Source organism: Rhinoderma darwinii, chromosome 6 (assembly GCF_050947455.1).
Source record: "Rhinoderma darwinii isolate aRhiDar2 chromosome 6, aRhiDar2.hap1, whole genome shotgun sequence".
Classification (NCBI taxonomy): Eukaryota; Metazoa; Chordata; class Amphibia; order Anura; family Rhinodermatidae; genus Rhinoderma; species Rhinoderma darwinii.
Window position 1 is genome coordinate 130,578,250 of NC_134692.1, and position 101,196 is coordinate 130,679,445.

General features: G+C 45.2%; 1 protein-coding gene across 4 annotated transcripts; it reads right to left on the bottom strand.

Moving 5' to 3' along the window:
- Positions 1–1,709: 1,709 nt before the first annotated feature.
- Positions 1,710–86,117, bottom strand: TTYH3 (tweety family member 3). 4 transcript variants are annotated; one of them, XM_075830354.1, is made up of 15 exons: positions 85,682–86,117; positions 64,581–64,750; positions 52,173–52,284; positions 48,372–48,592; positions 43,663–43,758; positions 31,617–31,689; positions 31,343–31,418; positions 26,511–26,566; positions 24,907–24,999; positions 23,851–23,943; positions 23,631–23,767; positions 22,587–22,763; positions 19,685–19,760; positions 14,653–14,754; positions 1,710–8,656 (listed from the first exon to the last, which is right to left on the bottom strand). In XM_075830354.1, the coding sequence occupies exons 1-14, from the start codon at positions 85,805–85,807 to the stop codon at positions 14,674–14,676; spliced, it is 1,587 nt and encodes a 528-aa protein (XP_075686469.1). In that variant the 5' UTR covers positions 85,808–86,117; the 3' UTR covers positions 1,710–8,656; positions 14,653–14,673. The 4 variants fall into 4 exon arrangements, with proteins under 4 accessions (XP_075686469.1, XP_075686470.1, XP_075686471.1 ...); XM_075830355.1 differs by lacking the exon at positions 14,653–14,754 and having other exon boundaries at positions 85,682–86,116; XM_075830356.1 differs by lacking the exons at positions 14,653–14,754; positions 19,685–19,760.
- Between the last annotated feature and the right edge of the window lie 15,079 nt (positions 86,118–101,196).

Below are 101,196 nucleotides of genomic sequence, written 5' to 3' on the forward strand. Positions count from 1 at the left end.
CCGAGTTTTGCGACGCGGTTTCCGCGTCAAAAAACTCGGCAAAAGACCCCGTGTGAACATAGCCATACAGAGCTAAAATAATCACATGTTTACATATATTCATATAGATCCGGTGCATAAAGCTAGCGCAGGTTCCTTGTAGCGTCATTCCGCAGCCCCGTTCAGACTTACCTCCCAACTTTCAAATATCGCAAAGAGCGACAACCGATACGGCACGGCATGGTTTTTTCCTTTTAAGCCACACCTCCAACCCCATCCAATCCCCGCCCATACAAACCCAGTATAGCCCACACAGTATCATGCTCCCATAGCACTTTCCCACAGTATAATACCCCCAGAGAACCCTACACAGTATATTGTCACTGTAGCTGCCCACCACAGAATACCCCATAGTGCCTCCAACACCGTGTAATGCCAAATAGCTGCCCCTATACAGTATAATGCCACCATAGATGCACTAATACATAATGCCCCATAGTTGCACCCATGCACTATAAAGCCAACGCAGATGCCCCCATACATTATAATACCCACACAATTTGCCCCATACAGCATAATGCCCCCATAGCTGCTCCAATACAGTGTAATGCACACTTAGCTGCCACCATACAGTATAATGCCCAGTGCCACAATGCCCCTGTAGATACTGCCCACATCGATGGTGCCAGTGCCCATGTAGATAGTGCGTGTCCCCTGTAGATAATGTCCGTATAGTGCCACCACCCTGTAGAGCACGCTAACCCCCCCCCCCCTAGTTAACGCAATTGGGGCTCCCCCTAAAAGCACAATCCCCAGGCAGAGGGGATACCGCTCCAGCAGGAGCCCCTGACATCATGTCCATATATGGACAGCGACGTCAAGGGCTATCCTGAAACAGGAGAGCTTGCATTGCTCTGGCAGGGGACTCCATAGTTGAATGCTGAAGCAGGGAGCGGACCGTTCCCTGCTTCAGCATTGGATTAATCTGTATCTGCGTCCCGGGGATGCAGTTACAGTTGACACCGGGACACTGCCCGGAGTCCGGGACTGTCCAGCTGAATCCGGGATGACTGGGAGGTATGGTACAGATTGTCACCAATTACAAGTGTAGGTGGGGAATGAACAAAAGCTGCAGAGGAAGTGGACGGAGTAAGTTTGGACGACTGTTGTGAACCGGTACTGAGGAGCCTAGGAGAGACTGCTGTGGACCATTCTAGTCAGTATCTATCGGGGAGTGTCACATGACGAAGAGTCGTATCGTCATCAAACAAGGATGTGCCCCTAGACTTCCGGACCCCCGGCAGAGCTATAAAAAATAATCTCAGAATCAGCGTGACGGGGGACCGGAATGTATATTAGCAGTGTATCACATTGGTCCCTACATAGCCCCTTTAAAGCATAATCTTAAGCATTTCTGACACCTCCACAGGACATGCCATAAATGCCCGATAGGTGCGGGTCCCACTTCTCCATAGAGTTCAATAGAGGTGGCCACACATGCCCTTTCCAAAAGACTTCAAAAGGAGAGGTCCACGTGAAAGTGCAACCACCTCTCCATTGAACTCAATGGAGACTGCATGGCCCTAAATTGGTGAAAGGGGACCAGAGGTGGGACTGGCCACTCTCCGGCATTTCCAGATACCCCATAAATGCTTAAAATGGGAATAACCCTTTAAGTTTCCATTCACGGCTGGAGATGTTTTACATCTAAATAAAGGAACAAATAAATCTTTAGGTTTTTGGAATTTTATTTTAAAACAGGATACCCAGGTTGACTTGTAACCACAGAAATTACATTTATGATTCATTGTAAAGTTTCCGGTCTGTAAAAAAAAAAAAAGCACAGTAAAAATAAAAAATAAAATTAAAATGGCTATGACCCCTTCTTCTTGGCACAGAATGGGTAATGTTATAAACGAGAGGATCCAGCAAAATACAGAGAGGAGAGAAAAGGGGCAGAAAAGGGGCCATAGATCAGCCGAATGTGCAAAAACAAGTGCAGGAGAAGATCAACCAAATTAACAATGGTTTAGAAATATAGCCATGTCTATCTATATATATATTATGAATTGTATGCGATAGGACACATGGACTTTCTGCATAAATCAATTTAGCAACACAATATAAATTGATGGCAGATCCAGAATCGGCAGGACTTTCTTATTCCTCCCAGAGTAGAACTCTCAGCAGATATTACAATACTGTGACCAATTACATAGGAGACGTCTGGAGTCTCAGGGTTGAGGTAAAGCCACAGAGTGGCACCGACCCGGCCAACAACCTCGCCAGCGCAATGTGCCGTCAAATAAATGGCCTTGCGTTGTTGCGGGTAAAACGGACCTTTACCTACAGAATCGTATGGCCATAAGTGGGGAATTAATTAATGGCCGCACGATTTTGCAGGTCAATGGACATTTTACCCACAACACCGCGCGGCAATTAACAGGCTACTTGACAACCACGCCGGTGGTTGGCCGCATCGCGGCTGGGTCAGTGCCGCTCCGTTTGGCCTTACCCTTACTCAATGACACCTTCTCATCCTTCCTCTAGACCAACCTGTGGCTCTCCAGCGGTTGTGAAACTACAACTCCCAGAACGCTCTGAGCTGCCGGCGCGCAAATAAGTGACAAATTCTTCTCGTTCCTGCAATTGCATGAGATTTCTTCTCCTGTTAATGAGCGTGGGGACCTAATACAAGGCCGTTTATCACATAGCTGCAGAGTATTGGTAGAACTTCCTGTGACCATTAACATTGCTACGTGTAGGGACGAGGTAGTCACCAAGTCACGTGGTTGCTAGGCAATCAAAACTGGCCCAAACCTGAAAAATACACTAAACAGCAGATTCTGCACACATATGCGATACTATGTTGGGTATATACTATGCTACTGTAGTTTATAAATATATTAAAGGAACACTCCAGACAAAACGGATACTGTATCATGTCTAGTGCAGGGTTTGTGGGGGCGGAGCATGACACAGGGATTCAAAGAACAAGAGAGAAAAGTCATGTGACACCTCACAGGCCCTGCAATAAACATAGCACAGTATCCGTTTTTTTCCAGGACCGTTCCTTTAACTGCACATGTCCTGTATATAACGCTCACGACGGAGGATTCAGTCCAGCACCAGTTATTTACAGTCACTGACAAGAATTCAATGTATGTGCCATTACCTCTGCCCGACAAGGGTATGATGGAATAATTCTCGTGGAAGACCCAGCCTGCTTCTGATTGGAGGTATTTTTTTTAGGCATCGGGATGTTAGAGAGTATACAAAATAAGATTCAATAAAAAGTGATTATATGACATAAAATCAACAAGTCAAAATGGAATCATATCAAATATATTTACTTTACTTAAAACTGGACTATGAAAATGTGATAATTGTATGTGGTTGTCAGAAATTTGAAGAAAAAAACAAACCTGCCTCCCCCCATCCCACCTAGAAACAGCGCCACCCTTGTTTTCAGGCTGTGTATGGTATTGCAGCTTATCTCTATTTAAATACCAGATGCAACCAATGGACTGGGGGTGGTGCAGTTTCTAGAAAAACAAGGTGGTCTCTTCTTTCTTATCTTGATTGAACAGTTGATGCTAAACTTCTATCTAAAAAAGAAACCCCACATTTAATCCAGCCATACACAAGATACCAAGCAGAAGAAATGTATTGGTCTGACTTATCGCCCTGGACCGGTCAATTAACATCCACATTCTTACGTGGGCCGCTTGTACGTGTCAATTTCTTTGGGAGGAGGAGGCCAGATACCTCTGGTACCCTTAATCTCAAGGGGAGGCAACAAGATGCACCGTGAAAAACCAAACATGGATATCGTCCCCCAGAGCGTAAATGCCTGAACCGGACCAGCATTGGTCAACGTATTGCTTTCTTTCCCTAGTAAGAAGACATTTCATCCAAAAATGGAAATTACAAAAATGTCTAAAAAATGCTCAAAAAGACATCCGCCTTCTTACTTTAATGAGCGACCGAATGGATCTACAAAATAATTTATTGAATTTTTTTGAATTGTAATGTCTCGGTATAAGAGTAACTACAAAAGGCAAAAAATAGACCTATTGCGTAAGTCAAAATCTACACTGGGGCGGGTCACTTCACAGTCAAGGCCCCTATAAAAGGTCACCAAGTAAAGCAGGAGACTATTGTGGCTTTAGATTCAAACACATAATTAAGATACATATAATGTAAATCAAGAAAAAAAAAAAATGTATATAAAAAAAAATTAAGGCTAAAAAAATAATAATCTGGAAATCGGGTTTGTGGCCTTTTACTTTTTAACCCTTAAACATGCGTCGAAAGGCTCGAAGCAGACATATCAAATGGTTTCTTATATACACTTGGCTCACGAGAAGATGAAACGGCCAATAGACTGAACCCCAGGACAGTAACAAGACCACACACGCGTTTTAACATTCTGCAAAGTGTAAAAACACACCAGTCTGTATAGCCAACCCAAAAATTCTAGAAAATCAAGTAATTGCATAGAGAGCGCCACAAAAAGATCATAAAGCACCAAAAGCAATGTAGGGCAGATCACCCAGGAGTTTATTCTGTCCCTTATATGGAACCTCATGACAGTCCCGAGGCTGTAAAGCTCTTCCATAGTATGGGTCCTTCTACACCGGCCAATATTGGCCGTAACGAGCGCCGATCAACGAGACAACTCGTTGATCGGCGCTGGTTTGCTCCTTTCACAAGGACCTATGTATGTGGACGAGCGCTCGTTATTCGGAACGATCTTCCCCATGCATTACGATCACGTCGGCAGCACGTCTCCGTTTACACAGGGAGATGCGCTGCCGATAACGATATTTCTTGCTGCATAAATGATACGATCAGCGGATGATTGTGCGCTCATTGATCGTTGCCCTGTTTACACATGGCAATGATTGAGAGCGATCGCTCGCTCCTATAAACGCTCGTTTGCCTGATCATTGCCCTATTAAAGGGCCTTAACTTATGGGGCCAAACCAATGACCAGTGTAGGTGGGCCGGAGCTGATCAAAATATTAGATTATTCAACATTTCAAGATTTCGCTGCCCAGATAAATGAAGTGTTATTTTCTTCCAATTAGACATATTTTAATCATTGCCTCAAACTGTGAAATGATCACAAAAAAAATTCCATTTAATTTTAACACCCAAAAAAATGGAGTATGTCAGCCTTCTTCCATGTGATATTTTGCAGAAACTGGATGTGTCACTTTGGACAGTCTCTTTTTGTATTCTGCTGCAGGGACCCCCAGCAATCCGCTGTAAACTGTGGGGGAGTAGGTGTTTCATTTTCCTGGAGCGCCACCACAGGAGAAATGAAGCATTACAGAATGTATATTGAAATCAATGAGTTGTCCATGTGGGTCCTCTAGTGTGAGAATCCAAGTCAGACAATTCCATTAAGTCTCATATTACCACGTTCATGTGATTCATGGCACACACATTATTTCACTTGAATCACAATCCAACAAAAATCAACTGAAGATTTCAAAGCAAGCGTGTTTTCTGAAGTGTAAATGGGTAAAATCAGCTGGTAAAAAAAGCTCAAGAAGTGACGTTGCTATTTTACAAAGAATATTTTTTACAAGGTATTTTTTAAATCAGCATCGTAAAAAAATGCTTCACATCAACTAGAGTCTTTCCCATTGAAGTCAATGGGGAGGCGTTTGCAGGCGGAATTCAAGTGTATTTTGGGGCGTAATACAATTGGTTTATGCTCCAAAATATGCCGGAAACTATGCTGTGTGAACACGGCCTTACTTTGATCACCGTGCCACGTCTTGCAGGCAACTACACCTTTTGCGTCACACCTTGACTTTGAATCATCACACTTCCAAAGTGGCCATGTAACCCAGACCTAATTCTTATTAGATGGAAGGTAAAATAGACATATGTACATCAGACGACTGATCCTTACAATACAAGTTTTTACCTTCCTGCAAGAGAACAGGCTGAAATAAATCTATATCCCAATACTCAAATGTTGAGCTCGACCAAATTCCTAATATTTTTCTTCTCAAGCATTTTACAAGAACCAAAACCGATTTGAAAAGACTAGACTTTAGCCCAGATTTCTTAATACTGGCAAGCAAGTTGAACCTATTAATATCACAAAGAGGACACAAACACTACAGTAATAATTCAAGATTTGTTGTGTCTTGAGTTGGTTTCCTTTTACAATAACAAGGCAATCTTTTACAGGGGACACAGAGTCAAACATGCTATTTACATTTCACATTTTCAAGATGTCTGTTAAGGTACAACCATATTTTTTTCCCCATTTTGGCTGCTCCAGTCAAGGATATGAATATATATATATAAAAAAACAAAACAACTAAACGGTAAAGCAAAAACTTAAGTGCCAACAACATCATTGTGCTTTCTAAATTAAGTGGCAGATTAGTCCATAATGGTCTCATTTGGATCAACGTGGCTCAGTTTTTGATCCTGTGGTCCAAGCCATTAGGACTTGATGCAAAACATCATTGATGTTGTATTTATATAATAAAAAGGAGTCCGAAGGGTTTTCTCCAAGATGGCAAAAGTCCATGATATTAGTGGGGTGCGGTACATTGACGATGTACATATCACATCCCATTAAAATGGTTAGGGGATATCTGCACAACAACAACAAAAAATCCCATTACTATATCCCTAAGATTTGAGACAATGGACGATCAAGCTCGACAGCTTTAGCACCAGTGATAGAAGTTGGAATCCTCCAGTTGTAGACATCTTGAATGTAGGCTGTGAGGTTTTAAGTAACATCCAGTTGTAGCAACTTGTTCTCCTGATTAAAATCTCATGTTTCTTATGGCCATAAGGAAACAAATAAATAATATACAAATGTATTTGTAAAAGGTAGGACCAAAAAATCCAGGCTCCGTCCTCAGGTAAAATGAAGACTGATGTTTGGCATTAATAAGGGCAATCAGACACCAGTTGTGTGAGTTAGTGGGACAAGAGAGGAAATACCAACAATTTATACAATGAAGTTATAGAAGAAAAAAAAAAAAAGGGAAATTAATTGGACTTGATTGTAAGGTGGATAGTCAACCCCCTCCCCACCTCAGATCCCAAGCAAACCCAAATATGATCATGTTCTATAGTTCATAACAAGGTCATAGATGTTCATGCATTGTATCTCCTGTCTCTATCCATTAGTAGCAGTGCCAATTAGATTAACCACCATTTGAGTAAAAAAAAGCACGAGGGGCTGTTAATGGAGGTCTCTCTTCTGAGACATAGTGGTTTTCGTTGTCCAACAAAAGGCAAAAAACTGGCCCGATGACGAGCTACAGCGGTTACTTCAATGATCAAAAATGTAAATTCTCCACACCAGAACTGGTGGAGTAAACGGCAGTAATCACTTCAAAAAAGGGGAAAAAAGTCTTGAAGTTTACCGCTTCTTGCTATACAATGCCAATATCACGCCACCCAAGAAGCCCCCCCCCCCTCAATATATAACAAAAAAAAAACCTTCATCAAGCACCTTCCCAATTGTTTTTGTGTGATTTTATCTTAAAGCTCTAGAAATCCTTGTACAAAATTTCTCATTCTTCTAGTTGCCCGAGTAGGAGGGTTCTAAAACAAGTCTGTGTAGAACAGAGAGGGAGTCTCCTGTATAGCATATGGAAAGTCACATGACAACAAACGTAATTTTGGAAAGGAAATGATGGTCACTCAGGGAAAAAGTTAAGTGGTTTCTCTAAGCAACCTAACACCCTACAGGGGCCCTGTAAGAGAAATAGATTGTGTACAGGTATGTGATACTAAGTATACACAGGCGGGTACAGGTGTACTGCAGTGGAGTTAACTGTACAGTAATCGAAACCAAAGAAGCCTATTATATTACAGAGTATTGAACCACAGGCGTTACACAGGAGGACAAAATGCAGTAAAGCACCAAAGCATGATGAGCAACACAACATGCAATTTACAATATGGAATGTGCACAGAAAGTCTGGTCATTGGTGACAAAACTGCTGCCAGCCCTGCGAATGTTTTTTTTTTTTTTCAAAAATGCACTAAAAAGTATTTCAATATCATTAAGTGGTTTTTAAAGGGTTACAATAATAATACTGAAATCAACACATTGGATTTGTATGCATGGGAGGAGGGGCAAAATTATAATATTAAAAACATAGGCAAAAAGAGTACAAAATTAAAATATTCCATACGTTTTGTTTTTTTTAAATAAAATTGCACGTCTTCGCTTAAGAAATTTTTTTTGAATTCCTTTAGAAAAGGCAGAATTAAGAGAAACGTGAAAGAAAAAGTGTAACCCCAGGAGAGACCGAGGTCTCTATATAAAGATACAGATGATTGAGAGAGATTCCTGGACTGAAGACAAGAGATGAGCTCCTCATTGAGGTCAGCGATTTCCGGGGGACGTCTCAAGAAACTTGTAATTCCACGTTTCCATGCAACGGTTTTCTTTGTTCTTCCCGTGGACAGGGTGCAGGGTTCGAAGGCTAGAAGTACAGGTAGGGGTGTCTAGGAACGCCAACATTTTTTGTAGACACATTGAACCACACAGCAGGAGGAGTTCGGGGCTATGGCAGGTGGATCTCTGTCTGAAGACGTCTGTATTACCCGCTTATTGGCGAGCTTCCGATTCCGGGCGGTTAGTAGCCAGATACTTCGCTCTCATGCTTGACGTGTACTGGGAGGAGGGGGGGGGGGGGGGAAATAGACAGAAACAAAAAATTAGCACAGTCAATGTCCCAGAATTGGAATCTAAATTGTAAGCACCCGCTTTATCCTCCTCCGGATAACCGGCAATGTTGAACAATTATACACAACAGTATGACGACAATCTGACCCGATAATCTAAAACACGACCTCTGTGATGAATGGCAAAAAAAACCATGAAGTAGCGTAATGTATGAAACAGAACAAAGGACGCTAATGGAGGTTGTATTTTACGGATATGAGATATAAGCTGCGCCACCTACACCCAATGTACATGGATAAGATCATTTTATTATCAGCGGCATTCCCTAAACGCTAGAACGGTCCACCAGCGAGTGATACAGAAACAACAATATATAAGTGTATATTTCCCTAGTTTCGACAAAGACATTTCTAAAAGTGGAGGGACACATTTAAAGGGGTTGTCCTGGAATAAAACAATCATGACTTATCCTTAGGATCATGGTGCTCCCCCCTCAATGTGTATCCAGGCACAGTGACCTGTCCGTACGTGTGTCTATGCCTGGTACTGCAGCTCAGACTCATTCACTAGTCAGCTGGGGTCCCGGGCGTCATATCCGAAGGATAGTCTATTAATGTTTTAGTCTCAGAAAGTCCTTAAAGTGAAGCTCCAACTTTAGGAGTGGGTCCCCCACCCCCCCCCCCCAACGTATGCCCCGTCTACTAGCCAAAGAGTGATTCTAGGAAAAGAAGCACCGAATACCTGAACCATCAAAGCATTACGGAAACCGCTTATTGATTTCAATGGCAGCAGTTTTTAACACAACGGGGAAGATTTATTAATACTGGCACACCATACGAGCGGAGCGCCAGTCTCTCCCCTAGTGCAGCGTGCGCCAAGAAACGCAACGCCAGGCTGTAAAATGTTAATAAAGGAGTCAAACTCCACACGAATCTGAAGCCATGACCACCTATCCCGACACATTATTTGTGAAGACTAAACACATTGATAACTCTACCCCGATATTTGGATACTCATGCGATGAGATAATTAAAGCAAAAAAAATAAAGCCAAATAAGATCCACCAACAGCATCTAACTGACAGTTTCCAGATAACACTGTAAAATATTTTTTGCCATGTTCACTTTTCAATGATGCTAGAATTGACTGACTGTTAAGCCAATGGTAACCATAGGGGGCGCTCCATTCATACAAGGATATATTTTTCCATGTAATGAAACAGTTTATTATTGGTATAATGCTCTACCCGAAAAAAGGATCAGTAAACCACCCTATCCAGGCTTCTGTCCCTTCTCCAGACCGTGAACACAACGTGCTCCTGGCATATCACAATAATAGTTTTCTTCAGCGGGGAATCACCAGAATTATTTTTGCGGTAAAAATTGTCGATCAATTAAGGTAAGATCAGTGACCCCCCCCAATATATGTCCTGCCCCCCAAATAGAACAGTCTCGGCTGATTGTCAATACACCCAATAAGTCAGGCATGAAGTGATAACCATCACACACATCTGTGCACAGACGTCTACACGTCCATAGGAACCCTGTGTAAGAGCGGGTATATGACTACGGTGCAGCACTCTCCCTGTCCTGATGGGATTAATTGGCATTTTGGATGCCCTAGCAAATATTATCCTTTACATTTTCCATCTGGCCTCTTATTATTCTTAGAATTGAAGAGTGTAGAACAACTTTCTTAGCATACAAACTTGTTATATTGAACAATTCCTCTATGTAGTTGATAGACCATGAACTTAACATCTTCTCTTGCTCGGACAGACTCGAGCCACCCATGTCTGACATGGCCGCCCGTCACTTGAATATCCGCCATGTAGCAAACGGAACATCAGATATATGAGATGTCGGTCATGCATTGATCGCCTAGGCGGCTTTGAAATAGGGTCGTCTTTATGAGACAATCCCTTTAACTTCAGCCTGTAAATGGGACCGACTATGGAGTGTAGTCTGCTGACTGGCCCGCATGGATGAGACAGGAAATCCGAGTTCTCTACAGTCCTGCCTCTGTATAACTGTATAATACCCGGTTAACTACATGGGGATAAAACAAAACTTCTCCTAGCACTGGGTAGAGACTAGAAGCATCCTCCATTAAATGACCGGATCTTAATAGACCAGTGTCACGAAAAAAAAAATTTTTATATCAATTTGCTTTTAGTGTTTTATTAAATTTTTTTTTTCTTTATTTGTGTGTTTGTGTTTTACTTTTTTTTTTTCACTTTTTCTTGTCCATGGGGGCTGCCATTTTTTTTTCCATCTCTGTATGTGTCGATTAACGACACATACAGACATGGAATACGGCACATACAGTCCCATAGAGAATGCGAACGGGACCCGTTCCATCCACTATGTTGTACGCCGTCTGTGTGGGAAACGGCGCATGCGCGGCTCCCACACAGTCCAAATTGAAGGTCTTCGGCCGAGCGACGTCCGGCGCCATTTTCTTGTGGACCGGAAGCCGCGGCCGGACAGTAAGATTACTACTTCCGGTCGCGGCTTCCGGTCTTGTGCACTTGGAGCGGAGGGTTCAGACTGAGCGGACAGACCAGGGGGAGCGGCGGCGGCAGGAGCAGGTAAGTTATTTCTGTGTATGTTCGTGCTTTACTGTGTGATTACTACTGTATCTAATCCTCCTACACTGTGTGTTAGCTAAAAAAATGGCGACACACAGTGTAGGAGATTTGACCGTCCAATCCCCTCGTTTCTCCCGGCACTAGCCAGGATAAGGGAGGGGGGATTCTGTGAGCTCACTAGAGCGAGTGTGTATTAAATTTTGCAGCATAAAGCAATGTGGTTGCTTTACCACATGCCAATGCTGCAATTTTGGGAATTGCTCCATCTAGTGACCAGCACTGGGAAATGTTATAAATTAGAATCTAATTTATAATATTTCCTGACTCGTGAAAAAATTAAAAAAATTAGAACAATGTTTAATCACCTACACACTAACTGTTTAACTAAAAAAAAAAAAAAAAAAAAAAAAAAAATTTTTTTTTCTAGCAACACATTCCCTTTAACATGCTCAAAGTTTACTTAGTCAAACAATGATTTTCTAATGGCAAATTCTATTCCCTGAGCTCCCTCCGTCTACATTTCTGTGTCACCTGACCGTAAGTGTAACACAATAACAGCCATGAAAACAATGGAGGGAGATGACAGGAAATCCACGGAATGGTCATTGCTTTCTGCAGGAATGAAGGTCAATGTGTTAACACCTGTGGAGGGGAAGGAAACAAGAGAGAACAAAAACACCAACAATTTAAAGCCCCAGAGTTCTAGAAATGACAAACCCAAGAGAGCGGTGAGAGGGGGTTGGGGGTAGAGGTTTGCAAGCTGAGCGATTCGTCATGCATGCAGCGAGCCAGTACGTTGTGCCACAGCTCTACCCTCTGCCAAGTGTGGGCGGCTGCAGCCAAAGCCGAATAGAAAGAAGCACAGCAGGCGCTCAGACATAGTAGAAGCACAGACAGCGTGAATCCACTGGAAGGGATCAAGCAAGGATGAAGAGGACGTGTGCGGAGGAGTGTGGTTGAAAAGTGTCAGGGCGGCTGAAATGTGATCATGGAGTGATCGCTACGATTAAAGCAACATCCACATCCAGGGTTTCAGGCTGGGGTACTCCAGTACAATAATAAAGACCAAATTTGTATAAAAGTCATAAATGGAGCCCGAACAGACGCTTCTGCAAGGGCATCATGGCACTGAATACAACGGATCTCATGAGCATTGCAGAACTGCACTTAGATGGTCCGTCAGCTGAAACATCTCCGACCAGAACAAAACTAGGCGAGAGATTGTATGCTGCGTGCTGAAAAACAAATTTATCGAGACGGACACCCATAATTGAGTGGGGTTGTAGAAGATTAAAAAAAAAAAAAGGGTCTCTGAGAAACAGCGCCACTCTTGTCCATAGGATGTTTCTGGTATTGCAGTTCCCTTGCATACACTTGAATGGTGCTGGCTTGCAAAACCAGACACATCTAATGTATAAGAGATGGAAAAACCCACACCCTTTTTTTTCTAATCTCCTGCAACTCCTTTAAGGATCCTTTCATTCAGATGTCCTTGGGTAAGGCTGCCTGACTCCTTTGACGCCTAACTTTCTCGATTTCTCCTGCAAATCCGTCAGCGCAGAGAACAAGCTTTCAAAAAAAGTGTTTATATCCTAAAATGTCCAGTTTTGTATTTCCATTGATATATTTTATTGCGAACAGGCACTTTTGGGGATCCTATTAAGAATGGCCATTGAGCAGGTACATGACCTGTTCACATCACCTTACGATGAAGGGCCAGGTGATACATTTGGTAAGGGAAGATGACGATACTTTAATACGGCCATATACAAATCACTGTCATCTATAAGAAGTTTTGACAGGTAAGGAATATGCATGTTTGGCACAGCCATTGCTATGGAGAAGGGGTGAGCGACTGGCAGAAAACTCTGGCACGGTTAATCATGGGGTTGGTACGACGGGGATGGGGGGGGGGGTGAAGCCCACCTTCGACAGTGTCTTGAAGCTCTTAACTAACATGCATCCTTTCCATTATACTTTTATATATTTTTTATTTATGTATTTTTGTATATTTTATGTTTTTTTTATGGCTTTTTACTTTTAACTGTTTTTATTAATAAAAATTGTGACAAAAATCTAATTGCACAAAATTATTTGCAGACTGTATGATGCAATATACATATATTTTTTTCTACCACTGGGGAAGAAGTATATAGAAGAGGACTAGTGCCACATGTACTGTATGCGAGACGCGTCCGGAAAACATTTTGAGATGTACTATATGACATTTTTCTCAATCCTGATGATTTACAGTCTAGGACGGTGATAAAACAATTTATTTCTGGGATGATGCTCCCAAGAGTCATATACTGTCGGCACAACTTACTGTAAACACATCTTATTATGTTACAGGATGGACTATTAACATGCCTCAAAGGCTATTAAAGAGGATCTCGGAGCTCTCCGGACAAGTCTTTTACTAAATACTTTCCTACCCATGAGATAACGCATCTACAGCTCTGTGTTGTGCCATTCCTCTGTTACTCCTCCAGGAATTGTATGAATAAATTAACTGGGCTTAGCATTTCCCTTGTAAATAGGGTGTGTCCCTACACAGCATGACACTGTCCAATCCGTGCTGAGAGTTTGTGTGTAGGGACACACCCCTTTGATATGGGGAATGGTAACTAGTTGTTACATTTATTCATACATTTTCCAGGAGGAGTAACAGAGGAACGGCACAATGTAGAGTTCTAAGAGAAAATGCTCCCGGATTGTTACTTCTTGGGGAATACAAGTATTTACTAAAACAGACAGGTGCTCCTTCAGGTAATACATTTTTTTTTTGAGTAAACAGAGTCAAGGGTAGGGGATGATCTATGCTCATATAATGGCGGTCAGAAATCATAGTATGACATATAAATTTCGGCAACCAGTTAACATGGAGCGAGATGCGTTTTGAAGTGTAGATAGTTTGCAAAATTATATTTTTTCCAGGCGAACAGTAGAAATATCTTTATATCCAAGCGGATACTATAATCTAAACCTTTAGGCAAATAAGTATGGAGAGGGGGAGGAATGATTGCTGATCCGGCCCATCTCCTTGTCCTGCACATGCTCACATGGCAGAGAGCATGCTGGGACACTTCATTAAAACGGACCGCCTCTTGGTGAAAGAGGGACAAGAACGTCTTATCCGAAGTTCTACACGATATACGAGATCCATGGTTTCCTACAAGAACATAAGTCAGGCGCCCTATAAAGAAAGTGCCTATAGCCATCAATAAAACACAGATCTGTCCCATTTCAGGCTTTGGTTGTAGTGTTTTGGGAGTTGGTGGAGAAGTTTAGGCGTTGGCCAGGAAGGAGGAAGAAGAGGAGGAGAAGAGTGCAGGGTTAAAGGAGAAGGAGCGGGTTGAGTGAGGAGGGGGAGGAGGGACCTTTGTTTCAGTACCTGTTCCATTAGCGAGCGCTGTTACCAGTACGTCCGTGCACTGTCCGAGGGTTTAAACTGCCAGCTCAAATGGCTGCTACTGTCCATGGCAGCCAAATACAACTGTGATGTTGCAGGAAAGAAAGAGAAAAAGAAAGTGGAGCCTGAACGTGCATGAAACATGAAATAGTGCAGCCGACACATCACGGTGGATCGAACATCCATGTGTGCGCAAGAGGGAAGGCTCTATCACTCTACAGGAATAGCCCTGGATCAAAAAAAAGGGAGCACACGGGGGGAGGGGAAGACTGGGAGAAGAGATACCAACAAACACTTGACCACGTGAGACGTCTCTACATCAATATCATCTCAATGAGAGAACATTTGTGTAGCTCTGCTCTTTAGATACCAATACCTGGTAGTGAATGACCCCCAAATTTTGCAGGAGACTCAAAAAACACTCATGGCTGGAATTTCCTGCGCAGGTGAGTGTCTGCCCACCGACATGTTGCAACTCATCCCCCATTACCTTCAAACTGTCCAACCCTTTAGCCGTTACCTTTCTTATACTAAACCTTCCTAAATAAGACGTACTTATCCCACCAAGTTCCCGGAGGGGATCGGCAAACCTCATCATTTTGGTCTTATTCGGTTACGTTTCCTAAATTAAAGTTACCAGCAATAAATAAGTAAATATATCCAACTAGATTGGCCGATACTGTAGTAAAAAGATCTCACATTGGATGGACCAACTATGGAGCTCGGATAAGGAGAACGTAAGCCATTAATAAAATCTCTGTTGAGAACCGTTCCAGTGTCGCCTTCCCCGCTGATGCAACGGTCGGACGCAATGAGAGATGACAAAGTGATGTTTTAATTAACTAGTCAAGCCTTGCACGGCCATTCAATTTCCCTGTTGATTTTCCCTTTAATGAGCAGCCGCGGGGAGGAGGTCAACGCTGGGGGTCATCTGTCAATTCCGAAAGCTGAAAGCAGCCAGTTCTTTTTATATGTGATCCAAGTATTACTACTATAATCTCACTTATATTCTCCAACTAAAGGAACCTCCTGGTCATTCGAATGATGCGGTTATATGATGCCTATTTGCAGGGAATGTCCACTTTTTTTTTTCTAAAATCGGTAAAAAAAATAAAAATGTGTGCTCATTAACTTCTTAATATATATTTTTATAGCAGGCTGAGCTCCATTTTTCTGATACAGAGCTCCAAACACCCTACATAGACAAACGATAATATTCAGGTTGCCTGCTGCCACCACTAGGGGGAGCTTACAACTTTCTATTTACACATTGAACTCATAGAATATGTATTAAGCTCCCCCTAGTGGTGACTGCAGGCAGACAGAATTTCATCACTTACCTATCTACGAATGGGATTTGGAGCTCTGTATCAAAAGTTCCAACCGCTGAAAAGATACGTAAAGAAACGAATCAGCACAGAATATTAAACTTAAAAACATATTAAAAAGTGGACATTTACATAAACAGCATGTAAACATTTCTTCTGGTTCTTGAGACCGGTTTATGCATCGGCCATTGGCTCCGATTTTGCACGCTTCTAATATAAGGCTGACGATATCATGTTTTATATTATTTAAAGGAAAAAACAAAAGACATCGCTGCTCCTTGCAACCTCCATCATTGTATACAAAACAAGTAAACCATACTACTTCAGTATAACCCACCAACGACCTCACAGGGACATCCAAAAAGGTTAAGATTGCCCATGAATGTCAATGTAATGTATGTGTGTAATTTAACGTATGGCCACCATTGGGCAGACACTAGTTCGGCCCATAACTTCCCCCCTAAACCTACACGCTCGGCCGAGTGCGCATGATTATTGCCAGGGGGAGAAAAGAATAAGCCGATGCCAGACCCCTTTAAGAGCGGCTTATCTCCCATGAGAACAGAGGATCAGGCATGCTGAAATGCAACGTGCCAGATTCTGGTGACCCCATAGATTGGCGGCTGATTAAAACGTGTGTGGGCCCCTTAAAAACTTAACCAAACGTTCAACAAACTTCTGACATGTCAGAAGTTGTGATCGGTGGGGGTCCAAGCACGAAGACCCCCACCGATCGCTAGAACGAAGCAGCGGAAGCGCTTGTGTGGGCACTAAGCCGCTTAGTCTCTGTTCGGCTTTTTACGGAAATCAATGTATCGGAGTACGGGCTCAATAGAAAGTCTATGAGCCCGTACACCGCTACATCGGCCTTCCGGAAAAAGCAGAACAGAAACGAAGCAACTCAACGCTCACATGAGAACTCCTGCTGCTTCGTGTTAGCGATGGGGGGAGGGGCCTAAGTGCTTGGACCCCCACCAATCAGAAGTTTAGTTACCCTTTAAGTCTGATAATACCTGCACTACACTGTTCAGAATACTTGAATGTAAAATGACTAAATATGGGGCAATGGGGGGGGGGGGGGGGGGGAATCAGGAATGTTCCCCAGATGTCAGACAGGCTGCCCCTATACACATTAGATTATGGCCTGCCTTAAAGTATGTGGACACTTTTTTTTATATTTGTGGGTTTGATCATTTCAGCCAAACCCATAAAGACCAACATACGCATCAGAACGAGTCGCCCTGAAGACGGATTGATGCGGTTATTTCGGAGTGGAGATGCCGAGGAGCTTAGCAGAGAAAAGCTTCATGGATTTAGTTTCCATGGGGAAGATGATGCACTTAACAGAGATCACCATGTGCAATGCCAAGAATCAGCTGGACGGGTGTACAGCACTTTGGAGTAGTTGCGAGACATTCACTGAAATGACCGTCTGGCAGCCTAACGGATTGGTCTGGGTTTGGCGCTACCACATGACCCGCTGACTGCGTAAATATGTAGAGCAGACTGTAAAGCTTGGTGGAGGACGACGAATTGTCTTAGCTGTTTTCCGTAGGTTGAGCCAAGTGCCTTACAGCCAGTGCAGGGGAGGGGGCGAGTCTCCCTCCCACATTTACAGCAGCTGTAAGTCAGATTGCTTTGCCTGATTCACCTTGCTGTAATTCATGGAAGTGCTCCCTCTGGTGGCCAACATAGGAAAACACGTCAAATTATTATTTCACTTTTAATACTTCATACCTTGTGGAAGGAAAAAAAAAAAAAAAAAAAGTAACTTAACATTTTTTTTTCAATTCACGACACATTCCCTTTAAAGGGGTTCTCCCACTTAAGACATTGATGGCATATCACTAGGGTGACCAGCCCATTATAACCAACGGCTGTAAAGACAAAACTCGAGCACTCAGATTAAATATGCAATTAAAGGTTTATTCGGAAGTGGGCAACAAATTGAGATTTGTAACGTTTCGGCTAATACACCGGGCCTTTGTCAAACTCGATTGCCACTGGTCTATGGGATAGATACTAGTAGAAAGTAGCGCTGCAGTAGGGGGTATATAATACCAACGGCCGACCATGTAGCATCCAAAAAACTGAGTGGAACAGGCAAGAGTCGATGGCGAGTGGAACTTTCCACAAAATTCAGGTAAACCGTGGGGGCCACAGCAGTGGTCGGACCCCCTCTGATCGATCATTGACGGCATGCCCTAGCTATATTCTATGCATTTTTCTAAATTTGGCGTGGAAGAACTGGACGATCACACACGAAGCACGGAGTCCAAGCCGAGTCCAATAAATCATCAGTGCCGAACCTCACAAATGGTCTGCGAGTTGAATATAACAGATTCTCTACAGTCATGTTCCAAAACGAAATAAAAAGCTTTCCACCGGAAGAGTAGGGGATGAATATAAACAAAAGGGGGAATCAACCCCATGTAAATGTTCATGGTTTTGGAATGAGATGTTCGTGCATGCACATATGGATGTGATGTATAGGTGTCCACATACTTTTGGCCATGTGTTTAAATATCTCTTTAGTAGACACCAAGACCTCCTATCCTTATTTTTTGTCTTCACTACAACTTCTACCAGAGTACAAATTTCTTTAGAATAATATGGCCGGGGCACAATGCTGGAGCCTTGTAATGATTGCGAAGGATTTCAACATGTTTGGAAGAAAAAAAAAGGTTTAAATGTGGAATAGGTGTGGCTAAGCCTTATAAGGGCCAGTACAGGGATGTCGCACGCGCGGCCCCTTTAAGGCCAGCCTCCGGCTAGGACATCACTTTTTGGGTGTGATGAGGTCATTGTGGAATCAGTCCATATAGCCATACATAGCTTAATGCCAATGAATAATTCAATTAGTTCCAACTAATTGCCCATGTCTGGATATATAGTCAAATCCTCGGAACTTAAAGGGCTCGTCCAGGATTAGAAACAGCGCCACTATTGTCCATAGGTTGTGTTTGGTACTGCAGCACGCTTGAATGGGAATAAGCTGTAGTACCAGACACAGCCCATGGATGGTTCTATATAAATAAAAAAAAAAAAAAAACAGCCTCCTCTTCTTCTTGGTCTCAGACGGCCCTTTTTTTTTTTACCCTTAAAATCTGTCTCACAGGTTATAAAAGGAAGAACAGTACCGATCTCTGGGACCTCCACAGTTGCCAAGAATGAGGGGCCCCTTAGTCCCTGTTCTCACTGCATTGTCCCTCTCCATAGACTTGAATGGGGCTGTCGGAAACAGTCGAATGAGGACGTAAAAGTAAAAAAAAGGTCGTCATGGACAACCCCTTTAAGCAACCCGTGAGGTCACCGTGCGAATATGAAGTCTTATAAGGCAGACTTCCCCTTAAGGTGTCCGTGGTCTTAAGCACACGTAGCATGCAACACTTGCTTATGTTTTGCCAACATTTTTCAGGTACAATGTAGATTGTTCTTTCCTCTGAGCTTTTATGCGGCGCCAAACCCTACAGCAGTATGAAGAACTACAGCCTGAACACGTCTGGTTTATTACCTACTACTAGACGCTACTGTGCTCGATTCTTATAGGATTACTATACAAGACGTGTAGGTAGCGAGCCCTAGAATGTAGGTAGCGAGCCCTAGAATGTAGGTAGCGAGCCCTAGAATGTAGTCAGCGCTGCCTGGACGATGTTGAATGGGGGTGAAGTGGCGACAAAACTTACTGAAGGAGGAGGTGACTCACGGCCAATCAGAGGAGTGTTTTCACAGCGGGGATTTTGGAAGTTTGCATTTTGACTCCTGCAAAAATGGAAATAACGTGATCAAAAATTGTGGCTTCAGAATCCAGGTGTCAAGATAGAGACAAAACAGATTCTGCTCAAAAGAATGTATAAATCTAAAGCAGCCTTCTGCCAATGGTACAATGGGTTAATAAGAGATGCCAACCAGAGGAAAATATTAATAACCACGCTGTCACCTATACTACATAATCCAAGAAGGACGAGACTGGCGTGTCTCACTGAATACGTGTACTCCTTTTTCCCTGGAGATAGTGGGTGTAGTTGTGCGAAGTGCCCCTTAATCTGAAGGTGGTCTTCCCAGCACTGTAGGCAGGTGAGGGCACGAGAGCCCGGTCGGCGCTTCTAACTGGCCAAAAGGGTTCACGTGATGGCTCCTTCCACCTGCTCGGACGCTTCCAATAACGAACGAGCAGGTGGAAGGAGAAATCACGCAAGCCCTCCCGGCCAGTAAGAAGCGCCAACAGAATTCACGTGCCCTAATTTACATATGGCGCAGGGGATCGGATCAGATAACTGGGGAAGAGTTTAGTTGGGGCAGCTGCACCCACCGTCTCCTCTTGATCATAAAGAGCTCTGTATGCCGCGGTTTTCTACGGCTGCTAGAAAGGCGGAAATCCGCACTGCCCAGGGCGGCAACTATACATGGCAAACCCCCAACCGATCTCCAAAAAGGGGGACCCTGAACAATTAAGCCTTACTACAGTGAAAATGGATTTTCCAGTACAGACGTGGGACTTTAAAAAAGGGCGATACCCTGTGATGCAATAAGTTCTGATCAGAGCGCATTGCGGAGGACGTTTTATATGGGAATCGGTTTGCTGCACCTACAGTGTGTGGATTGATCTTGTGTGTGGACAAAGTGGACCCGGACCTTTATCTCCAAGTGACAGAAGCACGGACTATAAACACCCCATTATGTACCGGTCTGCTATACATATGGGGAGGGGGGGGGGGTTTCAACCTATCCAAATAACTAGATTTGAAGGGACAACTGGAGGTTTACATTTACAGATGACCGCTTAAAAGCGTAACGATCATTTATTTCTTGAACGTATAGGGCAGGCGATCTCAAGAAATGTTGCAATATACAAAGGGTGCGTGAAAAGCACGGACCGCGCACGGACGCACATCCGTGCGTTTTATGCACCAATTACATCGAAAAACAAAAAAAAAGTGCCTGCGAGTGCGTAAAAAACACATGGCACACAGACAGATTTATGCACGTTTTTTACGCTTTTGTGAATGTCGCCCGACTGTTTCAGTCCATTCTTAATAACCAGCGACACTGATCTTATCGCCCTACCAAACGCCCTAAAGGGTAGGGGTTGCACACCGCTGGCTGGATTTCCTCGCTCGTCTCTTACTCAAAGCGTCTGGCAGGGAGAGGAGATCAACACTACTGAATTACTGCTGCACTTTACTTCCTCCCTGCTGAGTCTGTAGAAGAACCTTCATAGTTAATGAGGTCTTGTGCTTACAGCAGCCTCTGCACAGATTCATGCCGTGTATAGGTGCATACTAACATAGGAAGGGGGGGGGGAGTGAAAAGTCTAATGTGATCTAGCAGGCTTGTAGATATAGTGACCATGACCGGGCTGCAAGTTTGCAAGTGAATTAGGAAGAGAAGATCTGCAGAACAAGCAGCTTAGATATGAAGAGAAAAGCTCCACATAAGTACGGTACCTAAGGATCTAAGGGCTTGGTGATTATTTTTAGTTTTCACTGGAGGTAGGCTTTAATATTTTCAGTTTCTTTGAAGAAGCAGACAGGAAAATGTGATCAAGTATGAATGATACTGAAGATAAACGTATGTATATCCATATGACGTGTGGGTAACTATATGTGATCTGCAACGGTGTCAATGACATCACAGCCCTGAAATTTTGTTGAGACATCCTTTCGGTTGTGCATTTGCTTAACTAGCATTTTATAACTATGTATGACGGAGTGACGAGGAGGTCTCAGTGCCTAAAAAAGACATAAGAGAACAAAGTATAAAAGGGCCTTTAGTGTAGATTTAAAATCTGAAAACATTTTTTAAATAAATTACTTCAAAGCCGGGATATGATCACTTGAATTTAGAGGCCTGAAGCCTGAGCCTGCACTACTGAGAAATTCTAACACCACACCCACTTCTGATTTATCAGTTGCAGTGTTGTAATGGAAACATGAAGTTGATTCAGTTCACCGAATACATTGATGTCCCCACATGTATAACCGACACTACTCAAGCCAGGTATTGCTGTATTTGGTAGTTATCATGAGAACGTCTCAGTAGTGCAGCTTCAGGCCTACAACTTCAAACCCTCATATCTTGGCATAAAAGTAAGATATTAAAAAATGGTTTTCACATTTTTAATGTACACGAAAAGGACATTTTTCTTAGTTAAATCTCTGGTAGGTTTTCACAAGCTACAAACTTCGGGCAGGCCAAAACTCCTTGTTTCATGTACTGTCATCTCTTGCCCTACATTATGTATAATCATTTATCACTATGAAATATATAATATCTATTGATGGATATATTTTTGCTTATTTATTGGACTCAACTATTTATGCAAGATTCCCTACAGATGTAATTGACAAAATGAGGGAATGGAAGACAAAAAACGGACTCATTATTGTGACGCTTCCAACAATGATATGAAATCCTGATGACTTTCCTGGATTTTTTTTGGGTGATACATGAGGAAGGGGCCCGTGCAACACCACACACAAGGGATATGAAACGCTTTCACCATCTTATTGTGCAAAGAGTGAATTGGAAAGGGATTGGCTGCTCTGCCGAATATCACCCCTGTCTATACTTCTAATACTGACTTACATGTATTCTGTCACAGGTGCGTTGCTCACGGTATGTGCGGCCGCTGGGATACTGGTCTCGCTGCCATAGCTGCTCCCACAGCTGTACAAACTTGGCATGTGCACCCTGTAGAGGTTGTCATGAGTCTGTCGTGTTCCTGGGGTAGTGGTCTCCTCGTCTCCCTCTTCATAACTGCCCCTGGCAGGCAAATAGAAAGTTTACCCAAATTACCCCTTCGTCTTCCAACAAAAAAAACAAAAAAAAACCCAACCTCCAATGCTAAAGCAGCACTAAAAGAATAGAAAATTGTATGAATACATTGTATAAGCGGTACCAATCCTCAAAAAGTGTTTTGCAATATCTAAAAACAAAAAACATTACACGACAAACTCAAAAATGGAAATGCGAAATGGAAAAGAATAGATGCACGCAACTGACGAATTCACGGCTAGAACGTTTTCTACCGTGCAAGTCCGCATAGGAATGTTAAGAAAGAAGTATAAAACTTTATTATATTGTATGCAGGAAAAAAAACAACAATGTTATCCATTACACAACCACTAGGTGGCAGAAGATACACAAGAATCGGAGAGACCAAGTTGAGCTGAAACGCGTAGTCTATCAATAAAGTTTTCACTATGTCCACTGTTTAATTCCTGAAAACCCGATACGAATTAGAGGTCGCGCTGCAGCCCTCATCGGTGCACGCTAAACACGGTCAGAAACGCCTCCATCTTTATTCCTCTTCTTCCCACTCTAATTCTGAGAACCTTTAAAATCCTTTACATAGAGATACGTGAGAAGTAGGGTGGCAGGGATTTTCCCTCCCATTGAAGAACACTACCAGAAATGGCTGATAACTGAAAATTGATCGCATACGACTGCACAGAGAATATTTATATATATATATATATATATATATATATATATATATATATACATATATATATATATATATATATATATATAAAAAAGACAGACTTTAGGTTCATCCAATATCCTCAAGACCTCGTAAGAAAGGAATTGTATATACATTGACAGGTAGGCACAACGTTACCGACTCACCTCCTCTGCTGCCAGGTATGGGGCACGCTGCAAACTATAGAGCTGAACATCAGGGCAGTGACGAAAGAGAAAAGTACCAGGTAGATGAGCCCCTCTACTCCATCATAGCAGAAACCAGTGAGAGACTGGACATAATCCTTAAAGGGGACATCACACGAGTTATTACACAGATCACACACATGAATCATAAGACGCTGGGCAGAGTTGACATGATCCTTACCAAATGTAAACCGCGGCAATCCACCAGAGCTGTGAGGTGCTGCAGGTTGATCTCCGTTGAGTTGAGGACTCCTTGTATGTTGACAAGTTTATCCTGTGTGCGATGAAATGTCAACTTATGTTCATAAATCCCAGAGTAAAACTTAAGGCCCTGTTCACACTGAGTTTTTTTGCAGGCAGAAAAATCTGCCTCAAAATTCCTTGAGGAATTTTGAGGCTGATTTTGACCTGCCGGCAGAACATTTGCCGCGTCTTTTGCGGGGGTTTTTCGCCCGCGGCCAAAAATTCAGTCTCTCTTTTGTCATTGGGAGGTCAGAGACGGAAACGCCCGAAGAAAGGGCATGTCTTCTTTTTCCTGCAAGCTTTTTTTAGCACTCGCATGGAAAAATGCCTCTGCCTCCCATTGAAATAAATGGCGATTTCGGGCGTTTTTTGGTGGTGTTTCCGACACGGTTTCCGCGTCATAAACAGCGCCAATATACTCTCTATGAATATACCCTAAAAGTGTTTTTGCATAATTATTTATCACCTAGTCACAGGACAGGTGATAAATATCTTAAAAAAAAAAAAAAGGAAAAAAAACAAAAAAAATCGGTGGCGGTCCAACCGCTGGGATCCCCAAGGATAATGAGAACGGGCTTAACTTGCCGTTCCTGGGATCCCCATAGAAATGGAGCGGTACAACGCATGCTTAACCACCTCTACTTTAATTTCTATAGGGCTGCCGAAGATAGCGCTCAGCAGCCCCATAAAAATGAATGGAGCGGTGGTTGACCATGCGTACTACAGTTCCATTTCTATGGCTATCCCAGGAACAACAAGACAAGCCCGTTCTCATGATCGGTGGGGGTGGGGGTGGGAAAACCCCTTTAAAAACCTTTTCTGCCCTAACAAAAGCTCAGTCTACATGTCGTGTGTACGTTTCCAAGAAACCATTCCGGACTAAGCGAAATGCAACAATCATGCAGAAACCGGGGACTGCTGGAGTTCACTCGTATCTTAGGATGGGGGGGCGGGGGGGTTGAGGCAACGGATGGCGGAAGGCGCGCACGCTTACCATGGACTTGGGGTAATCTTTCACTGCTGACCGCAATAGATCTAGAACATCATCCTGCATCTCCACCAGGGCTTTGTGGCCGCCTGACAACATCTAGAAGAGACGCACATGGATGTTAGGGTCCAGCATTCGTGTTCATCAAGAATTATACACGCTGTGACTTTGCGTTGGCTCTGCTACAATCATGATGCTAGATATAATACAGGACTGGGATTGGTGTCCCCAAAATTTCACTGCTTAAAGGGTTCTTCCACAAACAGCACCTCTCCTGTCAATGGGTTGTGTCTGGTATTGCAGTTCAGTTGCATTAAAGTGAATAGGGCTAAGCTGTAATACCACACACAACCTGTGGACAGGTGTGGCACTGTTTCTGAAAGCAGCCAAGTTTTTCTAACTCCCTTAGCCGATCCATTTAATATGCTCATCACTTCTCTATTAGTTCGAAAATATATTTTGTACCATGCCGCATCTCAGACATTTATGGGGTATGCCATGAACCCCTGTTGCGTCAGACGAGACACCTGACAGTGGCCAGCCACAGACTTCTGACGTTAGAGCAGGAAATGAATCGAACAGGCCGGAATTTTCCTGTCTGCAGCTTCCCCGTTCATTAACGTCTGGCTAACCCGATCATGCTCACTAATGGGTAAATCGTGCAACTACCTAGACAACCAAAATGTCATCCAAAGTCTTCATCCAGCCAATAAACCGCTTCACTTTCTTATATCACGTTCCGTAATAAGGGCGCAATGTTCGTCCTGCTCCGTCTCCTAGGCTCCTGTCTCCAGTACGGCATCAAGAGCTGTAAATGTAATGCATACCTATGGTGCTGGCTCCCGTACTGACACAGTAGAACGCTCTGTCTCCTACTGCAGTGATGAGCAGCCTGCGGCATGGACCGCAGCCAGTCCGTGCTACTATATAGAAGCTGAATTCACTAAACAACTTCTATAGAAAAACAATCATTTAGAAAAATCGTTTTTCTATATAATTGGAGGTACATTTTAATAGGGAACCTGTCCGTACGTTTGGAGCCTCTAGTATACAGCTGGGGTCTAGTGAACGAAACTTGCCTACCTTTACTAATTATTCGCGTCAGATTTAAAGGTAATAACATACCAAATAGGAGTCCGGCGACATCGGGCGCATGCACATTAAGCCGAGGACAGCACAGATTGCTTCACTGTACATGAACAGTATACTGTCCTCAACTTCATGTGCCCAACGCATCCGATGTCCTCTCAGTAAGTTGGAACTTACTTGACTAATTATTCCTTAGACGTCCAGCATGCTGGGTGTTTAGTGGCTCCAACATTACTAAGAGGTTCCCTTTAAGCTCCTAGTCTCCCCCTAGTGGTGGCAGCAGGCAGTCTTAACTTTATTATTTATCTCTATGCAGAGGATTTAGAGCCCTGTAAAAGAAAAAAGGACCCTAGTCCTATAAAAGATATATATTATGACATTTATCAGCACAGATTAAGGACCTAAAAAATATGGCGTTAAAAAAAACCAAAAAAAAAACGCAAAAAGGAAGAACATAGTAAAATAGCACCACTTTCTACTAGATGTCCATAAGAACGTGTACAGCACAAGGTAAGACCTACCTGCTGAAAAGGATTAGTAGATCCCGGGTTACAGAACAGATAGTAGTTTAAAATTTCTGAAATAGAGGAAAAAAAATAAAATAAAATTAAATTAAATTAAAAAATAATTTACAAAATATAAATACACATCAAATCTTTCTGCAGCAGGAGCCGTGACTCAACGGGATTTCCGCCTTATCAGCGTGTAACAGACGGTAAGCCATTTAGCCTAGAGCTCTAGGACCACAGGGAATGGGAAAACCTTTTACATTAGATATACATTGTGCGTGTACATCCCTTCTAGTAGAACCATTAGACTCAGCGGGGAGTGTAAATGGATGTCTGGCTGCTTCGGTATAAGATTAATTTACAGGAACATTCACCATTTATGATGCATCTTAAGCAGCACGTGGACATTAGTTCTCTAATTCCAATCTCTGGTTGGAGACCCCGGGGAACATGGTGAGATCTACGGTCTGTCAACACCTTTCTAGGGCGATGCCTTGCCCCATCTGGGTACAGACCCCATGCCCAGATCCATAGCATAGGATAGTAAACCGCACCACGTTGGCATGCAATCTCTTGATCTACAGCAGTCTACAATGTGACGGTCCTCTCAGGCTGCTCTGTGGCGGTCTCCCCCCATCTCCACAGCCCGCTCTGATGACAACCTTGCATGGGACTGCTTGGGGTCTGATATGGCCCATTGCTAAAGTGCTGAGGATGCGGAGACACCTCTAGGGGTCAAGGATTATTCACAGAGGTTGGTTCCTGGGGTGCTGGATTATCGGACGTACCTGGTTATAGCAATAATATACATCTGTGCAGTGAATAGCAAAATAAGATTGGTATCCGTTTTAGAAGAAAAATCCAAGGACTTGTTCTTCAGATCCCAACGGTCCGCTTCGCGTCTGATTAAGAACAAGATCTCTATAATTTAAGATTTTGATGTGCAAGGCAGACGAGCCAAGAGCAGACTGAACAGAGGGGGGCGCTAAAGTGGAGACACATCCGGGGTGACTCTTTGTGTTGTGCATTACAGCGGAGATGAGGGGCTGTAAACATCCCCTGCCCCCGACTCATTCATCTTCAGATCCTGCACTTGTCACACACATCAGCCTCTCATTTTACACTTTTGGGTCTGCAAGAAATAAAATCTTTCAAGAAGGAAACCCTGCCAGACTGGACCAAAAAAAAAAAAAAAAAAAAAGCAGCAGATTATTATGCCAGACAAAGAGAGAAAGTAAAAGAAATTATACTCTAGAATCCCATGTGACCGCTGCAGCCAATCACAGGCTGCAGTGGTCACATGGGATGAAACATCATCCCAGGGCTGCAGAAAGTCAGAGAAACGCGTCGCCATGATAAGTATAGCGTTTGTTTTTTTTGTTAAATTGCAGGATTTGCACAGCCGAGTTTCCGGGCGTAAAACTGCACCACAATGGTGTGGTTTTCCGGCCAGAATTCCCTGCGGCCTCCAGGGCGGATACGCGGTGTACCGTATCCGCCCTATGTGAACTTACCCTTAGGCTGGATTCAGAGGGGATGGAAATACTGATGCGTTTCTGCAACAAAATCTGCACATTTTGTGGCGAATTTCACCTCTTCTACAATGAAAATCTGCAGCATTTCTGTCCCGTGTGAATCCAGCCCTAGGACGGTATATTTGAGTTTGCTTGTGTAATGAGGCCTCTCTCATAGGGACACATGGCATCATACCAGTTCACACGGCTGATGACTACAAGTCACGCTACCAGATTGGGCATAAAGGGCACAATCAAGACATTAGAAAACCAACCCTAGGTGGTAAACGTTCCTTTAAACGTCCAAAACAACCTCCGCACCTCCAGAGATATCTCTCTTCTGCTGAATATTTCATGCCGTTCTCAGGAGATGTGCGCGTGTCTGTGTACGGAGGCTACCAGAAAGCACGCAAGCGACTTGTGGACGCAGCCGATAGACGCGGACAGCCGCTCTGTATAATTCATGACTACGCTCAGGCTTCTTCCTCCAGCTGTTCATCTTCCTTTGTTGTGCGACTTGTCTACCGCTCAGCCATTAAACTGGAAATAGCCAACGGCCGCACAATTTCGCTCGGCATCCTAACCCATACTAGGTCATAGGCAGGAAAGGGTTAAGTGCTTTTTTTTTGGGCAATAACACATATGGCATAAAGAGGCTTCTCTCTTTGTGGCTTCTTAAGTAATAGTCAGATGAATATTATCAGATATAATAGACGTCAACACCAGATACTAGGTTAGAAAAAAACATGGCTGCTTTTTTTCTAGAAATAGCGCCACTCTTGTCCATAGGCTGTTTGTGGTATTGCAGCCAAGCCCAATTCAAATGAAGTTGGATGGGTTGCAATACCAGATACAGGCCGTGAATCAGAGGGGCGCTATTTTTGGACGAAAGCAGACAAGTTTTGAACATTGTATTTAATCTTTTTTCCCAACATGTTTCCCCCACTCGTACGGACAGGTGCTCCGAAATTTAAGCTGCTATGTGCCCTTCTTACACTTATGGCTATGCATGTCTGGTGATTTCCTTCCCCCAATTAAGTGGATAGTTTTTAATTAAAGGGGGTCCTCCTTTTAAGGGGTCAAAAGGCGCTACAGTTTACCCCACAAGCAAAACTACATGTACCCCGCCTAAGTGGTGCCCACCACGGGGCGACCATCAACGCCAAGGACTTTATTTAGTTGCAGAGTGTGTAAATGGCGCTCTTCATGTCAACTGTGCCCATTCATGCCAAGTTGCAGCTGCACTGAGTAGCTTAATGTATAAGAATCGGCCAAGACGATGCAGAACGGGCAAAGATGGATGACGGAGGTCGTCATGTATATCCCAGGCCCGATAACCACCAGCTATAGAGAGTACATCACCATCAGGAGGGAAGGAAAGGGTCAAATCTGCAAAGTGATTATCATCCAAAGTAATTAATGCACTTGAAGGAACGGATCAATCTTACATTAGAGTGAGTTGAACTCCAAGGTCTCCTGAAAGCTACGGGCTGCCATATATCACCTCCTCCATGGATGGATTAAATAGGGTTTCTACAAGTCCAAAGTGTCAGGCTACGGAATTAAACAGGAGTAATCGCTTCAGATGAAAGCGTCAAAGTGCAAAACCCGTGTTACAAGAATGGAGAATGTGTCTGGTATCCGGTCATCTGGTATCGCTGGAGATGTACGGTACCGGGAATCCTCGCACCAGTTTAATATGCAAACAATACATTTATATGTGATAGTAGATGGAGATCTACAGGAAGGATTGGCACAAACCAAAGAGCATTTTAAAGGGATTCTCAAGTTCTTGCTGACAGAGGAAAACCCAGAGCGTGGGACCCCGTCTAGGACGTCCATATACCCCAAAAGGGCATCAACAGGAGTGGAGTGCGAGACAAGCCTTTTAAGAATTAAGTGCTTTAACTTTGCAATGTGCGCTCTGTTTTAAGATGTTCCCCCAAGTTGAATTCTCAGGGACTGCACTATAGAGTGACTGTGGATAACGAGTCTATGGAGAAGTTGCATACACAGATTTCGGATCACGCAGATTATCCATATAGTGCAATCCCAGAGAACTTGTGTGTGGTCTGCGTTATATCCAAACACCATCTCGCTAGACACCATAAACATGGGCGCTGGGCTGAGCGTGAAGATTTATTTCAATGGAGAGTTGGCAATAAGACTTCTCTCCTGCAGGATGAAAGGATCGGACATGTTGAAATCCAACATGCCAAGTCTTTGTTTTTCCCGAACCGCTGCTGCGTAGGGTTCTGAAATTCACTTCCCTCTTCACTTGAATGGTTCAGCGTTGCACTACCTGGTTTGGAAAATACAGAAGGGGTCTTGGTGGCTTCATTCTAGGGATTGGTGGGGTCCCAGCTACTGCATCACCTCTAACCATGAAGTAATGGCATATACTAGCCACATGCCAAAGCTTCAATTGTCGCAATACCCCTTGAAACGATTAAAACAAATGAGAAAAAAAAAAAAAGGATATATAATAAAAAAATATATTAAAGATTAAAAAAATATATATATAAATTACGAAAAAGGACAATTAAAGCACTACATGGAAATCTGAATGGGTCAATCAATCAATGGACTGCGGTAATATGTGACCGAAGGGTTAAAACTCTGCAAGATCGGTAACCTGAAAACAGAGTTTGATCCTCTTAACACTCTAATGGAAGATTCCCTTTAAACCGTCTGAACTGGAGCATTAGGGGGGTCTAATCTGTGCTCATGCACGCTGGGGAGCAGCTGCAGCGGCCGGGGGTGACGCTTAAAAGGTGTGGAGAGGCATCAAATGGGCAGCAATAATGGGGACATCTCGGGTCAGGACACTCTCCTGATACTAAAAAGAACAGAAAATAACTCTGGCATTGATCTACTGCTCGCAGGAGAACTGGAGAAAAGATCTGGAGATGGTTTAAAGATGACATCTCAAATCCTGGGTGGGAGCAGCTAGTCGGCTATAAATACAGAAATCCTAAGTACAAAATGACATTATTGACTTGCTGTGGCCCTTGCCCTGGTTTTGACACTGGGAAATATACCAAACCTTTATTAACATGACCACCAATTAAGAATACTTCCCTCCAAACTGAACAGCCCATTGTAAGAGACAAAGCATCAATGGCACTTATTAGAGCTGCTTTTTTATCCTTCATACAGTACAACACCCAACATTTAAGATGTGGTCTGACCAGTGATACGAGCAATAAACATGAATTTAAGATTTTTTTTATTTTTTTTTTACACATCCTTTGCTTTTGCAGCAGCTGCTTGGCATTGATTGTTGCGGTTTAGCTTACGGTTATATTCTCCAATTCTCATAAAAATTACCTGCATTCAAGACAGATTTTTCTTCTACCACTTTGACGATAAATTTGTCAGGATCCACACAAAAGTCACTGGAGCCCTTGAGGATAATGGAGATAGGAGTCAGAATAAGCAAGCGTTTTATATCATATAGATATGTGGCAATTGAAAACGAGACAAGATGTGTCTGAAGAATCTAGATCCAGAGGTCGGCTGTAATAAGCCATGTGTGGTATAATGTAGAAAATACGTAAAAAATTCTGATCTCGAAAGAAGCCAATTCATTTTTACTGCTTACCACGGCCACGGCAAGCTCCAGACCCATGGATGCCCAACTAACGATCAGTGCCAGGACGCCAAGGAAGCATACACTGCAAACAATACAAAGTGACGTGAAACTCAGGCGCAGATGTATCAATACGGTTACACGACAAGGTCTTAAATTTAGTGATAGTTACTAAATCATCATCGTTAATGCTCAAAGTCCCTAATACTAAAATACTGCTGCAAAACAGAGTCGCTACAAAGAGTGTCTTCTCTCTGGAGGACCCGGCATTTACTTGGGCGCCATGTAATGCTTGATTTCCCCTGTGGTGGCGCTGCAGAGGAATTGAACACTTACTAAAAATGGTTTCTCTGCCGATCAAAGGGGATTGCTGAGGGTCCTTGTAGCTCACTGTGATCAACTTCTTTTCAGGAGGCTCTTCTAATGAAAAAGGACTGTCTAAGTAGGACCACTGCTTTTGACATGTAAACTAGCATCTGGAGAATCTATAGAAGGTAAAAGGTCATTCTCAAAGCCATATGGCGGACAAAATGTTAAAAGTCACGCACATGGTTACATCATTTTAGATGAAGACCGGAGGAGGATGAGGGTTTTACACACAAATACAGGCTCCAAACTAGTTAATCCCATCCAGATGTTCTACATTTATACCTTACAGATGACAGAGCCAGGAGACTGCAGCTTCTTTTGCCGACTGCTGCAGTTTTTCGGCACAAATTTTCCAGAACAGCTGGATATTTCCACTAAAAGTTATCCAAACTTTACCCACAAAATACTAGGGGAGCATTGTGTCAGGACAGTGGTTTTCAGTATTTCCTGGTCCTCTAATTTCAGCATTTTACTCCGGATTTCTACAGAATTTTGGAGGATGATATTTTATCCATTTAGGCCCTGTTCACATCTGCATCAGAGCATTCCGTTATTCTGCTCCATTGGAGGAGCCGAACAAGGGAATACTGGAAGCAACGGTTCTGTTGCATCAGGGAAACTACAGGCGGCCGACGTTACCCATTGACTTTACTGGGTTCGGTCAGCTTTCCACCGGGGTGTCCGTCATTTTACCGGAAAAAATAGTGCAGTATGCTGTGCTATGGTTTCCGGTAACTTCTGCCGGATCTGCGACGGAAGCCCCTAACAGAGCCTCCAATGCAGACGTGAACAGCCCCCTAGGGTCACTGATTTTTGGCCTCTTCCATATGGAGTTTATGTTCTTCATTTGACATACACGCTGAGAAAAACGCCCGACTTATTAAATGGAATGCTGTGACGGACGCCACAGTGGCGTCGTCACCATAGACTATTACTGCATCCACTTAACCGATGACCTGAAAAGCTAATTTATTAAATGGATGTCTACGAGAGATGCCATACAGGGTCATCTGTCACAGGCTTCCATGTTGGGAAAAAACAAACATATACCACGTGGTTTAAATTTTGTATGAGGGAAACCTCCGGATACAATAGCTTATCCTGCAAAAAAAAACTGCATCCCCAAAACATACTGCCCGACGGAGGCCAAAAGTCATCCTTTTGCCCTCATCAGGATAATGGGAGCCTATGGGCACGCTTTTGGGATTACCTTTTCCAAGCATACGTCAAACAGGGGAAAGGGGCCTAACTGCGTCCTCCCACAATGAACAGCATCACCCCCCAATCTGAAAGCTACCTATAGAAATGTTCATACCAATCTACCTGGTTCACGAACAGAGAAGCGGAGATGGACACAGGCCGAGCAGGAGAAGAGAGGATGTAATTCCACACAACAATATATATATATACCATTTTGGGCCTGTGGAAAGTTGGGTGACAACTCCTATTTGCGGGAATTTGTGGTTGTGAACCAGTAACTGCTACTTGTAAAGACTTCAGGGACTCCTTACACAGAAAGCCACAAGACAGAATATGAAAACGGGTCCACTCACGGTTGAATTCATTTTGAGAGGCAAATCTACTGAATTGAAAGTAAATACAACCAAATACCGGCGTATAATTGATCTACATAAAAAGTGGAGTAACTTTCTATATACGTTACTAATCTTGTACTTGTATTGCGTTAAAGCCTGTATCATATTCCAGAGCTAAATTCACAATGCTGCTGTTTGCCATTGGAAACAGTCAACAAGCTTGTTGTCAGACACACCCCTAACAGCGGAGCTAAGCTCCTGTAATGCATTGGTACGGTTATTTTGTTGCTCAATCAGATTACAGTACTGTGCCTAGTATAGAGAACACTTCCCATAATGCAAATCACCAGCGCAAGCACTGAGCCCGCAACGAATGCTGGGAGATTTTAGCTCTAAAGTCTGCAGAATTATGAATGCAGCTCTGGGCACAAGACAAGTATTGAGATAGATTAATTCTTTATGCAAAAGTGTTTAACGGTAAACATATACTTTAAAGGCTATGTACATTTTTGAGAACTTTTTATTTTATTTTAAATAAAAATGTCTATCAGTGGGGGCGTGGCTTAGCAGCGCATGTGAGAGGAAGCATAAACCGGAGCTCCCGCTGCCGATATCCTACAGAATCATCCTAAAGACTCACTTCTCCTACCGGAGACATACCTGAGGAGAGAGGGGAAATCGTGGTGATCAGGGAGACAAAATTCTGGACGCATCGGAGGCTGTGATGACCCGATCCAGGAGATCCAGGACGGCAGAGGACGGTGAGCTGGGGGCGCAAGATGGCGCTGACATGTGCTCATATGCAGTGAACAGGGATGTGAGAGGGGCGGCGGCATCGCGGCTGGAACGCTTTGCCAGAAAAACCCCTGTGAACAGTGATAAGAGGGAAAGGATGGCGGATGGAGGGAAGGAGCAGGCTGGCCGTTCTGGATCCAGATTTGAACCGCTGCGAGCGCAAATGGAGGCAGAGGAGGAAGAGAATGGGGAGACTGTTGCAGATGACTTAGGAGGAGGATTGGATCGAGGTGTACAGACCCTGGACAAACCGGGCCCAACGCTGGCAGATGTTTTTTCGGCGGTAAGCCTGAGCAATAGCACGCTAGCTAAACTTACCTGCCAGGTGGGGGCAATTAAGGAAGATTTGTCCATAATACGGCATGATCTTCAAAAAGTGTCGGAACGCACGACAGCGGTGGAGGGTCGAGTCAGCGAAATAGAAGACAGTATGCTGCCTATGAGAAGAGACGTGAATGCTGTGGCGGTGGATGTTACGTACCTTTTAGCAAAAACCGATGACCTGGAGAACCGCTTGCGTCGAAATAACGTCAGGATGGTGGGCATCCCTGAAAAAGTTGAGGGGTCCAATCCAGATGCTTTCTTCGAAAAATGGCTACTGGAGGTTTTTGGCAAGGAATCGCTGACCCCACTGTTTGCGGTGGAAAGAGCTCATAGAGTGCCCACACGACCGGGCCCACCTGGGAGGCCACCGAGACCGGTGCTAGTGAAATTGCTTCATTATAAGGACAGAGATCTGATTCTTCGACAGGCCCGAGAAAGGCAAGATATAAGAGTGAACGGGGTGAAAGTGTCGTTCTATCCAGATTTCTCTGCGGAGATACAGAAACGGAGGATGCAATTTCTGGACATTAAAAGACGACTGAGGAATCTTCGAGTTCAGTACTCCATGTTGTATCCGGCTAAGCTCCGAGTGGCGGCATTAGGATCCGTACAGTTCTTTGAAAATCCGAAAGATGCGTTACGGTGGTTGGATAGTCACGAGGCTCGACTACGACATGATCCGGAGGAAGCGGCGGCGTGATCAACAAATGGATGGGTGAAGTCGGGACTCTGCTATGGTGGAAGGAAGAGGACTTGCGCAAGAATATAAGGCATTATTTTCTGCATTTATATGTTGATTTTTGTTAAGATGATGTCTATATCTCATTGTTGGCGGGAGGAGAGGAAAGATGCTGTCAGTCTAAAGGCAGAATTGAATGTAGGAGTCATAAAAATGTTACTTGTTTATTGAGGAGAAGGTGGCGGGAGGTTCTTGGTTTTGGAGGTTAAATTGTGGAAACAGATGGATTTCTACAATGTGAAAGGGAAGCTGTATGGTCATAGTGGTGAAGTTTTCTTCACCAGCCCAGGCCCTCTGAGGAGGGTAGGTTTATGGAAAGTTGAGTGGGAGGGGGTGGGGGGAGGGGGGATGTTTGGGAGGGAAAGGGAGTTTGAAACGCAGTACGCTCTGATTGTCATTGGGAGTAATGGAAATAGCCACTGTCAAATGCAAAAAAGATTCAGATGGGGGGTAGGGTAAATCTTCTGTCCTGGAATGTGAGAGGTATGGGGGAGGTAACAAAAAGGCGAGCTATCTTTGAATACCTGAAAGGACAGTCTGCCGGAGTGATGGGTTTGCAGGAAACTCATCTTACTATTGACACGGTGCAGCAAGCGCATAGGGTTTGGATTCGACATAGTTTTCACTCCTTTCATTCTACATACTCAAGGGGGGTTAGCCTCCTGGTTCATAGGGATGTGCCTTTTAGCTGTATAGATTCCTTTAAAGATAGGGCAGGTAGATATGTTGGGGTGCACTGTAAATTGTTTAACTGGGAATGTATAATTGTGGTGTTATATGTGCCTCCCCCGTACTCTGTGGGTCCGATGAGAGAGGTGCTGGAGAAACTGGCTGGGTGGCCTATGATACCGACTATATTGATGGGAGACTTCAACAACATAATGAATAAAGGGTGGGATAAATTTCCAAAAGGGGGAGGGGTGGGAGATATTGGCCTGACGAGATTCGGAAAGTACATGATGGAGGCTGGGTTTACAGATATTTGGCGGGCAAAATGGCCCTCTACTACGCAGTATTCGTGTGTATCATCTACATATGGATCATTATCACGAATAGACCTAATGTTTAATAATGGAATGGGGATGGAATGTGTGGAAGGGGTGGAATACTTACCACGGGCACTGTCTGATCACTCCCCAATGTTACTTAAGCTCCGAACAAGCTCAGAGATGGGGGGGTTGAGAATGCACTGGAGGTTAAATCCGTTCTGGATACGGTTAGTGGGAGAGGAGATAATAAATATGAGTCTGCAAGAATACTTTGAATTTAATAAAGGTACGGTCCCTATGGATATTTTATGGGATGCTATGAAGGCGACTATAAGGGGAGTGTATATACGGGAGATCTCGCTCATTAAAACTAAGTCGCGACAAATGGGTCAACATTTGACAGATAGGGTCACAGTAACAGAGGAGAGGCACGTTACTAATAACACTGCGGAAACACTAGCCCAATGGAAGATTGCTCAGAAATTGCTTAGGGAACATCAGCTGGAGCAAGCGGCTAATAAAAGACTATTCTTACAACAAAAATACTATGAGGAGGGTGAAATGGCGGGCAGACTGTTAGCAAATATGGCACGGCCGATGCGGGAAAGTGCGTTTATTCATCAGCTGCAGACAGTGCATGGGACTCTGGTTGGAGAAACAGGGGATATATTAGAGGTGTTAACATCATTTTACAAGGAACTGTATTGTACTAAGGTGGACTACTCGGAGGATCTGCTGTCAGAATATCTGGCAGAAATGACATGGGTTACCCTGGGGGAGGAGGAGAGAGAGGGATTGGAAGAGCCAATTACGCTAGAGGAAATACAGGAAGCGTTAAGTTCTATGGCAAACGAAAAGGCTCCAGGGATAGATGGTATACCAACTGAATTGTATAAAGCATATGGGGAGACGGTTCTGCCGGAGTTATTGGAAGTGTTCCAGGATAGTTTCACCAGGGGGCGTTTACCGCAGACAATGTATGAAGCTGTTATAGTCGTAATCCCCAAGGAAGGGAAAGATCGGAAACAACCTGACTCATACAGACCGATATCCCTATTAACCACGGACATTAAAATTTTAGCGAAAGTACTGGCTAATAGGCTGTCGCGAGTAGTGACTAAAATTGTGGGGGCAGATCAGTCGGGATTCATGCCATCGCGCTCTACGGCAGTTAATCTACGTAGACTTTTCCTGAATTTGCAGACAGATGCTCCGGATGCGCGGTGTAGAGCAGTGCTGTCTTTAGATGCCGCCAAGGCGTTTGATAGTGTGGAGTGGGGGTATCTGTGGGCTGTCTTGGAAAGGATTGGCTTTGGAAAGAAATTTATAAAATGGATACAATTATTATATAAGGAGCCGGTAGCTAGGATAAGAGCAAATGGAAGGATGTCAGATTCCTTCAGACTGGAGAGGGGGACGCGACAGGGATGCCCACTTTCGCCACTACTATTTGCGTTGGCAATTGAACCCCTAGCCAATATGGTAAGACAGCATCCAGGGATAGAAGGGTTTCGGTGTGGGGAGCTGGAGGAGCGCATAGCATTATATGCGGACGATATCTTGATGTTCTTGGGGGAAAAAAATTACTCATTGCCAGTAATAATGAATGTATTGGAGCGCTTTGGTAGATTTTCAGGACTAAAAATTAATTGGAATAAGTCGGTGTTGTTGCCACTCCAGCCAGTAGATACGCCGTTGGTGATTGGAGGAGTTGAGGTACCGTGCGTACAGAAATTTAAGTATCTGGGAATCATGATATCGGCGAGGGTGCAGGACTTTATTGAACTAAATGTGATACCATTGTTGAACAAACTCACGGATAAGACCAAAATATGGCTCGGGCTACCACTGTCAGCACTGGGTCGAGCAAATCTCATCAAAATGATTCTGATGCCCCAGATTCTTTATGTGGTGCACAATGCCCCAGTGTGGTTGCCTAAATACTGGTTCAGAAGAATCCACAACTTGTTTAGGGACTTGGTGTGGAAAAGGGGGATCCCCAGGATAAAACTGGATAAACTACAACTACCAGTGGAACAGGGAGGGTTAGCTATTCCGAATGCATGGATATATTATCTAGCGGCCCAATTACAACACTTTAAGGGCTGGAAGAATAGGGAGGAGTGGGATTCTAGTGGGAAACTGGTGTATTATATGGGTCAGAGAACGGATGTATTAGAGGCCATGGAATCTCATAAATTAAGGAGGGAGGCAAGAGGAAAGCCGACTTTACTATTAATACATAGAGTTTGGTGGGAAAGTAAGAAATTATTGGGGGCCACGGGATGCTCCAACTATATGCCTTTATGGGGCAATCCATACCTATGGGAATTTAATATGCTGGAAGGATTTCAAGACTGGGAACAGGCGGGGATTAGATATGTGTACCAGCTGTATGAGGGAGGTGTTCTTAAACCCTTTGCTCGAATACAGGAGGAGTTTGGACTCCCACACCGACTGTTCTACCAATATCTTCAATTAAGGCATGCGGCGCAGGCTCAAGAGAGACTGGTGGATTTGAGCTGTTCCACCATGGGAGGGATGGAGCGGGTACTAGGGGCAAAAGACACTAAAGGGATTATCTCGGTGCTATATAATACGCTACTCTCTTGTTTTCTGGGAGACCCGTTGGTGGAAATCAGACGTAAATGGGAAGAGGATGTAGGACCCATAGGGGATGAAGACTGGGAGGAGATACTGGGATCATCTAAAAAACTCTATTAGTGTAACGCACAGGAGGTCACAACTTTTTCTATTACACAGGGTGTATAGGACGCCTAAGGTGCTATGGCAAATGCGCATTAGATCAACTAAGGAATGTCCCAGGTGTATGTTTGATGGGGCGGACATAAAGCATATGTTTTGGAGCTGCCCGCTGCTAGAAGGCTATTGGAAGGAAGTTAAAAGTGTGGTGTCTAAAGTATATGGGAGAGATTTCCCAATAGAACCTAAAATATTCTTACTGGGTTGCATTGGGGAGGAAGGAGGGGATGGAATGGAGCTAATGTCTATTAAAAAGATTTTGTATCATGCTAGGAAACTAATCGCAAAATATTGGCTGCAGGCGGATCCCCCGGAGGTAGCTGAACTGGTTGGGTATGTTAACCACACGGTATCACTGGAACAGCGGATATATCTGAAAAGAGGGACAATTCAGAAATACGAGAAACAATGGGGTAAATGGGTACAAGCCTATGGCAATGCGGATCACTAGATAAGATTTGGAGGAGGGATGGCACATATACATGTTTAAGGTCTGGTGAAATATCGGTTTACTATGAAAGAGACACGGAGGAGGAGTGGTGGAAAAATCAGGGAAGAGAGGGAGTACTGCAAGGGAGGGGGGTAGTTCAGTTGGAGGGAGAAATAGGTGATGGTATAACCAAAGATGTTGTATACATGCCATAAAGTACTTGAAGAAATTTTGCACTACTTAAGTGATGTTATGTTAATTTTATATGTTTTCTGTAAAGTACTGTAAGAAATGTAAAGGCTGTATAACTGATGTTGTATTATCAATAAAAACTTGTTTGATTAAAAAAAAAAAAATGTCTATCAGTGTGAATGGTGCAACTTTCTAATTACTTTATGAAAAATAATTTTTACTTTTTGAGATACAGCTGCTTTATATCCTGTATACAGAGCAGCTGTATCGTGCACGGAGAATTGAATCTGTCACGTCAGCAGGACTGACTGGTTCAGTGACAGCGGGTTCTGCGTGTCAGAGATCACATCCTTGTTATGAACTTAGATGTGATCGGTAACAGCTCGATCCTGCGCGTCACAGAACCTGTCAGTCCCGCTGACCTGATGGATACAGGTTTCAGTGCTAGATACAGCTGCTCTGTATACAGGATACAATGCAGCTGTATCTCAAAAAGTAACAATTTTTAATAAAAAGTAATTACAAAGTCGCACCAAAAAACCCTGATTAACATTTTTATTTTAAAAAAAATACGTTTTTTGTTGTTTTTTTAAATTGGTAAAACACGTTTTCAAAGGTGTACATAGCCTTCAAGCGAATTATACGATGTTTGCAGAAAACTTTTTTTTTTTTTATCACAATGAAAGCCTGGGGTGAAAGAGGCGACAACCAGACTAAGCAGAATAACTCCTCATCCAGCCGGCTTTTCCTCTAACTTTTCTTCCTTACATCATCACTATGTGGGAAAGTTTCTCAGCGTCTGCCACCTCTTCGCCTTATGTAACCTGAAAGCGGAGGAGGTTTCTACGCAGGCACCCAGGACGCAACAGAAGAGCGAAGACACTTCAAAGTACAGCAGTCCATGAATAAATGATGAGGATTAGACACTTTCAAGCGCTTTGAGCTCAAAGCCAAGCTGAAAAATTCCCAAAAGCTGCAGGGCAAAAGGTAACACGGGGCTACAGGGAAATCCTATGCTACGGAGTCACGCTGTGAACTCTAGATTTAAAGGGAAGGCGTCAAATTATTTTTTTTATATTATATAAATATATAATATTGCTTTTAGTATGTCATTAAAAAGAAAATTTTATTTAATTGTGTTTTTGTGTTGTACTTTTTACTTTTTTCCTTTTTTTTTCTTGTCTATGGGGGCTGCTATTTTTTTTTCCCATCTCTGTATGTGTCGATTAACGACACATACAGAGATGGAATACGGCACAAACATCCCCATAGAGAATGTGAACGGGAGCCGTTCCATTCACTATAGCGTATACCGTCTGTGTGGGAACGGCGCATGTGCCGCTCCCACACAGACCAAAAGGAAGGTTTTTGATAGAGCGACATTTTCATGTGGACCGGAAGCCGCGGCCGGACAGTAAGATGACTACTTCCGGTCGCGGCTTCCGGCCATATGTTGAAGGCAGCGCAGACGCAAGGACTAGGAGCGGAGGCGGCGGCAGGAGAAGGTAAGTTATGTTTGTGTATGTTCGTGTTATACGGTCTGATTACCACTGTATCTAATCCTCCTACACTGTGCATTCGCTCAGAAAATGGCGACACACAGTGTAGGAGGTTTGAACATTCAACTAGCCAGAATAAGGGAGGTGGGATTGTGTGAGGACATTAGAGAGAGTGTCTACTCCAAATTTGCAGCATAAAGCAATGAGATTACTTTACCACATGCCAATGCTGCAATTTTGGGAATTGCTCCCTCTAGTGGCCAGCACATGGAAATGTTATAAATTAGAATCTAAATTTATAATATTTCCTGACTTGTTAAAAAATTAAAAAAATTCAAACAATGTGTAATCATTTATATACTAACTGTTTAACTGAAAAAAAAAAATAATTCTAGCGACACATTCCCTTTAAAGGGACAACCGTGTGGAAAACAACAAGACCATAAAGTGAGAAAAATGTTCAGACAATACATCTTTTAGAAAAGGTTAGCGCTATTATTAACAGATATTTTATCGCTTTGACAAAGTTTTTATGAAATCTCATCCTAGTGATCTGGATATACTTGACTACACGTTTTTTTATATATATATATATATATATATTTGTGTATTGTATCGGCTTCTTACTTATGGATTTATACTTAAAAGAGAAAGTCGACCTTTTATCGTGTAGTTTTTAGGTCCAAAATTCTGTGCTCATTAACTTATTAGTCTATCTTTATAATGGTTGGCGCTCCCTTTTTCTGATACAGAGCTCCAAAGCCTCTGCATAGGCATAGCATTAAAAGAAAACATTCTGTCTGCCTGCAGCCACCACTAGAGGGAGCTCAGGAGGTCGCTGCATGCAGTAAGCTGCCTCTTGTGGTCGCTGCCAGCGGAACAATGCTATGGTTTTTATATCTATGCAGGGGATTTGGAGCTCTGTTTCAGAAAATCTGTGGTCTACGCGCTACAAAGATATATTAGAAATTTAATCAGTGCGGGAATTTTGAAACGAAAAAACGACTGGTGGACATTCACTTGACCTTTGATACAATTTCTCTGGATGATCTGATGTGACTTACGATATACAGTAATTTATTAACCATTCCAGGACCTCATTACTATTGTTATAACACGCAAGCCATATAGTACATAAAGGGGTTCTCCACCTTTGGACAATCTCTACTTGTTTGAAGAGTCCCTTGACAATAAGATGATCACAAAGTGTCCCCCTACTGGGACCCCAGTGATCAGCTGTGATCCGTGGGGAAAGCCGGTAGCAAGTGTTGAAATTTCCCTGCAGCTCCACCACAGGAGAAATTAAGAATTACACAGTGTCTATTCACAGACTCTTTGTAACCGCTCCCTGGCCAAGAGATGAAGATCCTGAACAGAGGCATCCCCTATACTAAAGGGGCTGTCCCAACCACAGGATAGGTGATAACATGCTGATCAGTGGGTGTCCGACCACTGGGATCCCCACCGATCACGAGAACGGCGGTCCCATTACTCTGAATCAAGCGGCAGGTCGAACATACGTACTGTCGCTCCATTCACTGTCTAGTGAGCACTCGGTTCACTCCGGCAGCGCCATACTGAATGAATGGAGCAGCAAGACGCATGCTCGACCTGCCGCTCAATTCATTCAGAGGAACGGGACCCCCGTTCACGTGATCGGTGAGTGTCACAGTGGTCGGACCCCCACTGATCAGCATGTTATCAACTTACTTGTGGTTAGGGGATAACATTTAATCTTGGGACAACCCCATGAAAATGGGTTTTCTAAACTGGACAACCCCTTTAATAGATGCACTTTTTTATCACATAGTTCAGAGCTGGCATAACGTTACCGATTGTGTCATGTTGATAAATATCATTTGAGAAAATGCTATTTCAGCGCAATGGATTCAGGAAAAATATTTATATTAAATTTGGGATATTGTAATTGTCCATTATAATGTCTGCCGGCGCAGCATTTATTTAATAGGAGCATTTATTTCAGAGTCGTTGGAGCTTTTACGCGGTTTAAAGCAGGTAAAATATATAAATCTTCCTGTAGTTAGCGGCACACAGCTTCCAACGCAAACACATTCATTAGAAACGTAAGCCTGCCCTCCTGGGGACAAATCCACCATTTAGGATTTTTTTTTCTCTTGACTTGCGCCTTTGTATAGCGCAAAACGCCGGTGTACATGTAACACCCAAATCTTTAAACCCATGTAAGGGTCTGTTCATATCGCATTAGACCCCCTAAGTTTGACATATGCCATGTAAAAAGCTGCCGGCATATAAGCCGATGGTATCCATTCACCCGGCTTATGCCAGACCAGTATGCCCCCGATGTATACTTCCGACGTAGAGCTTTAACGCAATGTGAACAGATCCGAATAGCCCCAAGTTGATACAGAGAAATGCTATATGTTCAGATCACGACTACTCACCCCGCCAGAATGGCCTTTGAGTTCCGAATAAGGCCGAATAGCACCAACAGGCATATGAAGACATGATAAAGGAGCAGGCCCAGGTAACCCAACCACCTAGAAAGAAAAGAGACAAAAACATTAACCAAATGCCCTGATATTAGATAGGAGCTATAAGAATGTGAATGGCAGCTGCTGTTAAATAGGTTACAGCGCACCGTAACTACCGACTCGATCACCAGTTGGCCACCTACCAGTTATAAAGCGTAGCTCCGGAAAAACATAAAAGGGTCTTAGGATAGGGGAACATGAAACGCACATTAAAAAGGTGTCCAATAAACCGTATGCAGAGCCAGGGCCTCATCAAATCCACCTGCTGGATTCACAGGCTCTAGATAAAGTGATCGGTTGTGACAAACACAGTTTTGGGAGACTCCTCTCCTCTTACACATCACACTTGGGGAGAATTCAGGAATTTACCACTAGAATTTAGCTGAAGCCAAACAAATATACTCGGGGATTCGATGTTTAAGACGCAGTCAGGCACAACGTCCGGATTGAACAGCAGTTTAAAGCTTCGTTCACATCTGCATCAGGGCCCGTTCAGAACGGAACCCTGACAAACAAGCGGAAACCATAGGTTTCCGTTTGCACCACCATTGATTTCAGTGGTGACTGATCCGGTGCAAATGGACACCATTTTTGTCAGTTGTGAAAGGGTTCCGTCGTTTAGACGGAATGAATAGCGTAGTCGACTATGGTATTTATTCTATCAAAATGACGGAACCCTGCACAACGGAGACAAACGGAAACCATTTGCACCGGATTCGAAATCCATGGCGATGCAAACGGAAACCTATGGTTTCCGTTTGTTTCAGTCAGGGTTCCGTTTTGACGGGAAGCACCGACGGAACGTCAGAACGGAGCCCTGACGCAGATGCGTACGAAGCCCATCTCCTAAAATAATTATTTTGTTTACGTCTCATTTTGGCTAAAATTGCAGATTAACCCCTTAATGACCGGGCCTGAAAAGACGTTAATGACCAGCTCAATTTTTCTGTTTTTGCCTCTCTGCGCTTCAGCAGCCATAACTTTTTTATTTTTTCATTGACGTGGCTGTATGAGGCCTTGTTTTATGCGAGAGAAATAGTATTTTTTTTTTCCCCACAGTTTGGTGGTAAAAAAAAAAAATTTTTACGGCGTGAATATAGGAAAAAGCGATTCTTGGAATATATTTTTTTTTTTATTTTTTATCCCGTTCACGTTTCACGCTAAATAACCCATTAGATTAATTCTTCAGGTTATTACGGTCGTGTAGATACCTAATATGCGTAGGTATTTTGTTTTTATTTAGTGTAGGGGCAATAAAATTTATTTTATGCAAAATAAAGACTCTTTTTGGGACTTTTTTTATTTATTTATTTTGTTACTTTTTTTTTTTTTTAATCCCATCAAGGGATAACTTTATTTGCAACTTTATTTTGTACGTGTAATGTATTAGCATACTTCTGTACGCTAATACATTACACTGTCACTATGACACAGGCTGCTGATCGGGCAGCACATAGTGTGCCCGAACAGCAGGCACACGGAACAGACAGCCCTGGGGTCCTTTGTAGGTCCCCAGGGCTGACTGCAGAGGGATTCCCCGGTGTTTGATCGCATCACTGGAATCCCGGTGATGCGATCAAAGAGGGGAATTCCCTTTGATCATGCCGCGGTCACGGACCGCGGTAATCAAAGAGTTAAACAGCTGGGGTTGGAATGTTTGCCGACCCCAGCTGTGTTCAGGAGGCTGCTCTAAGATCAGGAGCGGTTAGTAACAGCTCCTGCTTAGAGGATGAGCGCTCTCACGAGCGCTCATCAGCCTGATCTGCAGCGACGCCAAAAGACGTCTCTGTAGACTAAGCACCCGCACCGCCTGACGTCAAAAGACAGTGGGCGGTCGGGAAGGTGTTAAAACATTGCAGAAAAATTCACAACATACGTGTTTTTACTCCAAAAAGGTACCAGGTGAGAGAAGACGATGTGGTAAAGCTGTAAATCTACTTAAACTCCTTTGGTAATGGTTAAAAAAAGCTGCAAATGTACGGCTGCTCATAGCGGGGGAAAACAAACGTAAACAGTCAGACACAGAAGATTTGAATCTAGACACAATTCTTGCCAACTACTCCTTCCAGTTTCATGGTTGCAAAATACACTAATATTAATAAATGTGGACCCCGGCTCCCAGCAGAGCTCTTCTAAAATTGGTCCCAAATGTTAAAAGCTGGAAAGTAACTGTCAGAAAAGAAAAGAAAGAAAAAGACTAGCTAGAGTAAATAGTATGAGAGACAGTGAGGCTGGATTCACACGAGCACGTTACGTCCGTAAAGGACGGAACGTATTCCGGCCGCAAGTCCCGGACTGAACACACTGCAGGGAGCCGGGCTCCTAGCATCATAGTTATGTAAGACGCCAGGAGTCCCTGCCTCACTGCAGGACAACTGTCCCGTACTGTAATCATGTTTTCAGTACAGGACAGTAGTTCCACGGAGAGGCAGGGACTCCTAGCGTCGTACATAAGTATGATGCTAGGAGCCCGGCTCCCTGCAGTGTGGTCGGTCTTGCAGCCGAAATACGTTCCGTCCTTTACGCACCGAACATGCTCGTGTGAATCCTGCCTTAGGAGGGAGAGATTGAGGTGAGAAATTCTGATCAGGTTGAACTACTTATACAATGCATTCGGAAAGCCTTCAGACACTCACTTTTTTTCACATTTTGTTATGTTGAGGCTTTTTGGTAAAAAAAAAAAAATATCCACGTTTGTCCCCATTATTCTGCACTCATAATGACAAAGTAACAAAATAATTCTAGAAAGGTTTGCAAATTTATTAAAAAAGGAAAAATGCAAAATTGCACATGGACATAAGTATTCAGACCCTTTGCTATGACATTTAGCTCTGGGGGCCTCCCATTTCTCTAGATTATCTTTGAAATGTTTCTACACCTTGATTGGAGTCCACCTGTGGTAAATACATTTGATTGGACATGATTTGGAAAGACACACCCCCGACTATATAAAGGTCTCACAGATAACAATGTATATCAGAGCAAAAACCAAGCATGAGGAGGAAAGAACTGCCTGTAGAGCTCAGAGACAGGATTGTGTGGAGGCACAGATCTGGAGAAGGGTACAAAAAAATTCTGCTGCACTGAAAGTTCCCAAGAGTGGCCTCCATAATTCTTAAATGGAAGAGGTTTGGAGCAACCAGGACTCCTCCCAGAGCTGGCCGCCCCACCAAACTAAGTAATCCTGGGAGAAGGGCCTTGGTAAGAGAGGTGACCAAGAACCCAATGGTCACTCTGGCTGAGCTCCAAAGATCCGGTGTGCAGATGGGAGAAACTTCCAGTGTCAACGATCACTGCAGCACTCCACCAATTTAGGCTTTATGGCAGAGTGGCCAGAAAGAAGCCTCTGCTCAGAAATATACACAGAAAAAAAAAAAAAAAAAAAAAGCACCTAAACAATTCCCAGACTGTGAGAAACAGGATTCTGTGGTCTGAAATACCATCCCTACAGTGCAGCATGGCGGTGGCAGCGTCATGCTGTGGGGTGTTTTTCAGCGAATGGGACAGGTAGACTGGTCAGGGTTGAGGGAAAGTTGAATGGAGCAAAGAACAGAGATATTCATAATGAGAACCTGATCCAGAATTCTCTGGACCTCAGACTGGACTGAAGGTTCATCTTCCAACAAGACAATGACCCTAAGCACACAGCCGAGACAACACAGGAGTGGATTAGGGACAACCCTCTGAATGTCCTTGAGTGGCCCAGCCAGAGCCCTGACGTCAACCCAATCTAACATCTCTGTCGAGACCTGAAAATGACTGTCCACAGACGGTCTTCATCCAACCTGACGGAGCGGAGAGGATCTGCAGAGAAGAATGGCAGAAAATCCTCAATCCAGGTGTGCCAACCTTGTGGCATCAAACCCGAGAAGACAAGAGGCCGTTATCGCTGCCAAAGGTGCTTCACCTAAGTCCTGAGTAAAGGGTCTGAATACTTTCTGAATGCATTGTAAATAAGAGGGTCTGCTGCATGAAGTGACTGGCAGACAAGGGGTGCTTACACTAGAGTCTATCTACCGCCAGATAAGACGGTCCGCACCCACGATCAGAAGTATCTCTGGCTCGCCAGTCGTTTCACAGACAGGTGTAGGAAGATCTAACCGGACAAGTATATAGTATCTAAGATCAGCGGGGAATATCTTGCAATTTAGCACCTGAATCTTTTTTTTAATCAATGGCCACAATAAGAAGTCTATTTAAAAGGCTCCGCTCATGCCAAATATCTGTTCTCCTCCTTCGCTGACAGCACAACGTTAATTTAGATTGAATATGGCGATATTACGAGGCAGCACATTCATGGCCGACACGCACCTTCCTGTATATTGACGGGAAGATGTCTGGGTCGTAGAAAGTGCCGATTTTTTTATTTTATGGACCGTGTTCCCATACTTTATAATGGGTTACTGTCCGCGGCCGGCCGTGCCTGTGATGACGGGCACGGTCGTGTGCATGGGGGCCTCAGGCTTGGGAGTGAAATTGGCACCCAGCTAAGGGTAGTGAAGGGGCGAGGAAGATTGGCATCATTCAGTCCTGGCTTTCTATTTCCTCCTGCCCTATTAATATAAGGAAATTATTTGCGTGCCTCGTGTGGAGATGTGGTGGGGCAGGTATCTCCTTACCTGTACCAGTCAAATAAATCCACCTGCTCAGCCAGGTCATCCATAGAAATGTTGGTGTTCTTCCAGAACGGGATATCGGAGGTTAGTTGCACCAGTGTGTACAGGAGACCCTGAAGTTTCTGAACAATGTGAAGGTAATCGGTCTGCTTAGTAAACATGGCTTCCAGTTCTAGGAGATTTGGCTCCACGGTTTGGTTTAGAGCTATGGTGGTTTCCGAGACCTATGAGAAAAAGATGCCAGACAGAATTACATCAAGTTTAAAATGAATATGAAATCTTGAACAATGACAGTTTTTGTTTTTTTTTTGTTTTACACCTAAATAGATTCAAAATAGATCTAAAAACCTTCATTTCGGAGAGAGCGCCGTGGTTTCTGATGCAAAGCTCTAAATCTCCTGCATAGCTATAAATGATTCAACTGTGCCTATCTGCAGCCACCACTAGGGGGAGCTAAGGAGCTCACTGAATAGTGTTTATTAAAGATGTGTTAATTTCACAAAATTTGTTTCGGGGCCGACATTCGATCTGAACAAAAAAAATAAATAAAAAAATTATAAAAAATTGCCACGAATTGATTGCATCGCATTGTCTGACAGATTTTATTTTTTCTGGTTGGATAAAATCAGAGAAGACACGAGAGTCAACAGGGCAATCGGCGCACTTGTAATTGCAACGCTTAAATAAATTTAAAAAAAATTCCATACTCCCCTCCCCTGGTCTTCCATAGCGACGTCTGTGATTGGCTCTAGTGATCACTTGGGACAGAGCTACATCTTATCAGGAGGGATCCGTCGCTACAGGAGACTGGGGTAGGTGGCGAGTATGGTCATTTTTTAAATTCTTTTCTCCCCTTTAATTTGTAAAATGTGGCTACCATTTTGCCAAATAGTGTGTCGCAAACCCCAAAAGTTTTGGATTTGTGAAGTTCGGACTATTTGATTCGTGCCGAATCGGTACACTCATCGTGTGTTTATACATGAATCTCAATAAAAGACAGTATACAGTGAGCTCCGCCCAGTGGTGGCTGCTGGCAAGCAGAATTTTATGTTTTAACTCGATACTGGAGCTTCATTTTTCTTATACTGACCTCCAAATCCTCTGCCTAGGCATAAAGCTATAGTAAGAAATGAATCAAGACAGAATGTAAAAGCGACAAGGTGTTAACAGGTGGAGATTGCCTTCAAATAATACCTTGATTAACGGTGAATTCACAACATTTCTTTAGAGATATTGGCGTTTTTTCGGTTTTGTTCTGGCGGCCATTTTTGAAAACGTGACATCTACAGCCTCTGCGATTGTCACATCTGACTTTGCTTTTTTAGAAACGGATGACCTACTGTCAATTTGTCATCATGTGCACGCGATAAAGTGCCGATTCCCTCTAAGAGATTCAAAGGCGACGACCAATACGGTTGCGCTGCCGGTTGTCATTTTTGCAAAAACGTCCGCCATGACGAGAAAAATTTGAATGTGATCTTTGTAAGTGAAAGGAGAATCACCAAATTTTGCCTACTACATTTTGTGACAGATTGAGCCTCATTGGCAGAACGCGGGTTGCAGCAAACAGCAGCCTGTATTCTGCGGATGGTCAGGTGCAGTGTCAGCGTCATCACTAATTCTCCTAATGGAGAACTCCCAGTGATAGACGTGCATTAGGGGGTCGATCTATATCCTATTCCCCAATATATCCGTGTAGGTTCGGCCGTCTAGGTTCCTATGCAGGTTTCTCCTATTACCGACTGTGACTTGACTCAAAGAGGAAACTGCTGACGGAAGTCACTGGGAAAATCAGGAGCTTCTATTTCAAGACTGTGCTTTTTAAGTCTGAGGGTCACATTGTGCTATTTAAAGGAGCCGCAATTATATTTTACAATAATGTATAGTATAAACGTATACGTTTCTGAACGCTGGGGGCCCCACGATCACTAAACCAGAGCTCCCGAGCCCCCCGATCCATGGATCAGCAGTTGAGCACGTGTCCTGCTGCTCGTAAACAGCTGAGCCCTGTACTCTGCTCCTAGCGATCAGACACATCATGTGGATAAGTAATAACCGTCTATTCTGGGGATACCCCTTTAAAACGGAAGATTCTAAAATACAATTGCAAAAGGGATAAATACCGTCCATATACCCTATTAGGGCATATAAAATTCAGGGTTCAACACTCGGGACACCCCTCTATAACTCAGAGCGGAGAGACTCTTAAAAACAGCTCTGGCGACTTCCATATATCATTCATCTGAATGTCCGCCATGTAATACTAGAACTCCGATATTTTACGTGGTGAGACAACCCCTTCAGGAAACAAACGGGGGTCACACGTTGTAGAGATCAAAGATAAAGTGGCGCGGTGGGCCCCATATTGAGCTCGATTTTAACCAATAAAGAGGAGGAAGAATAAAGACAAGTAGTAAAATTGTGGCGGTCCCTTAGAAACTTGCGCCAGTTCTACATCGGACGTATTATGAAGTGTTTCCATCCTAATAGAACATATATTGGGTTCGGGGTCACATGGGTAGAGAAGAATTCTGCGCATTTCCTTAATGTTGGACAGTTTGTAGCAAGAACTATAGTAACGCTGAACAGGAAAGCCGCACATCCCGCTCATTGTGAGGAGTCCCCATTCACTGGCAGCAACAACAGATATATAGGACAAGTTCACAATAGATTGAATGGCAGCTGGGCAGGACCTTGGCATTTACCAGTTCTGTACGTGCCGGGTTCCGGGTATTTATATAAACAGAGGTGGTGACATGTCAAGTGCCCGTCTGACACCCTGCGCTCAGTCAGAGTAACCGGACTGCAATCGCTGCTACTTCCAAGAAGTCACAAGTTACAAAACACCAACAAAGTCCGAGGCAAAAACCCGCTGAAGAGACAATATTCTGTTCCCCTTTCTTCATGAAATCACATGAGAATAGGGACAGAAGTCTGTATTCTGAGAATATCTACTGACCGCTCAAACAACCCAACATTACATGGAAATAATGAAGAAACTTTGGAAGAAAAATGCTCCTTACACCGGGCGCTCTAGTGCGAGTAGATCACCGATTCCATGGAGTCATTAGTTCGGATTAAAAGGGTTTATTGGAGAACAAAATGTAAAAAAAAAAAAAAAAAAAAAAAAAAAAAAAAAAAGAGTAAAAGGATTTGCTGCAACGCGTTTCAACCTCGCACCGAGGTCTTCGTCAGGCATCTACTGATGCGAGGTTGAAACGCGTTGCAGCAAATCCTTTTACTGTTTTTTACAATTTGTTCTCCAATAAACCCTTTAATCCATACTAATGACTGGTTGTCATGCAGCTTTCACAGGAACAGATATAACTAACAAAACCTTAAGACTTGACAGCAGAGGGCGACTCAATAAAGTGAATTGTGGGGTAACGCTTGTCCCCATCAAGTCTTACTATTCTATTCCATCTGTTCCAGGGAGAGATGGATGACAAACCTTATGACTGGCATTACAGCACCCACACAGGCTGCCATCCATCTTTCAAGAATGTAAACGGATTTGCACGTTGGAAAGTCTGGGCAAGCGGACGGAGACACGAACCGGGAAACCAAGAGTATAACCCTCATCCGGCTCTCCAAGATTCCAAAATGGCAAATCTCCCTAGTTGTGCCACGATAAACCCGTGGCTCGTGTATCTTCGATGACCAGGAGTTTGGGAAAGCTAAGCGACACTATGTGGGTGCTGTAATAGTGGCCACACTGCCCATCACTCAGCTTTCCCTCCGGGATATATAGGGGACATTACACAATATGCTGAATGTACATCCAATCTATTTATTGCTACTAACCCGATCCTGGATTCCTGCCACGGTGCGGTTGACATGTCTCAGCGAATAGGTCACTCTGTGGATGCCATCGCTGGTCTCCCCGTTGCCATAGAAACCGACAGCTATGCCAGCGCTGCAAGAGAGAAACGGAGCAGAAATTACTTATGATGTAAAAGACTTAAGAAAGACGAGTGATCTCTGCAAGTGACCGAACCGGATCGTATCCCTCAGAAGAAATAACTGGAGCAATGTATCAGCTAATGGGTAACGCAGATCTCCGAAAACGGCAAAAACAACCGGGCAGCTGTAGAAGCTTTCCATGGATGAAGTGAACCTAAACCACTGTATTCCTGCTGACCACCACTGACAGGCTTAGAGGGGACTTTTAATGAGGTTGCCGAACGAGTCTCCCACCAGAAGCTTAAAAGTGACAGTCGGACACGCGGCCAGGAGGGCAGGTGGTCCAAAAGACTCTAGTAAAGGAGCTGCCTAAGCAACCAGACCGCCAACTCTCCAAGATGCTTCCCCTACTGTCACTATATCTCTGTTTTTCCCCCTATTTTGAAGGGTATGCATACTTTAGCAACCAGTTTTTTCTTTCTTGGCAATAGTCTTCATAAAAAAATAAAAAAAAATAGCAAATCTACCAACTTTTGTATACAGCTCCTATGCAGACCTATGCGTCTCTATGGTTACAGCCTGCAAGCAAACCCCATCTAGTCCATTCTACCATCTGTCCACTTCTCTTGCCAATCTAAAAACAGTAGAAGACATGATGGCAGGATCAGCCTACACAGAGTTGTTTGAGGTCTATCGCCATGGAGAGACATGGGAGCTGTATACACAAAACAGCAGGATATTTTTAAAATCAAGACTATTTTCCAAGCGGCTTCATTTGTTATTTTAGATGCATTGGAGAAATAAAATAACATTGATTGAAAAAGTCAACACGCTCTTTCATATTATATTATATATGCTGGGTGACTACCATTAAAAGGGATTGTCCCGTCAGGTCCCCAATTAAAGATGGAGGATCCATTGAAGATATAACGGATGTCTCTGGTATACAGAATTTCCCATGCTCTTGGGACAGCTCTTCTGCAGGTCATAAAATAAACCCGTTTATTACACAGCAGCGAATATCCTGACATTATAAATGAGAGTTTAGGATATGAACAAAGTAATACGAAAACAGCAGCTGACCTGGATCAGTAACCAGCAGGACCGTGCGCAGAGAAAAGCCAGAGGCTGGAAAACGTCACCCACAATGGTAACGATATAGTTACAAGTGACTCATTAGATTCTCTATTAATATTTCGACCCGGACCGCAGCCGCGAGATAAGAGGCAGATCAATGCACCGTCCTCATCAATTCCTGCATCGGTCACATACGTAGGGTGAATGCAAAAATGGTGAACGAGAAAGTCGGGGGAGGCGACAACTATTCCTTCACGGGCGGCGTTATTATCCTGAATTAGTCTTCCTGGTCTTTCCATAGAAATTAGGAGTTTAATTGAAGCTGGAAAAGTCATGTGACCAACATAATAATGAGACATGTTCAAGAGTTAAACCAGTGGGTGTCTGATGGGCTGTAATACCAGGCACAGCCTATAGGCAGGAACGGCGCTGTTTCTGAAAGAAAGCATCCATGTTTTCTAATGTCATACAAGAGGTTTTCTGAGGTTATATAAAAGCTTAATCATTGCAGGTAATGAAGAGTTGTAACTTTCTACTATAGATTGCGCCTAAATGTCTTTCATTGCAAAATCTCTGCTTGCTGTTCGTGAATAAAAACATTCTTGTTTACCTCCAGAGGCGGAAAACCGAAGGGTTTTCCTACAATTCTATCACCAATCCATAAGATAGGTGATAAACGTATGATCACTGGGACCCCCACCGATTCTAAAACAGGGGTCATGACCACTGATGATCGCAGTGCGGATTTTGAATACAGAGGCGGTAACGAATGTGCGCTGCCGCTCCATTTAAGGTCTATAGGACCGACGGACACACCCGAGTACAGCGCTGTAGAGATCGGTGGGGGTCCCAGTGGTCAAACATTTATCACCTACCAAGTCAGATGTATAGAACAGATATTCAGTCGCAGAAGTTTCTGCAACAAATCTGCCGCGTGTGAACATACACCGACACTACTCGTAGGTGAGAGTTTACACCTATAACATCCAGTCTAGAAAATCCTCTGGACTCCAGGCTGATACATTCTTGACTACACTGACACATTGTAGCAAACCATAAGGACTGGGACGGATGTATTCAGCTCATGAAGGATCATCTAGACTGTATACAATAAAGGCAAACTCAGCCTTGAGAAACATTAGGGTAAGTCCCACGAGTCGGACACGCTGCGCAAGAGTACGCAGCATATCAGACCTGGAAAGCGCAGGAAATTCCGGCCGTAAAACCGCAAATTGTGAAGATTTTCAGGTGGAATCTCCGCTGTGGAAAAAGTGGTGAAAAAAAAAATACTGATGCAAAATACTGAACGAAACACTGCCATGTGAATGAGCCCTAAGGGTCATTTCACAGAGTTTTTTGGCACGGATTTTAGATGTGGGATCTGCGTCTGAATCCACACCAAAACACGGCTGAAATCGCCCCCCCCCCTCCCCCATTAATTTCAATGGGAGGTAAGTAAAGTGTTTTGTTTTTCTTCCCGGGAGGCTTTTGGCCACAATTTCTGCCTCTAACCTCCCATTGAAATCAATGGGTCAGAAAAAGCCCAAAAAAATATACGTGCAGGAAATTCAAAATCTGCCTAAAATTCCAGAAGGAATTCTGAGGCAGATTTTTTTTTTCTGCCTGCAAAAACCTCCATGTGAACAGGGCCTTATACTGGTGTAAACAAAAATGTTCTTGAGAAAAAAAAATACATATTAAATAGGCAGAAATTAAACTGAGGAACTGAAAAACAAAATATGAGAAAATTGCATAACATTTTCTAACAAAGGTCAGTAAAGGTCATAATGCCCAATGAAGTCAATTGCTAGTATCAGTGAGGATTTCGGGTTCAGTTTGGTTTAGATCGGTGGTCTCCAACTCACAGCTTTTCAGCTGTTGCAAAACCACATGCCCTGAAAGCTGCAGGCTGGAGTTGCAGTTTTGCAACAGCTGGAAAGCAACAGTTTGGAGACTACTGGTTTAGAGCACAGCATGGACTACAGATCCTAGGTTTTAAGGTGGAGGCATGGACTGGGTACGAGTCTGGGAAAACTAAATTGAAATTAAATTGAAGAAAACAACAACAATGGCTGAACTCCAAACACTCGCGTTCTCCTTTTTGCAAATGGAAATTGTAGCTGTAAACACTGTAAAGCGAGGCGGAGACGAGGGCCAGGGGTGGCGGAGACGAGGGCCAGGGGTGGCGGAGACGAGGGCCAGGGGTGGCGGAGACGAGGGCCAGGGGTGGCGGAGACGAGGGCCAGGGGTGGCGGAGACGAGGGCCAGGGGTGGCGGAGACGAGGGCCAGGGGTGGCGGAGACGAGGGCCAGGGGTGGCGGAGACGAGGGCCAGGGGTGGCGGAGACGAGGGCCAGGGGTGGCGGAGACGAGGGCCAGGGGTGGCGGAGACGAGGGCCAGTGGTGGCGGAGACGAGGGCCAGTGATGGCGGAGACGAGGGCCAGTGATGGCGGAGACGAGGGCCAGCGATGGCGGAGATACGAGCAGAGGGTGAGCGATGGCGGAGATACGAGCAGAGGGTGAGCGATGGCGGAGATACGAGCAGAGGGTGAGCGATGGCGGAGATACGAGCAGAGGGTGAGCGATGGCGGAGATACGAGCAGAGGGTGAGCGATGGCGGAGATACGAGCAGAGGGTGAGCGATGGCGGAGATACGAGCAGAGGGTGAGCGATGGCGGAGATACGAGCAGAGGGTGAGCGATGGCGGAGATACGAGCAGAGGGTGAGCGATGGCGGAGATACGAGCAGAGGGTGAGCGATGGCGGAGATACGAGCAGAGGGTGAGCGATGGCGGAGATACGAGCAGAGATAAAAAGATCGCTCTCACTGCACATGGACGTGACATTTCCTAGGGAGGCAATCCTAATACTAACGTAGATATGACTGGAGCTTTATAGGGTACACCAAAGGGGAATATATCTACACTATATGGCTAAATGTATGCGGACCCCTGAACATTATATCCAATATGTGCTTGTGTGAGTAGCTTATTCACCATGGGTATTAAAGGGATTGTCTCGTTGCAAAAAAGCAATTTTTATACACTCTATTCGGGAACTCTGGGATAATAGAGGGGGGGGGGTCCTCTGTTCAGGATCTTCATCTCTTGGCCAGATTGAAGAGCGTCTCTAGCTCTGGAGGACGTGTCCTGTCCTGTATTGCACAGATAATACGTTGATTTGAATGGGCACGGTGTAATACTTAATTCCTCCTGTGGTGGCACTGCAGAGAAATTTAACACTTACTGCCAGGTTTCTCCATAGATTACAGTTGATCGTTGGAGTTCCCAGCAGGAGGGAACTTTGTGATCTGCTTATTGCCAAGGGATCCTTCCAACATGTAGGGATTGTCCGAAGCGGAGAAACCCTTTAATATGGAATGGATCTATATAACAGCTTCCACTCTTCTACCGGATTTGGAAAATGGCTGCAGGAATAGAACATTAGTGAGGTCTGGCACGGTTGTCGGGTGACGAGTCTTGGCTCACAATCAGCTTGTCAAATCAAGCTAATAAAACTTGACAAGGTTGAGGTCAGGGAACTATGCTCCGCCAACCACTTTTGATCGCCCCAGTTTTTTTCACAGGGGAGCGGTCATGCTGAAAAAGAAAGGAGCCAGATAGTGAAGAGTGATTCATCACTCCAGTGACTGCACTTCCCCTGCTCCACTGACCGTACTGTACTCCCATCATTGCAGTCAGTGCTTATTACTGCCCATAGTGCCCCCCAGCTTATTTGTGGCTGCTCTGCTGGTGCCGTAACTTCCATAAACTGCAATAGAGAGAACCATGCACAAGTCTTCACAACAGGGGACCCACATCTTACCGATAGAGGGATGCCAGAAATGTCTAAGTACTCAGGTCTAAACCAGATCCCCATGGACATTCATCATGCAAATCAATAAAGCCTGTCCCTCACCCTAAACCGGAGGTCTCCAAAAATCACCTTTCGGGAACCAAATCTGAGCAGCATCTATTAGTGAATGACCTTAACAGAGATTTCCGGGGTTAGAAAAGCGTAGCTGCTTTCTTCTAAAAACATAAATTGTTAGTATTATTTAACACAGCGCCACACCGGTCCACAGGTTTTGAGTGGTATTGCAGCGGAGACTCATTCACTTATGAGTCATAAATATCTATTTGGTAAGCGTCCAACTGCTGGGACCCCCACCGATCTTGAGAACGGGATTACTTTGCCGTTCCCGAGAGCCCCATAGGAATGGAGCGGTAGCGTGCATGCTTGGACACTGCTCCATTCACTTCTATGGGGCTGCTGAAGTTAGCGCTTGGCAGCCCATAGAAATTAATGGAGCAGTGGCAGAGTGTGCACACTACATCTCCATTGCTACGGGGCTCCCCATGAACCTCAAAGTAAGTCCGTTCCCATGATCGGTGGGGGTCCCAGTGATCGTACCCTTACCGATCAGATATTGATCACCCATCAGGTGGACAGGTTATATATAAATATGGGAAAAGCCCTTTAAATTGAGCCAAGCTGCGATACCAGACATAACCCATGGACAGGTGTTTAGTGGGTTCCTGAAAGGAAGCAGCGATGTTTTTCTAATCCCAACTCATATGCACATGGCACATCAGACGCTACTGCTGAAGGGGGCGCCAGATGGCCTATCACCCGAGCTTTTGTGACCACCAGGCGTCTAATTATTAAACGTATAGAAGTACAACTTAGTCATCTAATACCAGTGCTATACAATGTCTACGTATGGAGCGGTTATTTGGTCACTGTATGATGGTCTAGTCCAGCACAGTATGGTGGTATTTACATAGGTGTTGTATATGTTTATTTATTATATGTCAGAACACCATATGGGGGCGCCAACACAAGATACCACACAGGGCACCTTCTTATATAAGGCCTGCCGTGACATGGACAGTACACTTGATGTTATATGGGGCAAACTCACATCAAAGTATGGAACCTGTATAATACGACTGACACCAGGCCCAAAGCCACCCCCGCATCTGTATACACCTAGCGCCAGGCGCCACCATCAGATTTGATTTACACGATTCAATAAACGGTCAGTAATCAGATTACTAGGACATCGGGAGCAGATCAGAATTACATCTATGTGGGATTCACGATGGAAGAAAAATCAATAAGTAGCAGTTGAACATATTCAATTACATAATATACCCAATAAATGAAGTCTGGCAGAGATGTGGGACTTTCTGGTACTAAATTGCTTTTCTTATTACATTATCTTCTTGGTGCTCTCGTAGCCGTATACAAAACGGTAACAGGCACCAATACACCCCCCGTGATGCAGCAAACACAGACCATCAGCCTGCAACTAGAAGACACGGAGAATCAGATGTCGTCCACTTGGTGGAGGAGTAAAAAAATAAATAAATTAAAGGGGTTATGCGGGGAACAAAAATCATCATCAGTGTAGTCACTGTAGTATGTGATACACTCGCTAATATACATTCCGGTCCCCCGTCACGCTGATTGAGATTTTCTAAGATTTTTATAGCGCTGCCGGGGGACCGGAGGTCTAGTTGCACAGTCGTCTTTGATGACAATACCATTCTTCGTCATGTGACCGACCCCAATGCACTCTATGTCATCGCTGTACTACGGCTCCTGCTTATACATAGAGTACAGCGGGGCCGATCACATGACAGTCGTGTCGTCATCAAGGAAGACTGTGCAACTAGACTTCCACTCCCCCGGCAGCGCTATAACAACCTATAAAAATCTCAGAATCAGCACGACACGGGACTGGAATGTATATTAGCGGGTGTACTCACATACTGCAGGGACTACACGGATAATACATTTTTGGTCCCCACATAACGGGGAGTCAATAAGGGGTCTACACAAGTATCAGGCGGCCCAATAGCACAACTCACAATGGGCTCTACTCGTATTAATTAATTTTTATCATTCCGGTTTAAGGTCCAAAATTCTGTGCCGATTAATTTTCGGAATATATCTGTATAGGGGTGAGGACTTTATACAATTCTGACTGCAATGCCTTTAAAGAAAACTATCTAGCGCCGTCTGTAGGGGGCTGTTCTGTAAGTCAATGTGCGACCCTTTATAGAGCCTTAAAAACAGAGACAGCCAAACCAGGGACACGGATAGGATTGTACTGATGAGGAGCAACAACTCCAAAACAGTGCGGAGTAAGCCTCTGGTTGGCCGACTGCGACGCCTTTGACATAGCTCTTGGAGGGTACGGATTCTCCTTGTTGGAGCTCCAGCTGGTAGAGAGTCTTCAGGACAAGGGTGTCTCTGGTTTGGCTATTAACCAGAGTCATGTTTCAAGGCTGTATAAAGGGTCGGGCATGGACTTATACAGGGCAGTCACCTACAGGCGGCACTAGATAAGACTTTTCTTCCTTCTGGAGGAGAGTGATTTTGCATACTATTCCCAGGGAGCATTGCCCTTAATGGGCTATTCCCATCTCAGACATTTATGGCATATCCACAGGATATGCCCGAGATGGGAATACCCCTTTAGGATTCCCTGGATCTCCCGCAAGGAGAATCTATACTCTCGAAGAACCTTAATAGAAATCCCCACAAAGAGAGAACTTCGAGCGTCAATATACAAGAAATGGAGGACACTGTTGTGGTCTGGAGGCCAAGATAAAAGCGGAATCCAGATCTCCAGACGGAGCCCTGGAGACGATCTGTAAGAAATGTATATTACAGGAGCGCAGCAACACAAGCGCTGTCAATCTAACAGCTGAAAGAAAACCATTATCTCTAATAAATGGCCAGATCAGCTGACAAATGCCCAACGGTCCCGTCAGGAAAACCACTGCTCTTCCCCAGCTCCAGAGCAGAGTGCCTGCACGGGCACATTATAGACCCAAAAAGGGAATGGGTCCGTACATGGAAAGCTTTTAGCAATACTGACAAATAGAAAAGACGGATGTTGTGTAACTAGTTGTAAAGTCTGTTTAGGATTATTTCGGGGAGGTCGCAGTGACTGGCGGTGCCACCAGCACAGTAGGTCAGAAGTCTCGTTCGCTATTCATTTACAGGGTGGTCAGAACCAACAATGACGTCATCACCGGCACGACAACTTCTAAACAAAGAAATTCTCAGAAAACTTCACAGTGACTTTGTACATGAAATGACAAGAAGGAACCCCAGCGATGGTCATTGACCCCAGGAACGTGGGGATTTGGACAACGGGACATATTCATCAGCAGAAACCACAATGTGCATTGGGAGGAGTGTTACGGACTAACTCCTTTTTCAGACCGCGCACGCTGCACAATACATTTGCTGCAACTCCTGCCACACGAGCCACTTCTCTTCCTGTGGTGACGTCATCATTCTGCATTACCTGCGTGTATTTCGGGTGACCCCCTATGTAAATCTAGCACAGCATAGTCTGCGTGTAATCCCAGCCTTAAAATGCAATCCAGTGTTAAAGGGAATTGGTCAACAGTTGTGAGGCCTAAAACCTGCTAACGTTGCGATATACGGGAGGGGGAGGGCATTGTGACGTTACGTTTTGTCTCGGTCATGCAAGTTGAACGAGCGAGAAATTGACGCTTGACACCCCAATGCGTCGGTCGCAAGTGAATCAGATGACCACTAGAGCGGTTACGGAGAGCTGAGGGGCGGGGCTGGCACTCTGACTTCGTTGCACTTGCAATCGCGGCGCCGCGGGTATTAATCATGGTTTTCTCTGTCATGCAAGTTGCATGGGCGATACAAAAAGGAAGTCTACAACGCCCTCCCCTATATCTTTGTAACCATTCTCCACTTTGGCCAAGAGATGAGGATCCTGAACAAAGGACCCCCCCACTAACTCAGAATTCCCTATCCAGGTAAATGGAAATAGGATATCTAAAATGGACAACCGTTTTAAAAGAAGATCCCTGCATTGTACAGTTCCTCTGTTATTCCTCCTGGAAATGTATTAATACATTAACAACTATGTGTTCCCACTCTCCTTGTTAATAGGATGTGTCCAGTCTGACATTGTCAGCACTGATTATACATATCCAATTGACAAATGAAACAGGTAACACCCAGTTGTCAATTTATTCCTACATTTCTAGGAGGAATAACAGAGGAATAGCACAACGTAAAGTTCTCAGAAAAAAAAAAAAAACACTCCAGAATTGTAACTTTATGGGGAACGCAAGTATTTAATAAGAGAGACATGCCAGGAGAGTGAACCAGTATAAATAAACGACCCAAATGTTAATCAGGGTCCTGAGAAATTCTAGACCAGGGGTCAGCGACGTTTGTCACACCAGTTGTTGTGAAACTACAATTCCCAGCATGCCCTGACAGCCTTTGGCTGGAATAATAAAGCCTTAGGCTATCGTGGCATGCTGGGATTTGTAGTCTGTCAACAGCTGGAGAGGCGACGTTTGTGGACCCCCGGTCTATAGGATTTCCCATTGACATAACATTAAACTGTTATATGTGAAGAGACGCAAGGAGTGAATATTCTATCCAAGGAGTCGTCTATCCCGGGCTTTCTGTTCTTAGAAGGATCTGACAAGTGTTAATTACAGGCAGACACTCCGGTATCTGAGGAAATATTCTATTTTGAGTGGAGAGAGGAGCCTATTGTGGGCCGGACGCCTGAGGCAGCGTGGAAAGTCACCCAGCGAGCGCTCGTCTCCCTGCAGATCTGCCATGTGTGAGGATGTTCTCCTTTAAAAGAAACATTCCTCAGTTATATGGTTTTCTGGAAAAGCTGGGTGACATCCCTTCCGGCTGCTATTACCGCTCACATCACCCAGCTTTCCCAGACTGCAGCAGTAAGTAACTCTCTCTGGTTATACGACGATACATCCACTGCTCATGTAACGCTGCACAGATAAGCAGATTTCCCGTTCAGGAGTTTGGGAAAGGCAGGTGATTCTCAAGGTGAGAGATGTAATAGTGACCTTATTGGTTATCTCTCAGCTTCCCTAGATCCGGGGAGAACTAAGAAGACAATGAAATATTAATAAACAAGGAAAAACACGAGGACTTCTATTTCCAGGTGACATTACCCCCGCAGCAGCCCGGGCCAGCCGGACATTATTACCCCCGCAGCAGCCCGGGCCAGCCGGACATTACCCCCGCAGCAGCCCGGGCCAGCCGGACATTATTACCCCCGCAGCAGCCCGGGCCAGCCGGACATTACCCCGGGCCAGCCGGACATTATTACCCCCGCAGCAGCCCGGGCCAGCCGGACATTACCCCCGCAACAGCCCGGGCCAGCCGGACATTACCCCCGCAACAGCCCGGGCCAGCCGGACATTATTACCCCCGCAGCAGCCCGGGCCAGCCGGACATTATTACCCCCGCAGAGGCCCGGGCCAGCCGGACATTATTACCCCCGCAGCGGCCCGGGCCAGCCGGACATTATTACCCCCGCAGCGGCCCGGGCCAGCCGGACATTACCCCTGCAGTAGCCCGGGCCAGCCGGACATTACCCCTGCAGTAGCCCGGGCCAGCCGGACATTACCCCTGCAGTAGCCCGGGCCAGCCGGACATTACCCCTGCAGTAGCCCGGGCCAGCCGGACATTACCCCTGCAGTAGCTCTGTTTGACTCATCCCTATATGATGGCAATTTGCACTTATAAATCTTAAGGATATCCCCTTAAAGAGGAAATGTCACCTCTCCTGACAGGTCTGCGTTAGTAAAGAATTGTATTCCCCATTTAAAAAAAACACCACAATTCTGGAGCATCTTTTCTCAAAACTGCATGTTGTTCCTCTGTTATGCATCCTAGAAATTTATGAATAAAGAACCAAGTGTTACCAGTTGGGGGTGTGTCCCTACACAAACTGACACGGTCCAATCAGACACTGAGACTGTAGGGACACGCCTCTTTGACAAGGGAAATGGTAACACCCAGTTATCAATTTCATACATCTCTAAGAGGAATAAGAGAGGAACGGCACAACGCAGAGTTCTAAGAAAAGATGCTCCAGATTTGTTATTTTATGGGAAATACAAGTATTTACTAAATCGCACGTCAGGAGAGAGGAGACAGGATCTCTTTAGAACAGCTGCCGACGCATCCTTATAAATCTCCACACCTGTATATAAGTCTATGCTATTACTGTACAACGGTGGCCTCAGTTTCGCTCATTTTAGGAATACGGCTGCCCTCAAAAAACAGCCACGTCTGTAAGTATAAGGTGCTCCAGTGTATGTCAGCGCTACTCCCGTCATTGGTGTAGGGGGAGAAGCATGGGGCGCGCTCACGCGCTGAATATGCTACGGGTGTCAGCTGTGTTTTACAGCAGACACCCAGGACTAACAGCCAGGAATAGCGATCGCGCTGTTCCTGGCTGTTTAACCCCTCAAATGCTGCGGTCAATCGCGACTGCAGCATCTGAGGCTTTGAAAAGAAGTGGGAAAAACATTTTTAGTAGTTAAAAAATAAATTAAAAAAAAGAAAGTTCAAAAATCCCCCTTTTCCCATTTTTCCTCTAAAGTAATGTAAAAAAAAAAAAAAGGAAACAAAATTAATATTGCTACATCCGTAAAACAGTCTGAACTATTACAATATAGCATTATTTAATGCGCATGGTGAACGCCATTAAAAAAAGTAAACCGCCAAAATCCCTGTTTTTTGATCAACTTCGTGCCCAATTTTTTTTTTATTTTTTTTTTAGAAAATAAGTGATCAAAAAGTCATGTACCAATAAGTAGTAAAAAAAATAATAATATATATATAATTCAATTTGGTATCACCTTAATCGTATTGAGCCACAGAATAAAGTGAAGTTGTTTTTACCCCACGGTGAAAGACACAAAAGACAGAACCCAAAAAATTATGGCGGAAATGCAGTTTTTCCCAGTTTCAGCCCACAAATTTTTTTTTTACAGCTTCCCAGTACATTATATGGTACTTTAAATGCTACCAATATAAACTACAACTCCTCCTGCAAAATATAAGCCCTCACACCGCTCTACTGACAGAAAAATAATTTTATGGCTGTTGAAAGGCGGGAAGTGAAAAACTAAAAATGTAGTCCTTACGGGGTTAAAGGAACATTCCAGGCAAAACTGATACACTGTTAAGCAGTGTGCAGGGTCTGAGGGGGCGGAGCATGACACATACAAAAACAGAGAAAATCCCTGTGTCGTGCACCTCCCCTTTAGGCCCTTCTGTAACTATCCGTTTTACCTGGATCGTTCCTTTACTGTCTCATTTATTGCCATTTTTTTCTTTACCTTATCCATAAGGATTTACCAAAGTAACAGTTTCGCAGCTCAGTCCTCACCTGCAGACGAGGGTGGCGATGATCACACACCACGCGGTGCAGCAACAATCCGCATTTGTGTTTTCTTCTGTCTTACGATGACGGCAGCAAAACCAGAAGGAATAGAAGAGCAGGAACAGAAGATCTAGAGCCAGACAGGCGAGGGCCACGCAACTCAGGAGCATCAGAGACTGCAAGAGAGACAAAACCCAATCAGAAGGCACAACATTGTCCTAATAAGAATCGTTCCTGTCAAGTCTAAGGGTTGGTTTGAGGCCCTTTTACACGGGCCAATAATTGGGCAAACAAGCTGTGTAAACAGGGCAACGATCAGCTGATTGACAAGCAAACGTATCTTTCATGCGGCCCAAAAAAAAAACGATCCCGAGTCGGTAGCGCGTCTCCCGGTGTAGACAGAGGACGTGCTGCCGACAACAAGCGGGATGATCATTAATCGGCTGATCGTATAGTTTACGCAGCATTAAAGGGGAACTAAACGTTCCAAAAACTTCTGACATGCCATAGTGACCTGTCAGAAGTTTTGATCGGTGGGTGTCCGAGCACGGAGATCCTCACCGATCGCTAAAACCAAGTGTCAGAAACGCTCACGTGAGCGCTCAGCCGCTTAGTTTCTGTTCGGCTTTTCTCGGAAATCACTGTAGCGGGGAGCGGACTCAATAGAAAGTCTGAGCCTGTACTCCGATACATCGACTTTCCGAAAAAAGCCGAACAGAAAAAGCGGCTCAGCGCTCACATGAGCGCTTCTGCTGCATCGTTTTAGCGATTGGTGGGGGTCTCAGTGCTCAGACTCCCACCAATCAAAACTTCTGACAGGTCAGAAGTTTGTTGAATGTTCAGTTACCCTTTAAATATCACCGTTGTCGGCAGCAACAATTGTAGTAACGATCACTCGACCCCATACATAACCAAGCATTGCTTCTTGTGAGAGGAGCAAACGAGTGCCGATCAATGAGTTGCCGCGTGGATCCGCGCTCGTTTTCATGGCCCTTTTTGGGGTGTGTGAAAGGACCCACATCTATCAGACATTTATGGCACATCCCATGAATATGCCATAAATGTTTAAGATAGGAATAGCCATTTAATGGGCATTCCCAACTAAGACATTTATTTCATACCCACATGATCTGCTTCTGCCAATGTCTGATATAGGAGCCGATCCCAGAGATCTATCACGTACAGGGGTCACTGAACCGGATGCGGCGGCCGCAAGTTGCCTATTCCAGGCAGGGACTAGTCTCCATTCTATTGCATGGGAGACATGGAAACAGCCGAGCAACACTCGGAATCGGCAGCAGCTGTCGCATCGGGCAAACCAGGTGGTCAGATGACCCCCGTTCTCGATAAAGGTGCAGGGTGACAAATAAAAGATCTTAGTCGGGAATACCCCTTTAAGTGGCTATTCCCATCTCAGACATTTGACATATCCCATGGATATGCCATAAATGTCTGATAGATGTGGGTCCCTGCCGGCCACCGTATCCACATGTGCGGCCACCTCTCTATTCATTCTCGGCCTGGATTCGGCGGCCGTCTCCCTAGGAATACCCCTTTAACATGGGTTGTCACCCGATTTCCCAGAATGGCACCGAGTTACACAGCCATCTCCCACTCCCCTATATTTACTATTCAGGATACAAGAAATGCTGAGTGATGAATCCTGGGAAAGCTGGGTGACAACCAATACGGCTGCTAATACAGATCCCACAAGAAACCGACCCCCGGTCCTGTGCCATGGACCCTCCTGAGGATTTTCCGTGCAGATGAAGTGTTAAATGTATTGAGTGGGTATAAAGTGCAGCGGGTGGAATTTGTTTTCCAGCAATAATCCTCCATTTACTAACAGCATGAGAAGCCTTTACCGTTTACTGTAGGCAGCGCAGGAAAATCTCCCACGTATTGAGAAATCGTAACACGAAAAGATAAGAGCCTGCCAAAAACAGTGAGTCACTCACAGGCCCATTACTGAGCCCTCGCTGTCATCCACACCACTGCGCTATTAATGGATGCCGCCCCACGTGTGCCGCCGTCTATAGGCACCGCCGCAATGACCACGTTACAGGATCGCATCAAGGGTGACCGCATGAAACGTTTACACAAAGGGACTATCCTAGGGCGTACGCTGCGAGTGTAAGTGCCCTGCGTGGCGGAACGTTACCAGTCCCTATTACAGACCAAAAAAATACACACACTATATATAAATTGTAGGTCCAGTAGGGGCGTCGTGTGCCACTTACATCTGTAATACGGCTGCGTAAAAAATGTTTTCCAGGATTAGAAAAACATGGCAGCTTGCTTCCAAAAACAGCGCCACCCCTATCCACAGGTAGTGTGTGGTACTGCAGTTCAGTTACATTCTCTAATGAAGCTCAGCTGCAATACCACATCCAAACGGACAGGTGCGGCCCGATTTCTGGGGGAAAAAAAAATATAAATTTTCCTAATCCTGGACAACCCCTTGAAATGGTGGACACGATCTACAGCTCAATCACAGTTCAAAAGATCAGCTCTAATATCCTTACACTACCCAGGGCCCCGAATGCCAACCTCTGGCTCGCTGGCACAATTATTTTTACTTACATCTCTGTGTATAAATCTCCTGTCCATGGATAAGGTGAGGGTATACATACACCCCCACCCGCCCCAATCCCCTCTAAGCATCCCACAGGTCAAGGCAGGAACTGCAACAGAAAAGTGCCCATGACCGGCTGGTGACACTATCTACTGACACAACTATAGCACATCTTAGAGGCCATGTACATTTTGAAAATTTATTTAGACCTTTTTATAAAAAAATAAATATCAGTGTGATTGGTGCGACATTCAAATTACTTTGTTATTACTTTTTCAGATACAGCTGCTTTATATCCTGTATACAGAGCAGCTGTATCGTGTGCTGGGACCTAAATCTGTCACATCAGCAGGACTGACGGGTTCAGTGACAACGGATCCATCTGTAATCAATCACATCTAAGTTATGAAGTTAGATGTGATCGGTAACAGCTCGATCCTGCGTGTTAGAGAACCACAGGACCCGCTGACACTGAACCCGTCAGTCCCGTGGAACTGACAGATTCAGGCCTCAGCGCTAGATACAGCTGCTCTGTATACAGGATACAAAGCAGCTGCATCTCAAAAAGTAAAAATAATTTTTAATAAAAAGTAATTAGAAAGTTGCACCAAACACACTGATAGACATTTTTATTTAAAAAAAAGCCACCACACGTTTTCAGAGGTTTACACAGCCTTTAATTTGATATGGACACAATCGTTGTATTCAGAGTCCTCAACAGTAAAAAGACCACAACAACGTGAAGCCGAGGACTCTGGCGTGCGATTCCTATGGATACAACCGAGCTATAGAGGATGTCAAACCTACGCCGAGGCCTCGATCAGAACAAGAGCAACATCTGCTTTATAGATGAAGAGGAAACTGAATGAGATTAAGCAAACATTTACACGCTGCGAGTCCTCATACAAACCAGAGCCGGTAATAAACCTGTAATGAATTATATTGTTTGACATTTATTTATACAAAGAGCAGGGGGGAGTGCGGAGAAAACCGAGACCAGAGCGACGAGGGCCGGAGAAAAAGTCAAACATTCACATCCGGTTGGATTAAAAAAGGGACGTGGATCCGGTTAGAAAACGGATAGAAACGTCAACATGTTTGCATCAGTGCCGTATCCTATAGACCTGCCAGACAGTGCCCAATTAGAATACACACTATGGTGCCCAAATAACAGTGCCATATATTGGTTAAATATAGGTGGCCATAGCTGCTGGCCAAACGTTCCTTCGGCTGATCGCCTTTTTTTCTCCCGACCTCGCCATGCATGTTCGGTTAAGTGTGCGTGTGCTCACGACTGGGAGAGGGGAATGAGCCGCTACCAGACACCTCGGACGGCGAATTATTTCCCTTGTGAACAAAGGATCGGGCATGGTGAAATTCAACATGCCAAATAGTTTTCTTTTCCCTGGACCATGAACGTCAGTCGAATATCTAACAAAGTCGAATGTGTATGGCCACCTTAATTCTTTCATACAGTTGTCTGGCTGATAATATACATTGGTGTCACCCCCATTCACTAAATGAATATACAGTAAAGAGTCTAAGTAGCAGTGCCACACAATGCCACCATACAGTGCACAAATACCAACATATGGCCACCATAGAACAGCTCCATTCGTAAAAATAATAGCACGGCTATACAATGTCCTAATTAAGACCATCTTAGTTTTCTTCTCCGTTTTTATTTGTTGGTCGTCATTTTTCTCAATTCCTTTGTGCTGTACATGATTAGGGGGGCAGCCATCTTGCCGGAGTGTCTGATAACTGCATTTAGAGATATGCTTTACAGAAGCCACATGGCCCATATGAAACAATAGTCTGTAGCTGATCAATTGACTTCTATGGGAGAGTGTAGTGGGCATGCTCTGTCATCTGTGCAGAGGTCACTGTGCAGGAAGGAATGGAACGGGAGCAGTGTCCATCACAGATTGTCAATGGTGAATCCTGTGTTCTCTATATAGAGGTGTTACCTGCCATTGTAATCCCGATTGTGATGACTGCTGAGAGGTGATCTCTACAGAACAGGAAGGGTCCGTTAGTCTATTGTGAAGATCAGTGGCCAGAGCGACAGCTGCAAGATTTGAGGATTTTTTTTTTTTAAATATAAAAGACATAGAAATTCTACAAATAATAAGATCGCATCTGGTCCCAGACTATCTGAGGCAGGGGCAGCTGATGCAGCATGTGCGATCACACAGGTCATTTACACCAAAGGGGTAAGGGCACGCTGGGAGTTGTAGTTTTGCCACAGCTAGCGTATACGTTCCACTTTGTAGGATGAGGCGTGTGGTCATACTAGTGAAGCTTTTTCACTACAGCTCCAAATCCTACAGCTCCTCTCTGAATAACCGTAACAGATAACACCCATCATCTGCATGGTGGATATGGAGTACAGGACATCTGTATAAGTTAGAGAGCAAGCGTTCTCTTCTATAATATTCTCAGGCCATTGGCAGGGACGTGCTGTGAAGTATGTGGGAGGGGGGGGGGCAAATTAGTGACCTGAATAACGTCAGTGATTGAGGTTTTGGCACTTTGTAGCCTTCCTCAGCCACTTGTGGGTCTTGGATGTGAACAGGACCGTGAGTAAAGTACCTTACATCATCCAGAGGGCTTATCGTAGTGAGAACGCAGCACGCCGCTCCAAATTCAAGTCTCGTGAAAGGCCAGGAAGCTTTTCTTCGGTGAGACCATTTGAAAGACTGATGATGGAAAAGTTCCAGACAGTTCCTAGGTTGGAAAAAACCCTCAAAACAAAACTTTTTGGAAATCGCTGCTTCTTGAGACAGGTCCATATGGAATAAACCTTTATTAAGTGAAGTCCGGAAGTTGGCACCTTATCAAAGCGTCCTAGAAAGGCAATGATCGTTCCCGATCATTTACACAGGGCAAAGATCAGCTGATGAACGAGCAAACGCATCTTTTATGTGGCCAAAAGTATGGTCGGCAGTTTGTGCGAAACGGGGGCTGTGCTGCCGACAAATAAATAACAAAAAAAAAGATGGTTTAATACTTTAATATACTATTAGGACATTGTGCTTCTTGTGGCGGTACTAAGTTCAGACCCATAATCTATAATTCAGGGGAAAAGAGCAGCTACAAAAAAAAAAAAACTCTTGCTTTGGAGGACCCGGCCCATAGATTTCAATGAGTACTGTGTAATGCTTCATTTTTCCTGTGGGGGCACTGCAGGAAGATTGAACACTTCGCCACAGATTTTAGATGATTGCTTAGAGTTTTAGCAGCAGGACACATTGCATTTTTATGTGAACCATCCTTTTTAAAATCGAGCTGATCACATACACAACAAATCACATCCCTCGATAGAAAAAAACGTATCTTTGGTAGGTTTAAAATGACAATTTGCCAAGTGCAGAAAACGGCAGTAATTACCAGCGGAACGTCATTAGTATCTTTTAACGCAACAATTGCTAGAGAGCGTGTCAGCTCCAGTGAATTAGATACTATTCAGAATAATGCAGAAGCAGCGCAAAATGAATCGGAGACCGCGGTTATTTCTGTACACGGCTGGATGCATCAATGCAAGACGTTCAGAGAGGAAATGAAAAAATAAATTCGACATTGTCCATTTAAAAGTTGCTAACGATAATTTCCAGAACGTTCTCAATTTGGCATAGAAATATGATGCACTAAAAGAGAGTGCGCTTAGCGAGAATAGTTGATCACATGACCAGTGTTTGACGCTCATAATAAAATCAAGGTACAGCTCTGCTACACCTAAGCAAGAGAAATGAAAACACCACACTGCGGGGCAAGTAAAGGGCTTGTATGGGCCATACACTACTAGTGGTTTTACAGGCTGCAAAACCACGGATCCGTTACAGTCCAACTGACCGCACGGATCTGCAAAAAAAAAAAAAGGAAGGAGTTCACCAGTTTGTGAATCCGCAAATCTGGACAGTAAAATCGCTCGTCCTGAGGTTTGCGATCCGGATTCGCGGCCCCAGAACGGGTCCGTGAAAGGCACGGTCAAGTGCATGGCGTCATATAAATTAATTGGTCCGCGATTTATCCACAAAAATGCTGACGCATAAGCAGTGTCGTGTGCATGAGGACTAACCCTCATATATTATACCAGTGTAACTGGTTCACAGCTGCAGTCCCGTCCGGTACAATGCGAAATGATGGCGAGTGGTCTCACTGGCTCAGTGACCAAAACAGCTTTACCCCATAGAAGACCTGGGTAAGGGGGCTCAAAGTGGGACACTTCGATGAGGAACCAAGATAGAATTAAAAGGGTATTCCCATTATAAAAAGAGTAATTGCAAACAGTTAGGAAACGCTATTACTTTCTGATCGTTGGGTCCCCCCCCCCCCCCACCGATCTTAAGATTAAAGGAGCTGCAGCGTTTGTTTTAGTGCGGTGGTTCCTTCCAAGGTCTTGCCTTGCAGAGCAGCGCTCCCGGACACCGAAATGCAGGGAACTGCAGTACTTGAATTGAGTGGTGTTGTAGTTCCCTGCAAAGCGGGTGTCTGGGAGCGCTGCTCTGCAGGGAAAAACTGTTCATGGAACCACAACGCTAGAACAAACACTGCAGCCCCTTCATTCTGAAGGCTGAAGGGAACTGGTTTATTCTCAGGATTGGTGGGGGTCCCAGCAGACAGACCCCCAATGATCGTAAAGTAATGACATATCCTTCAACAATGGGAAAAATTATATCTATAAAAAAGTTTGGGCTATTAAATAAAAAAATAAAAAAAAGTCAAGTTGGTTCCACGAGTGGTCTAACTGTACACAAAATTTTTTAGGCCCCATAGGGCAAATTTGTGGCCAGGTTTAGAAAGTGCTGACCCATTCACTTGAGGAAGGGATATGACAACCTCAGAGGGTTCACAAATTTGAGCATAGAAAAAGAATCCCAGCTGAGACCATAACCTTGGAAGGAGTTTACATAAAAATTTAAAAAAAAGGTGCTGTGAGGTTTGGACAATCCCTTTTCGTTCGAAGGGTCCCCTGACTATATACTGATCACAGGTTGTTCCGCTCCTGGGATCCCGATCAATCAGCTGTGATCTGTGGGGGATCTGGCAGCAGGCACTCAATTCTGCTGCAGTGCCACCACAGGGCAAACAAAGTATTACACTACTACCAATGAACTCAAAGCTTAATGCAAAGACACGCCAAGTCCTCCAGAGCAATAAAGTTCCTTAATAGGGACTACTACTCTATCATCTCCGAATTTCAGAATGGGGTATTTGAAAATGGATTTTCTCAACCAAACAACCGCTTTAAGATGCAGATAGTGCTGAATTGCCATTATGGGTGGAGGGGACTCTGAAATTTGGCATTTCTGTGATGACAAGACCAGACTGGTTATAGGATAATTATCACCTACTAGTCACCTTAATAGTTAATATTATAAGCCCGTCCTCCGGTGGCCACATTACATCCCTCCCTCCAGAACAAGTGTCCCTCTATGTGGCAGCCTGAAAGGTTGCCATTACTTCTCCTCTAATTTGCAGATTAACTCAGTAACCCGATGACGAGGGTCTTTCTTTTTTCCTTCTAGAAAGAATGAAAAGGATACAGAGAAGCGGAGTTAATGTGGTTAATGACTTGAAGTGTGATGATGTGATTCCAAAGAAATGCTTCCAACAATGTGAGAAAGTGGAGCCTGTGAATCAAGAACGAGCGACTTTCCCGCTGTGAACAGGAAACGGACGGATTAGGGAACTAAAAAGCGCAGCCAAGACCAACCGCTGGCACAGTGAAAACAAACGCCATGTCCCGGGCTTCTTCTCTAGTCTTCAGTCTTGTCTCTTATGGCTAACCAGAAAATGGTGAGCAAAATAAACATAAAAGAAAAAAAAGTTTACAGCAACCGAGCCAGTACAATGCTGAACAAGCTCAGCCCCAATTATACACAAAAGGGGGTCTTCTAGGTCTATCACAACCCCCTTCATTGCGACATGATTAGTAGTTGTCCCTCGAGGACCCTTCAAGCTCTCCCAGGAGAGGAGGGTCTGTCTTTTATTCTGGAACTTTTGCGTAACATCGTGTAGGTCAGTGAAAGTCGGAGCATGTTTACTAAGTGAATCACTATTTGCCCGTGTCCTCGTGGCTCGCTCTACGCGCCCGTCAGCAAATACAGGTTATCAAGAGATCAGCGTTACACTAAATACACAGATGCCGTGTAGATTCTTTCTAGTTAGGCTTCGTTCACATCTGCTTCGGGGCTCAAACAGAAACCATAGATTTTCGTTTCCATCACCATTTTTTTTAAAAAATGTATCCGTTATCGTTTTGACGGAATCAATACCGTAGTCGACTACGCTATTCATTCCGTCAAAACGACGGAGCCCTTACACAACGGAGACAAACTGAAACCGCTGGAATTGGATCCGTCACCATTGAAATCAATGGTGATGGAAACGGGTTTCAATCAGGGTTCCGTTCCAACAGCAGGGTTGCGACGGAACGTCAGAACAGAGTCCTGACGGATATGTGAACAAAGCCTAAATTGGTATGATCACCCCCAAAAAATAGCGGGCAGTCAATCAGAATGGACCAATAGTACGCGATTTTCACCCTTTGCGATGCAGGGCCCGCCGTGCAGCAGCGCGGAATGTAAACTCCCCACAGTGGGACTATTATGGCTTATAAAGGGGGTTTATGGTGAAAATAGTTCTGTATATAAGGAAGTTCGAGGTCCACCTGAAATCCAGGGTAAATAGAGCGCACAGTTTACCATAAAAACTACGCCGCACGTTATGATGAACTGTAATTTGGTAAGAAAAGGTCACCGCCATTAGGATGAGATGGCGCATACAAAGAGACTAAATGTCAAACATGTATGCAATTATTCAGAGGGGGGATGTGATGAATACGCTCAGTAAGCTTCATTGAACCAGTTGTAAAATGACAATTTATATTACATTTCTATAACTCAACATACAAAGCTGAGCAAATAAAACACAATACACGAGCGAAACCATCTAATAAATGGGAAATCTCATCAGGTGAGGAGAATAAATGTGACGACGTGTGTAAGAGGCTGCCGGCACGATTCTGCCGGAGAGATTAGGATGTGGAAGTTGTGCTCCCCTCCCCCTCCCAGAATCCAGGCTCACCGATCCAACACTCAGGATGAGGTCATCGCGCTGCGGGGAAGATCCTGTACAATATGTATATTAGGTCATTACAACGCTGGGGGCAATCACTATGCAAGGCTACGAACAAGCAGTTTTTAAAAGGAAAGATTCGGTGTCACAAATAATTTTTTCACCATTACTCCAATGCAACTAAAATGAAGCAATTAGACATCTATCGTTTCAGGTAAACAGCTCCGGTGCAGACCTATGCATCTCCATGGTAACAGACTACAAACAAACCCTGTGTAGTGTCGTCCTGTAGTCGTTCTCCCCTTTATCTGTCCCTTACTGCTTAATTAGGCTTGTGTTCCTGTAGTGTATATTTAATATATACGCTCGGAAAGCTCTTGGCGTATACGTTAAAAAAACTTATCAAAAACGCAACCATAGGCCCCATTCATCCGCCAAAATTATGTCGGTATACGTTTTGTATTGACGATTATGAAAAGTCCTATTATCGGACCACTAGACTAGTCGAAGTGACGTCTACGGTATTTCGTCCATCCCTGCCATCTTGAGTCTCGTCGCCAGTTTGTGCTCCAGCTTTTTACTCCCTTCCTGGGACTAATACGTCAGATTTTGAATTAAAAAAAAAATACAAGGCTGTCTCTGTATATAATCACCAGTAGAGTCTTCTCCCACGTCCCTCTGTTAGCTCTTCCTGGCAATCGACGACCAAGACGAAACTCCCAGTGAAGACCCGGACGGCCTTTAGTCAATCAGTAACGAGGAAAGGTCCTACATTGGACTTTTACAAGTTACCATAAATAGGATTGCATATGGATTTATACAAAAAACAATCGGGGACTTGTAACCTGCGAAATGACAAGCGCAGCGTGCCAAGGTGGCGTTATATACGGGTACTTCACAACAGCTGGATATCCACAGCCCCCGGAGCTCGTACATTACACTAGAATGGAAATCCCATATAGAAAATGAACATTGGGTCCGGCTCACCCTCCAGAGCCCTGAACCCGATCTTATAGAGTTCTTACATTAATCTTCTAACATATAAACCCATGTCTATCGGCTACGGACACCTTTCCGTATTTTTACGAATGGGAGTCCGTGCCGTAGAAATGATAGAACATGTCCTATTCTTGTCTGTAATTACGGCACAGACTCCCCATGGAAGTCTAAGGGCACTTCCGTAATTACAGACGGCTACGGATGTGCACCCGTAATTATGGACGCGTTGCTAGGCGATGCCAGGTTTACAGACGTTGCATATCATTTGTGGGTTTTCTTCTTTTTGTGGATCCGTAAATATGGACGCACTACGGACCGTACTTATGGACACCGTTCCGTATAACCCGATGATGTATGGAGGACTATAAAATTACTACTGATCCGTATTTATTTTATAAAAAATACTATCGTGTGCATGGGGCCTTAGGGGACGAGCACGCAGCATTTTTTTGCCTGGCAAAAAAAATAAAGTTCCTACTAGATTTGTGACGCAGTTTATTCCTTCTTTTTATTTAGCAAATGCAAGAACGTAAAAGAATAAAAATAAATAAACGCTCCAAGATCGGGCAGGACGCATTTTTTTCCCACGAGTGAATAGAAAAATGTCCAGGAGAAGCAAATAAATAAAATAATAAGCCTCTACTTTCAATCAAAACAGATTCCGACGCCTCAAGAAACGCTGTGTGAACTGGGTCTTGGCATTTCAGAGAGAATACAGCAGAGACCGGTGACAACACTCAGCAGATCAGAGGCGGGGGAGGGTTATGGTCAGATGACTGTACATTGCAAAGCGCACGCTAAAGAGTGGCCGAGCAGCAAAGGTGACCGCGCGGACCCTCCATGTCCATCTTCTATACAGGACTGCGGACAAGGTCTCCCGGACAGAGGTTCTTTTTAAAAGACCCTGTCCCCAATATATATCTCCTGTCCATTAGTCCAAGTGCCACTGAAAAGGCAAACTCGGGGCCACCACCTATTACATGGCCATCTGGTGGTTCGGCCGACAACTCTACCTTCGGAGCTCCCCATACATTCAATCAGGAGACGGGAGGAAGCCGCTGCCAGACACACAAGAACAAAAGTTCGGCCCATGTTGAAACCCAATGCCCCCCCGACATATGCCCGTTGGAGGAGTGGCAGTGCACCCCCATACACAAGATGCTCAGCCGGTCCCACCGATGTTGGAGCGTTCATCTAACGGGTATGGCCACCTTTACGTAACATCTTTTTTTTTAAGAACTCTACTGCCCCTCTGTTACTCCTCCTGGAAACGTATGAATAAATTAAAAACTGGGCGTTACTATTCGCCACGTCAACAGGGCGCGTCCCTACAGTGTCAGCACTGATTGGACACGACCAGACTCTAGAGGGACCTACCGTTAAGGGAAATGGTAACACCCAGCTGTCAATTTGCTTATACATCTCTTCGTGATTTACGTGCTTCATATTTAGCGCCGTCTCCAGCCGTACTATTGACTTAATTATAAATTTAGCTTGAAATGAAATAGAAAAAAAAAAAAAACACAAACAGGTGAACGCAGATCAATCCCCTTCATTATCCCGCCAGTAAATGTTTATCTGCTAAATGGGAAACCATAAACACAAGTCAATAACGCGATCAATACGCTCCTCATGCTTGTCTAGCGCACGATCGTCAGACGGTGGGACGTGTTTCCTAAAGATTTATCCGGATCATTAAATAATTAACTTTCCTGAAGATGTGCGGATCTGCGGGAGAACATAATCATGGGTGAGGTACGAGCGAGGACGACACGTACGGGATATAGTTGATCAACTCCACACGACATAAACTGGAGCGGCGGCGATCTACGGGAAGGGAGTTGCGACCATAGATCCTACGTCTGCGTTCACACACAGCGGTCAATGCGCTACGACATGTGAACACAGCCTATAACCGCCAATGTCAGGGTGTAAGACGCGTTTTTAGGGTTCTTGCATCAAGAACACAAATAAGAAGCTGGAACGGTCACGCTTCCCAAATTTTATTATGATCATCCGCCACCATTAGACAAATCCAGGTCCTAGAAATTTTCGGGTCGTTTTTTACCGATGTCATACAAAAGTTCTTATTTCTGCGTGGAGCATCAGAATCATACGGAAACCGACCGAAAACCCCCCCTTTGAAACATAGGACCCCATAAAAGTCTATGGGCGCCACGTCACCTCTTTGTACAGCTCCTGAGTAAGGCCTCGTGCACACGACCGGGGGGGGGGGGTCCGGGCAGAAGAAGCAACCCACAAAAAATATGACACGTATACAGACAGTGCTCCTATACTTTATAATGTGAGCACGGCCCGCAAATCCGGGCGTCAGTCCGTAAATATTTCATGGACACGTGCGTGAGGCCTTAGGGTAGGTTTAGACGTAGCGGAATTGCGGTGCGGATCCATGGCAATTTCCAGTACGTAACATGTAGCGGAGGTTTTGAAAACCCTCCTTCGACATGGATTTTCTAATTTATAGCATGGGCGTTATGTTGCGAATTTTCACTTTGGATTTCACCGTTGCAACGCAGAGGGTGAAATCCGTGGCAGATCCGCAGCACAGTGTTACATACGGATTCGGCACAGTTTTGCGTCAGAAACGGTCGGCCACACTTGAACATACCCCAATACTCTCGTGTGCACGAGGCTTTACTAAAAGTCTACATCTAGCCACACACCTCATTAGATAAACGTGCACGAATAGGGACGACTGACAAACAAAATGCCCTTTTACACGGGCCAATGATCGGGCACACAAGCGATCATACGAAAGCCGAGGCCCGCTCTTTACCCAGTGTAAACAGGGCAAGGATCAGACGAACGAGCAAACGCTCATTTATCGTCTGAACTGCTCGTCTATGCGGCCAATAGAATGGCGGCTAGTCAGCAACACATTTCCTGGTGCCGCCGACATGATGAAACGTATGGGGATGAACGATCGTAGTAACAATCGCTCATCCTCGTACATAATCATCGCTGCTTGTGAAAGAAGCAAATGAGCGCCAATCAACGAGCCTAAATTTGCCCGTGAAGAAGGACCCTAATGAGGCCCCGTCGCAGTTCCAGCGAGAAACGGTTAAACAACGGACACCATGATGGAATTAAAGTCAATGGGTTCTGTCGGGCGCCATTGCTGTCAGTCGTGCAATGGATTTCCGATTTTTCATTGTTCGACTTCTATGACTGAGCAGATCAACGGAAAACCAGAACGCAGATGTGGACAAAGCCGAATGTGTATAGGGACCAAACAACTGCCCCACATCATACAGGTTTGTACTGGCCCCAAGGCAGGGAAGGCCTAAACCAATAAAGGGAGTGACCATACACATATATATGGGAAGAGTCCTTCATCACCCCCAATCCTTGGTCCAATGTGCACGTCCTTTCCTATGGACGATGAGAAATAAATGCCCTTCCCCCACTCTCTCATTACTAAACGTCACACATCGGCGCACATTCCCGGGCGGCTGCAACAGGCATGACATAATTAAAGCGCGAGAAAGATGAAAACGACAGTCGACGCAGCGCGAGAAAGACAAATGGTGTCACGCTGCCTCCCCGATCCTCTTCTGGCCCGGCCTTAAATCACTGTGACTCCTAATGCAAGAAATAATCTCATTCAAACTATATTGATTTCTGGAGGAAAACATTCAACTTTCTAAAAGCTAGGACGGGGGAGGGGTATTAACCCCATAAAACTGCCCGATAGTAAATGCGGAAACACAGCTGAATATACCGGCCTACGCTACATCCATTGCTTTTCTTATAGCGACCGATTGGTGTATTCTAAGGGTGTGGCAGGTCAGGTTACCCATCGGGGGAATATTGGTGGTCACAGGAAGTTGTTTGCTATACAACAGACTGACTCTCAGCTGCACAAGCTTGTTTTGCATCGTTGCACTTAGAGAACCTTTCACCTGCCCGTACATGTGCAGCATGTAATGGGCAGGGCTGCACAAACCCTGGGGCACTTTACATCTTTTTCCCCCATCTTCCTCCGTTATTTAGATATCGGTGCCGTTATATTTGGCGCCCGATATTTAAATAACCCCCTGAACTGTCAATGGGGCGTGTAATTGGCAAGGGGGCGTGTAACATCGCTGTGACACTGTCCAATCAGCTACGGACAGTGTCACAGCGAGAGAGGAGAGCGTGCGCGCGCGCAGCTCTGCCGCCACCACGGAACAGAAGAGGAGAAGGTGGTGAATTCTTCTTCTGCTCCATGGCGGCGGGAGTATCTTCAGCAGCGGAATCGGAGCTGTGCGCACCCTCACTCACTCTCCAGCTCTCGGTAGACAAGGACAAGACTGTGTGATCTCTCGCGAGAGATCAGTCTTGTCCTTGTCTGCCGAGAGATGAAGAGTGAGAGTGCGCGTGCACATCTCCGAGCTGCGCGCGCACCCGTTTTCCTCTCTCCAGCTCTTGCTGTAACACTGTCCATAGCGTATTGGACAGTGTCACAGCGATGTTACACGCCCCCTTGCCAATTACACGCTCCATTGACAGTTCAGGGAGTTATTTAAATATCGGGCGCCAAATATAACGGTACCGATATCTAAATAACGGAGGAAGATCGGAAAAAAAAATTCAAGTGCGCCAGGGTTTGTGCAGTCCTGGCAATTACATGCAGCACTCAGATGCGCACGTATGGGCAGGTGAAAGGTTCTCTTTGAGATGCATGCCCAGATTGCCAAAGTAACCTTCTAACCTGAAGGTGGCCATACACATGGGAAGACAGACCCCCGAACCGGATGACTATTTAATGCCTATGTGACTGTCTATGAAAGACATGCGGGTAGAGGAGAATCGGGCATGTTGGATTGCAACATACCCGACCCTTTGTTCCCGAAAGAGACAAGAGGCCGCCAGAGTGTCTGGTATCAGCTTCTCTCTCTTTCCACATTCAATCCACATGCACACTCAGCCGAGTTGGGAGGAATAGCGGTCAGCTATGTATGGCCACCTTTAGGATAAAAAAAACCATTCAAGACCGGCCAACCATCTATAGTTTATGGAGGTGTCCCGCGATGGCAGATCTCGGGAGAGGAAAAGGGTCGGGCATGTTGGATTTCACCATGCCCGATCCTTTTTTTTTTTTTCTAAGGAGATAAGGTGTCTGGCAACGGTTTCTCCCAAAATAGACGGATGGCCGACCCAAGCGTGCATATAGGGGGAGGGGAAGGAAAGAAAGAAAAACGGGAAAAATAGTTGTGTCAGACGTATGAGCGTTTAGCCGACCGCTATCTTAAGTGTACGTCCAGTTCTAGGGAAACTGCGGCAGAAAAATACAATAGAGGAGCTCCGAAGAACATCTAGGCTACGGCTACACGGCGACTTGTGGCCACGTGACATAAGATTGCAGTCGAGCTGCTAAAATGGCAGCTAATCTTGATCCAGCAGTTCTGGATTTCTGCCGATTGTTGCGTTGCGGATCGAATCGCGAACACATTCACCATCATTAGTTGCAAAGTAGCAGCGCGCCCGTATGATCCTTTGTTGTGCGGTCACAAGTCGACGTGCAGTCCTCGCCTGGAGAAACGAATGATGGGGGGGGTGACGGCACCATGCTCCTCCATGTTATATGCACAGAAATAAGTGGAAGATCCGAGCCCAGACGAGCGTCATTGTAGAGAACGGCACGCAGGCCCAGCAGGATATTATATTGCTTCCAGATCCTCCTGTACATTTACAGTGAATTCCCCGTCCAGGTTTTCTGCCATGTTAAAATTAAAACAGATTTTCTTTGCTCGATTTCATTTTGGGCAAATGAGCCAAAAAACCTTCATGTGCGTCTGACATTACAAAACAGGCAAAAGCTTCACATCAATTGGGGGGGGGACACGTCTCACATCTGCCAGGTCACTTATAGGAGAGCACGGCCTCATGCTCACAGCAGCACAGAGGCTCTACAGCGGCACTTGAATGGGCTCTGGAGCGTTAACGACCACCATGACCCCATCATCCTGGGTGCTGGTCTCCTACTCTTGAATCCCGTCAATGTTTTTCAGACAGTTTCCCCCTTCAGAAAATCATCATCTCCTCACTTTACAGCCCAATTGTCGCCCGATCGGGCCACAACCTGCCGCCTATGGCCAGTACCGCTCTAGTCCAGATCAATTAGTCTCATATTTAGGAAACTGGTGCGATAAATGGTAAAGAAATACCCATGACGGGTGCCGTGGTGTAGATACAGCAAGATGAAGTGCGGGGCTCTATTCACAGAAACCCCCCTCCTCATTACATCATCGAGAGAGCAAGGAGAAAGAATCACACACCGCAGCACAGCGAGGAACGCAAGCAAGACCGCCGCACCGATGAGTCACTGCCCCCGGGATACAAAATACAACAACGCGCCCACATGTTGTATGGTATTAGACGGGATCTCTGCAGACATCTGTTCGGGTGACAACCAATATGGCTGCCATACAGGGTATCACCCAACTTTCCCACACCCCTGAATGGCACATAATCCAGGTTAGGTAAATTCGCCGTTCAAGGGTCTGGGATACATGGCCATATTGGGCGCTGGAGAGATTTCTCAGATATAACTACGGCTCTGTTCACATCTCTGTTGTGGTTTCCGTCTCACGCTGCGCTATTCTTGCTGTCAGAATAACAGACCACGTAATAAGTCAACGGGGTCGGTCAGGCGCCAGCGACATCTATCATACGAAGGATCCGGCGCGGCGTCGCGGCTTCTGTTTAGAACGCAGATGTGAACGGAGCCCAAGAAAGAAGAAGAGGCGACAAGGATGCGACTAGTTCAGGAGAGGAATACGTGATCCCGTCCACAGACAAGCCAGGGATAGGAGGAGGTGACGTCATCGCTTCGAAAGAGCAAAAGCTAAAAATCTGGAGGGAGAAGGAAAAAGTCGGTTTTCACAATGCAGAAAGCAGCTCCGCGGATAATGAAGCCGTTACCAAGGTAACTTGACAATAGCGGATCCGGGCGGCAATTCACGTTGTGCGCGCGGTCAGAGGTCCCAGAAAACGGCACACGGCTGCCACTCACATCAACCAGAATCCCAGCTTTACTGACTAACCATTTAGTTTCGGACTCTCATCATTATAAATCAGGGACACAGTAGGGGACACTATCCCTTTAAATAAAATGATGAAGGGGTCAAAGGGGGTTTTCCCATGATGAACAATTATACCCTATCCACACCCTGCCTGAATACTGGGACCCCCACCGATTGCAAGACCAGGGGCCCCCGAAACCGCGATTCCTCCTCGCTGCACCCACCGCAGTGAGGAGGCGATGGACTGGCGCGGCGGTTGAGAAGGCGCCCGCAGCTCCAATCAATGTCTATGTCGCTGTTTCCGTCACGTCCATAGACTTGGAATGGAGCGGCAGCAAGTATGACTGCAGTCGCTCCATTCAATATCTTCCAGACTGCGGGCATGCAGTGAAGAGGAACGGGGTGTTCGGGACCCCTGTTTTTGCAACTGGTGGGGGTCCCAGCGATCAGACAATTGTCCCCTAACCTGGGGATAAGTGATAATTGTGGATTCTGGGAAAGCCCCTTAAACTTTTAAAGAACTTTGACATGTCAATGAAAGGTCAGAAGTTTTGATCGGTGGGGGTCCGAGCACGGATACCCCACTAATTGCTAAAACAAAATCGGCAAAAGCATTTGGGTGAGCGCTGTGCCGCTTCGTTTCTGATCGGCTTTCCTCCAAGTGGTGTACGGACTCAATAGAAAGACTAGGAGTCTGGACTTCTCTCCGAGGAAAGCAGATCAGGAACTAAGCGGCACAGCGCTCACCCGAGCTCTTCTATTAGCGATTGGTGGGGGTCTCAGTGCTCGGACCCCCACTGATCAAAACTTCTGACATGTGACAGGTCATAGCAACAAGTTTTTTTTAAAGTTTAGTTACACTTTCAGGGCCTCCAGATATTTACGGGGTTTTCACATATTAGGATAGACCATGGATCCGACTGATCGGCAGAGTGAAGGGTTTGCACACTTGAATGTAGCAGAGCTGCAGTAGCGGGCACGGCCGCACGCTCGGATGTTCTTCTGGCGGTCGATCCCACATGGATGTCCTATCCTAACAAATCTTCAGCTCAAGGTCCAATTCAGCAGAACAAGGCTTCTCTCTACCTCCAGCGCTATTGATCGGATTTTTGTTACTGTAAATATGGGCGACTTCATCCCACCAAGGACGCGGCCAGCAGATATGGGAGCAGTTCTCCAAGCAGGACAACCCGCTGACCATGGAGGGCATGGTGTAGGATGAACCCGCCGCGTCACCCGTGAGCGTTCAACTTGTTGCAGCGTTTGCAGATTGCAGCTCTGGCGAGTCACCGGCTTCTTGCAGCCACCGCATTACGTCTACATAACAATTTTCTGGTTTGCAAACACAACCGTAAAACGCCCACACAAAGCTTAACACTGGGTGCCCACCCTACAAGTACTGACCAACGCTGCCAGCTGTAGACGCCACTCACATCTTTCATGGAAATCCATGGCAATCAACCCCAAAAAAGGGTTGCAGCAACGACCTGGTCTTATAGGCTCCTGGGGGTTGTCTTATCATGACAGCCATCCATCAGCAGGTGACCACAGGTGCAGCTGAAAACTATGGGGGACATCTAGTGTTACATCCCAGAACAACGGCCGACTGTGTATCACGTAAATGAACGGTGTACGCCACAGCGAGTTCGCTGATCTGTGAATACTGATGACACACGGATGGACTATGGAAGGTTTTTTTGCGGACAAATGGACCGCAAATACAGACAGCGGATCCGTGATTTTGCAGACTGGCCTTAGATTGTGAGGCCCGCTGAGGACGGACGTGGTTACGGTGTACAGCGCTGTGGAATGTGTTGGTGCCATATACTGGACAGGAGATACTGACCCAAAACCATTGGCACCAGAGAAGCCCGGCAACTTGGTTCTTCCACCCTTGGTAGACGGCAAAGGGACAGCTCCTTGGATGTTGTGAGACCTCAGAGCGCAGATATAACCGGGGCCAACACTTTCCTTATAGTCTGCAATCTCTTGCTGGAGTATAACGAAAGAAACAATAGGTGCTAACATGCCTGATAACAGAGAATAGTAGCATGCAATAACCCAGATAAGCAGTGTGGCCTCCACCACAACGTCCTGCTACTCAGTTCCTGGAGATCCTCATGCAGAGCTGAATAGGTCTCTGGCAGGGACGCCGTTTCCCAGCCTCGTCCCCCTTCCTTTATCCTGCAGGACTTCTTTCCCTGAGTTCCAAAGAAATTAACCAGTAAAACAGACGCTCTCAGGACACGGGAGACGCAGGTTAACCCCAAAACCACTGCGCCTTAAAGGAGCCCTATACCAACAAACCGGTCTGTCCCCAGATGTGGTATATTACTCCATTCCCACAATGCACCAATTGCAGGGTTCAAAATTTAAGGGGGGGCAGGACGTGACCACAGAACAAGGGCATGAGGTGCCTTCGTCTGGGGGTGGTTTGACACTTGAATTTGCGAGAGACTTTTACCGTACTAGTCGCAGATGTATAACGTAACACGAGGAGGATCCTGTCCCTTTAAGCAGTGGATTAACACATGACATAATGTTACCGGGAGCAGCCATGCTGGAACATGTAGTCCCATGTCATATACAGACAAGACGCAGGCTGTAAATGATACAAGGGAATGATTACTTATACAAAGTGACCACCCAACAGGTCGCCCTCAATGTGCCCCCTGCTGGGGGGGGGCGGTTATTTACAGGCTGAGTCTATAGAGTTCCTCTTATTGTATCCGAACCGGACGTCATCTCCTCATCCAATACTAACAGCGGCGACGCAGATATAAACCTATATACCATGAGAGGAGCCACATATACACTCCATGTGTGACCGGCGCACAGTCCCTGTCCAATAGATGTATGATGTACTCAATGAATGTATGGCAGATGTATAGCGGACGCATGGGCCATATATAGGTGTATTATTTAACGTATAATAGATGCAGGACTGAGGTACAATAGGTGTATGCGCCACGTATGGATGGATGATAGAGTTTGTAACATCTGATGATAGATTTATGACTGTTGTACAATGTTACGCATGTATGATGGATATATGAGGTACGTAGCTACAATGTATATGTGTACGATGTATGGACTGTGTATATGTATGATGTAGACAATGTATGTATAGACGGTGTAGGATGTATACTTGGTGTATAGATGGAGTACAGATGATGGCTGTATATGTATAGATGGTGTATATGTGATGTATAGATGGTGTAGGATGTATACATGGTGTATAGATGGAGTACAGATGATGGATGTATAGACGGTGTGTGTATGTATATATATATATATATATATGGTGTATATTGTATATCACATGTTGATCCCCGGGTAACAGCAGTAATAATATAATAACATGGAGCGCTCCTCCGTGCACATAAGATGGCGGCGCCCCCGTCTCCTCTCCGGGGTCTCACCTGCTGGTATTCGCCGTCCTCCGGTTTGAAGTCTCCGCTGATTAACTCCCATTTGAGGCTGAGGTGCGGCAGCCGGTGCAGGAGGTTCACCCACCACGGCGGGGTATAGCTGATCGCGGCCGCCATGTCACGAAGCTCAGAGCCGCGGCCTGCCGTTCATGAGGTGCCGGGGTGTACCGGGGGGTGTACCGGGGTGTACCGGGGAGCGCTCACCGCCTCCCGTCCATTCTCCCGTTATCAGGTTATTTCCCGCAGCGTCCCCGGAGGCTGCTGTTCCCCGGGTCTCCCCCGCTCATCGTCATCCAAAAACCGGCAACAGGCTCTACACCGAGCCCCGGAATATCAGCCCGAGCGCTGCTCCCCAGATCCGGCTCTTTGTTCCCTGAGACTCGTTGTGCTCCAGACCCCCGCCCTCTCCCGGTGTGGCCCGGCCTTCTCTCCGCCCTGCCCCAGCCAGAACCGCCCTCACTCCCGCCCGCCGATGTCAGTCTGCCATCCCCGCCTCACAAGCGGCAACGTCGTGCGATCTTCCTGCGATTTCTGACTGCAATTGACAACGTTCTGCGATTTTCGGGCTAAAATCGGAGAATCTCTGCCCTGCAGCTATATCATTCTGTGTCCCGACCACCATATATATCCCGGGACTACAGACTATAGAAAAGGTCTAGTGTCACAGTCCTGGAACCGTTGGTCGCATTAAAATCACGAGATCGCTCCGCAACTTCAATGTAAGGGTATGTTCACACGGCGGGGGTCCGTAACGGCTGAAATTACGGGGATGTTTCAGCCTGAAAACATCCCCGTAATTTCAGCCGTACCGGCATGTGCAGGCGCATGAACGCCGCGTCAATTACGGCCGTAATTAGCGCTGCTATTCATTGGAGTCAATGAATAGCGGCTCCAATTACGGCCAAAGAAGTGACAGGTCACATCTTCTACGCGGGCGTCTATTTACGCGCCGTCATTTGACAGCGGCGCGTAAATATACGCCTCGTGTGAACAGACAAACGTCTGCCCATTGCTTTCAATGGGCAGATGTTTGTCAGCGCTATTGAGGCGCTATTTTCAGACGTAATTCGGGGCAAAAACGCCCGAATTACGTCCGTAAATAGGCCGTGTGAACATACCCTAACCGTAAGAAATTCAACATGTAAATAAAATCACTGTGTGACTTAAATGTCCGTCACATGAATTTTGCCCTGGCGGTTTCCTGGTCGTCACGGTAACAATTATGTGACAGGCTAGGGCTAAATGGCGACTTTGTCCGCGACACAGTACCGGTGTGTCGTACTGCATACAACATAGTGTGGCCGTGTTTTGCGACCCGTAAGTTGCCACAACCGCAACGCAACAGTGGCAAGAAATCCGCAACACGGCCACATTCACTTACACTACCGCAATGTACACAGCGATCTTTGGACGCATGACACGTGTCGCTGTCACATTTACCATGTAGCCCTAGCCTTACGGTTACACGAGTATTCTAAGGTACATTCTGGTGGCGAGACGCATGCGATTAGGCCGGGGAAAAAATCGCTGACATGTCGCACATGATTCGCCGTCGCACGTGATTTACACTAAAGTCCAGGCATGCAAAGTCTTGCGAACAAAAAAAACAAGCAGGTTTCGATGTTTTGCGACTCTCGTGTCTTAACACATTCATAATCGTTACTCGTGGCGTCATATTGCGATCCTCATGTCGCGTGACTAAAGACGCCAATTAGTCCTTTCCTTAGGCCCTGTTCACACAGAGTTTTTTTGACGCAGAAACCGCACCAAAAAAACTTTTCAAAAACCGCCCGAAAATGCCTCCCATTGATTTCAATGGGAGTTGGACGAGTTTTTTTTACCGCGAGTAAGAAAAACGCGTCGCGGTAAAAAGAAGCGTCATGACCCATCTTGAGGCGGTTTCCGCCTCCAAAACCCCATTTCAATCAGTCAGAAAGAGGAAAAAAAAACCTCGACGAGTGTTTTGACGAGTTTTTGTCAAACCACTGTGCAAAAACCGTCTGGAGCAGTTTTTGCAGGAGGAATTTTCCTCCTGCAAAAAACTCAGTGTGAACACAGCCTTATGGTGAGTAGGTCCGCAGCCAATCCGCTGTAAATTCTGCATACATTAGAGATTAGCGACCTGATTAGTCGCAAATCTAATTCGGTCCGAATTTCCCTATAGTCTCGGATTCACCGAAATCCCCAAATTTTGGAGTTTGCGGCGCACGAATTGTCAAAAAATGCCGGCTTGATTTTAAAGATTATAGAAAAAAAAAAGAGGGGCGAAGAGGAGATCGACAAAAAAATGACCATACCCACCCCCTCCCTTGGTCTCCCATAGCGATGCGTCCCTGCCGGCCCCCTGAGATGACGCAGCTTCATCCCATGTCATCACTGCAGCCAATCGCAGGCATCGCTTTGGCAGACCAGCGGCGGGGAGTATGGTGTTTGTTTTATTTTAGGGGTGGAATTGCAAGTGCCCCGATTGCCCTGTTTGACCCTCTGATGTCTTCTAGGACTTTAACCAACTTGGATACAGTCCTAGAAGATAAGTCAGACAGGGCAATTGGGGCACTTATGATTGGCGGCAAATCTATTCAATCGGTCCTGAAACTAATTTTCCCGAAATTCACTCATCTTAAGAATACATGTAACCCTATTGTCTCAGAAACGTCCCCTCTCAGAACGGAGTTGCTCCAGTGGGAGGTCTCAAACAGTCCTGATGGGACAACCCCTTTAAAGAGTACCTGTCCCCTCTCCTGACATGTCTGTTTTAGTAAATACTTGTATTCTCCATGAAATAACAATTCTGGAACATCTTTTCATAGAACTCAATATTGTGCCGTCCCTCTGTTATTCCTCCTAGAAATTTATGAATAAATTGACAAATGGGTGTTACCGGTTGAGGGCGTGTCCCTACACAGTTTCACTCTGTCAGCACTGATTGGACGTTGTCAGACTGTGTAGGGACACACCCCCAACTGGTAACACCCAGATGTCAGTTTATTCATACATTTCTAGGAGGAATGATAGAGGAACGGCACAACATGGAGTTTTAAAAAATGATGCTCCAGAATTATTTCATGATGAATACCGTTATTTACTAAAACAGACATGTCAGGAGAGGTGTTTTTTTTTTTTATCCCCTTAACCACATGCCAAGTACATGTAAGTGACAGCCGTTAAGGGGGAAGTATGGAGCGGGCTCACGGGCTGAGCTCTCTCCATACGGTCGGTGTAACACTGCCGACACCCCACTGCAACAGGCGGCATCAAAGATCACTTTGATTCCGCCCGTTTAACCCCTTAGATGCCACAGTCAATTGCAACCGCGGCATCCTCGGCGTTAGAAACAGGGGGACTGCCACTCTGACGTACAACTGTAATCGTATCAACCCGTAGAAAAACGTAAACATGTCGTTTTTCCCGCACGATGAACACCGTAAAAACGAAACCCACAAAATAATGGAGCAATCGCTGTTTTTTGTCCATTTCACCCCACAAATGATAATTTTTTTCAGTTTGCCAGTGCATTATATGGTATATTAAATGATGCCATGAAAAACTACAAGTTGTCCCGCAAAAAACAAGCCCTCCTACGGCTATGTTGACGAAAAAATAAAAAAGTTACGGCTTTTGGAAGGCGGTGAGGAAAAAAGGAAAATGAAAAAATAAAAATTGGCCATGTCATGAAAGGGTTACATTGTTAAAAAGGGCTTCTAGTATATAACACTGATGGTTTATCTTTAGAATCGCCCATCATTGTGTGATTGATCAGGTCCAACTCCTGAGATCACCATTGATCGGCAATTGCTGCAGCACCAGTCACAGCGCCATCTATATGGCTGTATCTGGTACTGCAGCTCACACTGTCTAGTAAGGGTTCAGAGATCGGACGGCTGGTGACGGTCTTGCAAGACAATGATGGGGATGTGAGCCAGGTCTGAAGGCTCTTTGTTGGGTTATGGATCCAGGGTGCAGCTCTATTGTGGTGCGTGCTGTAAGGGTATGTGCACACACACTAATTACGTCTGTAATTGACGGACGTATTTCGGCCACAAGTACCGGACCGAACACAGTGCAGGGAGCCGGGCTCCTAGCATCATACTTATGTACGATGCTAGGAGTCCCTGCCTCGCTGCAGGACAACTGTCCCGTACTGTAATCATGTTTTCAGTACGGGACAGTTGTCCTGCAGCGAGGCAGGGACTCCTAGCATCGTACATAAGTAGATGCTAGGAGCCCGGCTCCCTGCACTGTGTTCGGTCCGGGACTTGCGGCCGAAATACGTCCGTCGATTACGGACGTAATTAGTGTGTGTGCACATACCCTAAGTCTCTTTGGTCTGGACTTTTTTTTTGCTCGGGGGAGGGGGATCATACCAATTTTCTTATCCAGTTGAGTTTTTTTTTAAAATTATTCCGTCTTTACAAAGTACAAATAGAAGCTTTGTTCCTCCCACAGCCTCGTCTCCGCTCCTCACCAACCACCAGGGTAAAAGTGTCCGAAAATCTGCCAAGATACATTAGTTATGCTGAAGAGTGAAAATTTCGTATTTCCAGCACTCGTAGAAAATGTGTTCAAATTACAATAATCTCCAGAGTCGCAGGAACAATAATCGCTCCTTTCTGCAGCGCGGTCCTGCCAGCAATTACTGTGTAAGGCACTTCGCCGTTCCGGCGAGCTATTTCATCACCGCACGCTTATTCTCCGCATATGAAGATCTGTCATCTGCAAATCTACATGAAAAACGTTACTCAATTCCAAAATACGTTCACCGACGAGTTCTCATAGCTATAGCTGGATAACGTGTACCGCCGACGGAACATCGTGTTTCTTTAGGTCAAAATTCTGCAACGGTTCATTTCTTCATATATCTTTATAGGGGTCAGAGCTGCTCGGGGTACCTTTTGGCCTCCGTCGGGATAATGGAGCCCTATGGACATGTTTAGCGTGTACGTCGGGCGCTTTCTGGGCACAGACACTAAACGTGATGTGAACGGGACCGAATATGATCAAGTTGTGTGTGTTTGCAGTCACCACTAGGGGGAGTTACTGAAAACTTATTCATGCTCAATCACAACTGTATAAATCTGTATGCAGTAAGCTCCCCCTAGTGGAGGCTACAAGCAGACCAGAATTTCATAATAAAGTTGCAGGAAGGGAAGCATAACGTTATTAGCATTGTTGAACTACTTTATACAAGCTTAAACCCAGGGGGCATTGCGACCACTAAAAAGGTTATGTTAGTTGTGGTTTTGCCATTCGGAAAGGTTTAGCTAAAATGGCGCTGGCGAGAGTAACTGGGGGGTGTAGGGGTTAGTTGGGGCTTTTGTTTGAGGGACAGCGGGAAATACAAGAGAGCTGACTGGGCCAGGTGGGAAAGAGAGGAGGGGTTTTGGGGTATAAAAGGTGAGGGCTTAAAGAGGCTCTGTCACCAGATTTTGCAACCCCTATCTGCTATTGCAGCAGATCGGCGCTGCAATGTAGATTACAGTAACGTTTTTCTTTTTAAAAAACGAGCGTTTTTGGCCAAGTTATGACCATTTTTGTAGTTATGCAAATGAGGCTTGCAAAAGTCCAAGTGGGCGTGTTTAAAAGTAAAAGTCCAAGTGGGCGTGTATTAGGTGCGTACATCGGGGCGTTTTTAATACTTTCACTAGCTGGGCGTTCTGATGAGAAGTAACATCCACTTCTCTTCAGAACGCCCAGCTTCTGGCAGTGCAGATCTGTGACGTCACTCACAGGTCCTGCATCGTGACGGCCACATCGGCACCAGAGGCTACAGTTGATTCTGCAGCAGCATCAGCGTTTGCAGGTAAGTCGATCTTACCTGCAAACGCTGATGCTGCTGCAGAATCAACTGTAGCCTCTGGTGCCGATGTGGCCGTCACGATGCAGGACCTGTGAGTGACGTCACAGCGTGATCTGGCAGAAGCTGGGCGTTCTGAAGAGAAGAGGATGTTACTTCTCTTCAGAGCGCCCAGCTAGTAAAAGTAGTAAACACGCCCCGATGTACGCACCTAATACACGCCCACTTGGACTTTTACTTTTAAACACACCCACTTGGACTTTTGCAAGCCTCATTTGCATAACTACAAAAATGGTCATAACTTGGCCAAAAATGCTAGTTTTTTAAAAATAAAAACGTTACTGTAATCTACATTGCAGCGCCGATCTGCTGCAATAGCAGATAGGGGTTGCTAAATCTGGTGACAGAGCCTCTTTAAGGAGAACAATTTTGGATTTACCCTCACACGTGCCCTTTGGTGCAAAAGCAATGGGTAGAGTTTGGTATTTCTTTCTTTCTTATGAAACTGCGGCCAATTGCAGCAAGTTGCTTCTTGGCCGCGTGGCACACTGCCACTACAGCACCTAAGATAATAATAAAAAGTGAGGGTGTATTTACACGGGCCAGTGGTGTTTTTACCGAAAACTGCTGCATATTTAACCCCTTAGTGACCAGCCCATTTTAGGCCCTAATGACCAAGCTATTTTATTCGTTTTTCTATAGTCGCATTCAAAGAGCTATAACGTTTTTATTTTTTCGTCTACATAGCTGTATGAGGACTTGTTTTTTGCGGGATTAGTTGTGCTTTTTAATGGCACCATTTTTGGGTACATATAATTTTTATATTAACTTTTATTAACCTTTTTGGGGGGGATTATAAAAAAAACCTGAAATTCCGCCATTGTTCTATGCGTTTTTAAATTGACGCCGTTCACTGTGCAACGTAAATAACATGTTACCTTTATTCTATGGGTCGGTACGATTACGGCGATACCACATATGTAGAGTTTTTTTATGTTTTACGACTTTTGCACAATAAAAACACTTTTGAACTAAAATTATTTGCTTTTGCATCGTCGCTTTCCAAGAGCCGTAATTTTTTTATTTTTCCATCAATGTAGTGATTTTTTGGGCTTGTTTTCTGCGGGACGAGACGTAGTTTTGATTGGTACTGTTTTGGGGTGCATGGGACTTATTGATTCATTTTTATTATGACTTTTTTGGGGGGCAATGGAAAAAAATTGCAATTTCGCCATGGTTTTTTGCGTTTTTTTTTTACGGTGTTCACTTTGCGGTTTAAATTACCTATTAACTTTATTAATGGAGTCATTACGGTCGCGGCGATACCACATATGTGTACTTTTTTTTTTTTTTTACACTTTTACTAAATAAAACCACTTTTTATGGAAAAAAATGGTTTTATTTATTTTTTTACTGTACTTTTTATTAATAATCTTTATTTCACTTTGATGACTGATTTCATTAGTCCCACTAGGGGACTTTACTGTGCGATATTCCGATCGCTGCTATAATGTTTTGGTATACTTCGTATACCAGAGCATTATTGCCTGTCAGTGTAAATCTGACAGGCAATCTGTTAGGACGTGCCTCCGGCGCGTCCTAACAGGCATATGTCCAGGGCAGACCTGGGGGCTTTTATCAGTCCCCCGGCTGCCATGACACCCCATCGGAGACCCGCGATTTCATTCGCGGGCCGCCGATGGGTGACAGAGGGAGCGCACTCCCTCTGTAAACAAAGTTAAATGCCGCGGTCGCTATTGACGGCGGCATTTAACGGGTTAAACGGCTGCGATCTAAGTAAACTTCGATCGCGGGCGTTGGAGCAGGAGCTCAGCTGTCATCAGACAGCAGAGCCCCGGCTCCTACCTGCACGGGAGACCCGTGCAGGACTTAGACTAGGCTGACGTGAAAAGGCGTCATCCTAGCCTAAAGCCCATTAGTGAATCACGTGAAAAGGCGTATTGGTGGTCACTAAGGGGTTAAAGGCAAAACTGGTTTAAAAAACAAAAACAACAAAACTTGCCTCCTCTGTAAAAAGTTTTTGGACCGCACCGCACACTAAATAGGAAGTAATATTGCGAGAGGAAACGCAGGTGAACCGTCATATCACATCATTACTTTGTGGTCCGCATAGTTAATGGAGTGAGGGTATCCATCTGCTCTTAAAGGGGATCTCCACCTTTGAAGACTTATATTTATATATATATATTCTACATAAAAGATTCCGTCTCTTTGTAACTACATCTGAACTGATCGCCACAGTGGCTCCCTATGTCTATGATGAAACAACCCCTATAAGGGCCTCATTCACACATGGCAGATTTGGTTAGTATTTTGCATCATTATTTTGAAGCCAGTGAATGCCAAAGAAGAGAAGTAAACCATTTTCCATTATATTTCCCTTGTGTTTTGGATCCGGTGTTGGTTTGGGCTTCAAAATACTAATGCAAAATACTGACCAAATCTGCAACACGTGAATGAGGCCTTAAGGCGCTTTTACACGGGCCAACGATTGGGCAAACGAGCGTTCACAGAACGCTCGTTCCCGTAAAGACGGCAACGATCAGCCGATGAACGAGCAGACACTCCCTCATCGGGCGATCGTATAGTTTACGTAGCTGAAAATATCGTTGTCGGCAGCGCACGCCCCTGTGTAAACGGAGACGCGCTTCCGACATGATGGAAATTCAGGAGGAAGAGCGACCGTAGAAATGAGCGCTCGTCCCCATCCATAGCTCCTTGTGAAAGGAGCAAACGAGCGCCGATCAACGAGCGGTCTCATTGATCAGCGCTCGTCTACACGGCCCATGTTTTATTGTGTAAGAGGACCCCTAGACGAGCGGAGGCGTACCTGGTAACTACTCCTGATGTAGCAGTGGGGAGAACACGATCAGTGATCAGATAGATTCCAAAGAAAATAGGAAAAAAAAATTATTAATTGTACCAATGTCTCAAACTCGCCGGCACAGAGACCAAAAGATAATTTCCGGTCTGACATTGTGTGACGGGAGAGAAGAGCCAGCGCTCCGCTGCAGATCATTCCACATAGTGATAATAATCTGCGGCTCTATTATCTGTCTGCAGCAGATAATGTGTATTCCCAATAATTAGAACCGTCAGTGTCCAGCGACACCGCAATTTAATGATAACGGATCTGACCTAGAGTTGAGTTTCGCTGGTGATTTGTTTTGCTAATAAAGTATCATGGACCCTCTCACTGATTTACGGAAATTTAACCCCTTAAAGAGGAGCGGTCAGCTCTCCGGACATCTGTTTTAATAAATACTTGCATTACCCATAAAATAACCTTTCTATTCCTTATTAGATTCACTTTAATTTTTTTCATTGAACTCTGCGTTCCTCTGTTATGTCTCCTGGAAATGTGTGGATAACATGACAACTGGGTATTACCACTCCTCTGGTCAATAGCATGTGTCTATACAAAGTCTGACAGGGTCAGCGTGTCAGGAAACAACCCATTGACAAGAGGAATTGTAATGTTCAATTGTCAATTTAAGCTATACATTTCCAGGAGGAATAACAGAGGAACGACCCTACGCAGAGGTCTAAGAAAAGATGCTCCAAAATTGGTAATTCATTGTAAAGCTTACAGAATACCCTAAAATGTATCACATGTAAGACTAGGGGGAACTTTATGGCTTTCGTATATAAGACTATTTTGCAGTTCTGCCGTTTGTTTTTTTTCTACAGCGTTCACCGTTTGGGTGAAATAACGTTATATTAGAATAGTTTGGACTTTTACGGAAGTGGCGATACCAGTTATGTTAATGTTTTTTCTTCCCTGCCGCTGTTTATTGACATAGCTGCAGCGATTACGTGGCTGTATACCCATGTGATCGCTGCAGCCAATCACTGGTCTCAGTGATCATGTGCCATGTACCCAGAGACCAGTGATTTGCTGTGGTGATCACGTGGATATACAAGCACGCCATCGCTGCAGCAATGTCAATACACAGTGGCGTGGAGGAATGGAAGCGGAGGCGCTGGAACGATGGGGGTCAGTGAGCTAAGTAAAGGCTTTGGGGTTTTTTTGCGCATCCCTCCTACATTGGCCAATTTTTTAAATAACTCAGAAAACCCCTTTAAAGGGAAGGTGTCACGAAATTTATTTTTTTATATGTTATTGCTTTTAGTATTTAGTTATTAAAATAAATTTTATTTATTTGTGTTTTTGTGTTGTACTTTTTACTTTTTTCTTACTTTTACTTCTCTATGGGGCTGCCATTTTTTTTTCCATCTCTGTATGTGTCGATTTACGACACATACAGAGATGGAATACGGCACATACAGCCCCATAGAGAATGGGAACGGGAGCCGTTCCATTCACTATGCTGTACTCCGTCTGTGTGGGAACGGCGCATGCACCGCTCCCACACAGTCCAAAAGGACGGTCTTCGGCCGAGCGACATCCGGCGCCATTTTCATGTGGACCGGAAGTCGCGGCCGGACAGTAAAATGACTACTTCCGGTCGCGTCTTCCGTCCATATATTCAGACGTAAGGACTAGGAGCGGAGGCAGCGGCGGCGGCAGGAGCAGGTAAGTTATGTTTGTGTATGTTCGTGTTATACTGTGTGTGATTACTACTGTATCTAATCCTCCTACACTGTACATTCGCTCAAAAAATGGCAACACACAGTATAGGAGGTTTGAACATTCAACCCCCTCCTTTCTCCTGGCACTAGCCAGGATAAAGGAGGGGACATTGTTTGAGCACACTAGAGCGAGTGTGTCTTCTCCAATTTTGCAGCATAAAGCAATGAGGTTGCTTTACCACATGCCAATGCTGCAATTTGGGGAATTGCTCCCTCTAGTGACCAGCACTGGGAAATGTTATAAATTAGAATCTAATTTATAATATTTCCTGACTTGTGATAAAATGAAAAAAAAATTAGAACAATGTTTAATAATTTATCATTTTAACTGAGAAAAAAAAATTCTAGCGACACATTCCCTTTAACCCCTTAGTGACCAACAATACAGCTTTTCACATTCGTCACTAAGGGGCCTTAGGCTAGGCTGACGTCTTTTCACGTGAGCCTAGTCTAAGTCCTGCACGGGTCTCCCGTGCAGGCTGGAGTTGGGGCTCTGCTGTCTGATGACAGCTGAGCTCCTGCTCCAACGCCCGCGATCGAAGTTTACTTCGATCGCGGCCGTTTAACCCGTTAAATGCCGCCGTCAATAGCGACCACGCCATTTAACTTTGTTTACAGAGTGAGTGAGCTCCCTCTGTCACCCATCGGCGGCCCGCAAATGCAATCGCGGGTCTCCGATGGGGTGTCATGGCCAGGGCCGCCATCAGGGGGGTATTAGGGGTAGTGGTGTGAGGGGCCCGGCCAAACCTAATTGAAAGGGGGGCCCGGCAACTGCCTCGACATTCTTTTGGTAGGAAAAAACGGGCCCCTGCAATGGGGCCCGTTTTTTTCACCAAAAGAATGTCGTGAGCTGCTGCTGCTGCTGCGGGCCCCCTCCCCTCGTCATGGGGGGCCGTCAAACCGTCCGCCCGCGCGCACCCGCCCGCGCGTACAATGAAACTCCCGCGCGTGCGCACTCGCGAGCGCGCATCCACGAACGGCCGCACTGGAGACCGCCCGCGCGCGCACCCGCGAACGAAGCGCGCGCAGCCGCGGACACACATGGACAAAACTTACCTGGAGCCTGGCTGGAGGTGAAGGACTGGACGTCTGGACCGAAGACCTCCCCTGGAAGACATCGCCGGAAGAGGACTGGAGTGGGAGCAGCTCTTCTGACACAGTGAGTAAATTATCTCAAAGTGTTGTTTATGTATGGCCCTGTTCACACAGTATTTTGCAGGCAAAAAAAAATCTGCCTTAAAATTCCTTAAAGAATTTTGAGGCAGATTTTGACCTGCCCACACTATCTTGCCGCGTTTTTTTGCTGCGTTTTTTGCTCGCGGCGATTGAGGACAGCAGACAAAAAACGCAGCAAAAAATGCATTTTCTGCCTCCCATTGATTTCGATGGGAGGTCAGAGGCGGAACCGCGGCAAGAAAGGACGTGCTGCTTTTTCTTTTTCCCGCGACTGGCTCCCATTGATTTCAGATTAAATCAATGGGAGGCGGTTTTGGAAGTTTTTTGGTGCTGATTCTGACGCAGTGTCCGAGTCAATATCAAGGCCCAAAAACTCTGTGAACTGGGCCTTATTGTTAGGGCTTATTCAGACGAACGTGTAATATGTCCGTGCAACGCGTGTGATTTTCACGTTCCTCGCACGGACCTATGTTACTCTATGGTGCCGTGCGGACTGTCGGTGATTTTCACGCAGCGTGTGTCCGTGTGTCCGCTGCGTAAAACTCACGACATGTCCGATATTGGTGCATTGTTCGCGCATCACGCACCCATTGAAGTCAATGGGTGCGTGAAAATCACGCCCAGCACTTCCGCAGCCGTATAAACTATGAATGAAAACAGAAAAGCACCACGTGCTACAAACATCCAAACATGTGTCATAATGATGGCGGCTGCACGAAAATCACGCAGCCGCGCATCATACGCTGCTGACACACGGAGCTGTTATGGACCTTTTGCATGCGCAAAACGCCACGTTTTTTGCGCGTGCAAAAAGCACACGCTCGTGTGAATCCGGCCTTAGGGTAGGAACACACTAGGCATGAACGCTGCGGATTTTATGCAACACATTTTATTGCGGATAATCCGCAGCGTATCACAGTCGCAGCAGAGTGGATGAGATATGAACAAATCTCATCCACACGCTGCAAAAAAAATGGACCTGCCGTGTGGCTTTTTGGCTTTTTAAGTCGCATGTCAATGTATTCTATGGAATCGCTGCTCCTCTGTTGCGGAAATGCTGCGGTTCTGCCGCAAAAATCACACAAGAGAAGAAAAAAAAGGTACTTTTTTAAATTGATAAAGTTTAGACTTCCCCGGCCGTAGTCCTGGTGACGCGATCCTCTATTCTTAGCGCAGCCCGGCCTCCTGTCATGACGTTTCATCCCATGTGACTGATGCAGCGGTCACATGGTCTACAGCGTCATCCCAGGAGGCGGGGCTACGTTCAGAAGAGAGAGATGCGTCACCAGGACTACGGCCCTGGCAAGTCTAAACTTTTTTTTCCCTGCAGGATTCCCGCAGCGGACATGCCTCACGAAACCTGCGCCGCTATTTGGTGCGGTTTTGCTGGCAGAATTCCCTGCGGCTCCCGGGATAAGCGGTGTAGCTTTACTCAGCATATCCGCCTAGTGTGTCCCTTATGATGTCGCTCCTGGAGCTGCTGCCGCTCTCTAAATAGGCAGTTGGTCCAGTAGAATTTGGAATTATTTTTTTTTGTGAACCAGCTTAAAAAAATACAAAACTTTTGTGTTCGGGCCTGTTCACATCACCGTTCGCTTCCGCTCCGGGGTTCCGTCTGAGGTTTCTGTCGGGTGAACCCCGCAACGGAAAGTGAAAGTGACAGCACAGCTTCCGTTTCAGTCACCATTGATCTCAATGGTGACGGAAACATCGCTAATGGTTTCCGTTCGTCACCATTCCGGCTGGTTTTCGGACGGAATTAATAGCGCAGTCGACTGCGCTAATGGTGATGAAAACACGGAAGCTGTGCTATCACTTTCACTTTCCGTTGCGGGGTTCACCCGACAGAAACCTCAGAAGGAACCCCGGAGCGGAAGCGAACGGTGATGTGAACAGGCCCTAACACAAAAGTTTTGTATTTTTTTAAGCTGGTTCACAAAAAAAAATAATTCCAAATTCTACTGGACCAACTGCCTATTTAGAGAGCGGCAGCAGCTCCAGGAGCGACATCATAAGGGACACACTAGGCGGATATGCTGAGTAAAACGACACAGCTTATCCCGGGAGCCGCAGGGAATTCCGCCAGCAAAACCGCACCAAATAGTGGCGCAGGTTTGGTGAGGCGTGTCCGCTGTGGGAATCCTGCAGGGAAAAAAAAGTTTAGACTTACCCCGGCCATAGTTTAAGTGACGCATCTCTCTCTTCTGAACGTAGCCCCGCCTCCTGGGATGACGCTGTAGACCATGTGACCGCTGCAGCAGTCACATGGGATGAAACGTCATGACAGGAGGCCGGGCTGCGCTAAGAATAGAGGATCGCGTCACCAGGACTACGGCCGGGGCAAGTCTAAACTTTTTTATAAATGTAAAAAAGTGCCTTTTTTTTTTTTTCTCATTTGTGATTTTTGCGGCAGAACCGCAGCATTTCCGCAACAGAGGAGCAGCGATCCCACAGAATACATTGACACGCTGCGACTTAAAAAGCCAAAAAGTCACACGGCAGGTCCATTATTTTTGCAGCGTGTGAATGAGATTTGTTCATATCTGACCCCCTCGGCTGCGACTGTGATACGCTGCGGATTATCCGCAATCAAATGTGTTGCATAAAATCCGCAGTGTCCATGCCTAGTGTGTTCCTACCCTAAGGCCGGATTTACACGAGCGTGTGCTTTTTGCGCGCGCAAAAACGTGGCGTTTTGCGCTTGCAAAAGGTCCATAACCGCTCCGTGTGTCAGCAGCGTATGATGCGTGGCTGCGTGATTTTCGCGCAGCCGCCATCATTATGACACTCTGTTTGTATGTTTGTAGCACGTGGTGCTTTTCTGTTTTCATTCATAGTTTATACGGCTGCGGAAGTGCTGGGCGTGATTTTCACGCACCCATTGACTTCAATGGGTGCGTGATGCGCGAACAATGCACAAATATCGGACATGTCGCGAGTTTTACGCAGCGGACTCGCGCTGCGTGAAAATCACTGACAGTCTGCACGGCCCCATAGAGTAACATAGGTCCGTGCGAGGCGCGTGAAAATCACGCGCGTTGCACGGACGTATTACACGTTCGTCTGAATAAGCCCTAACAATAAGGCCCAGTTCAGAGTTTTTGGGCCTTGATATTGACTCGGACACTGCGTCAGAATCAGCACCAAACAACTTCCAAAACCGCCTCCCATTGATTTAATCTGAAATCAATGGGAGCCAGTCGCGGAAAAAAGAAAAAGCAGCACATCCTTTCTTGCCGCGGTTCTGCCTCTGACCTCTCATCTAAATCAATGGGAGGCAGAAAATGCATTTTTCGCTACGTTTTCTGTCTGCTGTCCTCAATCGCCGCGGGCAAAAAACGCGGCAAGATAGTGTGGGCAGGTCAAAATCTGCCTCAAAATTCGGTGCGCGGTTCCAGGCGGTCGCCGGTGCGCATGCGCGGGAGTTTGCGGGTGCGCGTGATCGGTCGCACGGGCGGCGGTGTTTGACGGCCCCCATGCTACCCAGGGCCGCCATCAGGGGGGGTATTAGGGGTACTGATGTGAGAGGCCCGGCCAAACCTAATTGAAAGGGGGGCCCGCAGCTCATGACATTCTTTTGGTGAAAAAAACGGGCCCCATTGCAGGGGCCTGGTTTTTTTCTACCAAAGGCAAGTTGCGGCAGTTTACCGGGCCCCCTTTTCAATTAGGTTTGGCCGGGCCTCGCACATCAGTACCCCTAATACCCCCCCTGATGGCGGCCCTGGGTACCATGATATAGTACTGGACGGAGTACCGTTAACAGGCGGTGCCACGGTAGGGGGGCCCAGAAAATGTAGCTGTAGGGGGCCCTGAAATTCCTGATGGCGGCCCTGGTCATGGCAGCCGGGGGACTGATAAAAGCCCCCAGGTCTGCCCTGGACATATTCCTGTTAGGACGCGCCGGAGGCACGTCCTAACAGAT

Excerpts from the sequence above, each read along its gene's own strand:
- TTYH3 (XM_075830354.1), bottom strand. The coding sequence starts at position 85,807 with ATGGCGGCCGCGATCAGCTATACCCCGCCGTGGTGGGTGAACCTCCTG. Across the intron at positions 23,944-24,906 it reads AAGATTACCCCAAGTCCATG|GATAAACTTGTCAACATACA; the intron begins GTAAGCGTGCGC and ends CATCGCACACAG. Across the intron at positions 14,755-19,684 it reads GTGAGTCACCTCCTCCTTCA|TTGTATTTGGCTGCCATGGA; the intron begins GTAAGTTTTGTC and ends GCAACATCACAG.